This window comes from Conger conger, chromosome 5 (genome assembly GCF_963514075.1).
Source record: "Conger conger chromosome 5, fConCon1.1, whole genome shotgun sequence".
In the NCBI taxonomy this organism is placed as follows: domain Eukaryota; kingdom Metazoa; phylum Chordata; class Actinopteri; order Anguilliformes; family Congridae; genus Conger; species Conger conger.
This window is the reverse complement of record NC_083764.1, coordinates 34015849-34160027: the sequence shown is the minus strand read 5'-3', so window position 1 is coordinate 34160027 and position 144179 is coordinate 34015849. Positions and strand designations below refer to the sequence as shown.

Here is a 144179-nt window from a genome sequence, read left to right as displayed (position 1 = left end):
ATGACCAACCCATTTTGTCTTCATTTGCCACAATATTGGATTTGAAATCACACAATTAACATGTGGTTAAAGTGCACATTCTCAGTCTTTCACCATGTAGGAATTACAGCAGTGTATTTACATGGGCAATTCCGGTGTTATGGATGTGACATTTGGACACAAAATGTCATACAAAATCCCTCAGAAAAATTACTGTTCTTACATGATTAAAAATGTGAATCCATAGTATAATGGCTGGTCATGGCTTGGGCTTGCATGGCTGCATGATGAAGTTCCTCCCAATTATTATAATGTTTTTGTAGACTTGTACTGCTACCATCATGAGTTACATCATCAATAAAGATTAGTGAGCCCACTCCAGAAGCAGCCATGCATGCCCAAGCCATGCATGCCTTCCTCCACCATGCTTCACAGATGAGCTGGTATGTTTTGGTTCATGAGCAGATCCCTTTTTTCCACACTTTGGCCTATCCATCACTTTGGTAGAGGTTAATCTTGGTCTCATCAGTCCATAAAACTATGTTCCAGAACTTTTGTGGCTCATCTCTGTATTTCTTTGCAAATTAAAATCTTGCCTTCTGATTCTTACTACTGATGAGTGGTTTGCATCTTGTGGTATAGCCTCTATATTGCTGCTCTCTGAGCATTCTTTGAAGCATTGATTGAGATGTGGCTAATATTTTGGGGTTTTTCTTCAGAGCTGTCGCAATGTTTCTCTCATCAACTGCTACTGACTCCTATAGTCTTTATGTTAAGCTAACACATTGTGCTAAAATGGAAAATGAACCAGTGAATGCACATAAATAGAACCTCAGAAAAAAGGTATATTTCCCAAAATGTTAGTGTTTTCCTTTAAGCCTTTAAGCCAGAGAAAATGTTATGGATGTGACTCAAAAAGACCAGTATTTTGAGAAGACCCCAGAAGGAAGCAGGGCAATCTAAGCACCACGCCTACTGGTTAAGTCGGCACACACCTGGACTACATTGTGAATTAGTCCAGGTTTAAAATGTGTACTCTATCAACAGTAGGGGGTGGAGACTGGGGAACACGTACGTGAGAACTGTGTACAGGAGCGACGCGGCTGGAAAGCAACAGAGCTGGAAAGCTACAGTTTGGTTTAATTTACTTTGGCTTGGACTCTCCTCCTAAGTTTCCTTTAACGGGTCCTAAATTCCACGGGGCCTTCGCCCGTACCATAACTCAAAGGTGGAAAACCCTATGGAGGCTTGGGGGACCTCTCTTAAGGCAAACAGGTGGCAACCCTGCCCTGATGTCTCTGGTGCACTCACCTCACCTGAGACCAGGAACTGGGAATTAACGGTTGAGCCAAACGGGCCGGTGGGACAGGGTTGGCCTTTAGGGGAACAGGGACCTGCAGATGGGGTGGGGTTAACAAGGGGAAGTGGGGTTGGGTCAGGTTTAAAACTGGGTATAAGGGTTGTGGTGGGGTACTGGGAAACTGGAACTGGGGAGCAGGTCGAAAGGGAAGGGGGGAGGGGTCTGGGGAATGAGAGGGAGCAGTTTGGTCCTTCAGAAGTTCGATCCACAGCTTGCAATGCCGCTATAGTCTGCAAAGCCTGATGTTGATTGTCCTGCAGGTGGCGGAGAACTTGCTGTTGCGATTCCTGCATCTGTGCTAGCTCCTGCTCCATCTGCACTGTCCATCTTTTGAGACTTGTGTATCTCGGGTTTTGTCACCAAAATGTCACACACTGCGTGACTCCCCTGGGAGGATAGATGAGCTAGCCGTGGGGAGATATCGGAAGTCAGGATTGCACCAACATTTTATTATTCAGTCCGGAGCAGGGAAGGGAGGGAGAGTGAGAGCAACTCTTAAAAAAATCTTCACCTGTCGCCCTCATAGGATATCGATAAAAATAATAAAGGCAAGCAAAATTGCGTTCCCTCTGTCACTTATCAGCTCTGTTGCTTTTCAGCCCCGTCTCTCTCATACACCGCTCTCCCGTACATGGTTGCTCGGTCTCAGAGCACACATCTGGACTAATTCACAACATAGTCCAGGTGTGTGCCAAATTGATCAGGACGTGGTCCTCGGATTGCCCTGCTTCCTTCCTGCAAACCACGCCCTTACCACAGGGGCATTTACCCAACCACATTTGATTTTCATATTAAGTTTGAAAATAACAAAAAACATTTGTTTTGACATTCATTTCTGACAGAATTACCTTTCAAAACCACCATCTGCTATTTTTACTTCTGTCCGCAATTTTAGCAGTGCCACACATCTTATTTGCCTCTGCACTAGCGATGATTGCACAACTTTGCAGGTGCTCCCCCGTCCTGTTCGCCTTCATTTGTCTGTCTTGTGTCACTTTTGGCTTCATTTGCACTTCCAGCTGAAACCTCGCCTTGCCAGATTCCTGAACGGTGTTGTGCGGAGTGACCTCTCCGTAGCCTAATGGCCTAATAGCCTAATACAGGCCAAATACAGGCCTGTATTAGCCTAATACAGGCCAAACTGGACAATGGCCCTGCCACCCTGATGGCCAAACCTTTGGGTGGATTTAAATCTACAGCTACACAGGCTCTGCCCATTTAGCAGCCCCATTATATCTCACAATCTGCTTATCTGGAGACTCAAAGAACTGGCTCAGTGGGTTGCATAGCACAAGCAGAACCAGCTGAGCTAATATAACCGAGAAGGAGAAGGCAAGTGACTGAGAGGAGAGAGTTAGCTAGTAGCCTTCTGGCCAGGATAAATATGTTTCTTGTAGTAAAGTATAGTAAGTATAGACCTATTTCATGGTGAATGGGGTGTGGGATTCTCTCATGCTGTCCACTCTTCTTAAAATGGTTTTATCAGAGGTTGGCGTATGACCGAAATATGAATCAGTTCAGAGTGGTTTCTAGATGGTTGTGCTATTATAAACCACATAAGACATCTTTAAATGATCCAGAGAAAAAGTGATTCAAAAGATCACCTTTACTTGGAACATATTTCAAAACACATTTTATTTAGCTACATATAGCTGGAAATGAACAACATCTCAGTACTGGAGCAGTGAGCTATAACAATGCTCTGAATCTGTCTTAACACAGTTCCAGCTTGTCAAATTCTAGAAAGGCCTGTAAAGGCTGCTTAAAAGAGCTATTTTCTAGAAAATTGTGTTGGGCCAATTCCAGTCCTCCAGCATACCATGCATGACTTGTCTTCTCCGCTTGTCATTTGAAGAAATGCAGTCCTGGTGGCAGGGAGGTAGTTGAGTAATTGTTGGTGTCACCAGCAATATTCATTCTGCTGTAACAGCTCTCCTACTAGAAGGCGTGTGGTTTTCCAACATGAAGATTTGTCATGGACAAACAGTTTACATCAAAAATGTATTCTGGTTACTCTCTGCATGCTTTTAGCAGAAGCAAAAAAATATGTATAGAAAAAAAAATCGAAATGGTTGCAGATGTGTTTGCTTGAGGTTAAGTTATTAATCTGAAAGAGTAGGATCTACTGAGTAACGTTAATTATTTCCCTTCACCATAATCAAAGATACACTCTTTGAATTGATCAGAGCCATTACACAAGCATTGGGGATAGCTTGCACAACAACTTGGAATGTCCTGAAAAATAAATAAACTGCTAGCGTACTGAGCAACAGACGTCGAACAGGTTGACCAAGGAAAACAACAGCAGTTGATGATAGAAACATTGTGAGAGCTGTGAAGAGAACCCCAAAACATCAGTCAGTGACATCATAAACTATCTCCACAGGACAGGGGTGAAGGTATCTAAATCAACTGTTCAAAGAAGACTTGGAGAGTACAGAGATAAGCCACAATAGTTCTGGAACAAAGTTTTATGGGCTGATGAGACCAAGATTAACCTCTACCAAAATGATGGAAAGGCCAAAGTGTGGAGAAAGAAGGGATCTGCTCATGAACCAAAACATACCAGCTCATCTGTGAAGCACGGTGGAAGAAGTGTCATGGCTTGGGCTTGCATGGCTGCTTCTGGAGTGGGCTCACTAATCTTTATTGATGATATAACTCATGATGGTAGCAACTGGGTGAATTCAGAAGTCTACAAAACCCTCTTACGGAGAAATGTGTCCAAACTAATTGGGAGGAACTTAATCATGAAGCAAGACAATGACCCCAAACACACTGCCAACACAACAAAGGACTTCATTATGGAGGAAAAATTGGAAGGTTTTAGACTGGCCAAGTCAAGCAGCAGACCTTAACCCAATTGAGCATGCATTTTACCTCCTGAAGAGGGGATTGAAGGGAAAAACCCTCACAAACAACTGAAAGAGGCTACAGTAAAAGCATGGAAAAGCACCACAAAAGAAGAATGCAACAGTTTGGTGATGTCAGTGGGTTGCTGGCTTGATGCACTTATTGTAATCAAGGGATATGCTACCAAATGTTAAGTGTTAGTTACTTTCATTTACTTTTCATACTCACTGTACCAATACTTTTGCTCAGCTAAAAATTGGGTGCTATGTTCTAAGTATTTTAACACATCTAGGTGTAAATGCCAGGAAATAAAAGCTGAAAAGATGAAATTATGAAACTAGCCAAGATTGCTACCTAGATCGTTGAAACACCTACAATTACATCCCTCCCCATACCCTTCCTTTTGAGAGTTGGATAGTGAGAAAATAGGAAGCCTAATATTGTTGTTTGTCTGGCTTATTTGAAAGGGACAACAGACGTGCTTCCTCTTGCCTTTTCTAAAACCCACATATGCACTGTGGGATTTATCGTCCTGTTTAAGTCGCTTTGTAGTTATAGGCTTACATTGTCATGATTAACCACTAAATTAAAATAATAATTATTTATACAATCCTTGGTGGATGTGATATAAAAATGTTTTTTCACTATTTGCTGTCTGACTTGTTTCATGTACACATTCATTCAAGCAGAGCATACAAAAATGAAGTTATTTCTTAATTAAAATACATTAATGCTTGCCCTTGATGATGTTCCAAACTATTTATTGTAGTCAGCATATTTTTTGGTGTATATCTCTGACAGTTTTCTGTCTTATTTTACATTACATTATTGGCATTGTGGCAGACGCTCTTATCCAGAGACTAAGCAGGAGACAATCCTCCCCTGGAGCAATGCAGGGTTGGGGGCCTTGCTCAGGGGCCCGGCGGCTGTGCGGATCTTATTGTGGCTACACTGGGAAGCCAACTGTCCAATTCCTTTTGGTCCCTTAAAATGGCAAGACTGTGTAAAAAGGGATGTCACTACTGATAACGCGATATGGCTGTAAATACCCTCACATTAAAGATGACAGTCTACACTTTAACCTCATATTCATTGTCAAATTTAAAATCCATTGTGCTGGAGTACACAGCCAAAAGAACAGAAATTGTACCACTGTCCAAGTACTTACAGACTGCGCTGTAGTCCCTCCTTTGCTCTTGCCATCCCTCTGATATGAGTCAGCCTTGGTTTCATCTGTCCACAAGACCTTTTTCTAGTACCCTGCATGATCTTTTGTACTTAGCAAAATGTAACCTGGCCATCCTGTTTTTATGGCTAACTAGTTACACATTCATGCCTGCCTCCTGAAGAGTGTTTCTGGTCTGTCAGACTGGTGTTTTGGGACTTCATTATGATATAACAACTGAAAAATGCGTAAAAATGTATTAATAATCCCATTACCATTGACATCAGTGCTATTTGGAGAGTTTTCTCAATGTCAAAACTGACATTCTGAGCCGTTTCAGATGACAACGAATGTGTGATGATAAAATATGATTCGGAAGTAGATTGTCAATGTGCATTTCAGATGTGTCAGCCAAGTTGGTGCAATGATAATATGTATTGAAAAATTTTACCAGTAAAATTTCATTTTGTGTTCAAATCTATAATGCTGAAATTGCCCCTATGTAATAAGTACTATTGTACAAGTATGCAACAACAAAACAAAAAACAAAAACAAATTGCTGTGAAAAGAATAGTGAATTGTGTGTCTGTGGTTTTCCAAAATTAAGTAAGGCCCTCCACGCTTGTTTTGCCACCCCACGTTACAAAATATGGAAACATTGCTAAAGCAATTACAACCTTGAGTAGTAATGGTTTCAAACCGTATATCCCTGACCATATTGACTGAAAATTTCACCAGAGGAAGGAAGGAACTAATGCAAATAATTACACTCGGGCTGGTGCGACTTATGGGGTTAGCCAGTTAGCTTATAAATATACAACATATCCGTTCCAGAATTATAGTTGGCTCTCTAGCCAGCTAGTTGTACAATATTCAAAGGGCATTTTAAATGTAGCTTTGTTTAGAATTTAGCACCTACGATATAAAATGTTTATTTCCACAACTCGTGATCATTTTCCCTTTTATTACAATGTTTATCTGGCAAGGAACTAAATACGAGCCTCATCTTAATCAACAAGTTGAGTAATTTTTTTTAGGCTTTAGAAAAACTACCAATGGGAGTGGATTTCTTGTGCTTCATGTGCTGTCATGTAAACTACTTCAGTAGTAGGCAAATGAGTGTTCCTTTTTTCAAGATTGAATTTTCACTCCACTAGGCTAATTGTCTAAAAGTTCCACTTGGCTAATTGTCCCCTATATCATTTGTAGCGTTTTCTAAACTGAACTGCTGGGCTTTTTTGTGATTACGTCACAGGAACGAGTCCTATAGAATCTCGTAATGGCATTATGTGAAATAATTTATTCTGATTAGTCAAGTCTTGAGCCTTTTCTACTGTGTAAGACAGTCTTGGGAAGTCTGACACAATTTGGTTTCACTAAAACTTAAACTGTACTGCAAAGGATTTGTAACATTTATTTTGTAGATGAGATCTCAGGATAATTGGCATAGAGTACACTAATGAATGATTAACTCCATTGGGTGGAACAAGGTGATCTAAGGTGAAAACCCTGCCTTTACACCTATCATTTTTTTCTAATTCGTCTCCTATTCTTTCCAGATAAATAATTTCAGATCTACTCATGTAGCAGCACACTGTATGGGAATGGGCTGAACTCATTTCAGACAACTGCATTGACTAGGAAGCATGATGCAATTTTACATGCGTCCTCAGCTCATTACAGTATGTCTCGATGGACTGTTATCAACAATGGCTCACTCCTGAGCTAAAGGGTGTGAGGAGGGAAGAGCAGAGGGAGCTTGCTCGTTTGGGTTGATAGAGGGCTGTTCTATGTTCTTTGTCGCAATGTTAGGTTGTTTTGCTTCTTTCCAAAGGCATCACATGGAGGTAGCTTACTCGCATTACTGTTAGCTAAAGTAATTTGTTCAGAAGCCTCTGGAGGTTGCTTGCTAGCTTGTTAGCCACCAGTACCCTGGAGTTACCCATCAACAGCTAACCATGGTGATACTGTGTTTATTATGCTGTTTCTGTTTAATCTTGTTTTAAGCTCAATATCAAATTTAGAATGATTTTAGGCTATTAAATGTAAGCTAACCATTTTTCGATGTACACCCAATTGCTTGGTCAGGTGGGTTTTTTTGTAAATGGTTATTTAACTAATTTGGCCAATAGATGCTGCAGGAAACCCTGCATTGGCCACTTACTAACATACACACACTCAAAGCACCCTATCATTTGTGTAAAGCTTTAGTGGGGGCAATTCTCAATGTTGAATTGACTTATTTTGCTTGTAATGGAGGTCATATCCTTTTCAGAAAATCTTGTTCCTGTGCCATATGTGAAGTCCCTTGAGGGCAGGGAGTGGATTGGGAACTCTGAAACCGGCTTAAAAATAGCTCATCTCATACATGGCTGAGATTGAGGCCAGATGAAATTTCCCTCTTTCAGGTGAAGGAATGGTTCTAGTTTGTGACCCTGTGGTGGCAGTGACCAGCAATACTTCTGGCAATGGCTGTCTACTTGATCAGGAACAGTGAACAACCGTGAACACAGTGACCTTGCGCACAGTTACTATGTAGGTGGTGTGTGCACAACTGTGAACACAGTGACCATGTGCATGACAGTGCATAATGTAATCTGGAGATTGGAACTTTTTATCATAAATCCAGTCATGGAACACATGCAACAGAATGCCTAGGGACACACTGTAGGAAGTTGAACCATTCCATCTGACAGACTCCTCTTGGCCAAGGTATTTCAAATGTTAGCGAGGCCTTCTCAACTTCCTCCTTACCTTTGAAAGATGATATTCTATTGGACCTGAAATTCATATTCGGATGAAATGTCTGGTATTAAGTATTTGCAAAAAAAACTTTTCTCTAAAGTATTAATTCAGATCTACTGTATGATGGGCCATTTTGTCCTTTAAAAGGCCCTAGTAAGGGTCAAATATATATATATATATATATTTAATGTAATTTCCTTCCGATTGCATAAGAACCTGCAGGCCTTTTCTTTTAATGCTTTGGCTGTTAGGCCAAAGCTCCCTGCTGTCCAAGATAATTATAACTTTTCAAGAAAAAAATACTTCAGGACCTTTCTTTTTTTGGGAGACTAGTTTTTGACACACTTTTCTCTTTCAAATACTTTATGAGCCCTCTAACCCTTTAAGCTTATTTTAAAATTGGTATTTATTTTGAAAGCAACTTCCGTTGACTTGCCTTGATCATGGGCTTATCAGCTTTGCAGATCTTTTTGTGGCAACCCCGGGGCTTGAACCACCAACCTTCTACAATTTAAAATGAAACATTATGGTTTCTAAATTTAGATTAGAGTGCAGCAGCCTCTTGCACCAGTATGACGTTAGTTTGATTGCAAGAGTGTAAAATCCACCCTAAATGTTACATTGTAAGTAGTTTGTTTAAGACTAAAGACTAAAGTGTCTTTGTTTGGGTGAACAATTCATACTGTACTTAGGCTTCATATTAGTTAAGTTTGACCATAAGCCAAAACATTGTCACATACAGTGACATTTCTGTTGGCTACCACCACCACCAATTGTAGCTGGTGACTTTTAGTGGATGTATATGAACTGCCTTAATGGTGTTTTTCTTTGATATGCATTTCTCTCCAACAATTGAAATAAAGTATTTTTATTAAAACTTCTTATAATTGTATAACCTCTTTAGTAATGTATTCCTGTACCCAGAGAGAAGGTCATTTTTTTTTCTGTATGCTTGCTGAAAATGAAAGTATGAAAGTACAATCACATCAAATTAAAGGGGCATTGCTGAGAATGGGCTGCTAGTTTATACCGCACTGAATTTATCCTCCCAATAAGTTTCCTAATCTTTCAAATGGGCCTACCTATCCCTCTCCCCCTCCCCTCAACCTGCTTTCCTCTCTGGCAGCAGCAGTTTCAGATGATTCTTCTATTTTGATGTAGGCATTGCAAAATACATTTTTCTTGTGAAATATCAGCCTTTTTAGGCAGAAAGTCTGAAGTACAGTTTTTGCTGGTGCGCAACAGCCCCAGTGTACTTACTGAAAAAGTTGTGGTTTGTTAACGCAAGCAAATAAATATGTAGTTTTATGCAAGCCTAAGAAACTATATACCATGAGAAACATAATTTCCTTTGCTAAAATGCCACTGTTGTCACCCGACCTGGGTGCAAATAGTATTTGCTTTGGATTCAAATACATTTCTGCATTTGACTAAGCTAGCCTGGTGTATTGGGAACACCACGCAAATGAAATGATCCAAAAACTATAAACCTCCCATCTGCTCCTCCTTGCAGGCTCGAATGCACCAGGCAAGATCAATAGACCACAGAAAAGCATTTGAATCCCAAACTTTTACTATTTGAACCCAGGTCTGGTCATCAATGTAATACCATTCTCCTAACCGGTTGGATGCTGAGCAGGAGTTACACTAGTTGCTTACGCACGGAGAGAGACATTCCCTGTATGATGCAACTGTTTGCCGGTAATGAATGGCAGTCCTTTTTATACATAGTCCATCCAATGTTAGGGGACGAAGAGTAATCTGAAAATTGCCTGCTCAAATGTTTCTTGAACAGGTATGCTAAGTTTCATTATTTCTTAATAAGATCCACATAGCTGTTGGACTCTTGAGCAAGGCCCTTAACCCTGCATTGCTCCAGGGGAGCATTGTCTCCTGCTTAGTCTAATCAACTGTATGTCGCTCTGGATAAGAGTGAGCAAAAGGTCTAGTGCTGATTCTAGGAGTGACATCTGCGTTTGGAGTCTGTTGTCTGTCAACAAGAGGACCAAAGAAGTGACAATGCCAGTAAAGTAGACCTTCATGAAAAGTCAGGTTGAGAAGTCTAAAAATTAAGTGTGTCAAAATCACCCGTTTGATACATTATTAAGAACGCACTAGTGAGCACAGCAATGTCAATTAACCTGGCAGACCACGGATGATGTAGTGGATGATGAAAGAATCCTTTGAATGGTTAAGAAAAATGCCTTTCATGATGACCATCAAGACATCACAGAATGTACACACATGCAAAGCCTCAAGAATATAACATGAAACATGGAACATGAAACAGGGCCCAGATTAAAATGAAGTGTCACTTGTATTTATATTGATGATACTAACTGCACTGTGCAGTAACCAATCAAATTAATGTGCTTCATTAATTGTATCGTTTTGGCTGTGAGACAGCCTATTGGAGCATGTTTGTCCAGCCTAATACTGGGGTTGTAAAAATAGATTTTTGACCAGCTTATCGATTAAATGTCGCTGGTTAATCGAAAATGAAATTGTTAATGAAAATAATGAAAATTCCCTTCCCTAATTAGTCACTCACATTTTATGATTGGTTTATGGTTTCCAATGGTTTGTGCATGCTCTGCTTATGAGGAAATTACTATGTTGCACTATGTTACGCACCTATGTCACACACCACTCGGATATCAGGCTGCAGATGAATGCATTTGATCCCATAACGTGATTCATCAGTGCAACATCAACAGGTTTGCCTCTCAGCGGCTGCTTTGTTGTATGGTCGCTACGACATCCTTAATTGGTTGGAGTGTGGAGTGTTTCAACCCCCTTGGACTATGGCAGGAAGGGACCCACATGGATTTGGGACAGGGTGACAAATGGGGGGGGTTGACATCATTACCATCAGTTTGTAGGTTCTTTACTTTACAGTTTTGATATAGGTGCTGGCTCTTTAAATATTTTTTTCTGTCCGGAATTTAGGAGTTTAGATGGAGATCTGGGATGTAAGATGTTCCTGGGGCAGTATTTATTTATTATGGAACTAATACATTAATTTTTATATTGCTTTAATAGTTCAACATTCAGTATGTAACTTTAAATGTAATGGGCACTTGTAAGGACTTAAGAAGTCTTTGAATTTGTATTATTGGTAAGCATGGGAACTCTCAGGGTCTGCTACAGTAATGTAATAGATTTGAGATATATTAATCACAAAATAAATTCTGTTTTGAATTTCGTATGCCAAGAATTTCCAGTGAAGGTTACATGCATAATAACACCAAGCATTAATTGAACCTCCTGGCGTGAAAACTAAAGAAATGAATCATAAAAACTGTTAAGTGAAATGTATCTAAAAAAAACCAACATATTTGACAGTAGGTATGAGGTGCTTCTCCTTGTATATATTCCTCTTTTGCTGACAAACATGTAATTGGTGTGTATGGCCAAAACGTAAAATTTTGGTCTTATCTGGCCCTAGCACTCACCAGTCATAATTCCAATGAGGTTTGGCTCCAGATGCTTGGTTTTTTTTATTGTGTTCAGTAAGGGCTGACTTCATGCCACCCCTCCAAAGATTTTGTTGGTATAGAGCTCCATTTTCTGGTTCTTTTCATGACTTGGTGACCCCAAGATGCAACCAATCTGCAATTCTTAAACCTTGATCCCTGGATTCTTTATGGCCTCCCTCACTGTACTCCATCCGTGGGGACATTACATTACATTATTGGCATTTGGCAGACGCTCTTATCCAGAGCGACATACAGTTGATTAGACTTACCAGGAGACAATCCTCCCCTGGAGCAGTGCAAGGTTAAGGGCCTTGCTCAAGGGCCCAACGGCTGTGTGAATCTTATTGTGGCAACACCGGGATTAGAGCCACCAACCTTGCGGGTCCCAGTCATGTACCTTAACCACTACGCTGCAGGCTGCCCCTACAGGCCGGACAACATGCACTTGTTGCGTCCTCTTCCTGGCAAGTTTTCAATCATACATTTAACTTTTTTTTATTTATTGTTTACTTTACAGTGCAAAGTGGTATGTTTAACTGTTTGTTTTTGTTTTTTTTGTACTGTTACCAGAGTTGACGGTCAATTACTATCTGTCTCTTCTGAATGGACAGTTCTTCTCCCATGCTGATGGAAGACAAAGGGATTTTGCATGCTTGTTAACTCATTTTTATACTTCAGTGAAACAGAACATGATGAAATGATCCTTTACATGAACTAAATGATGTAAAATGTATTACTGATTTTACTTTCATTTTATTCAAATAATTGTTTGGGGTGCCAATCACTTTGACACCTACCTTTTTCTTCATTTTTATCTAGGGGGCCAATAATTCTGGAGCCCACTGTTTATACCAGGTGTAGCATGTTGTCAAAGTTGTACTTGGTTATTATGCATTCAACCTTCACTGGAAATTCTTCACATATGACAATTAAAACTGCATCCCTATTAGATTGGATGGATCATATTTTCTGTAACACTGCGCATGTACATCGAGTAGGCTATAGCACCACTGGTGTGAGAAATATCCCTCCCAAACAGACTGTGCTTATGAGCCTGTATCCAATCCAATGCAATGTGGCACAAAGTCACCATTTAACATCCTGACCACACCCCACAAGGAATACACATATAACAAACCTCTTATTTACCAAAGTATTTTACATTTGTTTGCAAAATCACATTAATAAACATAAGCTGTAATTCCAATTTGTTATGTTTCAAATATATGCGTCCTTGTTACACAAAACAAAGGAAATCATACAGTAACTTAAACTGTAACGGTTGGGTATATCTAGGCTTTCTAGAAGCAGATGCACTAAGCTAGGTGGCCATTTACCTTAGCTAGGTGGCGCTTCTGGTTGGGTAGATGTGCCAAATAACCACCTAACTAGCAAAATACCAGCTACCCCCCCCTCCCCAAAAGACAGCTAGATAAAAAATGAGTGGTCAAAGTGCAGTCTCAGAACTTTTATTGAAGGTTATTCTTACTCATTTTGGTTTCACCATGTAGTAATTACAGCAGTTTTTGTATGTAAATCAAGAGGTGACTAAAACCTATTTGTATCGGCAGGCTTTCCCCAATGTATGATTTTTCTGTTTTGATAGTATAAGTGCAAATATCAATTAAAAAAAACGATATAGTAGTATTTTTGTACTCTTAGCCTAGTGTTCACTCTAGTTTTCACTCTTACCCTAACAAAGCACTCCTCATTCAGAAGCTTAAGATCTGGGGAGCTGGTATTAGTAGAATCATGTGTGCCAAATTAGGATTGAAATGAAAAATATAATAATATTGGGGGGATTCTTTTGGAAGATGTGTCTATTGCCTTGTGGATTGATGTAGTCATGTTGTGTGCCTGTCTGGGCATTTAGGTCTCCGCATATCAGCACATTTCCCTTAGCCTCGAAATGGCATAATTTAGTGTGGAGATAAGGGAATGTTTCCTCTTTGTAATATGTATATTGCCAAAAGAAAAATATATTTGTTGGTGTAGATAATTTTTTTTAACTTATTGTAGACGCTATGTAAAATTCCCCCATACATGTACAATAGGTAATGCCAGACTTCTAACAGTCACGAGAGGAATTGCAGCAACAAATACCCTGAAGCCACAACACCGTTTATCCATCCCCTTTTACTGTGAACATGCTGACAATATTACGTCAATATCCCTAATATACTGTATGAACTCTTGAGTTTGAGGTTTTTGGTCCAAATATAGATTAACTTATCCCTTGAATGTTCAACATACTGATTGTTTGGGATTGTAACAATGGTTATGTTTTATTTTTATTATTATAATTTTTTTTGTAATGACAAAATGTGATTGCAACAACTGACAATGATTTCATTATGTAGGCTATGCAAGTTATAAGCATTAAGTAGCCTTGGTTAGGGGCATGTGTTTCTGATTATTGAAGCAGCAGTCTCCCTCTTTCTTTTTTTCCCTGCCAGGCAATGGCAATGGCAAGGGTGCTGTGCATTTGTCATTCTTCTGAGGTCCCCCCTCTCTCTCCCTCTCCCTCCCTTTCTCTTCCTCTCCCTCCCCCTCCCTTTCCCTCTCTCTCTCTCTCCCATCATGTCTGTGTTGATCTGATCGGCTCTGTCCTCTTCTTGCATTATTAATGGGAGGTTGTGTTTTCCTTTTTTTTTGCCAGTGATGCAGATGACTGCATGCCGTCCTACTGAGTAGAAGATTGGGACTGCCTGCCACCCCCCCCTCTCCCCGCCCCAACCCCCAGCTCCCTCATCCACCACCCCCCCGCCCCACACACGCACGCACAGCACCTGCAGCAATGAATGGTAAGAGCATCGCTATCATAAGCTTGTGTGTGTTGATGTGCGCGTCTAGAGGAATTGTGTGATGTGCTTTTGAGCAGTTTGCCGCTCCTGCAGAGAGCAGTTGAGCATGTGAGAGCTGGAAGCCGTAGCAAAGGAGTCCTTCAACTACATTACCATGCAGCAGCATGGCCAGCTCTTTTTACTGATCGGCATCTGAGGACCCAATTGATATGATATTTTAAAGAGATGCTCATTTTTACATGAGAGCACAGTTTGTGTGACGAAATATCAGACTGAAAAAGGCCGAAGCATCAACTTTTATCTGATTTAGATTTTCGTTCTGCAGTTGTTTCAGAGCGGTATTAAAGGCATCACTTTTTTTAAGAGGGCTGCAGGAATAAACAGAGTTATTATTAGTTTGATAACCATTTGATGTTATCAAAATGATTATTCCGTCCCGTGCCATGAAAGTTCACAGAGCTGACAGTGAATCTATGTGGATCCTGTCGTGGGGCATATTGTAGGGATCTTGACGGATTGATTCGGGGATGCCTTTTACTGAACTAAGATCTGCTATTTATTGCCGGGTTTCTTGTTCTAGTCTTTTCTGTTTTCTTGTCTGCTTTTGACATGGTCAGTATTGCAATGCTATGTGCATGCTTTCAAAATGCTGTCTGTATATTGAGGGTAAGTATATGAAGAAATAAATTTGTTTTTCTGTGGGCTGATTCTGGAGGGTTTTGGTGCATAATAGTTTCTAATTCTAAAAACATGCTAACTCAGAGAAATGTTGATAGAATGCCCATTTTTTAGAATTTATCTGGAGGGAATTATCATTGTCTGTTTCGCTGTTGCATACTTCTATAAAAGTACATGTACTTAGGAATTGTATTTTTTACATTTTGTATCGGCGCTCTATACAAACACCATGAGCTCACATACAAGCTTTTCTGACCAGTAACCCGAATGCAGTTCCTAGGTATATGCATTCTCCTCATCCACACTACAGTATACAGTATACAGTATACTTCTGTCCAACAAAGAACCGACTATGTGCATGTTATTGAAGTGACCACTGAAAATTATTTCAGCTAATCCCAACTAATATTTTAGTTCCCAACCGTGTATCGTTTGTTAGGCTTGCATGAAATGACACAGCATTTTTTCCCCTGAGTAACGTAACCATAGCGCTTCGGCAACAACAGTTCTTCAGGTTCCTTGCCAAAAACATTTTTAAACAGTTAACCGTGGAACCGATACTGCTTATCACCGTTAGGGGTTGTTTCTTATTTCTGAATTTTTTTTGTTTACAAAATGAATTCCATTTTCAAACTTTATTTTCAGGAATCTTAAAGAGTTCCATTTTAATGTCAATATCACATTGCCAAATTGAAGATTTACCTTTACATTGACATTGTGCTCACACCTGTCTAGCAGTTTAGTTAAAGCCATGTAGGTTACGTCCAGGCACGCTGGTTGATCACGTGTCAGTTTTTAAAATGCATCGGTTAAAAGTTTAGTGAAAAATGTAGGTAAGCTTAGCTCTGGCCAATATTAGATTTATAGAACACAACACTCATTAGTGATTGCACTATTAAAAAAAGATATTTAGAAAATTGTTGGATGTAATAAAATTATGAACACTGGTTCATGTAATTATAGCCTTTATTTTGTATAGTGGAAAGCTATCAGTTTGCTGGTGGTTTGAATTCCTGTGTCAATAAATAAACAGAGTTCTCTGTGAACCTTAAGAAAAGGCATATAATAAGCTAAAAGTTAACCACAGCGACCGATCTAAAACGAACAAATTATTTGAGAACAATAATACTGCAGCATTCAGTTCCCTGTGGTGTTTCATTCGTAACCCCCTGAAATAGACGAAAATTGCTTGCTAGGGCTAGCTTATTGAGTGTTAGATTAGAATATAAACAGCCTGACAGGAAGTTATTATGCAGGCACAATCTTTCTTTCAATTGTCTGACCAATTTATGCGTTTTATCAGTTAGGGTGAAAGTGAATTTATTTTAAAATGAGCTTACCATTTCAGCTTCAGAAAATACGGATTTGTTATCGGTTAGTAATTTTTTGTACATATTTGCAACTTGTTTAACCGTTCAACCATTCACACCCCTAATGAAAACAGTGAGTCATCTTTTAGGGCATATTTACATTTGGTCGGTGTAGTTCTTTTTTTGACCTACAAAGTAGGTCATTCTATAGGGCTGTCCAATCGTATCTGAAAAGGGCCAATGTGGGTGCAGAGTTTTGTATTAGTCCAGTGCTACAAAACCAAATTCAACTAATCATTGTCATCAATAGAGGCCTTGATAAAGTAGAGTATTGTGTCATTGTACTGCACTTGAACAAAACCCAGATGATGGTATTAAAAAAAATATTGATATTAATATCATAATGAATCACTGTGCCCTCTTTCTTCATAACAAACTTGCCATCTAGGCTAAATATAAAAATGACTCTAGACCTCCCCCCCGACTTACACATTTGAGCAGGTGCCATCGAGGGTATGCATGCCGAGTTAGAAACTCCTCACAGATGGTTACGTGTCATACAAAGCTGTAAAATAAAAACAACAATACCTATAAAAACAACAATACCTATACAAGTACAGATATCTATACATAAGTGCCATTACGGTCTCTAAGGCTAATCACAGTGATTGTGAGTTGGGGAGGGAAAGGTGTAGCCTGAAGAGATGGGTCTTCAGTCTGCGCTTGAAGGAGGTCAGAGACTCTGCCGTTCTGACATCCACCAGGAGGTCATTCCACCACCGTGGGACCAGGACAGACAGCAGTCGTGAGCGTGAAGTGCAGGTGTGGTGAGGGGGAGGCGCCAGACGGCACGAAGTGGCAGAACGGAGGGGTCTTGTTGGTGTATAGGTCTTGATAAGGGATTGAATATACACAGGGGCTGATCCTTTAACTGCCTGGTATGCGAGCACCAAAGTTTTAAATTTTATATATATTTTTTTATATACATGTATATAAAAAAACAGGCATGAAATATATATTATATATATATAGTTCCACTTCTCCTTGTCTCATAGTTTACTTTCTCTGAGCATTGTTATTCTGGTTTGTGAGCCGCTTTTCAGTAAAATATGAAAAGTAGACTATTTACATCCGTCAATTGTGGCCAGTTCATTGTTCTGAATTCCACAGGTCTCTGCAGGCTTTTAGAAAAATAAAAAATAAAATAAAAAATACATTTGCTTCCCATAATTGAAATCTTTAAAAACCAAGCTCTCAAAAATTCAATTTCTTCTTTTCCAGTTCTTTCAAATTCAGTTTGTAAAGATTCAGTAGTACATGGATGGAATCTATTCTAACTGTAGCCAATCACTATCCATCTATGTCAAAAGGGCTAATTATAACTAGGGATGTGACACATACATTTTTGTCAACTGTCTGACAGCCTTGATTGACATGATATTTACTGCTATTGGGAACTTTGTTACAGATAGGGTTGTGCACTCAAAATTCCATGCTCACGTTAATGTCCAATGCGTGACATACAGTAACATGTTAAGACCGTGTTCTGGTGGCAACCCAATAAATCTGGTCTATTTTAGGCAGGGAATCCGAAGGAAATGGTGTAAATATACAAATGGGATTTGTATAGATACCATGGTTGACTGGTCTGATGATTGTACTTTCATGCCAATGGTTTCTATACAATTTGACTTATATTTTAATGTAAGAGTATACTTTGCCAATGATTTTATACGGCCCAGGCCAATCTTTGTGGTGACTGGATTAATGTGGTCCTGTTTTTTTGTTTTTTTTATAATTGCAACCATGAAGTATAACATTCCCAATTTCATATTGTGCTATATTGCAAACCCTTACATAAACATAAGTACGTTTTTTAATCAAATGAATTGAGGTTAATCAAAATGATCCTATTTATTTTATGGTTTATTTAATTAATAATGAACACCATACATTTTTGGCTCTTTATCATTTTGCAATATAGCACATTAAGCACAATATGAACTAATTAAGCCAATTTATCTGCTTTTGTGATTGCATTTCTGGTTGGAAAGAAAACCAGCATACACAGGGGGCCCCCAGGACGGTGTTTGGGAACCACTGCTTTAGAAAAGTACTAAATAAGTAGATTGCCTTTGGCAAAGTTTGAATCTTAAACAATCTTCCCAGTGGTGAGCACATGTTGTTTGACGTTCAGTAGACATTGTACATGGCTGTAGCAGTTGTCCGAGATCTGGGCTGATATACCTTGATTGAGAGCAGGCAATTTTTTTTTGTTTTTCATGTTTTTTGTGATTCATTGTACGTATAGTGTACTACAGGAGGCTCAGAACTGCTGGTTTTCAACCCCCCCTTTACCTTGGAGTAAAGACAGACTGGCCAATCAGTTGCACTAATTACCCAGGAGAAAAGAACCTGGGCTACATTTGGATCTGAGGCCCAGAATTGATGATTCCAGCTATACGAGTGTATATGCTAGTCTACAGCAGGGGTGGGACCATTTACTCAAGTAAAGAAGGATTCTTAATTACTTGCGTGTATCCACATTTTCTACCCCTGTTGGGACAGTGAGGCTTGCTATTGTGATCCTGAGTCCAGCGGTTTCAATACCATCATTAAACTTTTGCCGCTCTGAATACAGAACACAAAGTTCCGTTGGTTAAAACTTCTCTCTTATCGAGCATATAACATATTTATTTCATTTAATTTGATCATTATTATCAAAGATATCTCATCAATTAAATTGTCTAATTGGTTGATGGGCAGAGCAATTTGTTGGATCAAACTCACAACCTTTTATCCAAACAGCCAGATTAAAATTAAGAAATTGCCACAAAAAATAAACAAATGCCACACCCAAATTGATTATTTTTTAACATACCCAAAATGTTGGTGCAATGTGTTATTCTGTGTAATAGGCAATTGCCCCACATTTAGGAAACGGTTACACTGACAGTGATTTTAAAAAGCCTACACACATAATTTAAGAGTTGAATCCAAATAATCTCGACTGAAACAAGCGTGACAGTGCTCCTTTAAGGAAAATCTCAGTTTAAGATGCATACTTTTTTGCAACCAGCCTCAGATATTTAACAAACTATTTTCTACACAACTTCTCTACCTTACTATCTACTTGGTTGAACATCTAACACTTTTTGGCCATTTTCCGGCCAGACCCAACTTTATTGTACAATTTTTTTTTTTTTAAATTATCTATTTGAATTCATGCTGTTAGTGACTGTTTTTTCGTGAGTATATGAAGTCTGCATATACCCCACTGTTTTTTTTGTGAATTAAGGTTCTCTTTGAAATGATCAAAACATGCCAGTAACAACTCCGTTTTTTGTACCCAAGTAGGCCTATTATACCTTTTGAAGTACTGATTTTGATCTGAACATTTTCTGGCCGGGCCCAAATTTGGCATTGTATCATTTTTGAATAACTTGCCTATTTTTCTTTGTGGCTATTCTTAACAAAAATATCTGCTAGTCTTAGAAGTTTGGAATTCATACATTAATTTGTGCTATTGTAGTAAGCCATAAAATATTGAAAGAATGTCCAAGCAACACATTTTTTTCAGTATTATGAAATTCACAGTTTTCAGGTTTTGCCCTCCTTAATGCCAAAGATATGATGCTCCAAAATCGACAGAAACCCAAATCACCACTCAAGACTGACTTCTTGTCAAGTCAAGTTTATTTGTATAGCACATTTTCATACATAATTTGAAAAACAATCTTAATAAGATAAAGGAAAAAGAACAAGTAACTTTGCAACAGTCTGCAAAGATTTAAGTATATATACCACAGAACATGAATGTTTTTAGCTTAGTTTTAAAAGTAGTTAGAGCTTAGGGGGGCTCTGGGGGGTATGGCAAGAGTAGATCGAAATAGTCTACTTTTCATGCCCATGACTTGTACACAAGCAGCAATATTTTGAAGTGAATTCTTGGGTACAACCCCTCACCCCTTCCTTTCAAGAGCCAATATCTGTAGAATGACAAATCCAATGAGACCAATGGATTATTTGGATCTTCTTTATTGAATATACACTCACCAAGCACTTTATTATGTAATTATTAAAGTTCTTTTTTAGACTTCTACTGCTGTAGCCTATCCACTTAGAGTTATGATGCGTTGTATGTTCAGAGATGCTCTTGTGCATACCACTGCTGTAATGTGTGGTTCTTTGCATTACTGTCACCGTCCTGTCAGCTTTGACCAGCCTGACCATTCTCCTCTGACATCTCATTAACAAGGCATTTCTGTATGCAGAACTGCTGCTCACTGGATTTATTTGTTTTTGTTTTATTGCACCATTCTGAGCAAACTCTGGAGACTAGTGTCCGTGAAAATTCCAGGAGATCAGCAGTTTCTAAGACACTCAAACCACCCTGTCTGCCACCAACAATCACTCCATGGTCAAAGTCACTTAGATCACATTCTTTCCACATTCTGATGGTTGATGTGAACTTTAACTGAAGCTCCTGAGCCGTATCTACATGATTGTATGCATTGCACTGTTGCCACACAATTGGCTGATTAGATAATTGCATGAATAAGTAGGTGTAATAAAATAAAAATGTTCCTAATAAAGTGCTTGGTGAGTGAATAAAGAACATTTACACAATGTTTGAGCAAAATTGGAGTGGTCAGCTCCCACACTTTCTTCACAGAATTACCTATATGCAAATCGCCTGGGTGGGTCAAGTTTCCAATGAGTTTCCAGGCCAAACCTCTCCCAACTGTGGAGCTGGGCAGGTTTTGTTCAATTTTAGACCTGCTATTTGGGTTAAAAATGGACTGAAGGAGGATGTGATGCAATTAGCTGTGTGGTATTTCCTGTAGGATGTGAAGAAATAAGCAAGTCAGGATCAGAGGCTTAGAGATTGCCTGGGTTGGACTGTGAAAACAAAGTTGCCACAGTGTCACTTAAAAAAAAAAAAATATATATATACATTTCCTTCCTTTAGTGTTCAGTTGGGACCTTTTATGAACATTTGTTGTTAAATTCCCATTAGGCTTAATGGCAATCTCATCAGTCCCTGAGTATTGCTCACTGTTTCTGTGTTATTCTCTTAAAGGAATACACCAACATTTTGTCACCAACATAGACTTCGACTAGATGCTCGATTTCATTTTTGTGATTTACTGGCTCAGTTTCTGGTAGCATAACGTGTTAGCTTAGCATAAAGACTTGAAGCCGATTGGAGTCAGTAGCTGACCTCCTTCAAAGTGAAGAAATACACCTTACAGCAATTTTGAAGCTGTCTTTTTTTTTTTTTTACGCAAGGTGTTGTTTATGTGCAATACACGTGCAGGATTTTTTTTGTTTTTTTAAACAAGTGATATTGTTTTCAGAGAAGTTAGACACTTGGAACTATAACCGCTGAACTTGTAGCTGGTTGAGTTTAGCATGTTTCGAGATTTCTCCAGGGATAGACCGACTGCACATATAGCAATACTCAACACTGTATAGATAAATTATTATTTTTGTGATTGTTGTTGTCATGCATAATGATGATAATACTGTAATACATTGTATAGTGATAAATGTCAGTTACTCGATGGACTACTGACCTTTTTTTTTTCAAATGTATTTTTGGGAAAATGTTTCAGTAACTCTCGGATTAGTTATAGCTGAAAAATCCTTAGCTATAACTAAAGAGTCTCTTTATGCGCTTTCCTCTTCGCCGGAGATTTTGAGCCTTCCCATCGACAGCAGTACCAAATCTCACTCCGTGCAGCAAAGACTTTTGATTTCCGTAGGCATAGGCTGGTAAGCCCCACATTTAGAGGATTCGGCCCCGCTTCTTGCCTGCTCAGCAGTAGTTCCACCTCTGTAAACTCAAACAGATCAGGTTCTGGATCATTGTCTGTCCCGAATAAATCATCTTCATCCTCTCTTACAAAGTCGGCCATGATCAGAAGTAAACTGTTAGCTAGCTAGTCACTGTAAGGGGTATTTCTTCCCTTTGAAGGAGGTAGGCTACTGACTTCCATCGGCTTCAATTCTTTATGCTAAGCTAACACTTTATGCTAACATGGAAAACGAGCCAGTGAATGCAAAAAAATGAAAATTAAATCAAACGTCTCTTCTATGTCTGGCTAAATTCGAAAAAAGGTATATTTCCCAAAAATGTTGGTGTATTCCTTTAATGAGTTCCTTTTCCTCTCTCCCTACAGGTAATCGCAGTGTCTGGGCTATCATTCCTGAGGAGAGGGACAAACATGACAAGCAGTTTGACACACTCTCCCCCACCCTCGGCTTTGTATCAGGTAGGTAACACATCAGCCCCATTTATGAATAGCTTTTCCCTTTTCCTCAAAGCACTCTCAAAATAAAAAATAAAAATAAAATAAAAATGAAATCATAAAACAAATTAAATATTGTAGGCTTGACTTGATTCAGTTATTGCAAGCAAGGGATGTGCTACCAAACATTAAGTGTTATTTACTTTCTTTTCCTTAAATACGCTCTGTTCCAATACTTTTGTTCACCTAAATATTGTATGGTCTGATACCAAAGGTGTTCTAAGTAGTTTAACACATCTCGGTATAAATACCAGGAAATAAAAGCTGAAATTCTGAACTTTTGTCTCCTGTTCTTTTGTTCTCAACCACAAATGTATTCATTGTATTGCAAAAAAAAAAACAACGGAATCAGCCTTGCTGTTCAAATACTTTTTGAAGGGACTGTACATTGGATTTGTAGTTACATGCTTCTTGTAAATAAAATACTCAAATATAGTCCGATTGGTGTAAACCACTAGCTAGCTAGCTCTTTGACATATCCCTTGGCTAACCAGCATGTTGCTTGCTAAATGTATTGCAGTGCTTTTTAATTTATATTACTTTTCAACTTCTACAATAGTCAGTACTTAATGTAATCTTTATGACTTTCAGATGGAAGCCTAGGCTAGGAATGTCACGTATGTAACCTATGAAACTAGTCAAAATGCAGGAGGAAGCAACTTTGAATAAGTTGATCAATACAGACACAACAAAGAGATCCAAAGTGTTACATCACTTCCACTCAGTTGAGTGCCAGAAGAAAATTTCCTGAATTAATTACCGTATTGGGATGCACACAACCTGCGATTATAAGGAGCTTGTTTTTAGTACAGTTACAAGACTTCAATATGATCATCGAGCGAATTAGTGTACTGAACTTCTGAGGAAGCCCAGGTTGTTCCTCTACATTTATTGATGTGAGACAACATGGCCCTATAGCCTACTGTATAAACTTACATTTTTTTCGAAATTATTTTTCAGTAATGGCTATCCCATGTGCATTTTAAAAATAATAAAAATAAACAACAAATTTCCATTTTCCATTAATCTTTTCATGGTTTGCAATCAGAATTGTAACAGCTCTTCATTTTTATGATTTAGATAATTAGAAAATAAGTATACATACTCGAGAGCCGAGTCTTATGCTGATCAACAAGTCTAATGGTACGGCCTGTAGCGTAGTGGTTAATGTGCATGACTGGGACCCTCCAAGGTTGGTGGTTCAATCCCTGATGTAGCTATAAGATCCGCACGGCCCTTGGGCCCTTGGGCCCTTGAGCAAGGCCCTTAACCCTGCATTGTCTCCTGCTTAGTCTAATCAACTGTACGTCGCTCTGGATATAAGCTTCTGCCAAATGCCATTAATGTAATGTAATGTAATGTAATTTTTACATAGAATGAAAAACAACCCCACCGCCGGACAGTAATGAAGACGCGTTGATAGTCTGTGGGAATGTGTCTGACCCGGTATTCAGTCGCAAACTGAATAACAGAGCTGTGGAAATTAATGGTTTGTATTGATAGGCCTACATTACAGGGTTTAAGTCTTTGATGAGCCTGTCAATTCATACTGTTTTTGTATGAACCATAACGCTAAACATGCTCGCTCGTGTACAGCATTTTCATATTTTTAAGGTTCACCGAATGCAAAGATCAGCATTCTACATTACTATGTAACTATTCAAAAAAGAAATAAATAATACGTTAAGACTCAGGCTGCAATTCCAGAGAATTTGGGATAAGGGTTAGATAGATGCCTTGACTGTAATTAATGGTGTACTTAAGTACTTCTTTGCAGTATCTATACTTTATTGACTTTTACTTCCACTCAACTATATTTCAAAGTAAAATATCCTACTTTTCATTACACTTCTTTCAGGAGGACATGTTGTTACTCATTACTCTGTGGTGGGGAAAAAATTGCATTGTCTATAATATCTCAAAGAAATCTCAAATTATAATGATTCTTTCTCTAGCTAGCTAACGTTAACGTTTCTTACAAAGTCGGCCTGATCAGAAGTAAAGTGCTGGCTAGTCACCTGAGTTTTGTCTACAGGTGAGAAAGCGCACTTTGTCCCGGATCTACCTCTACCTCTACCTCTAGCTCTATGTGTGCAGATCACTGCACTCAACCAGTGGAAGACTGAAGGATACATGCGTGTTTAACAGTTATAGTTCTAACTTCTCCAAAAACAACGTCTCTCACTTTTACAATTTCTTTTCTATTTATTTTACAAATACTCATCATACCTTGTGTAAATAAGACTGCTTTGGAGTTGCTGTAAGGTGTATTTCTTCACTTTGAAGGAGGTAGGCTACCGACTCCTATAGGCTTCAAGTCTGGGGTGGAAGATCTACCCTTTACAGAGCTGATGTTAGCTTAAATTTGCCGTATGTATGAATGAGCGTAACATATATTTCGAGGAACCATTTTGTTTCTCAATTTGTGCTATACTTTTCATATGTGCAATGATGTATAGATTAAACCTAAATAAGGTTAGAGCTAGCTATTTTAGCTTGCTGAATTGGCTTCATTACAGTCCCCTTGGTAGCTAGTTGAAGATAAACTGCCAATGAAACCACTTATAACCTTGCTTTAGTTTTGACCTCTTAGTTTTATGGTGTAAATCTGTCAGTCTGTGAACATCGTTCATGTCAATTTCTGGTTGATCGTAAAGTGAAGACTCCCATTATCTTACTTAGCAAGCTAGCTAGATGTCTTGCATAGTTTAGCTCGGGACCCTCAATCTCTGGTTTGGATGCCTACCTTAAATACAACCGGAAATTATGGTGCTCGGCTTTGCTGGAGCATAAGCTGCTACCGTGGCGACGTGAAATAGGCCCATTAACTTCACCTCAGTCTTTCATTTTATCACTTCAATAATTGTATTACCTCTTTTTATTAATTTATTTTCTATGTAGCATAGCAAGCATAGCATGAACATCCAGCATATCATGTGTGTGTCTACCAAAGCATGCCCAGTGAGGATATTTGGATTAAGCTTATTGGCGAACAAGAAGAGGGTAGCTTAAGGGTGTTAGCGACCGGCAGCCTCAGACAGTAGTGTCAATACAATACTCTTAAACAAATAAAAAACAAGCTTACATTTACATTTTTGTCATTTGGCAGACGCTTTTAATCCAAAGCGACTTACAAGTGCATAGGTTCTTCCACAAGTCAAAGCATCACATCCATAACTAGGAAAATACACATGGAAGGAAGCCATATCACTGCCCACAGTTTGGTTCGGACAGCTCGTAGAGCATCATAAAGCCAAGGACTGGGGGGGGTGGTGAGGGGACACAGAGAGTCAAAGGAAGATGAGAGGATATGAGAGTTGTAGCAGCATCATCGGGAGACAGTCGAGAGAAAGACTTGGTTGGTTGTTGTGTAGCTCCTTGTGAAGATGAGGTCAAGAAGGTTGCCTGCTTTGTGGGTGGGAGGGGAAAGAGTGAGGGTAAGGTCAAAAGAAGAAAGGAGGGAGAGAAAGGTAGACTGGGTGGACTCTGAGTTGTGGTTGAAGTCACCCAGGAGGATCAGGGGGTGTCATTGACTGGTGAGGAGCTAAGGAGGATGTCCATCTCATCCAAGAAGCTCCCCAGAGGACCCGGGGTGCGATAAACAACAATAATAAACAGTTTGCACGGCAAAGTAACAGAAACCACATGAAATTCAAAAGAGGAGAAGGAGAAGGATGAGGAGAAGACACTAGATCTCCATGAGGATGAGATTAGGAGACCTGTGCCACCTCCTCTGCCAGAGGTTCTGGGTGTGGGGAAAAAGAGAAGGCAGAGGAAAGGGCAGCTGGGGTGGCTGTGTTCTCTGGTGAGAGCCGTGTTTCGGTTAAAGCAAGAAAGTCAAGGTTGAGGTGGGAGGCATAGGCAGATATGAAGTCTGCTTTCTGGACGGCGGACTGGCAGTTCCAGAGGCCACCAGCCACACAGAGATCAATACCAGCGGATCTGGGAGGGAAGATGAGTTTTGAGATTTTCTGTCCATGTTGGCGGGAAGCGAACCTCCTACCTGACTGGGACCTAGGGAGAGGAGAGAGGACAGGGATGGGAAGGAAACACATGGAGGGAACTAGGGAGGACAAGAGGAATACTACGTAGTGAAATGAGGGCAGGCAGCAAAAACAAAATCAAACATCAGGCTCTCAGACAGCGTGGATGGACACCCGTAGATAGACACCCTCGACTTTGTATGCCTGCGACTTCGTATGCTGAGGCAGGTAGCTAAGGCTGCCGCACCCAGCTGCCGCTGGTGCGCTACACAACTGCTTAAATAACACTGACGCTGAATACAGAAAATGCTACCAACCCACTGCAGAACACTAATGCACACTGAAGTGAGTTCAGGTGTGCCAGTAATTATACCCTAAGCAGGGTGCAAACTATTGGCTCCTCCTACAACAAAAGCTGTGGCCTGCCAGCCAGTAAAAACAATAGCCTAACTCAATAGCCTAGCTCACCTGAGAGAAATAAACACCTAACCCAGTTTCACTGTAATCTAAATAAACACCACTTGTATTAACTAATAAACAAACAAACAAATAAATAGCAGAACACTATAGTGACAACTAAACTGAATTAGAAACAGCAAACTGATACTTAACTAATCCAGGAGAAAATGCTACCAACCCACTGCAGGACACTAATGCAAGCTTGTCAGGGAGGTGAGACTATTATCATGGGATACTTCAATTACCCAAGTATTAACTGGTTTGGTTAATGGTTAACCGGACAGGGAATTTTTAGATGTTATAAATGACCTTTTTTGACACAGCATGTCAGTCAACCACCAAGAGGGCAAGTGATTCTAGATCTTGTGTTATGTAATGATTCTGACAGAATTTGTAGTATAGGGGTTATGGTACCATTTGGGATCATTCCACAATAGGTTTTGATGTATTTTGGCAAATTAAGAGTGGCTCCTCTAAGTCCAGCATTTATCATTTTAGGCTTGCCAACTTTTTAAGAAGATGCGATCACATTTAAGTAATCTAGACTGGGAGCAAGTTCTTGATTGCAGGACTGTGAATGAAAAGTGGGGCAGGTTCAAAAGGGTTATACGTGATGTGCTGTGTAAATTCATTCTAAAGGTGCGGACAAGTACGTTAAAAAAACCTTCTCCACAGTGTCCCTGTTCAAATGCATACAAGCTGCACTGTAGTTCATCCTTGTAAAATTTCATAGAAAAGAAATTAATATTGGTGGTTTTTGTTTAGCTGATGTCAATCTCGCAGTTGACCAAAGTAGCTTACTTTTTTGGTGCATTAGCTTGCTATATAGTACTATTTAATGTAGCAGTTCAGACAAAATGGCTTACAAATGGGTTGCAACTGTGCCCCACATAAGATTAAACTGCCACCAGACACTGGCAGTAATGAGAACTCTGTTACTTCACCCCGGATTCCGCTGAGAGCATTGGCAGAAAGCGTTTGCGGCACCTTTTCTAATGTTGGGTAGGCATTTTTTCTTGTCTGCCTGAGAGATGCTGTATTCTGTGAAATACACTGAAGCAAAAAAAGATCATTTTTAAATGTCTTCTTTCGGGAGCATACACAATTTGGTTTTTTTATGAGATGTGCTGCAGCAGCCCGGTTTTACCTGGGTTTTTTTTTTTTTTTGGCTTGCTTCATTAATCATTTGCCGGAATGCAATTGCAGGAACTCATTTCAGAAGTGTTCATGTCATTTCAGTTAATTTCAAAAGGGTTGTAAACCATTAACAAATACACCAAAATAAGGTATTCAGTCAAATCTTGACTTTAAAATCAGTAACAGTGGTATTAGTGTTATCAAGGTTTGTGTTATTCAACAAGCAAAGACATGTCAGGCTTATTTGCTGCCATAAAATACAAAGGACTGATTAATAAACTGAGTTTCTGTTATTAGTCCTTCCACAGCTGCCTTCCTCTCCATCGCTTTCTCCCCTTTTGTCTCTCACTCACTCTTGGTCTCCCCTTCTCTCACTCTTTACTATTGCTCTCTCCCTTTCCCCTGCCTCTTCCCCTTATTCTTTCCTTCCCTCTTTCCTTCTTTCTCTTGCTCTCTCGCTCTCTCACGCATACACACATGGACACACACGGACACACACACACACCCAGACACACTAGTATAGAAGGTAAATGGCATATACCATATCTGACATTAACATACTTAAATGACGGGTCGTATTTTGTGTATTGCAGGCTTACTAACGGCAGGGACATGCACGTGGGTGACAAAGGAAAAACCAACATAGTCTTAGTAAGGTGTTGGGCCACTCATTCGTTTTGAGATTTGACTGGATTGTTCTTAATCACGTGACTATTTCCTGAATGATGATGTGTTGGAGGACAAGCGGCCATAGCAACTCACTCATTTTTGTGGTCAAACACAGGGGTTAAACTAGGCCTAGATGTGATTGCATCTATTAACTATTATTATGATGGTGCCTATCAATGTCAGTTTTCATATAAAGGTCTGATGGTTGACCAGTAACAGAAGAAAACAAATATCTAAGAGGGGAACTTCACTTCTGCAGCAACCCTCTGCGTGCCCTCTGTAGAATTGGGTTGTACCAGCTGTCCTTCTGTTCAAATGTAGTCTAGTTAACTAGTTTAAAAAAGCTGGATTATGGTGATGAATAAAAAAGAAAAGGATTACGGTGCATTTCACATGGAGACCAAAAACGACTTGAAATAGAGAGATAGGCAATGCTGGGCTTAGAAAACCCCCCGTTTCTACTCACTGCTTTGTGATGTTCCAATTTCTTGAGTTTTTCATTCCATGTTGTCTTTGCCCCTGCAGGAGATCAGGCACGAACGTTCTTCATCCAGTCTGGCCTGCCCTCGTCTGTGCTCGCCGAAATATGGTAATGTCTGCATAGAAACATTACCGACTGCTGTTTTGGGAATGTGTATTTCAACCTCACCACATTTTTTTCTGCTCATATTTTCTTATAGATGCACTTCTTTAGGGAAGGTGTGATTCGAATGCAGTTTTCTGGGAGATGTTGTATGTGAGCAGACTTGGACAAAAATACAACTTTGCTATAAAGTACAAACTACCCCAGAAGTAAAATGATCCAAATAAATACAGAAACTTAATCAGAAAATAATGCAGTGATATTTTGAATATACCAAAAAGCATTTCTTAAGGATCATGTTTAATGGGCATGGGGTCATTTTTGATTTGTTGTATCTTCCTTCAACACTTGTTTGTTAGTTTCCTACAATTGTTGTCCATTCTGGTCAAATGTAAGAGGCTTTGTTGCATAAAAAAGATCTGTAGTTTATGACCAACTCCCATTATATCATGTAAATATTTCAGTTTTATTTTAATTTCTGAATAGTTGGTTGGAATAAAAATACTATGGTCAACAGGCTTGTGCGGTATCCAATATCCACACCTTCATACCAAGAAAATACTGAGAAAAACAACTCCAAAGATAGAAATGGTGAATAATTATACAAATTTTACCATACACATGGTTGAGGGATGATTTGCAGCAGTAAACAGAAACAGGTAAGTTTCAGTGGAACAGAAACAAAAAACAAAAAACAAAAAACAAAAAAAAAAAGTTTTCTGGGACAACCAGCCAGCCATACAAATAATTGCACTTCAGGGAGAAATAAAATATGTCATTCTGAAACAACGTTCCCATTCTATCCCAGCAATAGTTAATCTCATTGCAATGTTACATCTCGCATTTAATTCAAACGACAATCGCTGCCAGAGCTGGAATATGTACAGATTTTGTCCGTGCACTGGGTGCACTTTTATGTGGCACCCGATACACAGAATACACCACATGCAGTGAAGATATTCAATGCACTAAACATGTGTTTTAACTGCACTGTTTACGATATGTCTCTTTCGCAAAATGTGGTTCGTAGGCAGTCCCATTCGCTGATTGCGTAATGAGCTGTAGCCTTCGTAAATAAGACGTTAATTTCAGGTAGACTGCAATCGCACCAACATACATTGGTCAGGCCGCATTTTGCAGTGCACATTTCATGCAAATAAATCTGGCTCTATGTTTTTTTTTTTTTTTTTTTTTTTACTTTCAAATCAAACATAGCCAGAGTGGCTAAACTGAAACATTAAATTATATTATTTTTCATTACTTCCAATGTGCTGCGAAGTCATGCTAAATAATATAGTTTAATATTTGGGAACCATAAGTTTGACCTCATTTTATCAAACTACCTGTAAGGCTATGCCCCATTGATGCTGCACCGTTGAACCCGAATTGAGATTGAACCTGCATCGCCTATTCATGTGCAATATCTACCTATTCTGGCAGCTATGTACTTTCGTTCCTATTTTTCATTTTCCTACATTGTTTTTCTTGGTTTTCTTCACATAGCCTACACAAGGATATTCAAAGGCCGACATTGCATTGGCAGCACATCTGGCTTCTGTAGTTATTGTTAACTGTCCATTTGATTGTTTCTCTTGGCTAAATGCAGCTAACAGACTAGACATGCTAGCTAAACTTATTAATAAGCAGAATAAAATTATGTTTGTAAAACTTCCTGTATGTAGCCTTTTTCTAAACCCGTTACCAGGTGCTTCACAAAGGCGCAAACCAAAAATGTGTGTCTAACGTTATCGTATTGCTGAGTGGTCGTCCGCAGTTTTATCTACGGAAAGTTTTTCTTGGCTTATGGAATAACACCTTTCAGGATAACACTTATATCATATGAGCTCACAAGTCTCCCCAACACTACCTTTTAACCACCTACACAAGACTCTTGTAACTTAGTGTAGGCTAGCTATAGCTAAAGTTTTCAGCTATCAGCTACAACGTAGTGCAGAATGTTGGATCAAGTTGGCGACCATTTCTAAGCCGGGATTGGTGGACTGCACTGTCGATCATACATTTGCTCACATATTCAAAAGTTAATTTAGCGCGTCTAAACTTGAAATGCATGCAAACTCACATTCAAACTTGAAATCCAATGTCATTCATGACCAAATTGTCCTTGTAGAGAATTCCAATAATTATTGTGCAAGGTTTCTGTAGGACACAGACATGGGTGTAATTCCTTTCTTTATATAATATAATAATTCCTTTCTTTGTATAATTTATAATATAATAATCTTTACTAATTTTATTTGCTCTAAATATTACTAAAACAAAATTACTGAAGCTGTATTATGGGACAGAAGTAAACATTTTAGCTGCGCCATGAATACCTGTTCCAGTAGAGCTTATTTGAATTAAATATTAATTTGCTTCTGTATTTGTTTAAAGGGCTCTGGCAGACATGAACAAGGATGGGAAGATGGACCGGCTGGAGTTCTCCATTGCCATGAAGCTGATAAAGCTGAAGCTGCAGGGCCAAAGCCTTCCCACCGTGCTCCCCATCATCATGAAGCAGCCCCCTGTGCCTGCACCACTGCCCATGGCAACTTCCTCAGCCCGCTTTGGTAACAAAGGGACATGCACACACACACACACACGCACACACACACACGCTCACACACACACGCTCACACACACACACACACACACACAAGCCTTGAGGCTGGTTTGAGCCCATGAATGTGAACAGCTGGGAAAAATTGGGGATTTCTTCTGCTGGGTAAATTTAGAAAGCCATTGTAAGGAGTGCAACTGTAGGCATGCATGTCTTGGCTTCTTGCAAAACACTCCAGGTGGCTGTTCAGATGTGTTCTGTTGGGGGAGGACATATCCAAAGGCTTTATTTTGTTCATGCAGCATGCATTCATCTATAACGTAACACAGGTCCTTTTCTGCTTGGACAACTTGAGTGCATTTCTGCAGGTCTATCTGTCTGTCTGTCCCTCACAATGACACGCATTCCTTCTGAAGTCTAATATTTTGCGAGGCTTTATTTTCTAGCATTTTACTTACTCCATCGGCCTCTTTGATTTTGCCGTTTTTATTACTGATTTCCACTAGAGGCCTGTCTGCCGCTGTCTATTTTTCCAATAATGTTCATACATACCACTAGAGGCCAAACAATGGCTACACTGCTCTGAATGGCAATTCTGGCAGTTTAATTTGAGGAGCAACTTCAGTATTTCAAAATGGAAATTTTCAGGTCCCCCTCTATACATGTGCCTTGATTCTGAAACTGGCGTCTCTCACTCCCAGGGATGGGATCCATGCCAAACCTATCCATCATGCCCACCGTGCCTATCCTGGCGCCCATGCCCATGACTACCTCCATGACGTCGATGAGCTCGATGGGCACCATGGGGCCCCTGATGCCCACTGGGCTACCCATGCCCCTCCTGCCATCCCTCAGCACCCTAACCCAGCCGAACGGGCCGACCACCATCTTGCAACCCACCCCTGTTGCCATAACCTCTAGTAAGTTGGCAGTTCCGCCACGCTCGTCCTTGTGGCTCAGCACGCCACGCTACTTTGTTGAATGTGGAGCCATATTGGAGATCACCCAATATGGATTTAAATACCCTCGAATTAAGCGTGATAGTCTTTCATTTTTATTTTTATTTTTTGTTATTTAAATACATTGGCACGTACTGTTCATGATGACTGGTGTCCATGACGAACAGATGCTCCAGGACCTGTAGTATTTTTCATATTTAAAAAAATTAATAGAGACCACCCGCCATATTTAAAAATGCATGGGCTCTATTCCTACATAAGTTCTGTAGCCTATTGGGACGTAGTGATGGTGGGTGAGCTGAAAACTGGGAAAGCCAAAACCTCACAAAACCCGAAAATGCAAGCTCAAGTCTCCCTGAAAGATAATTTTGAAGCAGATAAAACAATGGGTTTTTACACAAATATATAAACAATGTGCGCCTCCAATTGTGAGCAAAAGGTGCAAAAATACACAAATCACGAGCAAGAATAAATGCAAAGTGTATTCAATTTATCTGTAGGCTACTACAGACAAACATGTACATGCTAAACGAAATTATAACACCAACGACATATAGACTGTGCTGAAAATCAGATTTTAAAAGACTAAGTAAATAAGTGCATCACAATAAATGCAACGCTCTCCTGCTTGGCCAACACATTGAATCTAATTGTGCAATAATAGCGCTGCTGAAAGTAATTTTGTGCATATTAATCAGTCACTCAAAATGAATGAATTGCAATTGGCCTAGTGATGAAGATGTTGAAGGCTGGTGGAATTAATTATTTTGGATACACTATGAAAGACCAATACATTCACACCTCGATACCAGAACCTGTGTCCTGTTGGCTTGGATGGAAATGGAACAAACCACCTGTATTTCTTTTCTGAGTTGATTTTTCTATCATTCAAAAATGCAGTTATTTTAAGCCCAAATAATTCTGGAAAATTGTGGAAGAAGGAGAGTACTACATTTATAGTGTTGGAGTTATTTTAATTTTGAAGTCCAAACACTCAATGGTTCTTTCGGTTAAGCTGTTTAGAGAATGAAGCCAGGATAACTACTGAAAAGTGGCATATGCAGCAGCCTTCAAACACTGGGTTGTGCAGTTCTGTGTCAGAAAGGTGAGAGGTGCCCCAGTGTCTGTGATAGGATGACTCAGTCTTGTTTTTTTGTCTCTGCAGCTCTCCCTCTGTCCAACTCCTTCTCTTCCTCGACTCTTGGGTTTGGAGGAACAAGCATGACCAAAACTCAGTCCCTGCTGGACCTTGGGTCAAGCAGGTGAGTGCAAAACAGTGAAAAAGGCCTAAGTCTTGAAATGTGACTGCTTCTTATCACGTAGAAAATATTAGCTTGTATTAGTTACTGTTTGCTTCACAAGTGAAATTTCTTGCTGCATTTTCTTGAAATTAATCAAACTGTCTCTCCTCATTGGCTGTATTTTTTTCTATAGCTATCACTTAAAGCAAAAATTGCACTTTAAATATGTACATTTTAAATTCATAGTAGTTTAATACGTTCAAACTTTTATTTATATTTTTTTTACAATAATTGGCTTTTTGTGAGGGAAAATGATGACCAGGCAAAGAAAAGAGTGAGAATGAGGAATAAGGAGAGCAGAGTGAGAGAGTAAATATGATAAAAATAGCCCAAATTATATTTGACAAGGTCTTAATGATCTATGGGTTTCAGGGATTTAAAAAAAAAGAAAAGAAATAATAATAATAATAAAAAAATAATTGAAAAATTTTACTTTTTAGTAATTAGTCTGTTCTCTATGTGTTTAGCCACCTAATTATTTTTGACTGTGGATATTCCTTGAGTTTACTTCATGGAGTTTATTTATTGTTATTGTATGTATTTACTTTGTGAACATTAGGGTAAATATCTGTTCAAGTTCAGTTATTTTGATGAACATTAGGGTAAATATCTGTTCAAGTTCAGTTATTTTGATGAAACGATAGCCTTAGTTGTAGGGTAAACACGTCTAATCTGAAATGTAACCTTTTTTTAACCATTTTGGAATTGCAACCGGGAACTGTTAAGTTTGATAAACGATAAGCTACACCGGGATCGTTGAAATCCAAACAGTACCCAACCCCTACTACAGTGGCTACACTACAAGATGCAAACCGCTGATGAGCCTGAAGAAAGGCGAGATTACGGTTTGCTAAAAAAGCACCTAAAAGAGTCCCAAGAGTCCCAAGAGTTCAAGTCCTGTTATTAGCATGTACCAGAGTAATGGAAAGAGGAAAGAAAAATGGGAAAAAAAGGAAATGCCCATAATCCAAAGCATACCACCTCATCTGTGAAACATGGTGCAGGGGGTGTTATGGCTTGGGCCTACCAGTGGAATGGGCTCACTTGTCTTCATCGATGATGTGACTGCAGACAGAAGTAGAACTTTTTTTTTCAGCTCAGCCGACTTTAGCTGAGTGTTCGTTCGTCTACAAAACATTTGGACGAGTGAGATGCCGGGGTTCAAATCCCACCGTGACTCGGATCTGGGTGGGAGTGAAAATAAATTAATTTCAAAAAATGGTTGCTACCGTTTCAAATGGAGGGGGAGTCAAAGTGGGGTGAGTCAAAGTCCCACAGAATGTGGCACTATCCAAACCTTAGAAAGCAGAAATGGCAGAGAACTTGAATTCCCCTTATTATGAAAGTGCAGTCTGTATGTATTTGGACAGTGGTACAATTTCTGTTATTTTGTACTCCAGCACATTGGATTTGAAATGCACCTTTCATTTGAGGGTATTTTCATCCATCATGTCTGATTCTCGGCTTTTGATTGCCTTTGGTGTCTATTATTGGCATTTGAGGACCAGAGTTGTGTCAATGAAGTCAGAGTCTTCTATTTAGGCTTAAGCCATATCAACCTTTTGAGGCATAAGGTCTCAAGATCTGTTTATGCCTGTGTGTGGCAATCTTAGTCAGCGTACTGAAAAGCTTACCGTTTGTTTGCACAGGTGAAAATGTGTGTTTTATGTAAGCCTAACAAACTATAACAGCTAAATTATAGCTAAAATGCTCCTTAACTGTTAGTTCAATGCCATACCCCTAGCTGCTTGTATGCTGAGCTGAAGTTATACTGTAGTTGCACACGGCAGTACTTTCCCAAGTACTTTTCTACAAGTATGCAACAGCAAAACATACCTCCTGAGATATTTGGAGTGAACAATGGCCATTCTATCGCTCTTTCTTCAAGTTGGCACATGTTTGGAATTGAAAACTATTATGGATTTGGTTCGCTGTTACCTCCAAGAGCTTCACTTTCTTCTTCTTCTATCAATGCAGTTCCAACTCTTCCTCCACCACCTCCCTGGCCAGCAACTCTCCAAAAGTGGGCTCCTCGGACTGGACAGTGCCGCAGTCTTCCCGGCTGAAATACCGACAGCAGTTCAATGGGCTTGATAAAAACATGACCGGGTACCTCTCAGGTCCGTTGGCCACTCACTCTGACATGTGACAGTTTCCTTTTGGCCTGAGACTGTCATGGCCACACAGCTTGGCTTAGCTCAGACCTACGTTGTTTGCCTACATAACTAGCTGGCTATATAACTAAGATATGATAGCCCACCACAAACGCGCTAAACACGCATTATTGAACACGTAAAGACATAAAAGGAACGTGTAGCTGCCCAAATTGCACTCCAGACAAGCGATCACTGAAACTGTATTATTTTGTTTATCTAGTTAAAAAACAAACAATACCAGCTATTGGCTATTACTAGTTCGCTTCCTGAATTTACAGATATCCACCTTAAGCACGACACTTGTGCAATTGCGACTATGTTCGTATTGATAACAAATTTCATGAAGCTTGATATCAGATTTTTCCCAAACTTGATATCAAATTTCAAAAGTGCTCACATCAGTGTTTTTGGTGTTGGTAGCTACCTCCATTATTATCATTGCTTAGCTATAATAGCCTGCGATTGTGCTGAAATAGTAGTTTGTTAAAGCAGACTAAGTCACATGTATGTATGTACAACGTTATCACTCGAGATGTTAATATGGGTTGTTAATTCCATTAAACGTGCGCAACAAAAATGGGCCTCTTCCGAGGAAGGGGCATTCCTTTTGTTTTAGCTTTAGTTTAATCCCATACACACAAAACCGACATCAATAGACTCTGACATGACAAGCATTCTCCTGTTGGCATTTGATTAAAATTTTCGAGTGTTAGGATATTTCTATTGTTTACAAACATGTCAGAACATTGTTTGGCTAGCTCATTGGCTAGCTAGCTGAGCTAGATGGTTGGCATTCCCACGAAAACAGGTGTTCTCTTTTACGCACCAACCAAAGACATCTAATAGTAGTCATGCTTTGCAAACTGTTAGTTTTGTGGCAAATTCATCATTCTATGGGTTTGGTAGGGCGTCCTGATTACTGATGCTTGCTAGTACTATACAGGCTCACTAGCCGATAGCTAACCAACTAGCCTATATACTTGATAGCTATGAACAATCTTTCCTCTCTGACCAGAACCCAAAATTTGATTCTGAATTCTGAGAACTGATATCAAATTTCTGAAAAATTATATCAAGTACATTTCTGAAAACTGATATGAACTTTGAGACAATATTGGCAGCAATATTTTCACGTATTACTCCATAAATTGATCAGCAGGCACCAATAGAATTGATTCATAATCAGACATTATAATTGAAGTAACCATTGATTGTTCTAATTCCTTGGCTCTAGTTACTCCAAAGGCAGTTGAAACAAAACATTCCATATTTCTCGTGGTCATAGCGGACCCACAGAAATACTTTGGTCCAACTCGGATGAAATCTGCATTTACGTTTAGCTTCATAGCCCTGCGATGCTGGTGTTTAACAGTTTGTGTTTTCTGAACTTATTAGCTGCTTTGCTTGGCCAGTTGTAGGTGGTTAGTGGAACATAGGGAGGTAAAGCGGATGTTGCGGGAATGATACCTCTGGCATACTGCTCCCTATTAAATATGACTGAAGGCTAAACATAAGTTATGTAATGTTGAAGTCTGGGTTCAAAGTATGTGTTTCATGGTTTAAATACATACCTATGTGCTGAATACAATGGGATAATGATACGGGGACTTGTAAATTTGTGAGAGTGATTTAATGCTTCATGCTTATATTATATTACTGCTGCTGCCACCTATGATGAAGCATAGCATTTAGTAATATAGCGGAAATTCTGCGGGACATCCGCTTTACCTCCCCATATTGCAGATAATATTTATTGATTCTGGCGAAAACAAAATGACGGTCAACTTTCTAACGTTACTTGTACCTGGGAAACGGACACTTTAAGTGTCCTTGGTGCGTGCTCTGCTGTAAAGAACAGACGGGCTCCGTTACTGTGCAAGCAAAGCAACACAGGCAGTGATAAAGTTACACTTGAGATTACATACATTTTTTTTATTGTGCGATCGGGAACTGCATTAGGCATTCCACTGGCCCAAACACAGACTTTAGTTGCCCTGGGCAACATGGCAAGTGTTAATGTCGAACCCGGCAATCTAGAAAAACACTGCTCACTCAATAGCAAAATAATAGGAATTATTGCGTAATTACACAATCTCATTCTACTATCAGTATCATCCAAGAAATACGGAATGAATATATTACCATTTCAAGATTACATTTTTCCACGTTTAGGTATGTGTACCACAGTCACATTTCGGTAACACTTCACATGAATTGCCTAACTAATGCAGTTGCTAGCTCACTAATGAGAAGTTGATCTGTTCAGCTTTATCTATTTGTACATCATTAATTCATGTTAATGACTACAGTCAGCAGAATTATTGGCACCCTTAATACAAATGAAGAATGATACACAACACGGATAATAATCAATATTTTATTTGGAAACATATGGAAAAACTGCAGTGCAGTCTGTATGTATTTGGACAGTTGGTACAATTTCTGTTCTTCTGTCTCTGCGGCAGCATATCGGATTTGAAATTAAGCAATAAATGTGAGGTTAAACTGTCCCCTTTAATTTGTATTTACATCCATATCAGGTGATGTGTATTGCGATCACATCCCTTTTAGTTGTATTAATTTGCTTCCTTAGTGCAGGTATAAGAAAGCTTTCAGTATCTTTGCATCTATGCCTATTTCTAAGTTGTTGTTTTTTTGGCTTGGACTCTGGTCCTCATATTGACAGAGCCAATAACAGATTCCAAAGGCAATCAAAAACCTAGAATCAAGACAAGATACTGAAAGCGTTCTTATACCTGCACCACTGAATATGCCTGACTATTCAGAAACAGCTGAGAAGCCCCCTGTCCATGTGCATTTCTTCTACTGCCTCATATCCATTGTTTAATTTTAAGAAGAATGGAAATTGTACCACTGTCCAAATACATTGGACTGTGCTGTTTAGATATGTATATGCTTTGTTTTGTATGTCACTTTGGATGAAGCATCTGCTAAATACAGTGTAATGTATTAGATTTTAACACACAGAACACACTTTAATCACATTGTAGCTTAGTGACTGTAAGCCATTGTGCTAGTGATAATTTCACTCAAACCAAGAGATTTCAGGAAAAGGGTTTTAATGGTAGGCTAATGTTTCAACAACAAAAACAAAAGTGCACAGATACTGTAGCCAACAAAGCGGTAGGCCTAAGAGAGCAAGATGAATAACATGCACTAAGCTATCATGAGATTACAAGTATTTTTTCCCAGGTGGCGTCAAATGAAAAGACAACAGTTTGGTTTTTGTCAGGTGTATAAAGTTAAACATCAGTCATATACTTCATGCTCTTATTCAAAATTGAATAAAGGAAGTAAATGCATCATGTGTAGCCTCCTTGTATAATGAGGTTTGCCCTTATAATGCTCATTAACCCCACAATGACGAGGCCCTGCATTTTACACGATTGGATTTGCAGTGGTGCAGCTGCACAAAGGGGCTGTCTAATTTAGATATTAGACGATCGACTCGTGATCCCTAGGGTTTTATTTGGCCTATCTAAACACGCAGACGATTGCCCAGCCCTACTGCTGATGATTCACGGAAGAACAGTAGCTGGATCCCTTGTTGAAAGTTCCCTGGAGCCTTGATTGAATGATTTAATTTGTAATTGCATGAATGTACAGATGCCACTGCCTGTCCAAACACTAATGATATTAAACACAGTAATAATGATGGCACTAAGCACTAGCCATCATTATGCATTTATGCGTTTGCTGATGAGAGGCAGACCTAACCCTACGTTATTTTGCAGGTTCTCAGGTGAAGAATGCTCTGGTTACAACAAACCTGACTCAGACACAGCTGGCTACCATATGGTAAGTCTGTATTTGATATGTTTCAGACTGCTTGGAACAGTTTGTAGCCTTTGTGCCCTGGTTCGTAGTGGCAGTTAATGCAGTAGTAACCTGTGGAATCCTGCTTGCTTAATCCTACCCAACCTCGGGTCAAAGATCATTGTCTCAAGACACTGTGGATTCCGGAGTCTGTATTCTCAAAATGTGTCAAGAGGAGGAGTGTTGATCTTGGATCAGTTTCATTTAATTGTTTATTTTGTTAATTCCTTTGTTAGTCCATTTAGCAACATTTTGTCTAGGCAGTCTTGGGATACATACTGTGGAAACAATAAGTACAACTTATTACATAAGCATATACAGTCATATTCAAAAATATGTAAAAAGAAATACATAAATATACATGTACAGTTGCGTACATACAAAATATACATCTACAGTTATATATTGTGTACACCGATCAGCCACAATATTAAAACAACCTGCTTAAACCAGTTTTGCTGCATTACTGCATTTGTGATAGAATATATAAACCAACATGAAGACCAGAGAGCTGTCTTTGGGAGAAAAGTAAGCCATTTTGAAGCTTAGACAAGAGGAGAAATCATTGGGGATAGCTTGTACAACAGCTTGGAATGTCTTGAAAAAGAAAGAAACGACCAAGGAAAACATCAGCAGTTGATGACAGAAAAATTGTGAGAGCTGTGAAGAAAAACCCCAAAATATCAGTCAGTGATGTCATAAACAATTTCCTCAGGCAAGGGAGAAGATATCTCAATCAACCATTCAAACTAGGCTTCGAGAGCAGCAATATAGAGGCTATGCCGCAAGATGCAAACCACTCATCAGTAGTAAGAATCGGAAGGCGAGATGACAGTTTGCAAAGATGTACGGAGATGACCACAGAAGTCCTGGAACTAAGTTTTATGGACTGATGAGACCAAGATTAGCCTTTATTAAAGTGATGGAAAAGCCAATGTGTTTTATTTTAATTAAAATTGATCTGCTCATGATGCCAAACGTGTACAAGCTCATCTGTGAAGCATGGTGGAGGTGTCTTGGGCTTGCATGGCTGCTTCTGGAATGGGCTCACTACTCTTAAATAAAATCAAACAAAGTGACATTGGCTATGTATTTACTCAATCTAAAGGAAATATTTTGTGTCATTCCATCACTACCTGTTTCGCGAGAGTATAAAAATTGGGTAACAAGCATGCAAAATCTGTTTGTCTGCCATCAGCATGAGAAATGCCAAATAACCGTCAATTCAGAAGACACAGATGGCAATTGAACAAGTCTGATAATGGGTACAAAAAAAGAATATTCAATATATTCAATATATTGTATTGTGGTAAACTTACCACGAATATCATCCCCATGGACAGGAAGGAAGATGGTGAGGGAGGCTATAAGTAACAAGGATCACAGTTTAAGAACTGGGGTCACCACGTTTCAAAAAGAACCATAAATGAGGTACCATACCTCAATATCAAAAAACTCTTTGAAAGCATGGCAGCCCTTACTGGCCACAATAAACAACTCCAATAGTGCTCTAGGGGCATTTTAGGATAAATGGCACAATGAATTCGACAAAGTACCAGTTTCTAGCCTTATCACAAATTATTGGTAAAGATTCATGGCTGTCATCTTTGCCAGAGGTGTTTGTGCAAACTATTATACCAGGGGTACCAATAATTGTGGAACCTGTTTTTTGGGGAGATCAATTTATTTGAACATTTTTAGAATTTAATTGATTCCATTGAATCATTAATCACACTACACATGTTAGAAAATATTTTGTCAATAAATTTAGTTTTTTTGTTTTTGTGCACATGTATCAAGGGTGCCCACTGTGCATACAACCAATTAAAGGTATGATTACATATAACACCCAGTATACAGGTACCTACCAGTCTGTACTCCTAATATATAGTTACCCATCTTGTAGCATGTATTTTAAGGCAAATATTTTAATCAGACTACTTTTGTATGATTTTGTGGTATGCAAAGGTATTTTGTGTTGCAATTTTAAAGGGTTGGTAAATAATGTGAGGCCAAACAAGCTCTTACTGTAAACTGTGACTCACAGGTGTACTTTGATGGGGAGCTAAAGGCTGCTATTTATCTCAGCTGTACAGGACTATACTGGGAACTGCCTATAGTCTGCACCGCATACTTTTCAATTAAGTTTCTTTTTATAGCTGCCCCTTTCACACTTCTAGAACATTTTAATCAGAGTCCAGGCATTGAATGGGCTGTATGCTGACAGCCTACTCTCCTTGCTCTCCCACAGGAGCCTGGCGGACGTGGACAAAGACGGGCAGCTGAAGGCAGATGAATTCATCCTGGCCATGCACCTGGTGGACATGGCCAAAACCGGCCAGCCACTACCCTTGACGTTACCTGCTGACCTGGTGCCCCCCTCTCTCAGGTAAATGGGCATTGGCGATTCTGCCTGCGGAAGGGATCGGCTCCAGTGCCTTGTCAAACCTTTTTTTCTCAGAACTTGCTTGAAATGAATTTGCTACCTTGGAATGCCTGGGCTTAGTTAATCAGTATACTTCTGACAAATGTCATGAGTTCCTTAAGCATAGGAAGACCAATGTATTAATTACCTGCATGTTGATGTGTGTGCATGCATGTGGATGTTTGTGTGTGCATGTGTATAACATTTGTTTGGCTTTGGTTGTTTTCCAGAGGTGGGAAGTCTGGTGATTCTGTGAATGGTACAGTGCCACCCCTCTTTGTTGGAATCCCAGAGGAACTGGAAGCAGAGCCCCCACAGAAGACCAAGTCCAATGGTACAATGCGCACACACTCATAGTAATTACATGAGTTCCTTTTAAGGATTGCGTGGTTACATTTGAATTAGACATGGAAAGTATACACTCACTGAGCACTTTATTAGGAACCCCTGTACACCTACTTATTCATGCGATTATCCAATCTTGTGGCAGCAGTGCAATGCAGATACGTGCTTCAATGGATATGCTTGGCTTGAATCTCTACTCTTGTGTTTTCCAGAAGATAACAGGCGCTGAAACTCCACCCTTGTAGAGACGTTAACATTGGCATACAAATATCATGTAACATAACTTGGCTAGCTTGAGCGATATGGCGGATAGCTCTGACTTTGCTGAGCTGAGGACAAGCTTTTCGATTTTGACAAAGAAATACAACCTGACAGTTTTGAAGTGAAATGTAGAGAGGAAGAATTGCGTGAGCGAGAGAGACAGACAGGGGAGGACGAGGCAGCCGAAGCTAACAGAGAGCAGAGAAGTGGGAACAAAAATTGGTGTCAGTGTGAGAACTGTGAACCCATGCCTACCAAGACAGAGCCGTCGCTGCCACGAATGGGATCGAGGGCAACGGCTGTTGGCCGAAACCTAAGATGGAGTTTGCATCACTGCCAGTAATCACTGGACGTGTTTTCCCTTAGAAGATTTTGTACGCTGATGTTACAGTATTTTCGTGGGAGTGTCATGTGATCGCCTTGGATGGGTGCCCACCCATAAACCAGTCTCTGCGTTCAAGGGTGGAATTTGAGTGCCCGTTACCTTCTGGGAAACACAGGCTGGAGATTCAAGCCAATCCATTATTTGGATTAAATTCTGGGTGTAGGCCTTTTTAAAGTCACCGTCAGTGTAGCTGTTTCCTAAATAAGGGGCAAAACTTCTAAGGGCACATCTGGGCATCAAGAAATGCATGTCAATCAAATGCAACAGTTTGGTGATGTTTATCGGTTGCAGGCTTGATGCAGTTATTGCAAGTAAGGGATATGCTCCCAAATACCAAGTGTTATTTACTTTCATTGACTTAAATACTCTCTGTTCCAATACTTTTGGCCACCTAAAAAGGTCTGATACCAAAGGTTTACATCTAGGTGTAAATACCAGGAAATAAAAGCTGAAATTTGAACTCTTGTCTTGTCTTCATCTTTTTATCTCAACCCAAAATGTATTCAATATATTGCAAAAACAAAGGAATTGGTCTTGCTGTTCCAATACTTTTTGAAGGGACTGTATGTTCTATTTTCTTACAGTATTTGTTCAGTCTTTGTGTGTTACTTCATTTTGTAGCGCTCAATCAGTACTGAAAAATGCTAATTTTGTGAAACGTATAATTTAGACTAAATTATACGTTTCACAAAATTAGCATTTGTTTGTCACATTTCTTTGTGATCTGTCAAGTGTATCCATTTACTGCAAAATAGCTGTGTCACTACCACAGTCAAATAGGCTCTGCTCTTGAGCCATGGGGGCAATATTCTTACCCCCAAACTGATAAACATTTTGAATATGTGCTCCTTTTGTGCTACAACAACAAAAGGAGCACATGTTCAAAATGTTTAGCTCTGTAAGTGAACCCTACAAATTCTCCTTTCTCAGTTGCACTGGGATGATTGTCAGTGTCCTGTTGTTGAAATATATATAATGTCAATGCCTTAAAGGTTTTGTGTGTGTGTGTGTGTGTGTGTGTGTGTGTGTGTGTGCTTGCTTGCTTCTCAGTATCGTTTGAGGACAAGCTGAAGGAAAACTTTCAGCGAGGGAATGCTGAACTGGAGAAGCGTCGGCAGGTTCTCCAGGAACAGCAGCGCAGGGAGGAGGAGCGGCGCATGCAGAAAGCTCGGGAGGAACAGGAGCGGAGAGACAGGGAGGCCCATGAGCAGGAGATGAAGAGGAAGGCAGAGGAGGCGCGGAGGTTGGAGCGTCAGCGTGAGATGGAGAGGCAAAAGGAGGAGGAGCGACTGAAGGAGCTGGAGAGAAAAGAGGCAAGTTTCAGGTTTTGACTTATTTTAGGACTTTATTTGTCATTGTTACAGCCTATATGTATTAATATGTGTATTAATCATGAAAAAAAGTTAAGTTAAATGTTTGCATTTGCTCCCCATTGCCACACCTGCACTTCTTCGTCATGACTGCTGTCTGTTCTGGCCCCATGGTAGTTTGTGGAATGACCTTCCTGTGGATGTCAGAGTCTCTGACCACTTTCAACTGAAGACTCATCTCTTCAGGCTGCACCTTTCCCTCCCTACCACCACCATGATTAGATTAGCCTTGTGCAAGCCATAGATTATAATGGCACTTATACAGTTGTGTTCAAATAAACAGCAGTGTGTTAAAAAAAGTGAATAAAGTGCAAATTCTTTTTTTTTTTTTTTTTTTCAATTTGGTAGCCAATTGGACCCCGTCTGATTCAATTAGAGCTAGTATTAGATACACCACCCACACCCCGTCCCTCGGCGGCCGGCAGGAGAGCGACAAGCCTTCTTCAAGCCGTCTCGTCTCACAAGTCGTGACCGTGATTCTGAGGTGCTCGAGGTGCTTGTTTTTGTGCGGCGATCTACTAACCCTGCCAAGTCCCTCCCTCTGGAGCAGCGAGCCAATTATTGCTGCTCCACATGAGCCGGCCAAACTTGCCTTTTGGCAGGACCGCGAATCAAACCCTGGTCCCCGGTATGCAACTGCAGCAAACTGCAACCGCAAGTCTGCTGCGTCTTAGCCTGTTGTGCCAATATTTTTTAATAGCTTTTAGTTCAATATATCAAACACATTCAATTCCAAATCAAAGCATGAGCAAATTTTATGAAGTCTGCATTATTCTTTTACAGGAAGCAAAGAAAAGGAATATTAATCTGTTCAATCTGTTTTTTCAATAAATTTTTCAAGATTTAACTTTAAATTACTGAACTAATATTTAGTTGCATAACCATTTTTTTTGATAACTGCTTTGCATCTGCGTTGCATCGAGTCAACCAACTTCTGGCACCTAGAAACGGGTATTTCAGCCCAGGATGAATGAACTACATTCCACAGTTCCTGTGAATTTTTGGTTTTTGCTTCAGAAACTGCATTTTTAATGTTACCCCACAAGTTTTAATGGGGTTGAGGTCGAGGGATTGAGCTGGCCACTCCATTACATTACATTATTGGCATTTGGCAGACGCTCTTATCCAGAGCGACGTACAACAAAGTGCATACCCATAACCAGGGGTAAGTGCGCTGAAAGACCCTAGAGGGAAGTACAATTTCAATTGCTACCCGTACAACAAAGATAAGGACCAGGGCCAATTATTATTATTTTTTTTTAAACAACAAATAAACAAACAACAAAGCAAAAGTGACCAAACTTAACTATCCAAATACTGCTTACCTAGCCAACTAAAAATACCAAAACACAAAGTAAATCACAAAGACAACAATTAAGGATCACAGGGAGGTAGGGAGGGATGGGGAGATGTGCTGCTTGAAGAGGTGCGTCTTCAGTTTGCGTTTGAAGGTGGGGAGAGATTGTACAGTTCTGACCTCAACGGGGAGTTCATTCCACCACCGTGGAGCCAGAATAGACAGTAGTCGTGAGCGTGAGGTGGAGGTTCGGAGAGGGGGAGGTGCCAAGCGCGCCTGTGGAGGCTGAACGAAGAGGTCTGGCAGGGGTGTAGGGTCCGATGATTTTTTGTAGGTAAGCTGGGGAAGACCCCTTAACTGCTTGGAAGGCTAGCACCAATGTTTTGAATTTGATGCGAGCCATGACATGCAGCCAGTGGAGGGAAGTAAGCAGGGGGGTGACGTGTGAGTATTTGAGCCCTGAGGAACTCCTGTGGCAAGGGGCCGAGGTGTCATGCACTGTTTGGTAAGCTGACTGTGACAAATGGTGTCTGCCTGCCTTCTTTTTGTAGTGTTCTCATAAGAAAATGTTTGCCGAACACATGACTTGATGCTGACTTTATCTGACTTTAAATTATGTCTGCTTGCTTTTGTGTTATGTTTATGGATATCTTCCCTCTGAATCAACAGATTTGCTAAATATATAGGTGATTGAGAATTGAGAATTACTGTAATATTTTGATATCCTTTTTGGATGCCGAGGACCAGATGACCAGACGGTAATCTAAAGTGATTGAATTACTTTATTCATTACATAGGATGGTAGGTAATAGGAACACCATCTTATGTCACTAATACCGTGAGCAGTGAGTAGCCATTTTGTTTTTGTAACCTGTTGTACAGGTTATTGTGCCACCTTTAGGTCTAGTTGTGGATCTTTAGCCAAGCCATGTCTTGTTCCAAAAACAATACTTGTGGTTTTAGATACATTTAAGATGTGACCCATTCATAAACCAGGTCCAGTTCTTTTGACAGAACTTGGTTAAATTCATTTATAGACAAAGCAGCATAATAGAGAGTGGTGGGACTGATTAATCAGATCAACAGAAAACAACATAATCTATTAATAGTTTTACTCTCACACATCTGTGTAACTACCCTTTTCGTATGTCATCATATGCAAATTGTTCCAACCAACCATCATAATATGTCTAGTCGATACTCCCTAAATTTTAGTCACATGGTATTGATGTAATGTCAGCTAAATTGATCATTGCTCCCCAAGTAAATCTTGGATTTTACTTACGAACAGTAATTTCTCACATCTGAGATCACCTGTCAAATTACTGTAGGGCACAGGTGCAACACAATTACTGTACTGCGCTTATCATGGAGGAACCTGCTCAGGCAAACATTGAACAGGGGCAGGTGCCTGCTTATCGAAGAGGAAGATAAAGAGACATATTGTAATTCTTCAGGCTATTTCAATTTGCAGTAAATGCATGTTTTAAGTTCATAAACAACACATGAACTGTGATGTATTGGTGATTTCCAACTGATCCCCTCCATTGTGTTTTCTGTTTACTGTCTTGCACTGTGTCATAGTTTCAGTAAAATTGATTCTCAACAATTTTGCAGGAGACTGATTCAGAGACTGATTTGAAGTGAATCTATCAAATGTTCTTCCCAGGTGTTTAAATTAAAATTTGAATGTTGGTTGACATCATGTAGACCACGCAATTTGAAGGTCCCAGCATTTAAAGGTTCCTTGCTTGCGGAACACTCATGTACAGCCATAGTGGGTCCACTACGCTATGTCACTCTGTGCCCTTATACCCGCCCAGGCAGCCAAGTTGGAGCTGGAGAGGCAGAGGAAACTGGAGTGGGAGCAGAGAAAAAGGCAGGAGCTGCTGAAGCAGAAGAGCCAGGAGCAGGAGGAGATCACCCAGCTGAAAGCCAAAAAGAAGAGCCTGGAGCTAGAGCTGGAGGCTGTGGTGAGGAGTAGCTTGCCTTAGGCTAGTAGTTACTTCAAAGCTGACGGAAGCCATACCTTTATTTGGTAGACAATCCTATTCTGGAATAGAGCCCGACTCATTTATTGGAACGCCGAGATTATCGACCGATATTGGCCGTCACATCTATCATTATCGGTGTGTATTTGGGCCGATATTAAGAATACATAAATTACAAGTGCATGAAGCGCCAAAAGCACTTCAGGTCATCATTACATAGTTTGCCCACCAGAGAGCACCTGTAGTCACTGGGATTGAACTACCAACCTTCCGCATCCCAGTCAAGCAACATAGCCTCTAGGCTACAAGTTTAAAAGTTGATAACATCATATTGACATACTCGTACCTGTCATGTACTTGGATCCCCAGGGAGACAAGCACAAGCAGATCTCGGACAGGCTCCGAGATGCCCAGAGCAAGAGGAAGGTCCAGAAGAGTGAACTGGATCTGGTCAATCAGAGCCGGGACATTCGCATCCTGGAAATCAACAGCCTGCAGAAGCAGTTTGAGGTTTGGCCTGGTCTTTCCTCCTGGAGAGCTGCAGCACTCTTAACAGCAGTGTCGTCGATGATTAAAGCTTTGATGCTGTCTCAGTCTGATTCTTTTGATCACCTTGCTTTGAGCACTTTAGTATGGCAAGCCTTTTAATTCACAGGCTAAACAAATTTACACAAGCCAGCTGGGTAGCACGGATCTCGCTGCGCTGCCAAGATAATCTCCGCTTCCTAATTCCGTAGCACTGAGCAACCCAACTGGACATATGACACCTACCCAAATCAACCCAATAAAACACCAGTACAGTACAGTAAATGCCTTGTAGCAGGATCTTTGATTTCACATAATTCCTTGCATTTAAGAAAGACAGGAGATAAAATGATTTTCCTCAAAGTCATGGGTCCAATCCAGAGTCATGGGTACAATCCAGAATGTACAGTGGTTCCCCTCATCTTCAGCCTCTTTTAGTGCATTTACTAAATTGCAGTGGTGCCTGCTGAGCAGAAAATTGACAGTGTTGAAAAATTCCCTTTAAATGTATGATTGGTCTGAACTAGGGTTTAACAGAATTCCTGGCCGAACCATTTCCCTGGAAATATGAATCTTAAATTACAATAAGTTCTGTGATATTTTATTGATTTAATTTGGATGGCTCCAATATGTTCCGTAGGGTCACTCACATAGTGTTCTTAGGATCTGGTGAGGGTAGGAGGGGCTAGGCTGTGAAGGAGGACACTCTACTGTGGACACTCTACTGTGCATGTTCAGGGCTAATGTGCTCACTGCCCATTGAATTTGGTGAACCAAGGTGATTCAACAACCTCATTGGCCAATTTTGTGCATTATGTGTAGCAGTTTGTGAAACTGTGGTTGTTTTAGTCCAGATGTTTTGGGAAAATATTTATTAAAATGCATGTTATTACATATGACTTAAATTATCCTTTTCATATGTAATGTAGCAATCATGAAGCAAATTACATGAGGGTAGTATTTATTTTGCTTTCAAAAGTCAAAACGATTCTGCATTCACTTTATTGGGAGCTCAATGTTTTGCACTGAACAAACACAGTGCAAGCTTACTTCTGAGGCTTCATTAGCTTTAGGTGTGACATCAGCGAATCTAAAATTAATATACATCTCTATTATGGTCTGGTAAGATGAACTGGGTAGATCCCGCTTGGACCTACTTGGTGCCACCCTACTCGTTCATGTAATTTCATTCTTAGCTTTTGAATAAAAAAGCAAAAAAAAAAAAATCATTGGTACCTGCACAGACCTCTAAAGATGTTTCAGCACTCCTATAAAAAGAGATAAATAATTTAATTCACCACCTTCGTATTTGGATTAAAACCTGTTTCCAGACAGCTGTCAGTGAACTAATGTTTTTTAAGATTTTTATTTGGGAAGTTTTAACTTGCCCAGTCTCTAATGTTTTCTTATTCATGCTTTATTTAAAGTTCATGGTTGTGGTTCTGCTTGTGTGAAATGGCTTTTTTGTTTTTGCTGCCCAGGATACTCAGAAGCAGCTGTCTCAGTTGGTCCCTGAGCAACAGAGGCTTAGCGAGAGACTACGTAATCTGAGTCTGAACAATTTACCCTGTGAGTACCAATCCTTGTATCCCATGTCCATTGATTCCTATGTACTATTATTTTCTCTGTATACTGTAACCATATCTGTAATTACTTTTGCTTTCCTTGATGATTTGATTTTGTCGAGATATGATGTTTTTGTTACACCAATGATATACAGTGGGCTGGTGAATTATTGCCACCCTTGATAAAAATGGTGAAAAAAGGATGCATATAATAAGCAAAACCAATAATTTATGTTCTGTTGAAACATATGGGAAAACTGTATACTTGCTTTTCAATACATTGCAAAATCCATCATCATGGGAAAAGGCAAAGAACTGTCAATTCAGAAGAGGCCGATTAGTAATTTACCGTAAAAATATGGTAATGGATACAAAAAAATACATAAACCATTAAACATTCCACTTAGCGCTGTAAGGGCAATTATACAATAATATATTGTTTGTGTACGGCCTGTCAGACGCCTTGTGGTGCCCAGACAAGGAGCAGCACCTCATACCAACTGTCAAATATGGTGTTGGGTCATTGATGTTTTGGAGATGTTTTGCTGGCAGTGGCCCAGGGGCACTAGAGGTTTTTGCACAAAGTGTTAAACCAGGGGTGGCAATTATGAATAAATGATGCTACTTTACAAATGTTGGAAAATAAAGCTTGTGTCAGTAACTATATTTCTGGTGCATATTTATCAAGGGTGCCAATAATTCTGGAGCCCAATGTGGATGTATGGTACCATGATGCAGTCGGAACTGCCTTGGTAATATTGGTTGATATTGGACTCACACAGCAGTAGCAGCAGTAGTCTTAGAAATACCTAATAAAGTGCTCACTGAGTATTTATTGGTGCCAGAACAGCAAAACGACAATGACGATTTTCGTTAGATAATGTACGTCAACAGGCAGTATTGCTTGTAACATCCATTACATTTTTACATTACATTATTACATTATTGCCATTTGGCAGACGCTCTTATCCAGAGCGATGTACAGTTGATTAGACTAAGCAGGAGACAATCCTCCCCTGGAGCAATGGAGGCTTAAGGGCCTTGCTCAAGGGCCCAACGGCTGTGCGGATCTTATTGTGGCTACACCGGGATTAGAAACCACTGACCTTGCATGTCCCAGTCATTTACCTTAACCACTACGCTACAGGCCGCCCCGTACAGACATCCCAGTCCGGCTTTAGAAGAACATCAACAGCTAACTTGCTAACTTGTATTTGTTTACTGAATGTTAAATTAGTGTTCATACTGATGAGCTAATGTTAACAACATCCGCATTTCTATAACACTACTAATTCTGAATACATTGTAGGCTATTGCGGCCTTTAAATTGCAGTCTGGGCCAGCTCCACCCTGCACCACACATTTACATTTTAATATGACTTTGGAAAGAGGGTTGGCTAACTCATAACAACTCTCTTGTGCCACATAGTGAATTTGTAAACATAGAAACTGAGTTGTTAGCTGATACAGAGAGCATTGTTAAATGAGAAATGGCTTGGCTGCATCAAGACTGCAAAGTCTGTCTTAATTTTTAGTATAATTTAATCTGCATATTGCAGTTAGCGCTGGGAGATTTTATGGTAGAAAGGAATTGCGAATGCATTTGGTGTACCTTAAGCTGTTAAATACAATATATTTTGTAAATACAACATGCTGTTGACACTGCCATGTTACCTTAAAGTTTGGCAATGAGGGTGGTGATGTATAATCTGGTATCTGCGTTTTCTCTATCCAGCTAACGTATACATTCAAGTTGCTTCATTCACAATTCCTTTCTACCAAGAAAATCTAACCAGCGCTTAAAATGCAATGTACTTGAAACTAGCGTTATAGAGATGTGGATGTTGTTAACGTTGGCTCATCTGTACATGTACAACAAATGTAAACAAATGTTTTTTATACGACTAGCTGACGTTAGCTGTCCCTGGTGTAAAATCCAGCTATGACCAGATTGCGATACCCGTCTGTTTCAAAACATAGCTTGAGCTGGTGAAACCATGTTGAGCAGTTAGCTGGTCTAACTGGTCAACCTGCTACCAGCTGTTTCAGAACATAGCTTAAGTTGTTTTTTTCAGCAGGGCTTCATGTTCACTCAGATGGACAGGGAACCAGAATGTACCAGAATGTACAATTATATATATATCAATTATTCAACCCCCATTGCACATTAGGTTTATTGGCAAAATATAAAATTTCTCAGCTGTTTGCAAGAAACAAATTACACAAGAACTGTTTTAGTAGTTCAATGAAACATAATATTACAAAATATTACAAGGGATTTGAAGACGGCGGTTGCCAAATGCACACCCAAGAATATTACTGAACTGGAGGCCATTGCCCATGAGGAATGGGCTAAGATTCCTCAGGAACGCTGTCAGAAGCTGGTGTCTGGCTATGCATCGCGTTTGCAGCAGGTCATAACAGCAATAATCCAAGAATTTATTGGCCGTTTTACCTGTGTGTGTGTGGTCACCTTCCATTCTCCTTCGGTAGCCATGACGCATAACTCTGTGAAGAACAACACCTCAGAGAAGGAGCTGACCTGCAGGAAACTGAAGGAGCAGCTGGACGCTCTTGAAAAGGAGACATCGGCCAAGCTCTTGGAGATGGATCAGTACCACAAGGACCTGAAGGTGAGGCCTCACAGACCAGGGGAGCTTTCAACTAGCCCAAGCTCTTATCATGCTATCAAAAAAAATACAAAAGTCATTGTAGTATGGTCAAAGGAATTGTTGAGCCCCACAGTCTTGAATCAAATCTGTATCAGTAGACCCACAGGGCGATATGTAATTGGCGATTACATTGCCCTGGTTTAGTCAGGTGGGTCAGCATTTCGTGGCTCATTCACCTCAGTTGGGCGCTCGTTGGCTACATGCCAGGAGCTACATATGAGATGTTTTCCTCCGAGGCACCCCTATGCAAACTTTGCTGTGGGCTGTGGTGTGAAAATATGCAGGCTGGTTTACACCATGTGTTTTGGAGGAGAATGGTGGATGTCTTCACTCCTGAATCTGCAGTGGAGATTGCGCATTAACTACAAATAGTTAATTAGAAATTTCAAATTAGGGTGAAAATGTTCAGCCACACTTTTGATGCCAAATAAAAAATAAAAAAAAGAATTATTAAAATTTGTATTTAAAACTATTAAAACTCTTCTGCAAAAATGCATGTGTTAAACTAAAAACCAGTCACACTATTAAAATTACACAATTGGCATGTCTTCACTCACCTGTTGCTCAAGAATATGTGAGAAAATGTTTCATATAAATTAATTAACAAAATTAACCATTCGCATAACCGGCCACAGGGTCACTGAAAAGATTCTATAAGTGTATTTTGAAACAAATTAACTGAGAGTAGCCTATTAAAAAAGGTTTTGACTAGTTATTACAATCAGTAAAAGCGTCTTATTTTAATGTCACATTTTATTCCCGATGAGTTTATATCTCATCGACAGTGGGTTCTTTTCTTTCCACCACACAAGAGTTGTCAGTGCCAGGAATGCTCTAGGCTAGGCAAAATACCAAGTCTAAATGGGTCATCAAGCATTCTTTCTCAAGCGTCCTCCATAACACTTGGCCCCAGACAGTGTCTCTACCTGTCTACAGCCTATTTCTTTCACCCCATGGGGAAGAAAATACCTGTTAAATATGTGCTGCAATTTTCTCAAGGAGGAATAGCAAGTCTACACCTCTGCATTTCTGGCATATGACAGTTTCTTGCAGTTCATTGTTTTGCTATAGCACCTTTTTTGTGATATTGTCATCACCGTATTTGTCCAGGTCAAATATGGTTGTTTATGTGATTCTATGGCATTCATATTTGGTGTAAATTAGATTATAAGTAAATCAACAGTGAGCCTGTATGCTCTACACTGGGATGTGAATGACACTGAACATTCCATACATAGTCCTGTGTCTTTCCAAGTCTTATTTGGACACATATTTATGTACAAAGAGGAAGCCAACAAAAGACAGGTTCCAATCAGTACACTGTCATGCTTCTTGTAAACCTGCAATAGCACACAGCCATGCATTGGGAATGCTATTTACATCCCTATGTGTCTCTGATCACTAACGTGCAGCTGCAGTGTGGCCAGTGCATATATTGTGAATAAGGGTAGAAAGATTCTGGAGACTTTGCACAGTTATCTAGCTGTCTGTCACTGTGCTGTATTCAGGCCCTGAAAACTGTGGTATCTGGCCTGTATTGCAGCTTCTGCCCCATTGTGTCCTTCCAGTTGTTGGTCACACCCATGGCCAGCAGACATTCAATGATAAACCCAAAGCATGTAAACCAGATATTCCACCAGTCAAACCTGCCTTCACTATTCATGGTGTACAATCCTAATAACTACCAGTTGTTTCCCTTTCTCTTGTTAACATCCTGCTGGTGGTCTGTATTTTTCTCTCTTTCTCTCTTCATCCTCTCTTCTACCTCCATTGCTACCTCTGCAGTTTGAGGATATGGATGACTGCGTGCTACAGGGTCTTCTCTCTTTGCTGGGCTGTCTTAGCAATCTCTTCCTCCTAATAAAGGTTGTTTTATTCACCTTCACTGACTGTCTTTTTATCACGCTCATTCTTAGGGCCCTATTTTCCGCCCGTGCCTGGCGTGTTGCATGTCTTTGTGACCATCGAGACACGTCTGGTAATTTCGAGACTCGCTGTGTACCTGAGTGGGAAGAGAGCCACTGCTCTGGACATTTCAGGAATTACTAGCTTCATTGCAATTTTCCAGTCACCCTTTCATCAACCGCCTACTCAACCCAGGACTAAGGCCCAAATCGCAGTCAAGTCGATGGCGTATTGCTATGCAAACTAAACTGCACAGTGTTTCCTATGTGTGCCAGTGCTGTATGTGCAAGCTGTGTGCATTAGTTATCTCCACCCTAGATAATTTAACGTCATCACCATTGTGCTCACTATTGAAAGATGCGCAACAAGCCTTGTTATTATTATTATGTTGTTAGGTCGCATAAAAATTAAGTTCAAACATGTGGGCCATGCAAAACCAGGGAGAAAGTCACAATGTGTGTGCCTGTTTTTTCCCTCGAAAGAAAATCACTTGGTTCACTTGAATTGTACGTTATATCGTTTTTCCTTCGAATGTGCAATAGTTTGTACCGAGTGAAACTGATGTGGAATTGCTACACAACCTTCCCTGGTTTAATTTGATTTAGTGAAACTTCAAGATACTGTTTTCAGTATTTTGTAGTTACAGAGTAGTATGTTTAAACTTTTTAGCTACAGGTTTAATAGGCAAAGTCATTTTATTTAAATTCTGAAAGAAGAAAATATGTACAAATGGATTCCTCTTATTTATTCGTTCGACTTTTTCCAAAAATTGAGTTCTAACTCTGCTCCTCCCACAAAATAACAGTCTTGACAGAAGCATCTGATTAGTATATACATATCCTTGTCTTTGGGATATCATAGACCATTACAGTGTCAGACCATGGAAATTGGCAGCGCACCCTGCGTAATACACGTTCTTTAAACGGAATGAAAAGAGGTAATTTTATTGACTATGAATGAAATCCTCTACAACACACCCACTTTATTCAGCATAATCCACCCGGTGCTCACTTTGAGCTTTGTGCTTCTCTTGCCTGGAAAATACCAATATTCAGTAGCCATGCCCTGTGTGCTCCCACCCCACACCATTGACTGCGCCATGCAAGGGTGATTCCGGAAAATAGGGCCCTTAGCCTCCAGCTTTTTTATCAACGTTGGCACCCCTCTGCCTTCCACCTATCAATTTAATTTTACTCATATTTTGCATTAAGCATTGCACTTCAGATCCCTGTTTCTCCTACATTGGCCCTTCTAATTATCATCTGATTTTGTCTGGCCTCTGTGAAAATTCCATTTCATACAGTGTGCATCACAACGTGGCATTTCTGTATACATCATGAGTATGAGCACTCCTCAAAAAACAGCTTTTTCTGGATACATCGTTCATGATGACAAAGACATTATTTTTCTGTGTGCATCATGATGATATCACCACAAGAGTGCCATTTCATATGTTGTTTATGATAATGTGAAAACATTTTGCATTTCTTAGCAGCTTTTTGTGAGAGATTTCCAAGAGCCGTTTCTCAGGTCAGTGGACCATCTAGAGGCATCTTATGTGTGTGATTCACACCTCTCTTGATCATTATTTTAAAATCTACTGCTTCTAATTTGACCAACTCTTCAACTACAATATCTCATTTTGACCTTTTAAAATCGGTGGGGCGTGATAAGATGTCATCGTAGCCCAAATGAAACCTTCCCATCCCTGATGACACTAGTAACAATCCTGCATCACCCGTAGGGGCTACTGGTCACAGTCGGCAGTGTTTGGGCCCTTGCTTGGGTAATGCTGTGGCCAACTGCTTCGCCCTAAAGGACAGTCCCAAACACAGTCCCACTGGTGTAGTCAGAAGGGTTCATCACTGAATCTTGGGCTAGTGTTGTAGCTCGGAACTGTGTGATTTGCTCATTGGGAAGAGAACAATTTTACATGTCTCGTTCACAAACTTTCAAAAATGTATTAAATGTGTCTATCAAGATTTAATCTTGTGAGATATTGTGAGATGTCTGTAGCTCATCATACATTATACTTCCCTGTATCTCTGTGTTTAAAATTATGTTTACATTTTTCTACCAAAACTTGGTATACAGTGTGTGTAGCAGGAATAGCAGCACATGGTTTTCAGTTGAAAGTTAAAAGCACCATTTAGCATTATCAGCCTGCTTTGTGTGCTGTTGAGATGGTCTTTCTCACATAACCAGGCACAGCCATAATATGGGAGAGGTAGGGCTATCCGGATTAATAACACAGGCATTAGTTGATATCACCATTATTGCCGTTGCTGCTTCCTTACTGCACTGACCACAGATCACAGCTCACGGTCGCCTCCACGCGGTTCCTTTTTAGGAGCTCAGGGAGAGTCAGAGCAAACAGCAGGCCACCCTCAATAAGCTCAGCAAGGTCAAAGAGGAGAAATTTCAGGAGATCCACCGGCGAAGGGAGGAGGAGCTGGAGAGGAAGAGGAAGGAGGAAGAGGAAGCTGTCAGGTGACTTGGCACACACTCATCACACATCTGACAGATTGCTTCATCTGTTCCGCACAAACAGTGTGCTTCGGAAGGCGGTAACAATTCTAGTTAATTTATCTGATATAATTTGGTAACTGATACATGTGAAGACAGCAACTTGAACAGAAAAATGAGGATGTTCCATCAGAGTTCATGCTGTAAATATATGCTAGTGATACACTAGCGTGAGCACAAGGAATGGACAGGAAAATACTTGGCCTCATTGGCATCGTGAGAATACATTATGAAATTATGAATTTATTTTCTTGCCATATTCTCAGAAGCTACAAAACATTGGTTATGCCATGCTCTGTATCATATGTCGCATCCCAACTGATGCTAGCATAACAATTTTATTATAATTTGTACTTCAATGTTGGCCACAGGCACAATTCCATAAATGTACCTCTGCTGTGATCCGTTGATGCCTATTGGGAACTCAAGTATATATTACATTACATTGCATTACATTTATCAGACTATATCTACCTATATAAGACTTATAGACATATTCAGAGCAATGTACAATAAATAATAATTGCTAATTGGTGAAGCTCATCTGTTTGTTAATACCAATTTTTTTAAACTAGTAAACCAAAATTATTCACTTTTATTTGTTAGATTAGAGTATCGGAACCACTGTGATGTGGCTTATACAATGAATTAATTCTTATTGCATACAGCTCTCATATGCAATATTTATTGCTTTAATCTGCATTGCTCAAATTTGAACTGTATGGCGGTAGATGGTTCCTGCTGACCAAGTTAAACTTTTTAATGTGGATAAATACAATAGAAACTGGCTGTGTAAACATCCCCATTCATGTGGATAGAACAAACCTGCCATATAGATAGCATTGACGGCACAATGAGCACTGCACTTTGAGTAGCGCAACAGAGTACATGGTAAATGTGCGCATCATATCCAAGTACTGAGCAACAGAAATCGCTAAGGAGCAAATTAATACCAATGCCTGTTCTGTGTGGATTGATGGATTTGATGGTTGTCCATGGTGTCTGAATGTGAAGACTCTAAGCATTCATTGGCTTGGTGCTCTGATAATTCCTCATTGGATGTTACATTCTTGTCTGTGCAGGAAAGCCAAGCTGGAGAAGGAACGTCAATGGAAGGAGAAGTTAAAGAAGGATGAGGAAGAGCGCCAGAGAAGGCAGCAGGAGGAACGTGAGGCCAAGCAGAGAGAGGAGGAGGCACGAGAGGCCCAGGCACGCCTCCAGGCTGCCCTGGCACAGGCAGAGCAGGAGCGCAGATTGGCGGAAGAGGAACAACAAAGGAAGGAGGAGGCAAGGCGTAGAGAAGAGGAGAGGAGGAGGGAGGAAGAAAGGAGGGCAGAGGAGCGGAGGAAGCAGGAGGAGAAGAGGCTGGCAGAGGAGAGGCAGCAGGAGGAGCGTAGGAAGGCAGAGGAGGAAAGGAGGAGGCTAGAGCTAGAGAGGAAGAAGCTAGAAGAGGAGAGGAAAAAGCTAGAAGAGGAGCGGCGGCGGGAGGAGCAGAGGAGGCAAGAGAGAGAGGAGGAGGAGAGGCGGAGGCAACGTGCGCAGGAGGCCGCCATTCGTGACGCTGAAGAGCGGAAGAGACAGGAGGAGAGAAAGAAACGGGAGGAGGACAGGCGAAGACAGGAGGAAGAGAGAAAGAAAAGGGATGAGGAAAGGCGGAGACAGGAAGAGGAGAAGCGGCGATCTCAGGAAGAGGAAAGGAGGACACTGGAAGAAGAGAGAAGACACCAAGAAGAGATTAGGAAACGGGAGGAGGAAAGGGAGAGACAGGAGCAGAACAGGAAACAAGAAGAGGAGAGGAAGAGAAAGCAGCAGGGAGAGGAAGCTGCCAGGCAGCAGAATGTTCAAAAACAACAGCAGCAAACCAGTGCCAAAGTAGAAATTCATGAAAAGCTCTCTGCCATTTTCAATCGCCTAGAGGATCGAAAAGGTGAAGGAAACTCCTCGTCTTCCTCTTACTGATAAACTAGTATAAGGGCCAGGCACCATAAAACGTTAGTGCTGCGCATTAGAACAGCTCTCTGGTCTGAGGGGGACCTCCAGTAAAGCTGTGCTTGGAAAAGATGCTACAATGTGAAAATGATAAATATGAGCGCAAAATGTGCTGTTTATGAACAAATGTGTAAATTGTAAGCATCTTGCTCTGTAAAATGATTTTTCATTAGTTTAGCTAAACCTTTATATCAAATTATAGTTTCCAATCCCTAGGATCATTACCATCAAAGCTCAATCTCAAGATTGTAAGTAAGTTGAGTTGAAGGGCTCTATTTTCCAGAATCAATGTTGTAGGGCCCATGACCACGGTCGATTATTTTCACAGTAAGAAGTGAGGAGCGCACAGCTCTAGGAGTGTGATGTGGGTGGAAAATGCTGTGTGTATTGCGATGGGCGTATTGCTGATTTCCGTGGTCTGTACCACTGCAATGAAAGATGAGGGTAAATCAGATTTTTCTCTCAAGACATTCTTTTGTGCGGTTGGGCACTTTTTAATTTTTTTTCAACCCCCGAAATTGAGGTTGAACAAATCTCATAAGCAAAATTGATTAATTTGTTTTAATTTCCTTCGGTCAGAATTGTACTATTTTCTATTTTTATTTATGTTGATTACTTTATCAACAGCCTTTATTACGGCAAAAATATTACATTCATCAAACTTAGTGCCAGCACTGCAAGTAGCTATCATTTTAACTACTGTTGAAGTTGCGTTCGTCATTGTCATTGCAGGTGGGTGAAAAATAATGAAATGGCATACTGTACAGTATCACAATGCAAGAACAGCCCTGAAATGAGTAATCTGCCTTCTGGTGGGCTGCGGCTTGTGCCATGGTCTGAGCAGATGGGCGATGAGGCACAATGGCAGTCTAGTCTGACTGGAGAATTGCCATAAACTGCTCTAAAATTGTGTGTGTAAAAGTGAACCATGTAGGAATTTATTTTTATACATAGTTTTAGGGCACCAAAATAATTTGACAAATTAACAGACTGAAGTAGTCATTATATTCAATATTTTGTTGCAATCTTTTGCAAACAATGACTGCATGAAGTCTATAACCCATGGACCTTACCTGATGCAGGGTCTCTTCCCTGGTGATGCTCTACCAGGCCTATAATGCAGCCCTCTTCAGCTCTTGTTTGTGTTGGGGGCCATTTGCCTTCAGTCTGGTCTTCAGCAAGTGTAATCCATGCGCAATTCGATTGATGTCAGGTGATTGACTTGCCCAGTCAAGAACATTCCAAAAAAAATTTTGTGTGAATCTGCAGTGATTCAAGGAAATTTGATGCTTTGATGCACACGTGTGATACATTTTCACAGAAATGCACATCCATATGATGCAGGTGAATATGGCTTGATGTTGATAATGCTTAATAATGTTTCATGTGATGCAAGTAAATCTAATGTTACAGTGATGCAGGAGAAGCAGTGCAGTGACACAGCTTTGAATTTGTATTTCAGCCGGTCTGCGACCCGTCACATTGGCGCACAGGAAGTCTGCAGCTCTGACCACCTACAGAGCTCTCTACCCTTTTGTAGCCAGAAACACTGATGAGCTAACCTTCGAGGCTGACGACCTGATAGAGGTACAGGACACGCTCCTACAGTGTGTTTGCACTGTAGTATGCTCTGGACCTGCATAGTTCTGGCATTTATAGAGTTACAGGTTCAGTTTAGCAGGTGTCTCCTCCATTATCCAAACATTAAACTATTTCACACACTAAATTACATTTCTTCTGAATGCTTTAAAACCATCTCCACAGTTTATGGCTGTTTTTATTTTCAAATGGCCTCTCTCTCTCTGTGGCATCTGATTTCCATTCCCATGATGCCATGCAGGTGGATGAGATGACTGAGGGAGAGCCAGGATGGCTGTATGGAAGTCGTCATGGAAAGATGGGCTGGTTCCCTGCGAGCTATGTGGAGCAACAGGCCAAACCAGAAACCTCACCTAACATCAAACCTCCGACAGTGCCAGCCACAGAGTCCTCCAGGTGAGAGATCTGAGTAAATCAAAAGGCTTGTCCCACTGAACACTGTTTTTACAGGCATACGTGGTAGTTCTGTAGTAGTAAGATGTCCTCTTTGATGATTTTAAATGTCATTCTTTTTCTCTTTGAGTACAAGTACTTGGGTACTTGAGTACAAAAACTTGTAAAGTTTGTTTGCTTTGGTATTTTTTTTCTGAAAATGTCCTTATGTGCTTCCCTCTTTGTGCTTTTATTGTTCCTTCTTACCATTATGCCCTGCATGCAATGTGCGAAAATTACTGCTATAACTGCTATTGCTGCTGCTACTACTACTACTACTATTACTACTACTACTGTGTTTATATCTCTCTCCCCCCCTTGCCCCAGTAAATTGGAAACAGGGGGAAGTGACACCCCCACAAGGCATAGTGTCCCCAGCAGTGTGGGACAGAATTCTGCCTTCACCCCCACCCCCACCCCAGCCACCGCAGAGCATGGACAGGTAAGAAAGCTGAGATATGTGGGTGCAAATATATCTAGGCATGCTGGTTTGCTGAAAGGTTCCCCTTTTATAACATTATTATTATTTATTTATTTTTTTAAAGATTTGAAACTATTCAGTGTTACAATTCTGCAGTCATAGAGGCAAGGGGCAAATACTTTTTCATGGCAAAGTATTTTGGTAGTAGTATAAGTTGCATTTGAAATTGATTGATAAAGAGGCACTTCACTCAAAAATTAAATTAAAGTATGTTTATATGCTATTCCAATGATTTAGACCTGTGTGACTAGTCAAATATTCTAAAATTCATCCCTATGATGGACCAGTCCTTTTCTGGTAAACAATTCGCTGTCAATTTACATTTGAAAAACTGAACAGTTATTGGATAAATGAATACAAACTGACCACTTTTACCTCCTAAGCTAATGTCGCCCCCAAGCTAGGCTTGTAAGTCGGAGGTTCAGTCCAGATTGTGCTGTTCTGAATGTGTGTACCGTATGTACATAACTTTCCTGTTTTGTTAGTGGATTGTATGTGACTCTGTACCACCTGAAAGTAGATGGCTCTTTCTCTCTGTTCCAGGTTGTGGGGAACGTCCGGGCCCAAGCACTGTGCTCCTGGACGGCCAAGACAGACAGTCACCTAAATTTCTCCAAGGATGACATTGTCACGGTGCTGGAGCAGCAGGAAAACTGGTGGCTGGGGGAACTCAACGGAGTTCAGGGCTGGTTCCCCAAAACTTACGTAACACTGATAACCGGAAGTGATTCCAGTGCAGAGTAAAGACACCCATTTAATATACCCTATACTATTTCTTTCATGAGAGTAATTCAAGGGTGCTCTGCTGGCAAACCTCATTTATTGTAAATATTAATTTGGGATTACTGGCTTACTGAAGGATCAATAGAAGATCATGTTTCAAATGTTAGCACAGTGGTCCACAATCCTGGACCTGAAGAGCCACACGCCCCTTTGGTTTCACTATTACCAAGCATTTCATTGATCATTTGAAGCAGCTGGCTACAGTTAACTAATCGCTCCTAATTTCTTGGTTCTGAACTGGCTAATTACAGCTTTGGGCAGTTTATCCCATTCTATTCCTGGCAGATCCTCTCAAGCTCTGTCCGATTGGATGGGAAGCATCTGTGAACTGCCATCTTCAGGGCTCTCCACAGAAGTGCTATGGGGTCTAAGTCTGGATTTGGCTGGGCCACTCAAATACAGTCAGAGACTTGTTCCGAAGCCACTCCAGCATTGTCTTGACTGTATGCTTCAGGTCATTGTTGTGCTGAAATATAACAATCGCCCCAGTCTGAGGTCACGTGCACTCTGGAGCAGGTTTTCTTTGAGGACCTCACTGTGTTTGGCTGCCTTCATTCAGAGTTCTCCAGTACTGTACAAAAGCTTTAGGCACATGTAAAAACATTCTGTGAAGCAAAGATGCTTTCAAAAATAATGAAATTAAATGTTAATTTCTCTCGAGCAGAAAACGGTTTTTAGTTTAAAAACTAAATGTCTGTCAGTGTTTGAAAAAAAGTCAGTGTTTGTCTCTTAGGTAAACTGTCCTGCAGTTTTATAAGAAAATTGGTAGGCTGGTAGGTTGTTCCAAGCATATTGTAGAACTTTTGGAGAACACACTTCTGCAAATATTTGTTGTCTCACCTGCTTCTGGCTTTCCATGTAATCCCAGACAGGCTTGATCAAGTTTTTAATCTGAAAAGTGTTCCATTATGTTTTATATTATTTCAGCAAAATGCTAAAAATGTAAAAAGTAATTAAAATTTTCTCTCTTCTACTGATATGCAGAAAAAAGACTTTTGCACAGTACTGTATAACTGAAGAGTACTGTAAGTTAAAATGCAGTACAACTTCAGAAATTCAAAGCTCAAATTTACAGACTAATTTGTTAGCTCACCGTGGGATGAAACCAGAAGTGAAAATGAGCATATGCAACCGGTAATAATTGTTGGCCTCTTCATTAACTTGGATGCAAAAGGGCATGCATTAAACAGAAAAGAATGTCACTTCATATTACAAAAAAAAAAAAAAAAAGAATAGGGGCGCATCTTGGTGAAAGTATGTTGGAAAAAATTATATAAACAAAGGCCACAACAACATTAGTTGACCAATGATCAGATCCATGGAATGTTGATTTATAGTTCAGAAAGCTTACTCTTTTTAAAAAAGAATGTTGCAGTGAGATCCCAATTACCACTCTGGATCCCAATTGACTCTGGATGAATTAAATACGATTGTTATGCAGAAGGCTGTTAAAGGAGTAACATGGTGGTTGAATGTGGCACTTGCCAATTGTCAAATGTGCATAATTTGTATATCATTATCGTTCAGTAATTTAAATGTATTTTTAAACTTTTTTTTTTTTTTTTTTTCTAATCCTAAATTTCCCACTGTAAAAGTTCACCAAAACTGTCTTTGCGTGGTAATAACAACTGTCAGCAAACTAGCTAGCTAACGTTATCAATAATGTCACCTTATGAAAGCAAACTAGCTACCTAACTTAACTTTTCTGCTTCATTTTCAGGCCGTTGTATTCCAGTGTAGATGGATTGGACACAGCAGAGACTCGCCTGCAAGAAGGTAAGACTCGTGGTGAAGGGCCAGGCTAAAATCTGTATTTGTTTTTTGACCAAACATCCGATTCACATTTTCAACTGGCTAAAATTAGGTGGTAAAGTTAGTTACCTAAAATATATTGGGTTGGGGCGGCACGGATGGTGCAGTGGGTAGCACTGCCGCCTCACAGCAAGGAGGTCCTGGGTTCGAATTCCCGTCGGCCGGGGCCTCTCTGTGCGGAGTTTGCATGTTCTCCCCGTGTCTGCGTGGGTTTCCTCCGGGTACTCTGGTTTCCTCCCACAGTCCAAAGACATGCACGTTAGGCTGATTGGAGAGTCTAAATTGTCCGTAGGTATGAGTGTGTGAGTGAATGGTGTGTGTGCCCTGTGATAGACTGGCGACCTGTCCAGGGTGTATTCCTGCCTTTCGCCCAATGTATGCTGGGATAGGCTCCAGCCCCCCTGCGACCCTGATCAGGATAAGCGGGTTCAGATAATGGATGGATGGATGGATATTGGGTTGGTAGTTGATGTAGACTATTATCAAGTATGTTAAAGTTCTTGCAACCGGAGAATGAAGTTAATGAAAACACCCAAAATAACGTAGCACGTGATACAGCTCAGCCTTACTGTGGGCAGTAAAACATGTGAAAGTATCCTACACGCTGCATCCCGAATCTGCAACATTTGCAGCCGCTGTAAGTAGTGATGGGAATGTTTGTTCATTTAGGTGAGCCGGATCTTTTGGCTCTGTTCGTTCAAAAGTTTTGTTCGTTTGGCTCACTCCTTCGTTCACTTGTTCTTCCGGAAAGTACGCGCATGAGTCTCATATGTTACTCAGTTCGTTTACAGCATTGAACTGTATTGGGTCACAGCGTAAACAAGCCGCCCGCGTGTGGCTCCCTTGGAATATCACCCTGTCTAGTTGCGGAATTGATCCGTTCTGGTGTCACTTGCTATGCCGGCAGCTGGTTAATACATTGAACATTTGTTTAATTATGCTTTGCAGTATGGATGATACTGCACAAAAGCCATCTGCTTAGTAGCCAAAATAATACATCAGCTATGAATAGCATTCATAAAAATCGAATATGAATAGAATAGCATCCTCCAAAGCTTAATTTCAGGTTTATTAAGAAATTGTAAGCTATGAGACATTGATGTTAAAGTTAAATTACGTTGTATATAATGTAACATTAGCTAAAATTTAACTTTAATGTAATTAAGACAACGCCTGAAATATATTATTGCAGCCTACTCTTAGCTAGCTACATTTCTAGCTACAAAAATAAAATTACACAATGTACGTTGTGGTCTTTGCAAAACCATCACTTTTATTGCATAGCCTAGCTGACTATTACAGAAAATTATAAGACAACATGATTTAGCGAAATATTGTCTGTGATATCCTAACTATTCAGCTGGTCCACGGAATGGCAGCATTAACGTTACGCCTTACGGCTCAACTGCGCTGTACTTTCAGTTCAACACCAGCTCGTGGCTCGTTCGTTCAGTTGTTCAATGGCTCTTTTGGCTCACTCGTTCAATGGCTCGTCAGTGGAAAAAGTAACATTACAGTCAAGAATGGCGGATCTTATCTTCCCAACTTTATCTTCGCTTTAGTCTGTTCCTTCCCTATGCAATGCTCTTTTCTGGTTAAATCTCACTCGCGTTTAATTTGCATTTAGAGGATCACTATTGTTTTCCTTCATCTAAAGATTGGTCATGGTGCCTTTGTTGCGCATTATCACATAGTTGTTGAACCTAAATTTCATGTCATATTCTAAACTGAAGATTTTACAGATTATCCTCTTCAAGATGTTGCTTGTCATAGCCTCCTCCACTGCGTTTTCGAGTCTATGGTGCACAATGATGTTAATTTGGATGAGCTGCAAGAAAATGAAGTTCTGGTGGTTGGTAATTTTGCTGAGATTTTGTTTTTTCATCCCAGCACAGTCTCACCATTCTAAGTCAAAAACAGCCATTCATCCTTTTATCTGTTATTGGAGGGACACTCAGCATGTTTCAAATACTGGTATTTCAGAATGCCTGACCCACAACACCTTTGTGGTTCATCTCTTTCAAAGGCATCGAATACAGTTCCTTGAAAGAAAGCTAGGGAATGTGTTTTTCTCTGATGGTTTTGCAGCGCTGTACAAAAACTGAAAAGCCTTCCAGAACCTATGCCTCCAGTTGGGGCACTTTCTTGTGGAAGCAGAGTGGAACTTCTGAATGCAACTGCTCATGACAAAGGACCACGTGATGGCATCGGGATAATGATACAAATTAAGCTAGTTTAAAATGCCTATTTCAGGACCAAGTTCAAACTCCACATCAATTGTACTGTTGAGTGGAATACTTCCCAATATCCTAACTGCTTGCTCAGAACACATTTCTGAAGTTGTGTTTCAGTCAGGGAAGAACTTCACAACTTTCAACCCATTTCCAGGATGCAGTTCATGGCACAGCAGTTCTTCTATGCAACAGAAGTTGGCTGTTGCTCTTCTAGTAGGCACAAGATAAAAAGTTTAGGAGATGTGATTTTTGGTGATTAAGGGTTAAGGGCAAACAAAGGGCATTATGATTTATTTTTGAGTATTCAAATTGTGTTATGTATGTTTTTGAAGAAAATATGTGTCTTTTGGTTTGGTTAATCAAAAACCCCACTCTAATATAGGTTAACATGTATAAATTGTTTTGTTCAATTCTAAAAGGCTGAGGTCATAAAGTGATTGATTTCTGATGGAATGCCCCATTTTATTACAGTAAACACTGGCTCTCTAATCCCCTACAAGCGACCAACATTGTCCTTGGAACATAATCTGCTGTCAACACAAATTGTCCTTTGTGTTATATTCGTCTGAGCAGTGTTTCTGCTTCATTAAAATAGCGGTGTCAGTCTACCGCTACAAGATTCTGACTGCCACTGCCAGCAATCAAATTTCTCATCAATAATCTGGATGTCAGATTTATTCCTGCCTGGCTTGTAAGCAGGTATCACAAGCTGCCTAGCATATAGAACAACACAACAACACCAATGGGATGCAAAGGAAAAGTGTTGATTTAAAACATACAATAGCCGACATTTCAGCGTTGGCTCTGATAAAAAATATAACAAATAGTTTCTGTGGAAAAAACAAACAGCATCAGCTGTTAGAATAAAGTATGTAGTGTATCGAGCATATAAACTTGATATGATTTACAAACTGCTTGTGAAACTGTTACCACTTACCTCTGCCGTGAGCCACGGACCCCTTGCCGAGCTCAGACCTCACGTTCCCACGAGCAGTACCCCACGAGGAGGTGTCTCGGGGACGAACTCTCTTTTCCTTTAAGTACTCCGAACCTCCTGGAGCCCTGGTAAGTTCTACTGAACTTCCAGCCCAGTCTCGAAGTGAAAGGTGTGATGCAAATCTGGTATACGATTTCCTGTATTCACTGTATTCCTCTAAGAACCTTTATCACATATGATTATAGCAAGATATACTTTATTATAATCAATCAAAAGAATAGAGTTATACAGCTGACAGGTTAAACATCATCTTTCAGTTTGCTAATCACATACAAGTTCCACATACCCCTTTAGCTCTTTCTAATTTACCTTTCCACCAGATGTTAAATTCAAGGTACACCCCTCAAATACCCATCCTCTTTGGTCTTAGCCTTATCCTATAGTTCCCCCTTCTGGACGTTAAAAGAAACTATTCCTAGAATATTATGTGCATCTAAACTCTAAAAACTTCTCTACATTTTTCTACCTTATATAGTATCTTAATGAAAAATTAAAGACATAAAAATAAAAGGAAACTTGAGCTTCTATGTGCTACTTTTCCTACTTCTACAAGTAATATAGATTATAATTACCACTCAAACTGGATTATAGTTGCTCTGCGTTGCTCTTTCGACATCAGTCCTGTTGCCACAACTCTTGGGCTGACTCTGCACCGCGTACACCACTCTGTTCTCCATATCCAGATGCTGGAGTGGCGCGCAGAGGGAGCGCACCACTCCAGCTTGACTACAGCTGTCCTGCGTTTCTCTCTCTTCAACAGCCCATAGATATCTTCTGAAGCAAAATTCTAAGATGCTATCCTGAGGTCTAAGCTTATTATAATAATTATTATTATCTATTATTATCTTATTATCTATCTAAGCTTATTCCTTATATATTCTTAACTCGTATAAAAGTGTACTTTTTTTTTTTGATAAGAAATGTCCCCAGTATACCGAGTGGAAAAACACTAGCTCTTTTGTAATTTTTTAATGAACCTATTCATCACTGGTATTTGTCTCCCTGTCATAATCTCTCCTTGGACTCTCTCCAAACTTTGACATCATACAAGCCAGCAGTAAGTGCCTTCCACCATCTCAATACACTCTTCAGGTGCTCTTTTTTGTGGCGCCTTAAGAAATCTACAAAGGACATCCAATTAATAGCCGAGTGTAAATCATCCCCCAACTCCTCTACAGTCAGTCCTTTGAATCTATCCAATAAATTATCAGATTATCATTTCACCATCATCTATATTGTTTTCCTCATGTTTTTGCTTTAGCCAGGCATTGTGCTCCTCCCCTGTAGGGTTGGGGTATTCCCCAACTGCTCGCTCAGCATGTTGAATCTCCTCCAAGGTCATGCTGGAACTCATTATATGCATGGCCTCAGTCAGAACTTTAACCTTGCTCTCTAAAACCCTAAATCTAAGTCCCCCTACTTCAGACTCCTCTGCTGACAATTATGGCTGCTCATTAGCTCTGAACCACATATTTTTCCTCTTACGGGCGTTCTTGCTACCACCTCAATGGCGTGTGCGAGGGGTTAACAATGCATTCCTGCCTAACTCATCCTCCTGTCAATCTCTCATCAGGGGGGCCTAGGGCCGGGTCCTCGACACCTCTTGTTAAACAAATTTTCAGACTACTTTCTTTACCCAGTTGTTATTTCTGTTAATGTTGGCAGCTGCTAATGGTGAGTTCAGACTACACACTTGTAGCCATGTTTTTCCACCTGCAAAAAGCCACAGATCAGAGGCAAAATGCTTATCCAAAATAACTAAACATGCCTCTTTTGCTTCAAACACACGAGGGCCGCATGAACATGAACTCCACTGTGAAAAGTTCTGGTGGGGAACACTGATATATTGTAATCCTTTCCTACCATTTAAAATCGTAAAAATAAGTATTAGGAATAACTTCATCTTTTGAGTTTAAAATTTGCTTTACCTAGACTAATTATTTATTTAAACCACAGCTAAATTCATCTTCTCTGGAGAATCTAGACAATCTTCTTAAATTTGTGATTCAATTTGTATGGTGTCATGAGATTTTCAACATTAACAGAAGGTAACAGAAGTTACCTGGAAAATTCCCTCCTTTTGTAACCCTAACCAGATGTGACATTCAAGCTATCATTAGCAATGACAATGTCCTGGATGGATTTATTATGATATAAAGTAATTGACAAAAAGTGTTAATTTTGATTTGTAGGTTGGCTGCTCACGATTGTGTTGCTTAGTTTTTTTGGGCAAGGGCAAATGTATTTGGACAGGCGGTCCAAATAAGGTCAATGTATGGGAAACACTGTGGTCCTGACTTATGTGCATGGACTCTTTAGTGTGTTAGTGGAGTGTTATTGCATTTATAGCCTTTATAGCCTGTTATATAAAATTGTATAAAAATGTTATAAAATTGTATAAAACTTTTTATTAATTAGAAAGCCATGTGTAATGTTTCCCATAATAATAATGTAACATAATGGCAATATTTGAAAGCCGCCACTTCAAAATACAATTCTGGCGACACACAACACTGCTCTGAGTATGTGACACATTTTTGTATTAAATGTAGAGATCCTCACTCATATTCACTCTGTCCAATCAGAGTATGTGGCCCTGTACACCTATAACAGCCCGGAGCCTGGTGACCTGACCTTCAATGAGGGGGATACCATCCTGGTGGCGGAGAGAGTGGGAGAGTGGTGGAGGGGCAGTATTGGGGAGAGGAGCGGACTCTTCCCCTCCAACTATGTCAAGCCAAAGGAGGCTGATGTAAATGCAATGTATTTTCAGAGATTAAAAAATTTTCAGCAACGGATAACCACAGTTCCCTTGGTAACACAATAGCTACTCTATGTTTATGTCTTCGCCTTCAGGCCTCCAGCAATACTGGCCAGGTTGGAACTCTCAGCAAAAAGCCCGGTAAGAACCACTTACAATGTAACCCTATTGATCCCACCACTGGCATAACGGCTTCATACTGCCACAACAGTGATGCGGATGAGAACACACACATTGATGTAGTCTGGTATTACAGATGGTATTACAGATGTTTCTAGTAATGGCCTGACCCTTAACTTAACTGAGGCTCTTCTGTGATTGGCTGTCAGAGATTGCCCAGGTCACTGCTGCCTACACCGCCAAGGATGCCGATAAGCTCAGCCTCAGTCCTGGACAGGTCATTCTCATTATCGCCAAGGACCCCACTGGCTGGTGGCAGGGGGAACTGCAGGTCAGTGAGTTTTGTAACAGGGGTCATTAGCTCTGGTAAAATACCAGTCCTGGAGGGCGAGACTCGCATTGTAGTGAAAACTCTTTCATATGCTTACTGGTTTAAATCTGGAATACCTAGGTGAGTTGACTTTCTATCCAAAAAAATTACTTCAGTTGAAATAAGAATTGCTCATATCTGTTCTCTGAGAGTTCTTGAATGTTAGTGTAAGCATCAGTGGTCTCTTGGGTCTTAGGTGTTGAGGAGAGTAGTGTTCCCTTGTTGCAGGTGAGGGGTAAAAGGCGTCAGAAGGGATGGTTCCCAGCCTCTCACGTCAAAGTCTTAGGCGCCAACAGTGGAAAGTCAACACCAGCATCTATCCCGAGTAAGTGGCATGTCCCTCAACCCTACCAACTGCCATGTAGCTAATGACCCACCAAAAAAAAGACCTTGCATATGCATATCTGCCTCCCCCCCACAGTCTGCCAAGTCATTGCCATGTACGACTACAAGGCAGCCACTGAAGAAGAGATGAGCTTCTCCAAGGGTCAGCTGATTAATGTGCTGGAGAAGGATGATGCTGATTGGTGGAAAGGAGAGCTCAATGGTGTGACTGGACTATTCCCCACCAACTACATCAAGATGACCACAGAGTCTGACCCAAGCCAGCAGTGTAAGTAAAACCCCAGCATCTTGCACTAATTAAGCAGTGTATGAGTAAACAAAGCCAAGCCCACAGAGTTTTTGGCAAATTTATATTCCAGAGAGGCCAAAACAAAGAATCCCCCATGGCCCAGAAATTTTTTCATAGTTTTTTCTGCAAAGAAAGTTTGAGTGGACCCATTTGAAGTTTATTCTCAGTGGACCTGGTGCTGGTGCAGTAATTTGCTTTTTTATTCTCCACAGTGTACAACGATGCAACCACATGAGAACATCCTCATAGAACAATAACTAAGTAACAATATACATATAAAGCTTTATACATAATGCTAAAAACCCAACTGGTGCAACGCAGTGCATTTTTAATAAAATAATGACCATTTACCTTTCCAAACATATTTTTTGCCTTTCCAAACATTTTCCGTAACACTTGGTGAGAACACAACTGAACTAGTTATGATGGAACAAACTTAACTTACGGTTGTGCTCCCAAATTAGCTGAGGTTGTTTCCCCCCAGGATCGCTTATTAATGCCACTTTCCTTCCTTCCTTCTTTCCATTTCCTCCCTCCTCATACTTTGTTTCCTTTCATTTCTTTCCTTTATTCATTTGCTCCCTCTCTCCCCTCATCTCTTGTCATTTTTCTGTAGGATGGTGGCATAGCCTCCTCCTCTCCTCCTACTCAGAGACCCACTATCCTGCTAGGCGGGCCAGACGCTGCCCCTGACATCTGCCGTGGGCCCCGCCCTTTATTAACACACGCTCGCTCGATAGGCTGCTCACCTGGCTGAGCTCGCTGGGTTTCTGCTCACCTCGCTTAGATTTCTGTTGTCTTTCTGTACTCACACTTCTCACACTTACAATTCCATGTATGAGAGTAAGCATTGTAACCTGTCTAGGGAAGTTTGTAAAAGGCTGTCTTGAAGAGTCCTAACAGGGTATGTAGTTTGAGCCACCTTACCCTTTTGATGATAATTTCAAATGTAAAATGTTTTGTTTAAAATCTGTGCCCACAGCAGAGAGGCTACTCTAGATCAACGCCATTATACTGCTTTTTACCCCAGCGACAGCATAGCCATTGACTCAAGAGTTCTGCTGTCACTGTTGGGGAACAAATTATATTCTGGTGCTACCTCCCTCTTCTACCAAGGTGCCTGAAAAAATGACAAGTAACTAGATCTAAAAATTCCAGCCACTCAAAGAAATGAATGTTTTTCTTGGTTTAACGATATAAATGGAGTTTTTAATCATCCGTCTGCTTATCAGTACAGTGTGCTGTATTCTATTATTAAGAAAAAGTTTTTTGTTGTACAGGAAAAGAAAGTTTAAAAGCATGAAGCGTGAGAGAGAGTAGGGACAGAGGAGAAAGATGTATTCTTCAGGACAATAGGAGTTTGACGAAGACAACAGAATACAAACGAGTTACAGAAGGTTGAAAGATGAAAGAAGGTTATCTGAGAGTGGCTGAGATTCTTACATTCTTACATTGTGTGTCTGCAGTTGGCCCAGTTGTGGGTTAGCTTTATTTTATCAGTAGTTTCTGTGCTTTTGCTTGGCAGTAGGATAGAGGGTCTTTTCTGTGAAATCTCACTCCTTTCAGCCTTGCCTCCAATTCTTTCTCCACTCTTCGCTCTCATTCACTCTTGTGGTGGACTGATGACAATTTCCCCTTTTGCTTCATTAATTCTAGTGGGGGCACTCAGTCACATAAAAACCCACTATCTTAACCCTTCTCCTGCCACCATGGCACTATTGATTGGTGGGATCTGCACAATATGGGAGGGTCATATAAATATACTATAAGAAAGAAAATATATTAAGATATATATAGAAGATTATTTTCGGATGCAATTTAATGTGGTGTATATGCAGTTTTATGGCATATGCATCTTTCTGGGGTAGTATTTTAGGGTAGCCTCTTTGCAGATGTTTGCTGTGGTAAATGCTTTATAAACTGTCTTGTTAATTTATTTTATTTGCTGCCTTACATCAGTTTTCAATAAGGGTATACTATCTTCAGTAAATTATGCAACATTGAATTTTAATCAAAAACGAATGTGCATTTTGTTGCTATTAATATATCGATTGTTGCTATTGATATAATCCATAAATTTACTTTATTTGGGCTGCCTACTCAAAAAGATTTTCTCCTGCCTAAAAAGATTTTGTATTAAATGTAGACTCATGTATTCTGAACACACAAGTTTGCAGTGTTCCTAACACTGGCATAATATAGGATTCTTCTGTAGTTCAGTTTTTTTTTCTTTGTGAAACCACTCTATCAAAGTAGATTGACACATTTCAGTTTTAGTTTCCGATTTTCAGTGATAAGAATAAAAGCATACAGTACTGTATATACTAGGGGTTCCCAATTCATTTTCTGCCCGGTGCACTTTCTAGGATTCAAATGACCTGGCAGGCTAACCCCCACCCCCTCACCCCCTCATTCAAAATGCAGACATTGGCTACTTGAGAAGAACAACTGCATTATTTTGAACAGCTTCTCAATGTTCTTCAATGTTCTTCAAACATAAAATGCAGTCCTTCCGAGGCCAAATGTAACATTCGATAGGCTAACCATTTTTGGTTTTTTATATGAAAGCCTATTGGTGGAAACACTTTAACACAGGCCTAAACTTTCATAAAATAAAACATTTAAGTCAGACATGCGCAGGACTCATTTAACACAACTAAAAAACTAAAAACATGGAAAAAAAAACTACAAGCCACATTGTCTGAAGTTCCCGCGACCGTGACTCTGAGACAAGTGCAATGGGGGGGCTCTATTGTATATGGCCATCCAACAGCCCCTGCCGAGTCCCTCCCCCCACCCTCGAGACAAGCCAATTGTGGCACTCCACGTGTGTCGGCCCTGTTCACATGGAGCTGTGTATTCCATGTTTAATCATATTCTGATTGCAATTTAATTTGGTATAAAAGGGGTAGTCTAAAACTTTTGACAATCTGTTTAACCGGAAAATGTATACCATGTAAATGCTTAAACCGACTACTTTCTTTAGATTAAATGCATATTCTATCTGCTCATGTTTGTTCACAGGGTAAGTGATACCACTGAGTGTCGGCCCAGCTGGGGAAATCAAAAAAACCTCAGCGGTCTGTGGGCGACTCGCTCTTTTCTTTTGCAAACATCATTAAACATTAAAAGAATTAAAAATCGTGGAATGCTTCGATAGTCAAAAGGCTTGAAATATGTTATTATTACAGGTACATTAAAAAAAAATGAACAAAGGCTGTATCCACAGAAATATCGACCAAAAAAACACTGCAAAAGTTCAAAAGACTTCAAGGCTGAAAGCCAAAATAAAAAAGTTGTTTCAACCCTGCCAATTTTCAATTACAAACATATACAGATGAACTTATTGGAGATTGCGCTAAAGCTGCTCTTGTGCTCCCCTTAATGGTTGGAAGATAATTATATTCAGCTGATGCTGCTGCCTGAATAGTGACAGCAGAAATGCAAATATTGCACGTAATACATAATGCGTATTTGGAGATGTGCAAGAAATGTGTATTGTGTTGCTGCCAAAATGTTGTATTCTGATTAATTGCTTGGCATGTGAACACACACCTTTTAATCGGATCAATTTATTCAGCGTGCATGTAAATGGTTCATTTGGATCAAAACAAATTATTCAGAATGAAGAAATATTCTACATGTAAACATGAAAAGTGGCCCCTCTGTTCAAATGAGCATTTTCGAAAGTTAAGCTGATGCGATGTTGTTGCAAGGCGGACGCACTAGTGGGGGTGTTCATTTGTAATTATGTTTCTTTTCTTTTTTAGACTCCATTTAAAAGTTTGCTAGCTAGCTTGCTGCAGCTGGATATTGTTGTGTCTGCATCTAGTTGCAGGACTGCATTTGCTTGTTTATTTCATAATAAGCCCTCTGCACTCCACATTGCATAATAAAACCGGCTGCTATTGTCTTCGGAGACGTACATAGTATTATTTTTTTTTTTTTACGTGTAATTCTTAATACTTTGCCGGGCCAAATGCCTGGGAATCCCTGGTATATACAGTGGGCTCCAGAATTATTATATAATTAAAAATGAAGAAAAAGGCTCCATATAGTAAACAACGTGGATAATATTCTCTATTATGTTCAAACATATGGGAAAGCTGCATACTTTTATTTCAATACATTTAAACTCATGTTTCCCATTAAGTATTCAAAAATAAAGCAATTTGGCACCCCTAACAATTGTAAATAAAATCAAACAACGTGATATTGGTAATACAAATTTACTGAATTTAGTTAATCTCTTCTAAAGGAACTAAATTTGTAATTCCATCACTTGGTTTCACTGGAGTATAAAAATGAGGTAACAAGCATGGAAAAATCCCTTTGTCATCCTTCAGCATGGGGAAAGCCAAAGAAATGTCAATTCTGAAGAGACAGGTGGAAATTGACCATCAAAAATCTGGTACTATATGTTTTAAAGTAGATGCGGCTCACTTGGAATTAACCAGTACAGGCTACACCCATCTGCATTGGTCTAGCGATCATTTTTGGCTTTTAGAGGAAATAATTCAATTGCAATCTCATAGAATTTGTCGGATACAATTTTATCTTTAATTAAAAACAAAGACAGAGTTCAGACAATATGAGGGGGCACTTGCCATTTTCATATTATAAATTAAGTGCAATATGAAATAGGTGCCCCTGCCGAGCTGCGGTGCCCTCGTGTTCTGCGTATAGGCTGGGGCGACCCCACTGCAATGGTAATTGAACAGTTGGCTTCTCTGCTGTTTCTGATTAGTCAGAAGTATTCAATCGATTCTTAGTGCAGGTATAAGAAAGCTTTCAGTTTCTCGTCCTGGTTCTAGGCTTTTGATTGTTGTTGTCATTTATTGGCATTTGTCAACAATTATGCCAATGAAAGTCAAGGAAACCTTTATAAGTCTGAGAAATAAAAAAAACAGTCAGAAATATTGACCAAACAACAGACTTGCTGAAACAAAATGTTTGAAACATCATTAAGAAAAATTAGCACTGGTGTATGTTTGGAAGCATAACCTTTTTCAGTTTTCAACTGTTGGTCTTCCTACCAGTGCCTTTGCAATTACTGAGCTCACCAGTTCTCTCTTATTTTTAATGATGTTTAGTTTTGGTAAGTGTATTGTTTGGCATATCTCTGTCTGATTTCTCGGCTTCCTCGGCTGTCATTGGCCCAACTTTGTTACTCATGTTGACAAACACCAATAACAGACTTCAGGCCATTAAAAAAGCCTAGAATGAAAACTGGATACTGAACAATTTCTGCACAAATGATGCAATTGAATACACCTGTCTAATCAGAAACAGCTGAGAATTACTGTCAAATTACTTTTTTGTCTCCTAAAATGGGGGGGACTATGTACGAAAAGGGATGTCATTTCTGCATGGATGACCCAATATCGATGCTCATATGCTCAAATTAAAGCTGCATTTTAACCCCGCTATTCATTGCCTCATTTCAAATCCCATGTTCATGAGTACGAGGCAAAATCAGATAAATTGTACCTCTGTCCAAATATGTACGGACTGCACTGTAAATCCCACCAAGAACCTGTAATCAGAAAGGAAGTCCATTAGCACAAACCCAAGGGTATCAATGATTTCGTCAAAAATCTCCAAATTTGATCTCTAACCTTATTCCCAATTATCGGAAAACACTCATGGCTGTCATCTTTGCCCGGGGTGATTGCACAAGTATTAAACTACGGGTGCAAATAATTATGAAACTTGTTTTAAAAAAATTTTAAAATGTAAGACTTGATTGATTCCATTGAATCATTAATAAAGCACACTACTGTACACATTGTAAAATAAAGCTTGTCAATAACTATTGTTTATTATTTTACGGTATTTTTGTGCATATTTATCAAGGGTGCCATTAATTCTGGAGCCCATGTCTATATTGGCAGATACATATTTTATTTTAACGTAGCGTTCCCTATGAAAAAAGGAGATTGATATCCCATTATCCCAATTCATTAAATAGGATAATAGGCATGAAATATGCAAGTCTTTTCTTTAAGGCTGTTAAAGAGGTGAGCTGGGGAGGTCATACAGCTCCTGTGCCTTGACAATTCATTTTCGTTATTCCATTATTCTCAAATGAATGTGTCCTATGTCATCGTCGCTTTATTTAGGATGTGTAAAATAGCGGTCTAGACATTCACTTAATATATACTCACTGAGCTCTTTATTTGGAACGCCTGAACACCTACTTATTCATGTGATTATTTCATTAGCCAATCGTGTGGCAGCAGTGCAGTGCATAACATCATGCATATACAGGTCAGGAGCTTCGGTTAATGTTAACCTCAACCATCAGGCTGGGGAGAAATGTGATCAAAGTGACGTTGACCGTGGAATTATTGTTGATGCCAGACAGGGTGGCTTGAGTCTCTCAGGAATTGCTGATCTCCTGGGAATTGTAGACGTAACAGTCTCTAGAGTTTGCAGAGAATGGTGCGAAAAAACATCCAGTGAGCAGCAGTTCTGCAGGCAGAAACACCTTTTTAATGAGAGAGGTCCAAGGAGAATGGCCAGGCTGGTCAAAGCTGACCGGAATGTAGGACAGTAACGCAAATAACCATTACAACAGTGATATGCAGAAGAGCATCTCTTAACACACAACGCGTCAAACCTCTAAGTAGATGTGCTACAACAGTAGAAGACTTATTAAGTATAAAAAAATATGTCAAATACCTAATAAAGTGCTCACGGAGTGTATATTTTAAATTACTTTGGTGATAGAGAAGTGACACACTCACTGTTCAGTGTTGGAAAGGTTTATTTAAAAAGCAGATTAATGTGATGACTCTTGCTTTTTAAATTTACATTCGTCCTAAAGACTATAAACATACAGCAATAAACACATGACTATAGGTAAGTTCTCTATCATGCATTACAATGACTCAGTGTATGTTTAGGTCAGCTGTTTTTTGCACAAGACCACTCATTCTGTTTATCATTCTGAGACATACATGCATTTTATACTTCCATGGTACCATAAATCGGGCTAGCGTCTCCCAAGTTTGAATCTTTCTAAATTCTAAACGAATGAGGACAACGGGAGACTGTTATGTCTCAGCAGTGACCTGTCAGACTCCGATCCAGTAGCCTAAAGCAAGGGTGAAACCACAGTTCTCTATGGCCAGCAATTTTGACATTTATTCATCTTCTGTAGCTACATACTGTCTTAGTCGTTGTTAGCTGCCCAATTGTCCTACCAAGATAACCTATTTAGCCATGCTAAATCACAAGCTAGTTTATTCATGAATGTTAAGTCATAAACACCAACAAAGTGCATTGAGTTTGCTAGCTAGCTACACAAAAAATGCCAGTGACTGTGATAAAGCTAGCTAGTTAACGAATATGATCCAAAGCACCCCTTATCTGTCAGACATGGTAGAGGTAGTGTTATGGTATGGGCATAATGGTATAGCTGCCACTGGAAATGACTCACTTGTGTTAATTGATGTCACTGCTAATGGCACCAGCAGGATGAATGCCGAAGTATGCAGAAACATCTAGCCTGCTCAGATTAAAGCGAGTGCATCAAAACTGATTGGACAACGCTTCATCATGCAGCTGGACAATGATCCCAAATATACAGCCAGAGCAACCAAGGAATGTTTTCAGGTCAAAAAGTGAAATGTTCTTGACTGGCCAAGTCAATCACATGACCTCAATCCAATTGAGCATGTATTTCACCTCACTGAAGGCAAATGGCCCCCAAAACAAGCAGGAGCCAAAGAGGGCTCCAGTACAGGCCTGGCAGAGTGTCACCAGGGAAGTGTCATCAGGTGATGTCTATAGGTCGTAGACAGTCATTGACTGTAAAGGATTTGCAACAAAATATTGAATATGATGAGTATTTCAGTTTGTGTTAATTACTTTTGGTCCCCTAAAATTGCAGGACTATGTATAAAAAGGGCTGTAATTCTGACACTGTTCACCCAATATGGATGTAAAAACCCTCAAATTAAAATTGAAAGTCTACACTTTATCCATATAGTAATTGTTTTATTTCTGTTTGCTGGAGTTCAGAGCAATATATATATATATATATATTTATATTATTATTTTTTAAATGTGTCGCTGTCCAAATACTTACGGACTGCATGGTTTATGCATTGCATTGCATTACATTACATTACAAAGCATTTCGCAGACACTCTTATCCAGAGCGACGTACAACGAAGTGCACACAGGAACAAGTGTGAAGAGGACCCTAGGGGACTGTATGGTTCCGAGTCCTAGCGTGACCATACAGATACAATTGGAACCATTGAAGAATACAACTGAAACTAGCATTCCACGGTTGGCAGCTAGAATACCCCAAGTACAACAATACAATATCTAATAAAATAGAATAATATCTATGTATACCCATGTATATGTGCCATTATAATCTATGGCATAAAACAATGCAATAATGAAGGAAATCTTGAAGGGGGCAAATACTTTTTCATGGCACTGTACATGCAAGAAATGTAATTATGTAATATTTTGACATTGGCATTTTCAGTTTGGGAACACTGGTCACCTTATTATTTCTAACTTGCTTAAGCAAATGCAGTGACTTCCAATGGTTTCCAGTGAAAACACAACAGAGCCCTGTCTGAGTGATGGTACTGTAGTGTATTGAATTGTCCTTGCTTCCTGCTGTTGTAGTTTTGTTTCGTTTTTTACGTAAAAAGTTTTTATCTTAGTGTACATAGAGCTTTTATCCTATTCTTCTTTCCAAAGAGACTGTCAATGCATTACCACAGGTCACACCAAGGACAAATTGTTGAGATGTGAATACAAAACTATAAAATGCTAACTGAATAAATTCAAATATATTAAATTCACAGTTCAAAAATTCAAATCTGTTAAATTCAATGCGTTTTTTTTATTTTATTCAAACCCTTATTTCCCTTATAAACGGCCAGACTGGTTAAAGCTGACGGGCAGGTGACTAAATAACCATGCTTAACAACAGTGGCATGCAGAAGAGAATCTCTGAACATGCACGTTGAATTGGATGAGCTACAGCAGCGGAAGACCTATAAGTCTTCAAGAAATTAATAAATGAATAAATAAAAAAGAAGTCAAATGTATACCTAATGAAGTCGTCACTGAGTATATAATCAAATTGATCAAATTAATTCCAGTCATTACCTTTGTACGGATTTCAAAATAGTACAAATGAAGATGAGTCCCAATTAAGTTAAAATTGCAACAGTAAAATAAAAAGGAAAACTTTTTCAACAGATTTAAAACAAATGCTTTACTATCATTGAGCATATGCAATATTACTCAACCTGTTAAAACTACAAAGTTGTACCTTTGCTATTAGTTTATGCAATTGGTTTGACTGATATATTGCTTACATTCACAATACAATACTATTCTGCACTTCATTTACAATACTGTATACATTATACATGTGTTTATACAAAGAAGCAATTTGCTGGTGTCTTTGATGGCATGGGTTTTTGATGACGCAATTTCTTGCAGTTATCACTGATAGGATTCTATGCAGTTAGCCTGAAGCCTTTTTCTTGTGTTTGAGTTTGCTACCTTGTTTGGTTTCTTTCAGATTTGTGTACCTCTCAATATATTATTATCAAATTATTTTTAAAATAATTATATAAATGTTTATAAAGTTTTTGGTTGAAAATAACTCCATTCAGTTCACGGTTTACCATGTGGGAAACCATGGGGAGTGGGTAGTCAGTGGGGTTACACCACAGCACCTTTTGGATATTTCTCTTTTTCTGTGCATTGGTAGACAATTATGAGCTAGAAAAGTACTGAACTTGAGCTTCATACTTCATTTTGTTTTCCGGGAAGAGCCATTTAAAATTGGGTGTCGCAATTAAAAATGTGAATGAAATGTGATTTTTAGAGATCCGTAACCTTAACATAATCTTAGATGTAATTTTGAATGTGGAATTCATATCCTGCCACAGAAAACAGACTCTTTTGAACAGAAACTTTTGTTCAGGAGAAATTTGGTCCTGTAAATGTTAATTTGTAAGAGTCATTGAAGACAAATGAGCCAGTTCCGCAGGCAGCCGTACAGGCCCAAGCCATAACACCCCCTCCACTATGTTTCACGGATGAGGTGGTATGCTTTTGATCATGGGCATTTCCTTTTTCCTGCACACTTTCCTCTTTCCATTACTCTGGTACATGTTAATCTTCATCTCTTCTGTCCACAAGACTTTGTTCCAGAACTCTTGGGGCTCTTTTAGGTGCTTTTTAGCAAACTGGTATCTCGCCTTTCTGTTTTTCAGGCTTATCTGTGGTTTGCATCTTGTAGTGTACACTCTGTAATCCTGCTTATGTAGTCATCTACATATGGTAGACTCTGACACGTCTACACCTTCATCTTGATCTGTTGAGCCGTTGTCATCTACTACAGTGGTCTTCCTCGGGCTACTGGGTTTTCTGACATAATTCAGTTCACCAGTTTTTTTCTTGTTAATAATGAACTGTTGACTTGGGCATGCCCAGGGTTTTTGCAATATTCCTGATGTTTGATTTTCATTTCTGAGCCTTATGACGGTCAGCTTAATTTGCATTGGCACTGAATCAGCAGCTCTCTTCTGCATTCACTAACGACACAAAGAAATACACCAGCCGAAATACAACGAAACGCGTCTGTGAAGCCAATTCAATAAATACATGTAGTACATTAAAATTTGGGGACCATGTACAAACGGTGCTGTCATTTCTAAATGGTTCATTCAATATGGATGGAAGTACCTTCAAATTAAAGCTGAGTGCACTTCAACTGCATTGTCATTGGATCCATTGTATCCCAAAGTGCTCAAAGTACAGTACCAAAATAACAAAATGTATCACTATCCAATGAAAATGGAGTATGAAGCTCATGTTTTCAGGAATTTTGGATATTGTAATTGTCTACCAACACACAGAAAAAGAGAAAGATCCAAGAGGTGCTGTGTTGCAACCTCCTGGAGTTGGCACAGATTACACTGCCGAGCTTGTATCTAAAGGGGGGGGGGGGAATGAGTTTAGAGGGAGAAAACAGGCTTCAGTTTTTGAAGCTTTGGGATGGGGTGGATGAAACCCCTCCACTGTCAAGTGTGCTCCAGGACAAGGGTGAAGCTGGGGTCTCCTCGCTAGGTAAGGATTTTTCTTTCATCCTTTGCGTACTCTCATTCATTAGTGTGTGTATGTAGAGCTCAGATTAACACAGCCCATGGTAGTGAACTACACTGTCTAACAGAGCCTATGGCTACATGTTTGGAACCGCTCTGTGCAGCAGTTGCCGAACCTTCATGGCCCAATGCCCTGAAAGGTTTTCTGGGTGTTTCCGTAAAAGCGTGGCTGTGAGATCTCTCTCATGATGCTCTCTCATCTTTAGGGTGTGCTGACCTATTGAGCCTGGACACCATGAGTCCACTGGAGCGGAAGAGGCAGGGCTACATCCACGAGCTGATCGAGACAGAGGAGCGCTACATGGAAGACCTGCAGCTGGTATTGGAGGTATGGGGCAACCCGGTCTGGGATTCAATTTACACTTATCCTTAACCTTGGTATGACCAAAAATGAAATCAATATATCTGTGATTAAATTTTTTTTTTTTTATACATCAATAAATAAATAAAAATTGAATGTATTAATTTAGAAATGTTTGAATTTTATGTGTAAAGTTGTTGCTGCTGGTCTTGTGGTATGAGGCAGTCTCATTACATTTAAACAGTTTCTGTGGTGATTTGGGTGATTATATTTTCCTGGACATTTGGTTGGCATTCATGTCTGTGGGATTGTTTCCTTTTATGATGCTGCTATGGTGGTTTTAGGGTGGCTTGGTGCTTGGTGGCTTGGTGCTTTTTGTTTCCTGAAGTTTTTTTGTTGTCCTTTTCTGATGCATCGCTGTTGCTGTGATGTTTGTTATTTGTTTACTTCAGGTGTTTTATAAACCCATGGCTGAGTCGGGTCGTCTGACCGAGGTCGAGCTAAATATGATATTTGTGAACTGGAAGGAGCTCATTACCACCAACATCAAACTGCACAAGTACGTCAACCTGAAGGCCTCTTTCTCCACTAACATCCAAAGGAACAGAACCAAGACATTTACTGCCTGCTGCCAGCTGTAGCAGTAGAGTAGTGTTATTATTGTGTTAGCAGGAGCAGTGGCCTTACAATAACTGAATCATTAGTCCATAAAATGAAAAATTGTCCTGATGACACAAAGTTATTTACACTTGTATTTGCCAGCATGTTTGAAAATCTGTGCGAGGAGTAAAGCAGTTTGCTCAAATGTTCCCTTACTTCTGTATAGAGGCAGAAAACTATTAATACTACTTTATATCTGACACATTAGAATGGTAGATTTTGGAAGTGGCCATAACTGGTTGCCAAGTGCACTGTGACTTTGAGTGTCTGTCAGTGTTTATGTTCCCGTGCATGTGTATATGTTTTCATGCATCGGTGCCCACACACGTGTGCATGCATTTATTTGTTTGTGTGTGTGGTAGAGCCCTGCGGGTGAGGAAGAAGACTGGTGGTGAGAAAATGCCTGTGCAGATGATTGGAGATATCCTGGCCTCTGAGCTCTCCCACATGCAGGCATACATCCGCTTCTGTAGCTGCCAGCTCAATGGCGCCGCCCTGCTACAGTTCAAGACCGACCAGGAGCCAGACTTCAAGGACTTTCTCAAGGTGAGGGAAGAGGAATTTCAAGACATGGGATGTGTCCAATTAGAGACAACTGAGGAAAATGCTGTCTGTCCAGAGACCCAAGGCACGCAGAATGTATACAGTGTGCTCCAGAATTATTGTCACCCTTCATAAAAATGAAGAAAAAAGGCAGCAAAAAACATATATATGTTATGTTCAAACATACAAGACAACTATACTTTTATTTGAGTACATTTACTTTCATGTTTCCATGTTTTTTATTCAGTAATCACATTATTTCTGAAAACCATAGGTGACAAAATTATTAGCACCCCTAACATTTTTTGTAAATAAAACCAAACCGTTAAATTGGCAATAACTTACATCATTTGGTGAATCTCATTCTAAATGAACCTTTAGTCCCTTTGTAATTCTCCACCATGGGAAAAGTGAAATCACTGTCAGTTTAAAAAGACAGATGGATGGTAACTGACCATCATAAGTCTGGTAATGGATACAAAGAAATTAAGCATACATTGGGCTCCAGAACTGTTGGCACCCCTGACTGGCAATGCACAAGAAATGGGCAATATAATTATTGAAAAACTCAAAAATGTCTTTGATTTGCACTTATCAACTGCCATCTTCAGTTCAGCCCAGAAGTTTTTGATGGGATTGAGGTGCACCACTTGAGATGACCACTGCAGAACATAGATTTTGTTGTCACACAACAATTTCTGTGGAGATGGCTTTTGAGGGATGCTTCGGGATATTGTCTTGCTGGAAAGTCCACTTATAGTCAAGTCTCAGCCTTGTGGTAGAAGGTAGCCAGATTGTCAGACAGAATTGCCTGATACTTGGTGGAATCTGTTAAACCAGTGGCCCTGAACCTCTGGAATTAAAACATCCCCAAAACATCACTACCATAGAACTGTACCACTGTGGCTATGGGGCGCATATCCTTTTATGTATCTCTGTTTTGATGCCAAACATATCCAAAATGTTCAATTTGGTCACACCTGAGCACTGCACCTTTGTTCAATCATACTTTAAATTACCAAATGAGACCACATAAGGCCAAAATGGAATGTTACTACTTAGCACTGTAAGGGCACTAATAAAACTTATTGAATGGTTGCAAACTTGCCAGGAAGAGGACACAAGTGCACATTCATTTTCAAGATGGAGGCCATAAAGAACCCTAGGATCCTGGTTCAAGAATTGCAGGGATTGGTTGCATGTTGGGGTCACCAAGTCTCAAAAAGAACCGTAACACATCACCTCCACACCAACAAACTCTTTGGAAGGGTTGCATGGAGACAGCCCTTACTGAGCACAATAAACAAGCCAAGCATCTGGAGTTCTCATTGTAATTATTACTGGAAGAGAGTGCTATTGTTGGAGACCATAATTGAAGGTTTTTGGCCATACACACAATCGAAATGTTTGGCAGCAAAAGAGGAATACGTATAAAGAGAAGCACCTCGTGCCTACTGTCAAATTTAGTAGGTGGGTCATTGATGTTTTGGAGAGGTTTTTCTGCCCGTGGTCCACTGGTCGTGGCACTACTTAAGATCAATAACGGGAAAGAATAATGAATTCAATAAAGTACCAGGAAATTTGGGCAGAAAATCTGGTTATCTCTGCTAGGAAGCTGAGACTAGGTTGCTTGTCTAGCAGGACAATGTCTCCAAGCATATGTGTGCATACAAAATCTACACAGAAATCTACACATTTTTCAAATTTTTATCATTGAATCATTAATAAAGCACACTACTTTACACTACTTTATAATGGATTTATGAGCTTGAAAATCCTCAGGGAAAGGAGTAACAAAACAGCCATGTTTTTTAACAAGATTACTTTTCTCTCGTCCATCTCTGTCTCTGACTCTCTTCCTCGCTTTTGCTGTCTCACAGAAAATTGCCACAGATCACCGATGCAAAGGCATGCCGCTGTCCAGCTTCCTGCTCAAACCCATGCAAAGGATCACCCGCTACCCTCTCCTCATCAAGAATGTAAGTCAGGCTCAAGCAATTAACTAAAGATGCAAATGAACTGCAGCTCCCATCAGAGAGTCTTCTGAGATTAAATGTTAAAACGGTTTCCTTGACTGTCATTAACTCTGGAGTCCGTTATTGCCATTTGTCAGCATGAGGAGCAAAGGCAATCAAAAGCCTAGAATCCAGACTAGATACTGAAGGGATTCTTTTACCTGCGGGAAGCGATTGAGTACACCTGACAAATCAGAAACCGCTGAGATAACTATTAGATAATAGATAATTACTTTTTGGAATATGTATAAAAAGGGATCTCATTCCTACATGAAATGGCAAAAGCATTATTGAATTTTAATTTTAATTCTGACACACAGTTTGCATATGAGTGGGACGTTTGAAAAAATAGAAATTACATTGCTATTTTATGCTTTTAATTTTCCTTTGAATTTGGCTGCAATATGCTTCCATATTTCATAGCGTAAGGAAATTATTGGAAGCCAATGGCTGCCTGGAAGCTAGGTAAATCAAATGCAACAATGTAAAAAGCTGTTGTTTCTTTTGAAAATAGTTTGCAGGTATTTCGACGAAATTGACAAAATTATTGTACAAATATATCTGGCAACACTGTCCATTTCTATTTTTACATAACTCAGATAAGAGGTTTTAAACATCGATTTCTTTGTAAGGGGTGCAATTTCTGTCTCTTTCTCAGAATGTGTTCAAGACATCTAATCTCGCAATAAACTAAAAAATAAACAGCATTCCTAATTGGTTGCTGGATTAAACATCCATTCAGAATATGCTCATTTGCACAAGAATGATTTGTTTTCACTTATGCATTATAGCCACATGCTTCTCATGTGTGAGTGGCAGGATAATTTGAAAACCTCATCAAGAGGTTTGAATGCCACAGACTCCAATTATACATGATGTAAGTCACTGTCTTGTGGGTTATAAGGCAGTATAGTTTTGACATGTCACGAGCAAGCGGAAATGCTGGGGCATGTTGGAACGCTGTGAACGCTTATTATAAATGCATTAGCCCCAATCACTTTCAAAGGTACAATAGTTTTTTTTTATGTGGCCGTTCACACTTGCTCAACAGGGAAGATATAGTAACTAGTCCATATGAGTCCACTAACTTTAGGTTGCTGGCTGTCAAAATGAGCTAACAATGGAGTGACAGAAAGCAGAATGTAAATGATATTATGGCGATTACGAGTTGCAGTGTGTCACATCACGGTAAACCCACCAGTGATCAAAATAATTCACAAAGGATGTTGAAAATATTCTGCTTTACAGTTCAATGGGTGCTGCCATCTTATTTTTCTGCATTCCACGAAAGGAAATACATTATAGAGATTCTTTATTTGCTCCCAAAAAAATCCCACTCAAGTCTTCCAGGAAGATTTCAGGAAGATCTTAGTCATGTTATTATATGAATTACGTGGTTGCGTCCTTTTAGCCAGTCTATGGTGTGAGCACATTGTGATCAGGAACTTACAGCCTTTAAAAAAGTAGTTACAAACATTGTTGCATTGTGGGAGTCAGTTACAATGTCTGCTTGAATTGGAATGCATAATTTGTAATGTATTTGAAAACATGGAAATAATATCAGAAATAAAGAAGTTTTCATCACACAAACTGAATTAGCTGACGTTGATTGACAGTGTAGGTAGCTAGCTTGCTATCATGCAGGCGATCCCCTGATGTGGGGGCTTTTCAGCAGTTTCTCCACTAATGGGTAAGTAGGTTACAGCTGTTATTATTCTTATTATGTTAGTAGGACTACAGTGTAGTAATTGCAACCCCCCAGACCACTGTTCCCCACTATGACTGTTCAATTGAATGTACTATACAGAGGCAGGCACACAAAAATATAATGGCTTTATTTTCTGTTAGAAAGTAATACATCTTTAATTTGCAATTTAAAAATTATCTTGATTAAGTGGGAGGGAAAAATAAGGGCTGTATGGCGATGGCTAGCAGCTAAGGAATCCAATTAGACCAGAGGAGGCAAAGGCATATGCCCAGAAGACAAGACACAGCAACTAAGTATAATAATTATAGTGGCAGCCTGAAATTGCCATCACTGCAACCCAACAATGGGCAACACGAAACTACAGTTACACCCGATATAACCATGTTAATGTCACTCCAGTCCCACCAGCCCTCTCTGGTCCCTCCAACAAACCTCAGGCCTACAGCTTACCTGCAAGGACAGACAACACAAGACACACTTCCCTAGCCAAAAAAAGAGGAAAAGAATCCAAAAACCGGCACCCATACATTCACTCTAGGTCCAGCCCAGTTATCGCCTCAACCCGGAGTCACTACTGAAGATGACCATAAAACCAGTACCACAGACTTCCTGTCATAGATATAATGTGGGAAAACAGTGGTTACCAAGAGGGCTTAACAGTTTGCATCCTAAAATACAATCATTTGTATCATCATTACATTTATTTGTTTCTAAACATTATTACGCATTATTAGAGAACATTTTTCTAACCGTTTTTAATTTGAACTCTATACAGTCCTCCCCAAAAGTATTGGAACAGCAAGGCCAATTCCTTTGTTTTTGCAATACACTGAATACACTGGTTGAGATAAGAAGATGAACACTAGACAAGAGTTAACAATTTCAGCTTTTATTTCCTGGTATTTACACCTCGCTGTTTTAAACTACTTAGAACATAGCACCTTTGCTATCAGACTACCCAATTTTTAAGTGAGCAAAACAATAGGAACCAAGAGTATTTAAGTAAATGAAAGTAAATAACACTTAATATTTGGTAGCATATCAAGCCTGCAACCCTTTGACATCACCAAACTGTTGCATTCTTCTTTTGTGATGCCTTTCCAGGCTTTTACTGCAGCCGCATTTAGTTGTTTGTTTTTGGGGGGTTTTCCCTTCAATCTCCTCTTCAGGAGGTGAAATGCATGTTCAATTGGGTTAAGGTCTGGTGATTGACTTGGCCTTTGTTGTGTTGGCCATATTTTATTTGTATAGCACTTTTTACAATGCAAGATTGTCACTAAGCAGCTTTAAAAAGAGCCCACGCCTAAAACCCCCCTCAGAGCAAGCCTAGGCTGACAACAACTCCCTGACTAACAGGAAGAAACCTTGAGCAGAACAGAACTAAGCTCAGAGAGGGAGCCCATCTGCTTCTGGCTGGCAATGGGCAAAAAGTTTAACCGTAGTTTTTATACATTATGTAATATATAAATAAATTAAATTAATAAATTAAATAATTCATACAAATAATAAATTGTGTGATTATCCAGGAAGGTCCATTCTTGGCACAGGGAGGGCAGAAGTGCCAGGTTAGCTGAGGCCATGGTCAGGTTGTGGTGTTTGAGCTATAGCCCAGAGCCGTGGATTTCAGGGCACCATAATTTGGCACACAGCAATTTTATGTAAATGTCATAAGATAGTAGCATCTTTTTGCATATCATTTGTATGCCCTAACTGCTTGAAGTCTGCGACTCATGTACATCACCAGTTGCTGAGCATGTTCTCTGCTGATTCTCTGCCAGGCCTGTATTTCAGCCATCTTTAGCTCATGCTTGTTTTGGGGGCTAGTCCCCTGAGGCTTTCTCTTCAGCATATGAAAGGCATGCTCAATTGGGTTCAGATGGAATGGACCATTTTTTTAAATATGAAACTCCATTGTTCCTTTAGTTGGGGACCATTGTCGTGTTGCTGTAGAATGAACCACTGGCCAGTTTTGATCTTGAGCATGGAGGATGTGTCTATACACTTCAGAATTCATTTTGCTACAGCAGTTATATCATCAATGTAGATAAGTGAGCCAGTCCCTTTGGCAGCCTTACATGCCCAGGCCATGACACCCCCACCACCGTCTTTCACAGATGACGTGGTGTGCTTTTGGCAGTTCCTTCTCTCCATACTTTCCTCTTGACACTCTGATGTAAGTTAATGTTCATATCATCTGTCCACAAGACCCTTTTTCCAGAAAAAAACAAACAAAACAACTTCTCTAACAGCACGGATGGTGCAGTGGGTAGCACTGCCGCCTCACAGCAAGGAGGTCCTGGGTTCAAATCCCTGTCGGCCGGGGCCTCTCTGTGCGGAGTTTGCGTTGCATTTGTTCTCCCCGTGTTTGCGTGGGTTTCCTCCCACAGTCCAAAGACATGCAGGTCAGGCTGATTGGAGAGTCTAAATTGCCCGTAGGTATGAGTGTGTGAGTGAATGATGTGTGTCCCCTGCGATGGACTGGCAACCTGTCCAGGGTGTATTCCTGCCTTTCGCCCAATGTATGCTGGGATAGGCGGGTTAGGATATTGAATGAATGAATTAACTTCTCTAACACTCTTCTCAGATCCTGGAGTGCACCCCCGAGACAAACATAGACAATAGACAGCTGAGGGAGGCCCTGGAGAGTGCCGAAGAGCTCTGCTCGCAGGTCAATGAGGGTGTGCGAGAAAAGGAGAATTCAGACCGACTGGAGTGGATCCAGGCTCACATGCAATGTGAGGGCGTGATCGAGGTAAGTGGCCCAGGCTGAACCGCCACACAACCAATGGAGATTCGAGATTTGCCTGCGTAACAGAGTGCAAAACTGTAGTAGTTGTACTTCAGGTGCTGTTCAGAACATTGTGAATAGGTGTTTAGAACATTGCGGTTTTCCGTAGTAAGTTGTGTAGTTATTTGTTGTTTTCTCTTTAATAATGTGAAAACAATGTTTTTAATAATGTTTTAGTGTCCTGCGGTAGTCAATAAGCAACTTTAATCATAAGCCACATTCCTCAGGAGAAAAATTACCATTGAAGGAAACTTAACTTCTGGTGGAAGCGACTGCTTTCCTGTGTTGGGTTCGGATGAGATGGGCATCAGTAGCCTGTTTTCAGCACTTCACTGTTCCATTCACTGTAAAGGAGATGGGCTGATCAGTCAGTATTTTACCTAGTCTACAGTGACTGATCTCCACAAAACAAGTTTTATTTTGAAAGGTAAATTTAGAAATTTGTGATGTCCACAAGGTAACGAAAGGTAACAGTGATGAGCAAGTTAACACATTCTGCATTCTACACAGAAAAAGGAGCCAAAATGCAAATGGTAAACACCCTGCGTTCTGTAAATGCAGGAATTTCAAGGTCTTTTTTAAGTTTAGGCCTTACCGCAAAAACATAATTGGGCTACTGCCATGGGTTAATTCATATTTAGGCTAGCATATGCAGCCTGCATTGCAAGACTGAGTGTCAAAAAGAAACCGCTTAATTTGACTGAAAAGCTTGCTCATAAGTAAATTAAAACAAAAATATTATTATTATTATTATTATTATTATTATGACTATTATTAGCCTATGTGGAAAAATACACTCAGTGACCACTTTATTAGGTAGACCTATACACCAGCTTGTTTATGCAAATATTTAATCAGCCAATCATGTGGCAGCAACTAAATGCATGAAAGCATGCAGACTTGGTCAGGAGGTTCAGCTGTTTTTCAGACCAATTGTCAGAATAGGGGAAAACATGTGATCTTTGATCTGATGATTGATTGATTGTTGGTGCCACACAGGGTGGTTTGAGTATCTCAGAAACTGCTGATCTCCTGGGATTTAGCTATAGGAAATTATGGCACCGCACAGGCAGAATGAAGTTTAGAAATGTGCATTATCTTGCTGCAAATTAACGGACAATCTCAAATTAAGTAACTGAAAAGTACAGATATTCTGGTAACACTGTTATATTGGGCTTAGCCTATTGATAAATGCCATTGGTTATTGGTTTATTATGGCTCAGTAAGCCAAAATGAATTTGTAAAATTGGTGTACTTAAACTTCACCTTCAGAGTTCCAAAAATGTCCGTATTCCCAACGACCTCCATTCCAGAAGGTTCTACTATATTTCCATACTTCCATGTAGTGAAAGCAGGGCCTTCATTCTTTTTATGTTAAATTAAATTCCTCATACTGAAAGGGACAGTATTTAATTTCCATTTTGAAAGGAAGACATGGCTATTTGACACAATGTGGCTAACAATTTTTCACCTTTCCTTGTACAAAGCACAAAGATTTAGAAATGTTAATACGATAATGTAAGTTTAAACACCAGGAAGAGGTTCCAGTATTCAGTGTTTTTACACTTACAGTAGCTGAGATGTCAGGAAATATTCGATGCAAACCCGCTATACAATACACGTCCAGGACTACAGCTGAAACATTCCAAATTTTTTTTTGTTTTTTGTTGCCCTTTCATATGGTGATATAGGATGCTCTTCTTATATGAAATAAGTATAATTTCAAAGGAAATTGTTTTACACAGATTTTGACATGGAAATTGTGTCTTTTCTTTTTCCTGTGTAGCATCTCATTTTCAACTCCCTGACCAACTGCCTTGGTCCTCGTAAGCTGCTTCACAGTGGGAGGTTGTACAAGACCAAGAGTAACAAGGAGCTGTATGCCTTCCTGTTCAACGACTTCCTGCTGCTCACCCACACTGTCAAGCAATTCTCCTCGTCAGGGAGCGACAAACTCTTCAGCCCCAAGTCCAACTCACAGTTCAAGGTGTACAAGACAGTGAGTACCGCACATGGAGCTAGTGCTTTCCTGCTTTGTGTGTACTTTGAAGACATACCGTCAGTCTGATAAATGCACAAGATGGCAAAATGTGGAAAAACTACTCACCCCTCATGTCATACAGTAGCTGTCACACTCTAGAATTGTACAGCAGATACTATATACTGTATCTTTAATTCTGTTCACCAGAGCTACAATATTTTATTATATATTTTTATATTATCATGCCTTTTTCCTGAACACTTGACCATGGGAAACATTTAATCTCTGATTCAATACTTAACCTCAAGGTTAGAAGAGTGTCAAACGCAACGTATTGTACAATTGTGGGTGCCTGCAAGCGATAAAGGGCCAGATGTACTAAGCCTTTTGTGATGATTTTCTGGTGCATATATGATGCATTCTGCCCAGAAAATATGCATCTTATGTATTAAAATGTGGCACTGAACTGGAACCTCAGTATGCATGTCATCTACAGTGGCCGGCCAGCGGCATTCTTGTCGCAGAGGCTAACTGCCAAATGAAACACAAAACCACTGTAGGTGAGTCGTTGCAAGGTGCACTTCTCTCTTTAATGCATATGCATTTCAGGGTGGATTGCACAAAGTGTGGCCGATTATGTGTTCCGTTGAATTTACTAAAGTTCATACAATTAACGAGGGTCGATTTGTGCCTGAAATGAGAGCAGGTGTAAACCAAGGTGCTAGCAAGACGGGTTGAGGGTATCTTCAAAGATGCACTGAAATAATCTTTGCAACAAGAATTGCACTATGTCAACCCCCAGAGCAAGAAATCATCAAACAGACCATTCATGTTAAATATTTATTCATGATTGGATCACGGTGCATGACACAGAAAATATTTGTAAAATAATTTATTCAGCTAATTAATATTTCATACAAAGCAGTGGGAAAAGACTGAAATAACGTTCTCAACCAATAGTCAAGCTTATTGCAACATTACATCTGGCTTTTGGATCATTTAAAACTGCAATTTCCGCCACAGCTGGAATATCTATACATTTTGTCCTTTTTCACTTTTACGTGGCAACCCTCACCTCCCTACCGTCCTGTAATTTCGAATTGGCCATGTAAGCTATTTATCGTAATTATCACAATTGTGCATACTTGTTTTATTATTCCAAGCATTGTGTTTGCCAAAACTGTTTTATTGCTGCTTCTTGATTGGTTTTTTCTAATCAGATTAATCTACAGGGTTCAAGTTTTTATCTACAGTAGGCTCCAGAATGTTTGGCACTCTGTAAAAAATGGCATAAAGTAACAAATAATACCGTTATTGACAAGTTTATTTTCCAACCTGTTTAAAGTAGTGTGCTTTATTAATGATTCGGTGGAATCTGTGTGCCCTGCGATGGACTGGCGACCTGTCCAGGGTGTATTCCTGCCTTTCACCCAATGCATGCTGGGATAGGCTCCAGCCCCCCTGCGACCCTGATCAGGATAAGCGGGTTCAGATAATGGATGGATGGATGGATGGAATCAACCAAATTCTTACAGTTTTCAAATAAATAATTTATTTCCCATAAAAACAGGTTTCACAATTATTGGCACATAAAACCACCCGGAAGTCTTTTGGATAGCTGGACCAAAAATAAAACACTGGAAAGGTGTACAATATGGGACCTTTAAAGAGCCTGCTATCTTTTCGTAGTGTCCTAGTAAGAAGATGACTTTGTGTGCTGCACAGCACTATTTATATGTTTTGTCTTTGTGAAGTTTTCAGTTTAGCTAACCAAATATATTATGAGAAACCAACTTATTTGACTATGGAACTAGCCGGCTATATAACTAAGATATGATAGTGTATCACAAACGATGCAACTGCAACTTACAGTTTGAGACAAATAAAGCTAAGCACGCATGATTGATCACATAAAGAGATAAAAGGAATGTGTAGCTGCCCAAATTGCCCTCCTGACAAGCGATCACTTAAACTCTGTATTCTACTGCTTATTATCTAAGTGAGGAATACATATCTGGTTATAAAACAATACCAGTTTGTTATCGGTAGCAACAAGCAAATCAGCTATTAGTTAGCTTGTCAATTTTACAAATATCCACCAGAGACACAACGCGTATGCAACAATGCTCGCAACACTCGCTACTATATTCGTATTGCCTCAGGTGGATATTTGTAAATTACACTTCTTGAAAATGAGTGTGCTTAGTTACTTAGTTTAATGTTTTAATTGTCACCTGTCCTGAACTTCGTCCGCAGCCTGTGTTCCTGAACGAGGTCCTCGTCAAGATGCCCTCTGACCCCTCAAGCGATGAGCCTGTCTTTCACATCTCTCACATTGACCGTGTTTACACCCTCAAGACAGAAAACATCAACGAGAGGTGATCTGAGTTACCCCAGAGCAAATGAAATGCAGAAAGAAATGTCCTGTGTTTTCAGTTTTTTGTTTCTATTATTTTATATAAATGTAACTTCTGTTCTGTTTTGCGTTACTTTCCAATTTTTCGGTTATTGCCTGAGATTGTATGTTGAATGCTCATGTTCCTAGAGAACTGATCAAGCCTTGATTTTTTAAGGACGGCCTGGGTCCAGAAGATCAAAACCGCGTCTGAGCACTTCATCGACACAGAGAAGAAGAAGCGAGAAAAAGCATATCAAGGTGAAGCTCAAGGATGGCATTACAGATGCTCTTTATCCTCCCTCTTTCTTCTGGCAATGCTTCCTATTTGAAATGGGTAGTCAATGGCAATGAAATTCCAAGATTCCCAATACCAAATTCAATACCGCGGTATAAAACTTAAGATCCCATGGACTTTATTATAGCTATTATAGCTTTATTTTAGCTATGGGCATTTTTTCAGTTATAGATTTTTCATCATTGACATCATCAACATTCATAAAGTGATCTGAGTACTATTTCCGTAATTTGGTTTTGGGTAGAGTCTGGGAACTACTGTAATCATTGATGGAAACTTGAGGAAATTAAATTTAAATTTAAAGGCACACTATGCAGGATTTTCATTTCATTCATGAAAATATTATAAACCAAAAATGGTCAGCCATTACTATGATACCTGAGCAACCTATGTCGGTGTTCACTTCTGCCCAATACCATGCTTGTCTACTTGTATTGTTATTTGGGTGTGGCCCTTTTTTCTTTCTGTGCTGTATCTGAAAAGGATGTGAAACCCAGTATACTGAACTCATACACTGTATGGTCCAATAGAAGAAGGAGGAGGGCAAGAGGAGATGTGTATGGATTGGCCACTACAGTGGTGCATTAGTTGGGTTTGCAGCAGATAGCCTTGGTGGCTAACCGTTAAGCAAGTGGCTGGCCAGTGGAATAACGACTGTGGAAATAATGCCTTCTTCAGCGACTACCCCAGGCCCATGAAAGGCCAAAAATTATTTCTTTGTTATCTCTGTTCTTGACATCTTAATGAGAATGCGTTTTCAATTAATTGAAGGGTCTACGTTACAATTTGAAGTTTTATATTTTGTCAGAAAGTCTAGTCTATGATCATATGCAACTATATTGGCCTATAGGCTACTGGCAGCAACACATGTTGACCACAATTTCTTTGGCCACTCTTTGAATGATGTCTTAGGATCTCCCAAGGGACAGGTTTGACTGATTTTCATGCTTTTGTGAGGTCATTTGAAGTCACTTGCCAACCAGATATGCTGCCATTTTGGACTGTAATATTTTTTTACCTTTATTTTCCGCATAACATTTTTTCACTATTATTTCTTGTCATTCAGACGAGTGTGGGACCAATTCGCATTTAGTACCACCGATAATGCAGAAAAACTAGTATCATTATGTTTTCTCGATTTGGTACCTCGTATCACTTGGTACCTTGTATCAGTTCTTGTGACATCCTGTGTTCCCATGTACTACAGGAAACTGATTTTTCCAAAAATTTCTGCTTATTCAGTTGACCTCTGTCCCTTGAGTCTTGTCTCTCTGCTATAAGGAACTGTTAACTTGTTTTATCTGTTGATTACTTTTGACTTTTACTGTCCTGATCCCTGAAAATCTTTTTTCCACCCCATCTCCAGCACGCTCTCTGAAGGCCAGTGGAATTGGGCGCCTCCTGGTCACTATATTGGAAGCCACAGAACTGAAGTCCTCCAAACCCAATGGTGAGGGGCACAGAGCCTTGATCATTATACCATTCTGCAACCTATTTGTTTTTCTAGTGTACTCGCATAAGTGATTGAATTGTAAAATTTTAACAGGGGGGATGGTGTTTGTTGCAGAGGTATAAGTGGTCCCTCATGCAATGTTTTTAAAGAAAATACTCTGAAATGGATGACTTCTGAGATTACATAATTACTTCATCCAAATTACAAATTATCCAAATTACAAAACTAAGGATGGATGCATTTTCTTAGCCTTAAAATTGAATGCGTAAGCATAAGCATTTGAAGACCAGCTTTGAGTCAGATTTTAGTATTTGTAAAAGGGTGACACCATACATTTCAGATCCTTATCATACATGTAGGCATAGGTATAAACAGATTAGATAAGCATCCCAGGAACTTTATTTTATAGATTACCATTACATCTTCACATAAAATGCTAATTGATAGCATCCAAATGTTCACTGGGTAGGATTCAGATAAAATTCTGGCAATATTGTTTCCAACATCCGATGTGTACCAGACTTTTCTCAGGTACAGATTCAAACATGGGGAGGACTCATTTCAAGGGCTAGGTCTACTTCAACCGAGTGAAGGCAGGTGTGATGTAACAGTGGAATTCTAGAATTGCTGTTGCACAGAAAATAAAACTCACGCTGTGCAGCCATTGGAATTATAACTTATGTGTGAAAGGGATTTACCTGCATAACTGAGTGCAAAACCGTAGTAGCTTCAGGTGAAAGTCTTGGGTTTACAGTGTAGTACAGGTGACTGTTTCTGGGTTACGTCATGCCAACGACACCACTTCTGGGTTACGTCATGCACACGTCCAAGTATGAGTACGGATAATTTAGTTGGTTGAACGGATACAGGTACGGATAATGCTCACTCCTTATATATACTACACCATTTTCTGTGGCTTTTTACATTGCCTGAAGCCAATCTTAATGTATTGCTGGTTAAACTGAATTAGAACCACTGTGAACTGCCAAGATTATTTCGTTAGCTATACCAAAGGGGACTAATCATTCTTGCTACTTAGGCTACATGGTAGCATTGAAGTACCTGTCAAGCTTCGACTGCCTCACAGTACCCTGAAACTCATCAACACTGGGGACAATGTAAGAACGTACGGAAGAACATCTAGGTCACCATCTTGTGAAACTGGGCGCTGTGGGGGAAATTGTGGCTGCAGTAAGGCAATTCATTTTGCCCTCTATTGATATAGCGAGCTCTTACGCCTGAACGCAATGCCCAATTATCACAAATTCTCACTTGAGTATTAAAATCACTAGGCCATATTGCTTAAGTTGCTAGGTTTGATATACATATGTAAAAACTTTGCATACTGCACCTTAGTCAAAGTTCCTAATAATGTCTGTAAGGACAAGTTGATAGCTGGAAAAACATGGCTGCCCCAATCCAATCCAATCCAATCCAATCCAATCCAATCCAATCCAATCCAATCCAATCCAATCCAATCCAATCCAATCCAATTCAATTCAATTCAATTCAATTCAATTCAATTCAATTCAATTCAATTCAATTCAATTCAATTCAATTCAATTCAATTTGTATAGCGCTTTTTACAATGCAAAATTGTCACAAAGCAGCTTTACCCACACTTAAAACCCCCTCAGAGCAAGCCCAGGCCGACAGTGGCAAGGAAAAACTCTCTGACTAACAGGAAGAAACCTTGAGCAGAACTGAGCTCAGAGGGGGAGCCCATCTGCTTCTGGCTGGCAATGGGCAAACAGTGAGTTTAACCTTAGTGTTTATATGTAGTATATAAATAAATTAAATTAATAAATTAAACAATTATACAAATAATAAAGTATGCAGTTAATAATTATGCAAATAATGATTATGCAGATGACAAATATTGAAGATCCATTCTTGGCACAGGGAAGGCAGAATGGCAGGTTAACTGAGGCCGGTCTGGTTGTGGTGCTTGAGCTACAGCTCCAGGCCGGAGCCCGGAGCAGGGGGAGGAGGGAAGAAACAAAACAATGATTAGTGCATGGTAAGTGGTAAAATTGAAAATAATAATAATAATAATTTACTGAAAGGAACTGCATCTTTTTCCACTTCAGGGAAAAGTAACCCGTACTGTGAGGTGACCATGGGCGCACAGTGCTACACCTCCCGTACTCTCAACGACACGCTCAACCCCAAGTGGAACTTCAACTGCCAGTTCTTCATAAAGGACATATACCAGGATGTCCTGTGCATCACCGTTTTTGAGAGGGATCAGTACTCTCCTGATGGTCAGTCCACACACACACACACACACACACACCAGGACTCTCCTCATGGTCAGTCTATACAAGTACACACACATGCATACACACACATGCACCGACACACACCAGTTCTCTCCTCATGGTCAGTCTACACAAGTACACACACATGCACCGACACACACCAGTTCTCCCCTGGTGGTCAATCCTCACAAATGGCAAATACATGCACACACGAACGCACACATGCACACACCCGCATACATACACACATACATCATATCTTTATGCACTACCATTCAAAAGTTTGAATCAACACATACAGCCAATTTAAAAAATGACTATTACTGTTTGAAATAATAACAATTATAAAATTTTAAATGATAAAAAAGTGAAATGCAAAGCCCCATTTTCAGCAGCCAGTTCTCCAGTGTATTAACAACACACTGTGTTACCTCATCCAGTCAGGACATCTTGGGACAGTTGTCGTGGCCTGCAGTTTAAACCTGTTTTACAGCTGGGATGGCTTTTGAACAGTGAAAAGCAGCTTTTTTTCATTTGGTGCCTGGCATGGCAGCCAATCGCCGTTGGCGTGAGTGTGTGTATGAATGGATGAATGAGAAACATCAATTGTACAGTGATTTGGATAAAGTCGCTATATAAATGCCCAACCATTTAATTTCTCTCCAAGTTCATTGTAAGTGGCCCCTTTAAATTTGAGCTTCAGGTTACAGAGCTTGTCAAGGCTATAACCTTACGGCACTATGAACTGACAGTTGTACCCATCTGAACTAAAGAACTGTCACAACCCTGTCTAAATCTTTCTAAAACTAATACAATTGCTGTAAAATAATCACACTGATGTTCCTTTCCTGATGCTCTTACCAATCCTTAATCCTGGTCCTGGAAAGATGCAGGCTGTGCTGTCAAACTCAGCATGTTACATTTATCAATGTATATCAGCTGCTTTAAGTGCTCAATTCAATAATCGCTTCTGCTCTCTTGGATCTGAACTGATTATGGAATTTAAGATGAATGTGAAACTGTACAGCCTTCCCAAACCAGGACTATAAAGAAGGCCCCTGGAGTGAAGACTAAAAAGCAACCAGCAATGTCACATGATTTTGATGTATGTTGTGACTGGTTTCCTCCACAGACTTTTTGGGTCGCACAGAGGTTCCCGTGGCGACCATCAAAAAGGAGCTGGAGAACAAGGGCCCTGCGAACCGGCGGCTGCTTCTGCATGAAGTTCCAACAGGGGAGGTTTGGGTGCGGCTAGACCTGCAGCTGTATGATCAGAAAACGCACAAGTGAGGAACTGCAGTGTCCACACGTCCATCTCCTGCCTGCTGAAAATGTGGCTTCCCAAGGGTTACCCCCCCTCCCCCCACCATGCCCTGGAAATCCATCAAATACTGTGGAGCATATCATTAGCTGACAATGCTGCCAAACTGGTCCAATCATGGGAGGACTGCGCACTAGTGATTGTTCTTCATTGCTTCCGTCTCCAACCCAGCTACTGTGATGATGCCAACTGCTGTTGTATATGGTGGCCATACAGTAATAGAAAGGGTATACTGTATATTTTGGAAACCATCATTATTTAATGATTTTCTTATCCATACATTTTGAGAAGATTCTTGAATGTTGTAATGTACACCTGAAAGAGACTAGAGGACATCAAATTCTTTAACCACAATTGTTGTTTATCACTGGATATGGGAATAGCTCAGGATCCCTCAGCCAATCCCCTCCCCTCCCCATGCACGCACGCACGTACACACGCGTATGCATATACATATACATACACATAAACTCGGGCTGTTTTCCTCCTTCGTTTGAAATCAACATCTCCTTCTTTTATTGTGATCTGCACTGCCTAATTTTCCAAATAGTATGAATCTTTTTCCAATCTTTTATTGCATAAGTGACATAGAACTTTAATGCGTGCATGCATGAATGTATGTACTTTTGGGTTGTTTTCAACATGTTTTGACTGTGCTGCCCACTGATTTATTGTGTACTTAAAGCTAATACCAACAAAGTCTTTTGGCTGCTTTCTCTTGAGAAAAGAAAGTCTGATTTTTCAAGATAAATTATGATAAACTGAAGACAAAAAATGGTTCACAGTGACTCGATATGTTTCATCAATATTAAACTGTCTTCATGCTTCGAGGCAGAATTTTATTTATTTTAATTTATATTTTGGTGTATGTGTGGTCTGTGTAATACTAAGAAATAGAATATTTGATTCCTGGACTTAAATTGTAAGTAATATAATCGCAACATTTTGTTCACAAATACAAATTATGAATAACTGAATGTTGGCCAAATTTACTGTTTCCATTTATATATAATGTAGTTGCAAGCAATTAGAACCGCAGTTCTGTTGTACCAAAATTGCAATTTCCCTGAATTAAAATAATAAAGAAGTGTTACGTTTTGTTGCTGTTTGCTGAACATTTTTTATTTCAAACCTTTTTGTATCATGGGCGACAATGTCTCAGGTGGTAAGAGCAGTTGTCTAGCAGCCAGTTCGATTCCACCCTGGGTGTGTCCGAGTGTCCCTGAACAACACATCTAATCCCCAAATGCTCCTGACAAGCTGCCTTGGATGGCAGCCAATCGCCGTTGGTGTGTGTCTGTGTGTGTATGAATGGGTGAAGCATCAATTGTACAGCACTTTGGATGAAGGTGCTAATATAGTTATAAAGTTATGTATTATCGTGACTTGGCTGGGGAGTGGTTGCTGTATTTTGTCTATTATGTATTTATTCTGCGAGAATATTATTTAGTGGAAAAAATGGCCAAACGCTGGAAATCTGGCACCATGCCTGAGAACTTTAAGCCCTTTTTTCCCAGTACAGTCCTTTATTTGGTACCTCTGTGCCCATAGGTTGCACTATACCAAGCAAATTGTCCATATGCCCATATCTTTAAGTATATGACCAATCAGAATGAAAATTTGGAATGGACATCTGTGTAATATTCCTGACCAAATGGTCAGTTGGTGGCGCTATAGCATGTTGTGAAATATTCCTGTATGAATATGCTGTAGAAAGGCACATCCTGTGTCTTTAGATTTCTCTCTGCACGGCAAAATCTATGTGCACATATCAGGACCTACCTAGCTCTTACATACACGACATGGCTCAGGCAGTAAGAGCAGTCGTCTGGCAGTCGGAGGGTTGCCGGTTCGATCACCTGCCCGGGCAGTGTCGAAGTGTCCCTGAGCGAGACACCTAACCCCTAAATGCTCCTGACGAGCTGGTCGGGGATACAGGATACATATACATATACGCCGTCGGTGTGAGTGTGTGTATGAATGGGTGAATGGAGAAGCATCAATTGTACAGCGCTTTGGATAAAGGCGCTATATAAATGCCTGCCATTTACCATTTACACACTCCCTTTTGAACAGAACATGTATACCAGGGGTGTCCAACAAGGGCCAATCTGTTTCACGATTTTGTGCCAACTTCTGGTCTTAATTATTGAATTGACTCTCATATATTATCTGATGTGTATGAGTACTGGCTACAGCTGCAGACTGCAAGTGTAACCTGAAGTACAGAAGTACTGGCTTGAACCAAGGTAATTTAAAGCTGTCGGCAAATTTTTAAAAAAGGCAATTGGTTGGAACAAAAGAAATCACTCAGACCAGCCCTCGAGGACAGGAGTAGACACACAACACAGTCTTCATGCATTAACCATTCTTTATACTTTTGAACTTTCTCATACTAAAATAGTGTAAGAAATGCTACAACTATAACAGCAACAATATATTGCACCGCTCATTCAAAAAGCAACTTAATTACAGGGTTCTGCTCACTACCTCAGGATACATATATGATCTACTGAACAGAAAAGGAAGTGAGAATACCATACCAGACTTAGAAAAACATATATAAATATAAAGCTCTGGTATGCAAGGAAATTTGGTCTTTAGTCTTATAATTGTAGTTGTGTCTATAGTAAATGTATGTGAATACAACACAAAATTATGTCTTGTGACTTTCTTAAATCCTGATGGATGATCAACTATGAGCTGGGTTGAATGTTTGGACTTGTTGAAATGGATGAATGAATAAACCACGTTACAAAGACAGTAGTACCACTCTGCCTTTCGCTCTTTACTGGTCTGGGCTGACCAAGAATCTCCACAGTAGGGTCAGTACATCTATCTATCGTTATCTGACTCCATTTAAGATATAATTTAGAAATTTGGGTTTGAAACATACGCAATCTCAGAGGCTGAGGGTCTAGCCAACACAATACATGAAAAACACTGCCATGATAGTTGCGAGCCCAGGTCGGCGTGCATTAAATGGGCTCCTTAGAGTTAACTTGACAGGAACCAGCGTCGTAACGCCCATGGGTTCCCTTCACACCAAATTACAAGAGCCATGCACCACCAATCCTTTTATGGGCTGAACTTGACGGCCTCTCAGCTTAGAACTACCTCAAATGTACCAAGCCGCTCTTTAGTTTTGGAGAAGTAAGCATTTTAAATTTATCATCCTATTTTCAACCTGTTGAAAATGTTCTCCTTGTCATGTGTCACACGAGGATAACCACTTCCCTTATCCCTCCCCTATAACTCATGACCTACAAGTTGTGCCGCTGGTCCGACAGGCAAGACAATGCAAATATTTGACTACTGTTGGGTTCACATAAATTCAACTGCCTTTTAAGGACTATTAGACTATTTCTGGTTATATTTATTTTGCTAGCTAGCTAACATTAGCTTTGGATTAAAAGTGTCTGCTAAATTACTAAAGTGTATAGCTACATGATTTTAACTTAGCTTTATACTTGGCCAAATTAGCAAACTATATTAACTGCAATATTACTTAGCCTGTTCCCATCCATAGAGCTTACTTCCGGCTGCTACACTGCCTGTCCCTCCCACCCTCTCCAGGTCTTATAGATGCTCTATGGATGGGAACAGGCAAAATATAAATAGAAAACAGTGGAGCAGGCAGGCAAAGTCACAATCTCTGCGGGAGCGGGCGGGAATGGTCAGAGAAATGTTTCTGCTGTGGGCGGGAACGGCATTAAAAAAGCAGCCCTCTAGTCTGTAAACACTTAAAATGACTTTGCATGAATAATAAAGCATTCTCAATAGAAACTCGTTCTGCGTATGCCTTGATGCATGTTCCCAAACACATAGATTCAGATAAAAAAGAAATGGCAAAAAAATAAATAATGGAAATGTCCATAAGCATAGTTCGCATTTGTTTGGTGAAAAAGGGGCCATATTCATTTGGATAATAGCTTTCCAAAGACACACAACCCTGTTTGAAAACAACCAGTGCATTTTACGGAGACAATTTCCTTGTACATCTAAGTTTCCTAGCTCTTGTTTAAATATAGCTTGTCGGGTAACTAGTTTACCGTTAGTAAATTATTTTAGCAAACTTTGCATTGTCCTCATGACTGAAGTAGCCATTAATCATGTGGAATGCTGTCTGTTCTGCCTCTATCACTACCCCCCTCCCCAAAAAATATGTTGAGAGTTTATTACTTCATGGCTTGGGAAGAAAAACACACCATCATCTCCCCCTTCCCCCAACCCTGCCACCAAACATTCCACATGCTGAATGGACCTTTCAATTCATTCAGACATCTAACTAAAATCGTTGAATATCTCAAAGTTGATACACAGATAATGGTTGTGTATCCATTGAAATCAGCATTTTTAGAAGCAATTCCAGCTTTGAGCGGAAACCAACGCAGTGCAATTTGGCTTTGTTATATGGAACAAATGTTTCTTGAAGGTGCAGGTTGCAACTGACTGTATTTAACAATTACTTCTTGACAAACGTCAATTGTTAGAAGTATTACATTACATTAATGGCATTTGGTTGACACTCTTAACCAGAGCGACGTACAACAAAGTGCAAACCCATAACCAAGGAGAATGAAACTCTTTCTTTTGAGGTATACAATAACTGAGCTTGAGTACATCTTAGAATATTCATTTTTGGTCTCCTTAGAGAGTCGAAAATCTTGAGTCCAGCTGTGCCCCTCTGAGGGAAAGCCCCCCCCCCCCAGGAACAACTTGTAGGTCATGAGTTATAAGGGAGGGATAAGGGGAGTGGTTATCCTCATATGACACACTACAGGGAGAACATTTTCAACAGGTTGAAAATAGGATGATAAATTAAAAATGCTTACTTCTCCAAAACTAAAGAACGGAATATTTAATACTTCCAGGAAGTGAAGATAGTGGACATTTGGGTGTTGAACTGCTGCTGTTGGTGTGCACAGAGGATTTTGTCTCATAGTTGCTCTGGCAACATTCACATTTTTCCATCAGTGATTTCAGGAAGATATAGCTGCCTTCTGGTCTTTTGGACTTTCATTTCAGTTTTGTGGGACTGTTTTGGAAGGTTTGGCACTTAGGTTTGGCACTTTCTTTCATTAATTTCTTTTGTGACTGGTACTTGTTTATGTCTGTTACTGTTTAGGGTAGTTGACCCTCATCTTTAGAATTAGAAGTAGATTTTTCAGTTGTAATTTAATAATAACTTAATTTCCTTGTGAGTTGTGCATTTTGATACACATTGATCTAACAGGTTGCTCTGCCTATCAACAAATTCTGTCATTATTTGATAATTGATATATTTTGGTAATAATTAACAAATTAAATTTAATACATGTATTTCACATGTTGGATAAGGGTTTTAACAGTTGATGCGCTCGTGTTCAGTGTTCAGATTGTCGAATGTTAAACAAGGGAATCAGAAATTGACCATATTTAAACTTAAACTTCACAAGCACATACAGTAGTTGTTTGAGATATAGTGTTATTGTCAAGGGTGTGGCATTACCATCAGCCCTCAGCACACCTTAGTGTTGCAGTGCTCAAGGTAGTGCAGTATTGTGCTCCTCATCTTCTCTGCTTTATTGCCCTGACGGAGTAATAGATGGTCCCTGATGTTCTTCTGAGATCCTGTGACAAGATCCCATGACATGTTTTGTAGCAGTGGGTAACATTTCTGCAGGAGCAGGAACATCACTTGCTGCAACATCATGCTAGAATCCCAATCACCACTTATCTCTTTTCTTCAGGGAGCATAGCAATACTTAATCTTTTGTTATTTTAGGACATGCTTACCTTGACAAAACCCTTCTCTGTGTCCAGCATTTGCTGGGTAATCAATCTGGCCTCTTGGTTTTCATTTTCTAAAATTGCCTGGAACAGTATGAAAAAAAACATGCAAAGGAACAACACCTTGTGTCTAGCATTACATTTACCTCTGTAATATTTCACAGAGGAAAATTAATTTGAGTTCTGAATGTTAATGTCATTGTGAGACACCCAACGGAGCTCTGAGGAATTAGCCCAAGAAATATGAGAATGGAGCATGCCATGTTGCTTGCCATATACAGTGGGGCAAAAAAGTATTTAGTCAGCCACAATTGTGCAAGTTCTCCCACTTAAAAAGATGAGAGGCCTGTAATTTTCATCATAGGTATATCTCAACTATGAGAGACAAAATGAGGAAAAAAAAATCCAGAAAATCACATTGTCTGATTTTTAAAGAATTTATTTGCAATTTATGGTGGAAAATAAGTATTTGGTCAATAACAAAAGTTCATCTCAATACTTTGTTACATACCCTTGGCAATGACAGAGGTCAAACGTTTTCTGTAAGTCTTCACAAGGTTTTCACACACTGTTGCTGGTATTTTGGCCCATTCCTCCATGCAGATCTCCTCTAGAGCAGTGATGTTTTGGGGCTGTCGCTGGGCAACACGGACTTTCAACTCCCTCCAAAGATTTTCTATGGGGTTGAGATCTGGAGACTGGCTAGGCCACTCCAGGACCTTGAAATGCTTCTTACGAAGCCACTCCTTCGTTACCAAGGCGGTGTGTTTGGGATCATTGTCATGCTGAAAGACCCAGCCACGTTTCATCTTCAATGCCCTTGCTGATGGAAGGAGGTTTTCACTCAAAATCTCACGATACATGGCCCCATTCATTCTTTCCTTTACACGGATCAGTCGTCCTGGTCCCTTTGCAGAAAAACAGCCCCAAAGCATGATGTTTCCACCCCCATGCTTCACAGTAGGTATGGGGTTCTTTGGATGCAACTCAGCATTCTTTCTCCTCCAAACACGACAAGTTGAGTTTTTACCAAAAAGTTCTATTTTGGTTTCATCTGACCATATGACATTCTCTCAATCCTCTTCTAGATTATCCAAATGCTCTCTAGCAAACTTCAGACGGGCCTGGACATGTACTGGCTTAAGCAGAGGGACACGTCTGGCACTGCAGGATTTGAGTCCCTGGCGGCGTAGTGTGTTACTGATGGTAGCCTTTGTTACTTTGGTCCCAGCTCTCTGCAGGTCATTCACTAGGCCCCCCCGTGTGGTTCTGGGATTTTTGCTCACCGTTCTTGTGATCATTTTGACCCCACGGGGTGAGATCTTGCGTGGAGCCCCAGATCGAGGGAGATTATCAGTGGTCTTGTATGTCTTCCATTTTCTAATAATTGCTCCCACAGTTGATTTCTTCACACCAAGCTGCTTACCTATTGCAGATTCAGGCTTCCCAGCCTGGTGCAGGTCTACAATTTTGTTTCTGGTGTCCTTTGACAGCTCTTTGGTCTTGGCCATAGTGGAGTTTGGAGTGTGACTGTTTGAGGTTGTGGACAGGTGTCTTTTATACTGATAACGAGTTCAAACAGGTACCATTAATACAGGTAACCAGTGGAGGACAGAGGAGCCTCTTCAAGAAGAAGTTACAGGTCTGTGAGAGCCAGAAATCTTGCTTGTTTGTAGGTGACCAAGTACTTATTTTACCGAGGAATTTACCAATTAATTCATTAAAAATCCTACAATGTGATTTCCTGGATTCTTTCCCCCCATTCTGTCTCTCATAGTTGAAGTGTACCTATGATGAAAATTACAGGCCTCTCTCATCTTTTTAAGTGGGAGAACTTGCACAATTGGTGGCTGACTAAATACTTTTTTGCCCCACTGTACAGGAAATGACAGTTCAGGGAGTGACCCTGCACAGCAAAAATACAGAGTTTATTCCGGGTGGACAATACATTTTTCCAAAGTTAAATTAACACTAGCCAGGTTTGTGCATGTGTGTGTGTTTGTACACATGAGGACACATGTATGTGCCCATGTGAGGTCCATGCCTGCAGTCGTCTCATGGAGCTATGTGACAGCCCTGGTGCGCTCAATTTCCCCACACATTTAGTGGGATAGGGTATCCTGTTTCCCAGGCAGGATCTCTTGCTGTCTGACACAGATATCGGTGTGTCTTCACAGCCACCTTTCTCTGTCCCTGCCTGCAAAACACACATCACAATGACTTGGTAACATGTGCTACAAGACAACACTGTAGATCCCAGGCAGTTAGTTCTTGATCTTATGTATCTATGCTCATTCCAATTTGTGAAAATCATAAAAGGAGGTGATGCTAAATTATGCCAACAACATTTGCTATTTGTAAGAATTTTTGTAATTGCCATATAACCATGCCATTGGATCCTAATCCCATTAGCTTTCAACACAGCATACCTTGACATGATTCTTGCCGACTGCAAAGAAAACAACGGTATTCATTTGTAATTTCTCTTCTCAGCAGCTACCGCTCTTGGTCCTGATGTACCTCCTGTGGTGGCTCCTCCTGCCCAGTCTGTATGGTTTGGTTTCTCAATGAATTCCTCAATTATTCATAATTGGACCCATATTTATACAAGCCAGGTCTCTGCATATTCTGCGCAAATCAGCTGGTCATTGCAATATCGTTAACAAATCATATAAGCAGACCTGGCTTATATGAACATGGCCTTTGTCCTAAGGGATAAGGATCAAGTCAATAGTTGCAAAACAATAGCATCAGTAAGCAGTTACTTATGACACACCTGGATCATGTCCTCCACATCCTTCTCATTGGTGAGACACAGGTTATGCAGAACACAGCAGACCATGATGCACATTGGGATCAGATCAATCCTATTCATATCAAGGTACTTCAGGCGACGAAAGCGTCCTTTCAAAAGATCTGTATGGCAAAATGAAGGACAACCATATGTTGTTGTGTATGCAGCTTGTAACATTATAGCACAACTGTGAGGGAGCGGGGACGGAGAACCAGACGTGACCGAATACGGAATCTTCAAGTTACCCACAGAACGTGTGATAACCACTAAAATAATCTAGGGTTCTCTCCAATATAATCTAGGGAAACCACTGGAGGAGAAAGGGGAAACGGAAAACTGGGCAGAAACTCCCTGGTGAAACACCAACTGTGAAATAGTACCAAAATCCTGGTACACAAGTCCATTTTGACTCAATAGATGAAAGAAAAATAATAAAGAAAACCTGATACAGTTACCCAAATACAGGGGTATTATTTAAGCATCTAATGAAACACCAGCCTTAAAGGTTACCTCTACCTGGTTTGTGTCTGAAACACAATGTAACACTCAAGCACAGAGCAGAGGGACAATGAGTCTTAAATAGGGTAGGGCCCGCCTACCAATACGAGATAATTGGTCAGTAATTAGACTGCACCTGGAAACCAATTAACCAAGGCAGCAATCTGCATGTGTGAGGCCAAAAAACGATACTGCCTGGCTGGTATAAATGGGCTAACGGGGCTAAGCCCTCATTATCTTTTGAAGTTTTTTTTTTTTTTAAGTCTCGTTTGTCTTTTTTCATGTCAATAAATGAATTGAAGCTGTTTAGTTTCAATTATGGAGAAACTAAGAACAGCAACACCATCTAATGGACATAGGGCCTGACAATTAAACTGTATTTTAGCTACAGGGCTACTGGTTCTTACCTGAGGGTGTTGCATATAAACCCTTAGACGTTTTTATTAGGTAAGGGAAACAGTTAAGTGCTTTGCCACAGTGGTTGACGTTTTACTGTAGCAAAATTTGACCGTGACCATGCGTTATCTTATTGGTGACAATCATTGACTGTAGGCTATACAGTAAGAAGCTATACATTCTCCATTCACTGAGGTTTTAACCCCTAACCTAGGGTAGCCTAACTATATTTTATTTTATTTTGCGAAAATGGAAAATACAGAAAACAAAAAAGGAAACCAAATTGGATGGATGTCTTTACCTTTTGGATCTGTTCTCTTTGATTATTTTCTCTTTGGGATTGATCTGTGTTGTCAGTTCTTTGACACTGTTGTCCAGAATGAATTTTGTGCTTTGCAGGTCAGTGTTCTTCTCCCTCATTTCATAAATCTGAATCTGCAGAGAAAAAGCTAGACATTAGCTAGACACACAATGTAAAAGGGGGCTGTTCTGCTACACAAACCTTTTCAGATACATTTGATTGCATTTTATTGTATTCTGTTTGATGATGGAATGGGAGTTTGATGGATGTCCTCTGAAAATAAACTCACTTTTTTATTACTCAAACAATCTGCTTTTTCAGGCCCAAGATGTAATTTTCCAGATTGCTAATTACATTCAGGTTCTTCTTCACCTCTGCCTGAAGTTTCTCAATCTCCTTTTTTCTCTTTTTACTGTCTTTCTCCAGGCAAAATTCATTCAACATTTATAAGGTTGTTATACTGAGAACTGAGAAATAACATTTACAAAAAATAAATATTGATTATTATACTGCGTTCCAGATACCTCTGAAACACGTAATTTACAACCTTCCAACCAGGAAAGAATGTTGGATAGTCAGGTATCGTTTCTCAGCTCTGAGTTTCCAAGTAGCAGGACACTGACTGGATTGACGGTATAGCTACACAATGACAGTGAACAAAAAGTGAACTCCTACATATTTTTTCTGATCCCAAGGAACAGTGTAAGTTTAAAAGTAATCTAAGCCTTAGACTCTAAAGCAGAGCTGCCAACTCTCACGGTTTCACCGTGTGACACACTCTTTTGCCTGTTTACACACGCACACACGCCACACATCCAATTTCTCACGGCAAAAAAAAAAAAGAAATCCGATCTTGAGCCGAGACGCGTTTGTTCCTTTCCAAACTCCTCGACGGTAGATGGCGCTGATGAGCGCCACTGAACTCTATATGCTGCATCCAACGTTAGCGACAGAAGAAGAGTGAGACAGCGGGAGAATCTACCTCGAGAAGTCAGATGGGAATCTAAACTCTCATCTGAGACTATACTTACAAGGTATGTTACAATGAAATGTCGTTCAATTGAGTACTCACTCTTTTAAACTTTAAACCTTGATCTTATTTGTTTGTTTGTTTATTTGTTTGTGTTTGTGCATGTCTGTAAATGTGATTTAGTGTGGTGACCGTGAATGTAAACTCAGCTGTCATCCATAGCCGCGGGAAGTCATTTTACATAGGGGGTGCGGCCAAAAGTGGGACGAGATTTCGAAAATAACAGGAACATAATAGAGATGTGATGAAAAATACATGAAAGAAAAAGTGCCTCTGAAGCAGTACGGACGCATAATGGAGATGGAGAGCTTCCTCAGTGGATTCCTCAGTTCTACAGGGGAGAGGACGCTTTCTATAGTTGATTTTACGGACCTTTTTTTTTTCTTACAGATTATTAGTTGTTTAATCCTCTTAAACCCGATCGGCCCGCCGGCGGGCCGAAAAAAATACCGGCTTGATCCATCCACTAGAAAACATAATAAAACAGGGCAATGGTGTTTATTTTCAACTGTTGCTCAAAGTTTAGACCCTAATGTTCAAATGTTCGTCACAAAACACGATCGAAAGTGTATTTTAGTGCATTTAGAAATGATTTTTAACCTTAAAACCGCAAATACACGATATTTACAAATGTCGGACAAGTAGAAAGAAATGGTTTTACCGTCGAACAGCCAGCTGCGGTGCGGCCATGTTTGTTGTCCTTTGAAAGGGGAGAAGCTACTGAATCACTGAAACACTCTATAGACTACAATACCCAGCTGACCTCACATCCAGGCGTAAAGACACTACTCCATGTGCGTAAAAAACAAGCTAAATGAAGAAGTCGGAGCGCACGGCCGTTTCGCAAGTTTTTGGTGAATTAAAGAGTTTTATTTGACGCTGTGTTTCGACGCTGTGACGCTGTGAAAGTGTATAACGCCGACAAGGACATGGCCGAGATTTTAGCGGAGATTATGAGTCGGTCAGACTCGGCAACTACGAATGAAATCGCCTCAGAAGAGGAGGACCTGTTCGCTGTCCCAGAAAGCCCAGCTAGGCGGAGGCGGAGGCGGAGGCGGAGGGGGAGGGGGAGGGGGAGGGGGGGGGGAGGGGATTTGATTACAGTGGAGCCTGAAACCTGAAACAGCCACGGAGTGCTGTGGGCAAACGCAAAGACTGTTCCTGTTTACGTTATTTGAATGTGCAATAGTTGTTTTCAAGAGTACATTGTTTACACTAATTGTGATATTTTTGTTTTCTAATTGCACATTGACATTGATCACTTTATATTTGGTTATTCTATTATTGGAGTGGACATTTTATATTGCACATTGGCATTCGTTTTTACTTTATATTTGGATATTATATTATTGTATATCATATTTAGTTGGTATAATAAAACTACTCCATTTGGAGACAAAATGATACATTTTGCAATAGAAGTAGGCATGTTCTTGTAACTGAGAGTAGAGTTATTAAACCAACATGATCACCATTTTAATTCTTTAAGGTTTCAAAGATGTCCCGTAAGACTGACAGAACAGCCAGAACCACTGATAGAAACAACAGGACAACAGACAGAGGAGCAACACACAGGACAGAGAGAGCAGGAGACAGGTCAGCAAGAGCAACAGACAGGACAGACTGACAAACACATAGAGGAGCAACAGACTGGACAGCTAGACGCACATGCAGAGGAGCAACAGACAGGACAGATAGAAGCACATGCAGAGGAGCAACAGACAGGACAAATAGAACGACCAACAGGGCAGATGGAAGAAGACACAGAGGGACAGACAGAAGAGACTCCCCCAATCCAACAGCAGGGCCAGAAGAGTCGTGCTCTGGCTGGAGCAGCAACATATAGATCCATTTTCAAAAATGAGTGGACCTCTTCATGGCCATTTATTACCAGAGGGACCCTCATCACGCACTACTGGTGTGCAGTGTGCCGTATTGAAAACTCATGTTGCCACCAGGGTGTGACAGATGTAGTGCGCCACATAAAAACCAAAGGCCACCAAGAAAAGCAACGGGCTCTCCATTCCTCAGCCACAATATCACAATATGCAATGCCCATTCCCTCTGTTGGGGGCATGTCTGCACAAGATGCTAAGGTATGATATGTATAATGGTCCTGTCAAGGTTCAGTCAAGAGTTTTGTGTTATAGTTGATCACGGTAAAGTCATGGTTGATAGTTCTGACTAATTTGTGGTTTGTATATCAGTGTAGTACAGTAGAGTTTTCTTAATTTGAGATCTTAGTTGCTGAATGTGTTTTTTACCTGTGCCCTATTATTGCAGGTGTCCATTTGAAATAAACTATGGTCTTTTGGGTTAATTTTTAATTTCTTACAGACAAGAAGGGCTGAGGTCAAAATGACAGCTGGGTTGGTAGTTCACAACGTCCCCCTAGCCTTTGCGGACCACCTAGGGCCTCTCCTAAAAGAATGTTTCGGAGATTCGAAGACAGCACAGGAGTACAGGTGTGCCAGGACAAAGTCATCCTGCATTACCAATGAAGCACTAGCGCCATATTTCACACAGGAGCTTGTGAAGGAGATGAAAAAAGCCCCCTATACCCTTGTTACAGATGGGTCAAATGACACTGGTATTTTCCAAACCATTTGAGATTTTTCTCCTCTGCAAAACATTTGCTTTGTGTATTTTTAAATATCTAACAACATGAACATGTTGATTATGTATGATTCTAACTTGTCATTATAGGAGTGGCAAAGATGAACCCGCTTACTGTCCGGGTCTTCATGGGCAGCAAAGTTGTCCACCAGTTCTTGAATATGTGCACAACAACTGGGACGAGATGTGGGACAGCAAGTGAGATCTTCACCAAAATGAACACCACCTTAGAGGAGCATGGCATCCCGTGGGAGAACTGCATTGGTCTCTCAGTCGACAATGCAGCTGTGAACATTGGATCACGTAATTCCATTGCCTCTAGGGTCCTCCAGAAGCATCCCAACACCTATATTCATGGTTGTCCTTGTCATGTGGCACATAACACCGCCAAAGCTGCAGGAGTGGGATTTTTTAAAGTGCGTTAAGGCCTGATTTATCTTTACATGTAACTTTTTATTTGAATCCTAATTACATGCATTGACTGATTATGTTATGATTTGATTAATGCATTGCAGGTGTCCCATTTTGATTTGGAGGACATGGTAGTGGACATCGGTTACTGGTTCAAGGGTAGCACAAATCGGAAAGGATACCTGACAGGTATGCGTGTTTGATACTATTAAGTGTAATATTGAAATGCTGAGCTGTAGAAAATATATGATATGGAATTATATGTCTGGAACAGAGTTTTGTGAGCTCCATGAAGCGGAGTACATGGAGGTCCTCCTCCATGTCTCGGTTCGTTGGCTAAGCCTTGAACGTTGTGTGACCAGGATCCTGAGGCTTTATGAACCTCTGGCCAGCTACTTCAAATCTGCTGGTATGGTCATCATTTATCTATTTCATTATGCAGCAACTACATGGATTGTTAGTCACATACTTGTATTATTGATAACCTCTTGTTTTGTGTTATTTATTGATTGATTCAAGATGAAAATCAGGCCAGGTTCAAGAGGCTTGTGCAGACGTTCACTGACCCCATGACAGAAGTGTACCTGCTGTTCTTTCAAGCCACCGTACCAACTTTCACTACTTTCAACTTGCTTCTTCAAAGAGAGCGGCCATCAATATTTATGTTATATGATGAGGTGGGATTGGATTTTGCTGTTTTTCTATTCTGTGTTTCTTGCTGATATCTGCAGGGATCTTCTAAAACAGGTTTCACCTCCTATTTTGTAAATGTCTGTTATAGATGGTGAAATTTGTACGCAAGCTTTGTTCAAAGTTCATTGTTCCAGCAGCTCTGCAGGGCCTTGAGGAGCCTGGTGATATTGCCTTTAAAGAGAAGGCAAACCATTTACCAGGTTAGTGTTTGACTATTATTATGATCAAACACTGTGATATGTGATACATAACGTGATATTTAGCCTTGTACCTAGCATTTTGTCACTTCATGAGTAGAAACCTAGTAAGGTGTGTGGTAGTTCTTCCATTAACAGTGGGCTTCTGGTTGGATTTCTTGCCCTATGTGTCTAGCTGATATTGCAGCATCAGCATGTTAAACCATTTATATTAACCTGGTATGCTGTATCTGTAACAGGAAGAAAGTTGAACATTGGGTTCACAACCAGGGCTAAACTCAACAAACTACTTGACAAGGGTGACATCACACCACAGCAGGTGGATTCATTCCACAAAGCTGTGTTGTGTTTCCTGACAAGTGCTGTGGACTATGCACTAAAGAAGCTGCCACTGAAAGAGCCACTGCTCAAACATTCAACATTTGTAGATGTACGGCAGAGGGCTGAAAGTGACATCGGAGATGTCCTGTACTTTGTTGAAAGGTTAGTTTTTTTTCTCTAATTATTGTTTATCATCTTAGCTAAAATACCCTGCTTTTTATGATGATATATGTTCACTCCTAAACTGCACGAGCTATTTTTATATGGCTTCTCCTTAAAGATGCGTATGAACTGCTGCTGGTTGATGACAATATATCTAAAACTTAACAACTTGTAACTCTACTTTCATAAATAGGTTTCCCCATCTCCTCCCATACCATGGTCCAGAGGAGCATGACCTTCTGGGTGAGGAGTTTCTAAGTTATCAGACCATGCCAATGATATCCCTGCAGGACGAAACTGAAATGGAAAGCTTCTGGGCTGAGATGGCAACCCGGAAACATAAGGTAAACAATTTATTTTTTGTCTTTCATTTTGGCAGGTGTGGCTTGGCTATGTTGCTATAAAATTGTCGCAGGCATATATTGTCATGCATTTTGCAAATTTTGCATGTTTTTATCTGAACTGTGTTAATGGATCAACCTACAGTATACTTACAGTATTAATCAATAAAAAAATCAAGGTATGTTTTTCCATTGTGTTCTTGATGCATTTTCCATAGGTGACAGGAGCCAACGAATTTGAGAGGCTTGCTGCCGTCGCCAAGCTGGTCCTGGTGTTGCCCCATTCCAACGCAGACGCTGAGAGGGTATTTTCAGTTGTGGGACTGAACAAAACCAATATCAGAAACAGCCTAGCATTGGATGGCATAAAGATGGCCGACCTGGAGCCCTGTTTCAAATGGGAGCCCCCCTCAGATCTCATCAAGGCCTCCAAGAAGGCCACAGGCCAGTATAACCGTGCCCACAGATCATAGACAAGGACTTTATGTGTTTTTCTCTGTTGGACTCTGTTTTTGGCCTGGTTGGATGGTATTTTGAATGTATGTTCAGTTGGTATTCTGTGTCTTAGCACCCCCTGTCTGTTAGTCTGTGTATTGGTCTGTAGAGTCTTTAGTCTGTGTCTTGTCTTTAGAGCCCTTGTGTGTGTCATATCTCACCTGTGTTTATTTAGCCAAATAGTCTTGTAGCCCGTGTTCTCCCTGTTACCCCACCTGCCTAGTATTTTCTGTAATTGGTCCTGTTTGTATTTAAGTCTCTGTCTCTGCTGTAGTCTTTGCTTGCGGATTGTTACTGTTAGAGTGTGTTCCTGTTGGAGCTTCTGATCTGCATCTGATACTGATAACCTCATTTTTAGTTATTTTTGTAATGCGTTCATCTGTTTTATTGCTTGAAAAAGTTGTACTGTTTAAGCACTTTAAGCACTTTATTTGTTGCACTTTATTTGTTTCTAATGGACCATGTGGTGGGAGGCTTTGAATGAAGAATAATTTATCTCCCTAACTAATCTTGTCGTTTTTGGCTGAACATAAATCATTAAGTACTCTTAATACAATTATTCACAACATAGGTTAGGTTTCAGTTCAGAATTAGTTTAATACCATTGTTGTAATCAAAATATCAATCAACCTACCTAGGTCAAATCTTAAACACTGGTCTATGAATAAGGCTATATTGTGGCACATAGGCAGTCATTTAGGCACAACAATAGTTTTCTGGTTGAATGTTCAACTCCAGACTAGGCCCTACAAGTCATGATGCCAAACATGAATCAGAATAAGTTCAGGTATTGCACATCTTTAGCAGACCACCCAAAAATCCACTAGAATGCAGGAAATCACATCTACTTAATCCAAAATTTCCTGGGGGTGGACCTTCAGCTATGTCTTTGCTTCACAGAATGTAACCAATATTGTCCATCTCCAGTAAGCCGCCCCTATCAACGGCTTTGGGCCTCCCCTCATACCACCAAAATGCACGGTACAACATGGGTTCAACATCAAATGAATTCAAATTCTCTGATATCTGAGCCACCAACTTGTGTGGCTGCGTGCGCGGTTACATTTTGGTTACCCCGACAAAATCTCACTCCAAGGTTTTTTGAAAAGTTGGCAGCTCTGCTCTAAAGGTTGTAGTGCTCAGAAAGCACCAGCGCTAGTGACAGTTTCTGGCCAGCCATCATGTTGTTAACGGTTGCGATGAAGTAACCATGGGAACGCTCTGAGCTCGTAAGTCCTCTAACCTTGTTGGAGCTACAGTACGAGTTTCCGAGTTCACCTGGAAGGCAACATAAGCTCTGTGTCACTTGGTCACACTCGTCAGGTATTACCTGAGGTGCGTTCAAGATCGCAAACGTTAGCTAACGTTCGCAAAAATATAAAAATCTTTTTTCTATTCTCCGCGAACGTTAGCTATCTATTTGAAAAGGTAGCGCGCCGCTAACAGAAATGGCTGCCAACGAGAAAGATGCGGAGAGAACAAAAGTTGACAATTAATGTTAAATGTATGAAAATACTTGGATCTACTATAAATCCTGTGAATAAGTTAAAACAACTATTTATCAGGGAATTCCTTTGGGCATTAACTGGAGTGTTCCCTATGAACCAGCTTGGACCACGGTAAGGATGGGTCTAAATAAAAAAAAATCACAGTTGGACAATTTCAGAAGTCACGTTAGGAGTCTCCAAAGCTACAAATTAATGCTACGCATATTCCCTGACTCATTTCTTCAGACAAAGAATTAAAGTTTCCGGGATGAATAAAGTATCTATCTATCTATCTATCTATCTATCTATCTATCTAAAGGGTGAAATCTTGGAAGTGAAATTATTTGCTGTGGTAATCACAAGATCCTGAAAAATGTGATTGTGCCTCCCACCTCCACCTCCTCCCTAGAGCCTGGCAAGCAGATGAAGGGTAGAACTGAGCCACACATGAATGAGCATCATTCAAGAGAAGCAGTTAAACATGAATTTAATATTTTCATGTTTTATACTTTAAATAGATTACATCTGTATTATGTATGCCTGTGCCAGTGATGTGGCAAATATTAAATAAATATATGGAATAATCATACTTCCTCTATGAATAGTCTAAGAAACTGCAAACTCACCCAGATGACAAGCTTATTGACTTGCAGACCTGAAGAACTATTTGAAATACATTCATCTGTTATATAGCATAACTTTTCTTGCAAGTTACTGACAATTTATACAACTTTTTTTTGCCATTGTTCACAACAGATTTGTTGCATTTTGGAGAAATTGTCATTTTGGAAAGTATTTCAAATATTTATTTTACCCAGTAAAATAATAACATTAATAATCCTCCTCCCATACGGCAAAGAATCTTGGGGTGACTCTTGATAACAGTCTCACCCTGGCTCCACAAGTATCCTTCCTCTGACGGAGAAAGCCACCCAGCTCCTAGTTCAGGCGCTCGTCATTTCCCGCCCGGACTACTGCAACTCTCTCCTAGCCGGTCTCCCAGCGTGTGCCATCAAGCCCCTCCAGCTGGTCCAGAATGCTGCAGCCTGCCTGATCACCAGTCAGCCCAGGTCGGCTCATGTCACCCCGCTCCTCATTGACCTCCACTGGCTTCCTATTGCTACACGCATCCAATTCAAGTAGGGAGTGATACAATCCTTAATCACTCCCTACTCCCCAGCTAGACCAATCCAGTCTGCCAGCTCTGGTTGCCTTATGGTTCCCTCACTACGAGCACCTGGCGGTCGAGTTGCACGCTCATGCCTGTTTTCCGTTCTGGTTCCTCAGTGGTGGAATGACTTGCCTACCACTGTCAGGACAGCAGAATCCCTCCCCCTAACACACCTTTTCAAACTGTACCTTAGTCCTAACTCCTGATTTCCCCCCCCTTTCCGATATCCCTGTCCCTCTTGTCTAACCCAAAAATAAATAAATAAATTGCAGTTATGATGACTGTATGTTCAGAACAGCACTTCATGTGTATTTTACTAGTTATAGATGTGATGCTTTAACTTGTGAAGAACCTATGCACTTGTAAATCGCTTTGGATTAAAAGCATCTGCCAACTGACTAAAATGTAAATGTAAATTTAAGGTACAATAAGTAAGATTTCTATGTTAAAACATTGTTACAAGTCATTGTAAATCCCTTCTTATCATTGAAAAGGCTCACTGACGTGTTGATTCACCCTCTGCCTGTGTTTATAGTCCTTAAATTCGGGTTTCAAAATATACAGTTGACGGCCCGACACTCTATACCAAAACATTATATAACTGGAAAATAATTCAAGCTCATTGGTTGAAAATGGGTTCTAATTGCCACAGCCAATGGAGTTTCAACGTCAGCGCATTTACAAAGAAGGGGGAGGGCTAAACATTTTTGTGGTTGAAAGGTGTTTGTTGCTGCTATTCCTCTCTTGACCATTAGAAGTCCGTTAGAAATTACCTATTGTACCTTTAAGAGTATAGTGCTTTAGGAAAACGTGGGTGTGTGTTTAAAGAGACGAGTGTGATGCCAACGTGAATAGTGGTTCTGATATGAATGGGCAGGCGGCTCAGTAAAAAGTTCCTTGTAAAATAGTTCACACACATACACACATCATTGTAAAGATGGTTTTCGTTTTTATTTAATGTTAAGATTAACCAGATAAAGATTTAATAAGATTTACCTGCATAACAAAACTGTGCAGTGCAAAACTGTAGTAGTTTGTTGTAATGCTTCAAAAAGTCTTGGTTTCAAGGTACTGCAAGGTGCAATATAGTACGGGGGATTGTATAAATTACACCACTGCCGGGTTACGTCACGACTCTCCTGAATACACCCATCCAAATTTATGGAACTCATTATGGCAAGAAGATGGGTCAACAAACACTTGAGTGTGTCAAGGCTACGTCTGGTAGAGGAAAAAGCAGGGCATGTGGGACCACACGTTGCACATTCACATACACATGCATCAAAGGTGTGTTGGCTAATTAGATGAAGCTTTTAAAGTCAGCTTTTTTCCCCACAGTAGTCTGAGACTGGACTATGTACGCAGAGAGGGAGAGAGAGAGAGAGCAAGAGAGACTTATGACACCTAGCTGAAAAGCTTTCATCTTCTTTGGTTTATTTTGTCTATAATATTTTAACTTATTTTTCAACAGTGAAGATTTTTATACTCCTGATCTATTTTTCCCAACAGAGAACATTTGCTTTCAGTTTGTACCAATGGCAGCTCCTTTTCAGCTGGCACTATTTCTTCAACTTGACCAGTAGCAACAAGAGCTGCTGGGGTTAGGTTTATTGCATGAAGAGAGAATGTTACTGTAAATCTGTTTGAAAGTAGAACCCCTTCCAGAATTCCTGATAGTTAATCCACAGTGCTTACTGTGTGAGTGTCAGGGTGAGAGCCCTTTTGCAGCCAGCAGGCAGACAAGTGTCACATTGAGGAGGGAACACGGAGCATCTGATTACTCTGCAGGCTGCAGGACATGAGTAGGTATAAACACGACCTGTAATGTTAACACTAGCAGCGTTCAAAGCTTCCCATTTCACTGGTGGTGTGACTTTTTCACTGAGCCCTCATAAATACACTTCTGAGAAGCATGAGGAATCCCATCTTGTACATGGTGTTGCTCTGCGATATTTGCGGAAGGAATAGATATGATTCTTCTCAGTGTTAGGATGCAATTGTCAAATGGCACACAATTTGTTCCTCACTTTGCATATACACGGTATGTACATCCATATTGGGTGATCTGGGTCATTTTTTTGATCAGCCATTTTTATACACATGCCCCCCATTTTAGTGGAGCAGAAGTATTTGGACAAATAGAACCAACAAAAAACAACCATCCATCCATCCATCCATCCATTATCTGAACTCGCTTATCCTGAACAGGGTCGCAGGGGGGCTGGGGGGCTGGAGCCTATCCCAGCATACATTGGGCGAAAGGCAGGAATACACCCTGGACAGGTCGCCAGTCCATCGCAGGGCACACACACCATTCACTCACACACTCATACCTACGGGCAATTTAGACTCTCCAATCAGCCTAACATGCATGTCTTTGGACTGTGGGAGGAAACCAGAGTACCCGGAGGAAACCCACGCAGACACGGGGAGAACATGCAAACGCACAGAGAGGCCCTGGCCGACGGGGATTCGAACCCAGGACCTCCTTGCTGTGAGGCGGCAGTGCTACCCACTGCACCATCCGTGCCGCCACAAAAAACAACTATTAGTGTAATTTTGTAAAGTGCACAATCAAAAGAGGTCCTCTTATTCTATACTCTTAAGATCTTCTGAGTCTTTGAGAATTTAATTTGTCATCCATAAATCCGTTTCACTCAGGTATAAACATGATGTACCAAAATCCCTTAAGCACTGTGCGATTGATTTTTGCCACAATTCTGCAGTCGCAGAAAAAATGTCAAAATCATAGAAGAATCTTTCGTTGTGAGCCAAAATTGGCCATCTTGGATCACTCAGCGTGACATACAAAGATGTGCAAGTCAAAGGCAATGAAACCTGTGGTAGTTGTAAGTGACGGCACTGCTGCATGTGGAAAAGCTGAATTTCTAGAGAAATAGAAAAACTGTACAGGCATGAGTCAACCAAGAAGCCTACCAACCTCCCCTCCAAGAGCCTGCAGGTAACAGCGGTAACAGCTGTATGACAGTAAAATTTGTTGCGCATAATCCTAAAGTACTAATGACTGGACTACAGTCGGAAGTTCACATACACCTTAGCCAAATCCATTTTAAATGTTTTGCACAGTTCCTGACATTTATTCCAAGTAATAAATTCCATGTCTTAGGTCAGTTAGGATCCCTACTTTATTTAAAAAATGTGAAATGTCAGAATAATAGTAGAGAGAATTATTTTTTCAGCTTTAAAAAAAAAAAAATCATTCTCAGTGGGTCAGAAGTTTACATACAATAGTATATGGTAGCATTGCCTTTATATTTCTTTAATTGTGTCAAACGTTTCGGGTAGCCTTCCACATGCTTTTCACAATATGTGGCTGGCCCATTCCTCCTGACAGAACTGGTGCAACTGAGTCAGGTTTGTAGGCCTTCTTGCTCGCACATGCTTTTTCAGTTCTGCCCACAAATTTTCGATTGCATTGAGATTGGGACTTTGTAATGGCCACTCCAAATCCTTGTTGTCCTTAAGCCATTTTGCCACAACTTTGGAAGTATTCTTTGGGTCATTGTCCATTTGGAACATTTTAAACAGTTGGGATGGTGTTCTATTTCTGTCCCGTTGTTAAGTAAGTTCTTTGTGCCCATGTGTGGGTTTCATTCCATGTCACAAGGTGGAGTTATCTTTGAATGTGAGTTCAAGTGTAAGTGACACTCATCTGAGTGAAGTGTCTTACAATAATAACCTACTCCATGGCTGCATCTGTCTGCTACCTAAATTTGTTACTGTATTAATAAAGTACGTCCAGTAACTTCACACTGTGTTATAAATCTGTGACACAACATATTGGCGAGGATGGCAACTCTGAATCTAAGCATTACACTGAAAAGCATTACACGCTTGTTTAATAGTGCCCTGTAAATAAACAGTGTGGACCGATAATGTCACACTTGTTGTAAATCCACAATAGCTTGTGTGTAGGCTAACATTACGGGTAGGGCATTTTGCACTGTAAGAAGGAATTTAGGACAGCACAAGCATGAAGTGCCTGAGCCTCAAAGTGTGTCTTTTTATCTAAAGTCAGCTATAATGTTAATGGTGCCACTTACTGTGCAAACAGGGTTTTGGATGATTGAATAATGAATAGGCCTACAGTATATTAGGTTATATTAGGATAGTTGTACTTTATTATAATGCTCAATGGAAACATATTTTTGTCATCAACGCGGTAGAACCAAGAAGAGCTGTTCCTTAATTTGAATTGCTCCTGGACCACGTCATCGTCTCTCACAGCTTAAACTGAGAGTGAAAACAGGTTTGTGTAGAATAAAATGCTGGCCACAAAGCATTGAGGTTCGTATCCATTTTTCTAGCGAGCACGGTTGTTCACTAGATTTTATTGTGCATTGCGGGCTATTTCTACTGCCCTCAAAATGTGAGACTGGAACAAGATGGCTGACGGCCAATCTCGTTTGCTAGTTAGTGAATAGTGACCCATTTCGGACACAGTCATAGTTATTTCCCGAACTTTTATTGTGAAAACTTTAACCGCATGTATCCAACTGTTGCCAGCAGCACGGAGCTGTGTGATCAGTTGAGATTTGTAACGTTCGCTGTGTGCTTAGCAGCTAACGTATTGTGAGCCAGCTGGGAAATTAGCTATTCATAATTGTCTAGTAACGTCCGTGTTTTATCGTATATGTTCGCTAACGCTGTCTTTAACGTAAGTACACTACAGGATTAGCTAGCTCTGAAGATGAACCAGCTGCAAACTTTACTAACTGATTGCTTAATCAATACAAAACATGTTGAAAATGCAGCAGTCGTTACTACAAAAACAGCAACTGTAAGTGCAACGTCCCAGAGATTTAATGTAAGTGTCCAGCATAAAATCGAAATTGTAACGTTCATACTCATACTGTAATATGAATACAATGACTGCTGGTATCAATAAAATAAGCTGCTTGCATTGGCTCCTGGCTTGCAAGAGACGACTCACATTGACTTTGATTTTCGTCAAGTATTCGGCAATATATGTTACGGGACCGACGTAGTCCAATAAAATAAATTAAATATGTTGTTATGCGTGATTTATTTAGCTTACGAGAATGGGAGAAGTGTTTTTATGATATATTGAACAGATCTAGGCATGCTCATTTGGGGTTCAGGTACCCTTTAATGTGAAGTCGCCACGGGCGACTGGTTTAAAAACTGCAGTCGCCACATATATTTTTATATATTAGTCACCGTTTTAGTCGCAGTTTGGAGCCCTGAATTTGTAATGGATTACTTGGAGTAACTTTCCAAACATGGATTATTTTGCCGAGAATCTCTTTCATATCTAAGTAAAATATGAGCTGAAATATCCCTAACAAATCGATATTGAATCGGAAATCGAATCGAACCGGGTTCTTGTGAATGGAATAGAATCGTAGCGGGAATTCAATGATGATACGCAGCCCGATTGCTGATTAGACAATGTCACAATCATTTTTGAGCAAGTTCTGTGTCTCACTATATGGGGTAAACTGTCACGTGACAACTTGCCCCAAACTGACATGTATGCTACTGTAATGAGGTCTATATCTCTTAACATAGGTCTTCAGCTAATGACACTTTATTATTTCCTCTACTCAGTACAAAAATAATGATTACATTAAAAAGTCTAATTACATAAAATATGAAGTGCTTTTTTTTTTTTACTTTTGAAGATGAAAATAAGAAAACTATCCTTACCTCAGATTAGTGTGATTTTGACCACATGTAGTTGACACAAAATCACACAAAATCACACAAAATGGCTATTCAATTTTTGAGCCTCGTGTTTTGGAGAAATTAAGTGTGGCAACTTACCCACGTGACAACTTCCACTTTATTTCAGTAGGGGGGAGCATGGTATCACATGCAGTGCTGCTATTTTTGAAGATGTTCTGTTTAACTATATTCCACCATTTTGATCTCAGATTCCAGTGCCAATGATGCAGATGTTAATAGACTCCTTCCATCATACTCTAACGAGAGAGGAGGGAATCCGTTTCATGGGCAAGAACTACACCTGCGTCAGAGCTGACAAGAACTCGATATACTGTAAATCGGTCAGTTTACGATTTGCCTGACAAGTGGTTAGTTTAATAAAATAAGGTCAACTAGTTAAAATAATTGAAGAGGCCTACTGAGAATCTCACACACTGTCTCTTCTTTTCTCTTCTTTTCTCTCCTCTCTAGAATGAACATGGGCTAATATTAGTGAAAACAGCTGTGTACATAATAGTTGCCACGTACAATGACAGCATGTACCCTAGCGTGTGTGTGGAAGCTGTTGAGAAGCTGGGTAAGGTGGATAACAGCAATTATTTTTGTATGTTCATCTGCCCATACCATGTGCACAGTGATTCTGCCAGAAGAAAACTCAATCAAGTCAATCATACTCATCAATTACAGCATTAAAATAGTCTGTTTGTACTCAGTGTGTATGGATTATTAAGTGTGGTGTTTTTTCTCCAGCCGCATATCTAAGAGAAAAGGGGAAATGAATCCAGAAGAAACTCAAGGAGGGAACATTGGTCGGTTATAACCTGGAACTCTGATTCATGTAAATGGAATAGCAATTGGATCCTGACCACATTGTTTTTGAAAATGTAGTCTTCTAAGTTCACAGAAAAGCTAAAGTAACCAATACAATGCAGTGAAAATGTATTTACCCCCTTCCTGATTTCCATTTGTATCAATAAAAAAAAAATCTATGTCAACTAATGGATTGTGGAGTAATAATGTATTTTATTTGCATTTTTTAAATACAAGTGATCTATTCTGATTCTAGCATACATTGTAATGGACCTCAAGATGTGTGTAAAATAGCCAACTTTTTTGAAGGTTGCACTCACAGGACTGGTTACACTGACAGCTAGCTATATGGAAAAATAAAGCTATGAGGGGTACAATTATTGAGTATTAAAGTATAATAATAATAATAATAATTTCTTTGAAATTGGGAAACTTTTCTCAAATCCTCAGTAGTAGGTTACTTGAACAGGCCCATTTTAGGTGGCCTTTTGGCATATTTACAGCTTAATTATGTCCACTTCAAAAGGTTTGAGAAACAAATGCATTTGGATTTGTCTGAATTACTCAAGTGAATCCATACAAAGGTGGTTACAATTCCAATATCATCCACCAGAAAAAGTTGACCAAATATCTCAGCAGATTATATGGTTCATTACAAGTAGTATGGTAATAGGTAATAAACCTATATTTATGAAACAATGGTTTGAGAATAGCATTATCTTTGTAAATGATATTTTAAATGACGAAGGTAAAATAATGTCATATGAACAAACTACTCAAGTGTATGGACAGGTTGGTTCCATGCAAAGTTATAATCAATTGCTTTCATCCCTACCACAGAAATGGAAAGTGAAACTGGTTAAGGCATTCTGAAAATGAATGGTCTGCAGGCCCTCTATAAAAAATAATAAATGGACAAAAACTAGTAATATTAATAAAGACATGTCTTTTATTTAAAAATACATTTTATTTAAAAAACAAAGGTTATTTGATATACCATATAAAATGCAATACAAATCGGATCAGCTTTTTGATGCACCCCTCCCATGGAATGTGATATATGAATCAAAATATAAAATAACAATTGCTTCCTTTATGTGAGCCTTCCAGTTTAAACTTGTATAGAATTTTATTCAAAAAGAAAAGTTGGGGTATTGAACAATCTACAGTTTGTAGATTATGCATGAACAGGTGATATGGAATCTATTCCACATTTTTTGGTACTGTCCCATAGTGACCCTTTTCTGGAGTCAAATTCAAATTAGGCTAAGAAACCATAATCAAGACTGAACTTTAAAGCTATTCAAAATATGGGTTAATACCACTACCAAATACCACTGTTGTAATGTGTGGTTATTAGTGTTACTGTCAGCTTCCTCTCAGCTTTGACCACTCTGGCCCTTCTCCTCTGACCTCTCATTAATAAGGCATTTTTTCCTGCAGAACTGCTGCTCACTGGACGTCTTTTGTTTTTCTGAAAACCACAGGTGCCAAAATTTTTGCCACCCCTAACAATTATTGTAAATAAAATCAAAAAACAATTGTACATAATTTAGTTAATCTCAGTCTCTTGTGCCATTCTATCACTTACTGTTTCACTAGAGTATACAAATTGGGTAACAAGCATGCAAAATCCCTTTGTCAACCATCAGTATGGGAAAAGCCAGGTAAGTCGGGTAATTGGTACAAAAAAATACATTAAACGGTCAAACATGCCACTTAAAAACATATGGAATCGTTGCAAACTTAGCAGAAAGAGGATGCAAATTCATATTATCCCCAGGGATGGTAAGAAAGATGGTGAGGGACGCCCAAGGCCCATACAAGACCACAGGCTGTAGGCTCCTGCAACAATGTACTGTTATGGCATTGCAACAAGTTCTCACATGGTTGTATTGACTTGTAATATTACAATGAGACTTAGTAGCCTTGGAGTGCGATGCAACAAAAATTAAAAGTCTATGACCCCCTACAACCTTGCAGCCCTAATCTATAACTATTGATTATGCAAATTAAAGTGGAAAGTAAGCATTGTTTCTAATTGCGAGAAGCCTTCATTCCTCCACCAATTTGACGGACTTTTTTTTGATTTAACTTTCAGTTCAGCGATGTTCAAAACGGCCTCTGGTTTATACCTACAAAAGCAAGGATAGGCATGTGTTCAGTAATTGTCTGTAGAAATACTACATTGTATTAATAATTACATTATCGAAGATAAACATTTGTTATAAGAATGTATTAACTGGTTAAGCAAATAACCCGTTAGTTATATAAACCTCTTGATGCTGTCTATCACAGGGCCTTGCACTTCATTACTGGGGATGGATACCACATTCACCATTGTGTATTATGATAAAGTTGGATGGCCCTCCTTAACATTGTGTTTATATACAAGGCCCTTATCATGAAACTTCCCTGTCAGATCTAAATGGTAAATGGTAAACGGTTGGATATTTATATTTTATCCAAAGCGCTGTACAATTGATTGATGCATTGTGTTTATATACAAGGCCCTTATCATGAAACTTCCCTGTCAGATCTAAATGGTAAATGGTAAACGGTTGGATATTTATATTTTATCCAAAGCGCTGTACAATTGATGCTTCTCTGTTATGCTGGGGGGAACAGAGGAACCAGAAGCAGACACAGGGGTGTGGAAAATGGCAAGTTTACTCACAGGTGATGGGGCAGACAGAGCATAGTCCCCTAAGAAACGCCTCTTGGCGTTTCATCAGATACCCATGGGGAGGAGGAGCAGGGAGGGTGGGAGGAACAAGAGAGAAACAGAGAGCACAAAGGAATGGGAATGAGGGCACCACTGAGGGGAACTGGGTAGGGTCTCGGACAGGAACGGGGGTCTCGGAAAGGAGCTCGGGGAGCCCAAGTCAGCGCATGGGCTGGGGCCCGAGCCTGGGACTGGGCCAGACATGGTGCAGGGGCCAGACGAGGGTCCTGGAGCAGAAGCAGCTCGGGGGCCCGAGACGGGGCTTCTCCGGGCAGACGGGGCTCGGAACCCGCAGACGGGCAGTCCCCGGGCAGACAGGGCTCAGAACCCGCAGACGGGCAGACCCCAGGCAGACGGGGCTCGGAACCCGCAGACGGGCAGTCCCCGGGCAGACGGGGCTTGGAACCCAGAGACTGCCAGTCCTCGGGCAGACTGGGCTCGGAACCCGCAGGCGGGCAGTCCTCGGGCAGACGGGGCTCGGAACCCGCAGACGGGCAGTCCCCGGGCAGATGGGGCTCGGAACCCGCAGACGGGCAGTCCCCGGACAGACGGGGCTCAGAACCCGCAGGCGGGCAGTCCCCGGGCAGACGGGGCTCGGAACCCGCAGACGGGCAGTCCCCGGGCAGACGGGGCTCGGAACCCGCAGACGGGAAGTCTCCGGGCAGACGGGGCTCGGAACCCGGAGACGGGTACTGGGGTCGAAGGGGAAGCTGGAGCTGGTGTGGTTCTGGATGCCGGGTCAGGAGTGGAGTGGGAGAGTGGATAAGGGATGGGAAAGGGAGTTGGATATGGCATGGTCCAAGGAGCTTGGCCTGGATCGCATGGATTGCTGCGAGCTGTGCAGTGATCTGCTCCAGTCTCCACATGCGGGCCAAGTGGACAGATGTATCATACGCCATATCCAAGGGGAGGGAGGAGTCCGCTGGTTCCATGCTGGCTAGTTTGTTCTGTTATGCTGGGGGGAGGAACCAGAAGCAGACACAGGGGTGTGGAAAATGGCAAGTTTCGGGAACAAGGGCAGGGGCAAGGGCAAGGAAACAAGGAGGCTAGAACTTGGGGAAGGAATCAAGGGCTCGGGAACAGAAACGGGACAAGACGAACTAGCAGCGTGCAACTGAAAAGGACAGGTATAAATACACAGGGGAATGAGACAAACTAGGCGGGGCATGGGAGTGAGGGCGGTCTAACAAATAAACATCAGGTGAGACACATGAAAGGGTAATAGGACAATAACGCGGGGGAAACTAAAACGCAAAAACTGATCTTGAGGTTTTACTTATTTTCACAATCTTCTGAACCTGTTGCTATCTGAGGAGAAGACAAGGGGAGGTAGAGGTAGGGGGATGGTGACAGACGGGGAAGTGCAAACACTTTTTTAACAGGAAAAAATGGTTGTATACTTTCGTAAGCAAAATACAGTATTTTACAAGTCATAAGACCTATAATATCACTTAGTTTCCATGTGTCCTTTTAGAGTCTCCAAATGCAAACTGTGTAGACATAGCTTTTGGTGATATTGTCATAAAAATGAAAGCGGATTTGTCCAGTGTTTTGGCTGTGGCTTCATTGTGTTTCTAAGCACGCCAGGGAATGCTACAATAACCTGTATCCACTCAAACACAGAAGATATTTTCAGTGAGATAAAAATCTTCCATTTCCACTGGGCTTGAGCTTATGTAACTTAGATTTAGTAATATTTAGAATAATTCAGACTCTTGGAAAACAAACCTCAAAGGGTTACCTTTCAGAAGACACAAAAATTATGCCTGTAGTCAAAAGGGTCCAAGAATAGTAGCCCAGTAGGGCAACCCCCTTAACTGTGATAACATTCCTATGTACCACATCCCTGCTTGCTTGCAAATTCTGGGTATTGTTGCAAGGTGATTAATGTGCATCAGCTAGCCTCTAGTGGTTTTTCATTGAAAGGCTGCTTTGCCGTGGAGTGATACTTGAAATGGAGCTGTAAACAAGCATTAGAACTCATAGCCATGGTATATAGTTACTTTATCAGATTGCAAGATTTGTTTTTATAATCAATTTTATAATCACATGTGGTTAAAGTGCACATTGTCAGATTTTAATAGAAGGCCCTTTTATACGTTTTGGTTTCACCATTTTAGGGAACCATAATGTTTGGGACACAGCAATGTTATGTAAATGAAAGTAGTCATGTTTATTATTTTGTTGCATATCCTTTACATGCAATGACTGCTTAAAGTCTGTGATTCATTGACATCACCAATTGCTGGGTAACTTCTCTGGTGATGTTCTGCCAGGCCTGTATTGCAAAAGCCATCACAATGGTGCCCTGAAATGGGGGGAACTATTTATAAACACAGCTTTAATTTCTACATGATGAAACCAAAATGTATACAAATACAAAAATGTCCACTTTGTGGACAATTGCTGTACAAGTGCTGTACAATTGCTGCTTCTCATTCACCCGTTCATACACACACTCACACACCAAGAGATTGGCTGCCATGCACAGCACCGACCAGTTTAGGTTTCTTTCTCAGGGACACTTCAACACATCCAGGGCAGGATCGAACTGGCAACCCTCCGACTGCCAGACGACTGCTCTTAGCGCCTGTACCAATGTCGCGCCATTGTGGCAAAATTGTGGCAAATCAAGCCATAATGGGTCTTTGTCCCAAACATTATGGAGGGCACTGTAGGTGTGTCAAAGTCAACCGTTTGGTACATTGTTAAGAAGCAAGAATGCACTGGTGAGCTCAGCTATGGCAAAAGATCTGGTAGACCACAGAAGACCAGTGTAAAATGGCCAGGTTACAGTTTGCAAAAACGTACATTAAAAGAGTTCTGGAACAAAATGTTATGGACAGAAATGAGACAAAAGTCAACCTGTACCAGAGTGATTGCAAGAGGAAAGTGTGGAGAAACAATCCCCAATCTTTAACTAACAGACAAATGTAATAAAACATAAAATTAATTCATAAGTACATTGTCCTCTTAGATGGGCCAGTTCTAGGCTGGCTACGGTATTTAATATGGCCACAGGAACAAGTTTGTGTGTTAGAATTTTATTTTTGGTGTGGTTCCTTGGCTATGAGTTTTTTAATTACCTTGTTCCTGTGGCACTGAAAGTGGCCACAGTATTCCCTGGCATTTGCAATTTAATGTCTTGTCTAATGTCTCCTGTTTTGTAAATTAGAAGTAGTGAGCCTACATTCAACAAAGAATGTATTTTTATTAATCATTCCAACTGTCAGCTTCTTAATTAAATTTTAGGATCTGATATAGAGTTAGTTTTGAATTGGTGGTTGATTCCACTGGCTTACTGTAGAATCATCATGTAGATTATCAAATAATCCAGGGATTTCATTCATAATTGTCATTCTTAAAGGTACAAGAGGTAATTTTGGACTCCTAACGGTCAAGAGAGGAATTAGAGCTAGTATCTAATACTAGCTCTAATTGAATCAGACGGGGTACAATTGGCTACCAAATTGGGAGAAAAAGAAAAAAACAAAACCAAGAGATCCAAGACAAAACCAAAAAAACATAAAGCAAAAGAATAGTCGGGTAAACAAGCAAAAGGTCAAAATCCAGGTAATCAAAGGGGCGAAAGTACAAAAGCGCTAAGGCAGAAATTGAAGTCACAAAACATAGTAAATAATCAAAAACCAAGAAAGCAGATGGGCAAACAAAACCAGAGGGCAGGGCAAACAAAACCAGAGGGCAAGGCAAACTCAAACATCAAAAGCAAAGTGGTGTCATCAGGAATCTCAAAAATAGGTGTACAAGGAACTCGGTACTATAAACGATCAACGTTCTGACAAGGGATGAAGCGAAGACTGAGGTCTAAATACATGAGGGAAGATGGTAATCTAGACGGGGCTGGGGAGAAGGTGGGCTAAACAAATAGACAACAGGTGGGGAAACATTAAAGGGTAATAACACTATAACAGGGGGGGAACGAAAACGCGGACTGGATGCACGTAAACAAACATGTAAAACATACGGCTCCGGATTAGGGAGTAGACATTTGCATAGATTGAATGACGTAGTGATAGTCAGAGACAGGTGTGAACACTTCACTGAAACTAAGCGAGTAATCAGGGATAGCATAGGGAGGCGGAGTTATAGAACAGTGAGGAAAACCAAGAGATTGCGTTAGTGAATTAGTTACGTGATCATTCTAAACTACCCAATTCAAGTGACTGTTAGTTAGTTAGTTAGACAGACAGTAAGTATATTAATCGGATTAGTACTGTACAATATCTAGATTTCTTAGTAGGTAGTAAGAATAGTGCTTTACAACATTTAACTACTGAGAGAAGCAGGAAGTAAGAACTGCGAGATTGGAAGGAATGTTGAAATCCCGGAAACTACTGTAAACACCCGAATAGTGGGACACGCAGACGAGGAGTGACTCGGGCTGGTAAACATTCAGACGCAGACATAACAGGGGATCACAAATGCGAAACTGTAATGGGAAACAATAACCAGAATAACAAGAATAAACAATAATAAACACCAATACAGACAGGACAGATACAGAAACATTACACCAACTATATTCTAACTTATTTGGCAATGGAACTCGCTGGCTATGTAACCAAGATATCATAGTGTACCATAAACGATGCAACTGCAACTTACAGTTTCAGACAAATAAAGGTTTAGCTGAACACGCATGAGTGAACACGTAAAGAGATAAAAGGAACTAACTATGGCTAATTTTCTTGTTGCTACCAATAGTTAACTGCTATTGTTTTATAATTAGATATGTAGTCTTTGCTTGGATAATAAGCAATAGTATACAGAGTTTCAGTGATAGGTTGTCTGGAGTGCAATTTGGGCAGCTACACATGAACAATCTGAATAAGCCCCCATGCCATTGGCTGTGGCAATTAGAACCATTTTTCAACCAATGAGCTTGAATTATTGTACAGCTGTGCAATGTTTTGGTACAGATTGACAGATTCAACTGTATATTTTGAAACCAGAATTTAATACACATAGACATAGATCTAAATATGAAATTCTTAGTTTTCTTGCACATTGTTCTTAATGTGCTTTGCTGTGAATGTCGATAAGTACAAAATTAGCTTATATGTTGTCATAAATGTTTCTGTACTTTGTGGAAATGCAGGGTGCCGCGCATCTGGCTCATGTTCGGGCCAAGCACTGCGGGGATAGATGAGGCTTTATAAAATATTTGGGGAGACACGTCCCCCGCGTAAATTATGCCTATGCATTCACAATAATTTCTTATTTGGTTTATTTTAACTGGCTACATTCTGTACTTTAATTGCATGCTACCTAGCTCACAAAACCAGCCATTATAAAACTCAATGTAGGCTAGCGATTAAAATAGAGATTTCCACGCTGAGATATTTTTATTTTCTACTCTCCCAATAGCATAACTCCCCGGTCCGTGATGGTCCGTGATATTCCCCCGCCTATGCTTGGAACAAATATTTACCAGTGGTAAATTTGACCTGGGTCAAATACAAATACATAATTGAATTTGAGAATGTATTTCAATACATATTTGAAGTATTTTCAAATACATTTATGCATGAAGTACTTTTATATTGTTTTAATTGAAAACAAAATACTTTCCCAAATGGTACTTAAAAATACACTCCCACTTAACTGGGAAACCAAATACCTTTTAAAATATTATTTACAGCATTTTATACAATACAATACAATCACAATTCGGAAAATCTATTTTAAGAATATTAGCATTATTATTATTCTTTTTAAAACCAGGATTCTCTGAATAGTATGTCAGAATACTATACAGTCAGTAGTCTACACAGAATACTATACTGTCAGAAATATTTATCTTAAAGATTTGCAATTATAATCCAAAGCAGCTAAGAAGCCAAATGTCCAATTATTTTCAGTCCACAGTCTGCACATAATAATCTCAGATTCATTGTTTAATTTCAAATCCAGTGTGCTGGAGTAGAAAGCCAAAGAACAGAAATTGTACCTCTGTCCAAATACTTACAAACTCCATTGTATGTGCAGTACCCTCTTTCACATTTTTTTAAGGTTAGACACTGATAAAATACAATTCAGCCGTGCATATTCACTATCTATTAACAATGAAAATTGGTACAATGGGACTGGTGCTGTCTGTCGTCACCGAACACGTTCTCATCAATAAACAAAATTAGACAACTTCACATATCCAGTGCTTTTCAAGTCTTTCAACAGCCTGGTGCAATTGTTGCACCACTGGCCTTATGTTGAATGTATTTTCAAATAATTCCATTAAATCAAATACTTGGTATTCAGTATTGGAAAGTAATTGCATGTACATGCAAGTACACCTTAAATGTATTTTCTAATACATGTTGTATTTTAAATACTCAGTATTTGTAAATGCTGTATTTCTAAAATATTATTTAAAAGCAATTAAGATACTTTAAATATGTCATTGAACACATTTCAAAGATGCAAATAAAAACTTGGCTCAGCACAACCTGACCAGAGGACTGAAATTTCTAACTTTCCATGTTATCCATCTTTGGGGACCTACCAACTTCACGCTGTTGTTCCTTCCACGCCACAAAAACCACCAACGGCCTCCTTTCTTTGGCATCTTTTCCTTCATGATGTTCTCCACTGTTGCCAGGAGCAAATGCAAAACTGAACTGAAAAGAAGGGCTAAGACCACAGCCTATGGGACATGAGCAAGATTAAACACAGGCATGCTGACCATTAGAACAAACACAGCTCGGTAAGGTATGTGATTCCTCCTGATCAATTCACACCAAAATCACGTCAAGGGCTGCTAAACATTCGTTTCCACCTGCACCATCCGATCTTTGATCTGTGCATCCCTTGCTTGACTTTGGAAAATGGCAAGATTTAGTAGCCACGGCCAGGTGCCACGGCCAGTACGTTATGCACCTCGCTAGGTGACTGTGCCAATGCGCCAGGCAAAGTTGATTCTGGAAAATATGGCCCAATGTCTGTACGAGGTTGAGTGAAGCATGCTTTGCTTGGTCCAGCTGGTGTGCCTGGAAGGTGCAATTACTCATTCAGTCAGCAGATGGCAGTTTTTTACTGTAGCGTTATGGAAGGTGAAGCTAAATTTGAGGAGTGCTGTGACCAGCAGTGCCCCATTAGGTACACACATGCAGCACTGAAATACAGAATTAAAAACTACAGAAATCACATAACAACCTTGTGAGGATGAAGAGTAATTAATCTTGAAAAACCATAACAGCGGCTTGGTACCATAAAGAAAGGATAATTGTTCTCTGACCCCCACAGTGACTTTGTAGCATGTTTGCATCAGGCATTGTTCAAATTCTTACCTCTGCCATGAACTTAAAGCTTTATTACATCAATGTCTCCAATTCAAGGACTCATAAATACTGTACCATACAGCAATACAGTTATTACATTAAGGGTGACATACCGTCAGTATAGTCATAGTATTTGTAAGCTTGAAGATTCATTTGAAATGTATTAAATCATTTAAAATCCCATTTCCCCCAATTCAAGGACACATAACAACTGTACAGTACAGTAACACATTAAGGGTCACATGCCATCAGTCATATATATATATATATATATATATATATATATATATATATATATATATATATATATATATATATATATACATACACATACAGTGGAAAGAAAATCTGAACATTTTTTCAGATTTACTTGACATATAGCCTGTAATTAAAGTGCAATTAATCTATGTGTTTTTTCTACAAATCTACATACAGTACTTAACCTTTTCAAAGTGATAAACCAATTAAAAAATTTATTAAAAATGAACAATTGCAATAAATTGGTTTGGATATCCACCCCCTTTACTGAATCATCTCATAAACTATCTCAGGAAATGGCAAATTGCCTTCAAGACCAAACAATAGCTAATTGCCCCACACCTGTGTGAAATCACAGCAATTAACTTGATGACATGAATAAAAACTGCTGTTTACCATGGTCCCTTAGTATGCAAGAGCAGTCTCACTGAAAGGCAGAAGCATGGGCTCCAAAGATCTCGCAAAAGAGGTCTGTGACAAAGTTGTGGAAAGGTACACATCAGGTGAGGGATATAAGAAGATTTCCAAGGCTTTGAAGATACCTTGGAGCACTGTTAAGACCATAATTAAGAAATGGAAAGTGCATGGCACCACTCACAGTCTGCCAAAATCAGGGCGTCCGTCTAAACTTGATGACCGGGAGAGAAGACAACTGGTCAGAGAGGCTACCAAGAATCCAATGGCAACACTGGAAGAGCTCCAGGATTTTATGGCCAACAGAGGAAAACTTGTGCATCATACAACTATATCAAAGATATTGCACACATCTGGGGCCTCATTTATAATACTGTGCGTACGATTCACGTCAAAAGGTTGTGTAAGCATGAAACCCAGGACGTGCATACGCACAAAAATATTCTGATTTATAAAACAGTGCATACGGACGCCCCACGCCAGTTTTCCTTTATAAATCACAATCAACTCTAAATGTGGTGCACCTTTGCAAGCTTCATGTCCCGCCCACAGTTGCATATAAATAGGCAGTGAAACACCCCTAATGAATATGCATTTCACGATTTCAATGATACATGAATATCTATCATTTTCGACTTCTCTCGTCGCCAAATGTTGTGTTGTTGTTGAAGGGAGAGAACCCGTATAGCGAGATTCAGCAATACCACACTTTAATAAGTATAACAGGGACGAAGCACGTCCTTACAGCAGCCATACCCAGCCACAACTCCCGGCAAATCTTTATACCTTTTTAAATCCTGTTTCACTTCCCGTTTTCCTGGTGTTACGTCACGAGCATTAAAGGCACAGGACACAACAGTATCAATTTCACACCATTTCTCGCGTTTCATCCCATTGCCATCGGGGTCGCAGTTTCTAATTTTTCCAGTTAATGTGCGTACGCATGGCTCAGAGTTTCCGTGGAGGACCGCACATTTTCCCGTCAAGTTCATTTTTTATAAATGCCAAAGTTTGCTTAGAAAGTGGCGTACGCATTCTTTTGTGCATACGCAACGTTTATAAATGAGGCCCCTGGCCTGTATGGAAGAAAAAAGTCATTTCTCAAAAAGGTCCACCAGGAGGCCCGCTTGAAATTTGCAAAAGAACACCTTGGGGAACCTGCAACAAACTGGCAGAATGTTTTGTGGTCTGATGAAACCAAAATAGAACTTTTTGGCATGAATGCCAAACGCTATGTTTGGCGAAATCCCAACACCGCTCATCACCAAAAAAACACCATCCCGACTGGTGGTGGCAGCATAATGTTAAAGGGACTGGGGAACTTGTCAACATTGAAGGGAGGATGGATGGGGCCAAATACAGGGATATTCTGGAGAAGAACCTGAAGAAGTCTGCAAGGAGACTGAGAATGGGTCCAAAATTCATATTCCAGCACGACAATGACCCAAAGCACAAGGCCAAAGCTACCACTGAGTGGCTTGTAAAGAACAAGCCCTGACCTAAATCCAATTGAAAACTTGTGGAATGACTTGAAGGTTGCTGTCCATCAGCGCAAACCAACAAACCTCTCCCAGCTTGAACAGTTCTGCAAAGAGGAGTGGGGGAAGATCTCCAAGTCCAGGTGCGCCAACCAAAAAAGACTGGTAGCTGTAATTGCTGCCAAAGGTGCTTCCACCAAGTATTGACTCAGGGGGGTGTATACTTAAAAAATTAGGAAATTTCAGTTTTGTCCATTAAATGCACTCTTTTTTTCAAATTAAAATAATTCATGGTATGTTGTGTTCTTTGGGTCAGGGAAAAACAAGTCCCATTTTAATCCATTAAATTTACATTCCGTGACACAACAAGAGATAAAAATATTGAGGGGGGTGTATTCATTTTCTATCCACTGTACATATACATACGGTACATATATACAGTACTGTGCAAAAAATCTTAGGCTCCTGTATAACATTCTGTACAAATAAGATTCTACAGTTCTTCTGCAGACTTTGGTTGGCTCCTTGCTTCTGATCTAAGACAGCCTTGATCAAGTTTTTATGTAAAAAGTAGTCAATTGCTTACAGTAATATGTAACTTTTAAAAATTAAATACAAAAATGTCTATGTAAAATTGAATCTTTTGGAAAATAAATATTTGGAAATCTCAAATGTGTTCTTTTATACTAACACACACAAAATAATAAGCATATATATAATAATGTCTAGGGTGTCTTAAGACTTCTGCACAGTACTGTGTATGTACTGGTTTATATATATATATACTGGATATATATATACAGTGGGAGAAATAATTATTTGATCCCTTGCTGATTTTGTAGGTTTGCACACTTACAAAGAATGGAACTGTGTAGACTTTTAATCATAGGTACATTTTAACATTGGGTGGGCCACTCAAGGACATTCACAGAGTTGTCCTGAAGCCACTCCTTTGATATCTTGGCTGTGTGCTTAGGGTCGTTGTCCTGCTGAAAGATGAACCGTCACCCCAGTCTGAGGTCAAGAGCACTCTGGAGCAGGTTTTCTGCCATGTGCCTTTTACTAAGGAGTGGCTTCCGTCTGGCCACTCTACCATATAGGCCTGATTGGTGGATTGCTGCAGAGATGGTTGTCCTTCTGGAAGGTTCTCCTCTCTCCACAGAGGAACGCTGGAGCTCTGACAGAGTGACCATCAGGTTCTTGGTCACCTCCCTGACTAAGGCCCTTCTCCCCTGATTGCTCAGTTTAGACGGGCGGCCAGCTCTAGGAAGAGTCCTGATGGTTCCAAACTTCTTCCATTTACGGATGATGGAGGCCACTGTGCTCATTGGGACCTTCAAAGCAGCAGAAATTTTTTTGTACCCTTCCCCAGATTTGTGCCTCGAGACAATCCTGTCTCGGAGGTCTACAGACAATTCCTTTGACTTCATGCTTGGTTTGTGCTCCGACATGCACTGTCAACTGTGGGACCTTATATAGATAGGTGTGTGCCTTTCCAAATCATGTCTAGTCAACTGAATTTACCACAGGTGGACTCCAATTAAACTGTAGAAACATCTCAAGGTTGATCAGTGGAAACAGGATGCACCTGAGCTCAATTTTGAGCTTCATGGCAAAGGCTGTGAATACTTATGTACATGTGATTTCTTAGTTTTTTATTTTTAATACATTTGCAAAAATTTCAAAAAAACTTCTTTCATGTTGTCATTATGGGGTGTTGTGTGTATAATTTTGAGGGAAAAAATGAATTTATTCCATTTTGGAATAAGGCTGTAACATAACAAAATGTGAAGCGCTGTGAATACTTTCTGGATGCACTGTATTTACATCCAAATCAGGTGAACGGTGTAGGAAGTTTCTATATGTGCCTCCCACTTTTTAAGGGACCAAAAGTAATGGGACAATTGGCTGCTCAGCTGTTCCATGGCCAGGTGTGTGTCATTCCCTCATTATCTCATTTACAAGGAGCAGATAAAAGGTCTAGAGTTCATTTCAAGTGTGCTATTTGCATTTGGAATCTGTTGCTGTCAACTCTCAATATGAGATCCAAAGAGCTGTCACTATCAGTGAAGCAAGCCATCTTTAGGCTGAAAAATCAAAACAAACCCATCAGAGAGATAGCAAAAACATTAGGTGTGGCCAAATCAACTGTTTGGAACATTCTTAAAAAGAAAGAACGCACCGGTGAGCTCAGCAACACCAAAAGACCCGGAAGACCACGGAAAACAACTGTGGTGGATGACAGAAGAATTCTTTCCCTGGTGAAGAAAAACCCCTTCACAACAGTTGGCCAGATCAAGAACACTCTCCAGGAGGTAGGTGTATGTGTGTCAAAGTCAACAATCAAGAGAAGACTTCACCAGAGTGAATACAGAGGGTTCACCACAAGATGTAAACCATTGGTGAGTCTCAAAAACAGGAAGACCAGATTAGAGTTTGCCAAAAAACATCTAAAAAAGCCTTTACAGTTCTGGAACAACATCCTATGGACAGATGAGACAAAGATCAACTTGGACCAGAATGATGGGAAGAGAAGAGTATGGAGAAGGAAAGAAACTGCTCATGATCCAAAACATACCACCTCATCAGTGAAGCATGGCGGTGGTAGTGTCATGGCGTGGGCATGTATGGCTGCCAATGGAACTGGTTCCCTTGTATTTATTGATGATGTGACTGCTGACAAAAGCAGCAGGATGAATTCTGAAGTGTTTCGGCAATATTATCTGCTCATATTCAGCCAAATGCTTCAGAACTCATTGGACGGCGCTTCACAATGCAGATGGACAATGACCCGAAGCATACTGCGAAAGCAACCAAAGAGTTTTTTAAGGCAAAGAAGTGGAATGTTATGCAATGGCCAAGTCAATCACCTGACCTGAATCCGATTGAACATGCATTTCACTTGCTGAAGACAAAACTGAAGGGAAAATGCCCCAAGAACAAGCGGGAACTGAAGACAGTTGCAGTAGAGGCCTGGCAGAGCATCACCAGGGATGAAACCCAGCGTCTGGTGATGTCTATGCGTTCCAGACCTCAGGCTGTAATTGACTGTAAAGGATTTGCAACCAAGTATGAAAAAGTGAAAGTTTGATTTATGATTGTTAGTTTGTCCCATTACTTTTGGTCCCTTACAAAGTGGGAGGCACATATACAAACTGTTGTAATTCCTACACCGTTCCCCTGATTTGGATGTAAATTAAAGCTGAAATTCTGCAGTGAAAGCACATCTTATTTGTTTCATTCCAAATCCATTGTGGTGGTGTATAGAGCCAAAAAGATGAGAATTGTGTCGATGTCCCAATATTTATGGACCTGACTGTAGATGCAAATACCCTCAAATTAAAGATGACAGTCTTAACCTCATATTCATTGTTTCATTTCAAATGTAATGTGCTGAAGTACAGAGCCAAAAGAACAGAAATTGTACCACTGCCCAAATACTTACAGACTGTACCTTATATCTCAAAGCTAAAATACCATGAATGCACATACCTTTATGGAGTGGCTCCACAAAACAGAGAAAAAGAAAGACTGCTACTGGTGGTCGGTACACATCCCCCTAACGGATAATGCAATAGCAGGGCGACATCCAACGTATTTGCCAGTACAGAAAATAAAATGCTAAAGTACTGAAAAAATGGCATGCGGAGGATAGGACTTGTTATGGAATGGGACTAACAAGGACTTGTTTCCTATATTAGGTACAGGGTCTTACCAATATTTTATATACAGTTGCGTTGTTTTTATACGGTTTGTTTACATTTGCTGTTTTCACACGCAGGCTATAATAGGTGCTTGGTTGTATTTTTACATTTGCTGTTTTCATGTAGCTGATAATAGGTGCTTGAATTCTACCTTTCTTCTTGGAGGGTGAATCAGTCTTGCTCAGTGGTCGGGGCTCAGGACCATGTCCCACTTCATCCAGTTCTGGCATCAAATGAACCACCACCGTCCCCATCCCCTCCATCTCCACCCTCGGTGCAGCCCCACCCTCACCCTCCTCGTCCCTCGGATCGGGAATGTACAAGGTTAGGGGAGGGGGGCACTCCTCCTGCTGCCCAGGGGCACATTCCCCCGAAATCACTCGTGTGTGCTGTCTGACACTGGGATTGATGCTGGGTCCACCATAGGGGACTCTGGCTTTGGGGTCAAGAATGATGGCTGTCATGTGAAACAAAGAGAGACAATATGATAATCATCAAGTATCCAGGCTGTTCCAGCAATCTTTTCACAGCTACATTAACTAGTATTGCCACAATGAACCAATAAAAACTCACTTAGATGTTGAGGAACAAATAGAACAAATCAAGTAGACTTTCTACATCACTCTGAGCAGTGAAATTTAGCATCTTCTTTGATCCTGGATACTCTTGGTAAACAGTATAGAATATACTAGTTGGCATTGTATACTATCGAATATGCCAATCCTGTGTGGTTGAATTGGCAGAGTCAGTGTATTCTAAGTTTTAGTATATTGGCAGTGTTAATGAATTGGCAGAGTGTTTGTGAATCTGCAGTGTTGGTATATTGGCAAGGTGTTGGTAGGCTGGTTGGTATTGTTAGGCTGGTGAACTGGCACAGTGCTGATGAATATGTGGAGTGTTCTCAAGTACCTTGGCAGCCTGTGGAAGCTTGCCCCACGCACAGAGCATCTGGGGGTTGTCCCGTTTTCCTTTTTCCAAGGGTTTAGTCACCAGCTCAGAATCACTTTTGGGAGTGGATGGACGGGATTCTCAAGGGCTGAAGGGGAAATGTGCTTATAGGTTAGGCCAGCCTCTGCCTTCAAACCTACAATCCACACTGCATGTTTTCCAAATAGGTCTTAATTATGTCTGCATGGATTCCAATTCTCTGCAAATTACATTTTTAAAGGCTTGTATTTAGTAAATAAGTAATTAAACATGGATTTTAAATACATGTTGTGTATGCCCATCCTTGTCTCACGTTTCAACAAGAGAGGAGCTTTACACACAGGACAGGTAAGATGCTGGCAAAGAAGATGAGGAAGGCAGAATGTGTTAAGGCCACATAACCATTTACACACTTTAGTCCAATTCAGAGAAATATCAGAGCCACAGTGTCTGCAAGTATCCCTGTCTGCAGATTTCACTAATGAGCTTCCTGATCATGCTCAGTTGAAAATAAATGGGCCAGAAATCGTCCCTTTAAACTAATCATTGGTCTCAATCTGTTATTCATTTTCATCAATTAACAAGTGTGCCAATAATATGAATAATCCATTGGCCAGTAAAACCATTGGCTCTTTTTTGAGTCTTATCACAAAGTCTATAGCACAGCAGCATGCAAGGCCATTTAAGGTGTGGTCAGGCACACTTTTGCGAGGTTCACGATGGATAGTTAATAGGCATGTCTTGAGCAAGACATATCCCTAACCATAGACCAATCACAATGTGTTCTTCCTTTCCCTTTAAAGTCGCTGGATGATGGTGGATTTAGCAAGTCGAAGAGAAAGATATTTTTATATAATTTTTTATGAAAAAAAAAATGTTTTAGTTCTCTTTAGAATTGCTAAATTCAATTCTGATTTTGATCTTAAATGTAGGAGTACGAAGTGCATTGTACAAAAATCTGTCAAAAATACTCTTAAGTGATACTCTTAAGCTCTTAAGTGATTTAAGAGACTCCAGGGAGGTGTTGCCAGCAGATGGCTGTGGTGCACCTTTCTACCAAGAAAGGACCTATTGCGAAATGTCTGATGAGACGGAATTGTTAAAAAGGTAGCGTCTTGATTGTCGGGGTATTCCGTTTGTCACAGATCTCATAAGAGATGTTGTAAATTCTCCTACTGCATGCAATAATACTCTCACAGCACAAACTAAAGTTATCAGGACACTATGGTTCCTGGCAACTGGAAAAATATAACTGCACAATTGATGACTTAGGCCCATTAGCCTACAGTGATTAGTAGGTAGAGCCATACATGCCACTATCAAGACTTTGACAGCACCAAACAATGTCTGACAATTCACTGATTCACAGAGTGCCTAGGCCATAATGCTGTCAAAAAATATTTAAACTCTCACTTTAGCAATCAATACAAAAACTTAATTCACTGGCAGCTATGTGGTGCACACTGGTACTGCTGTGTTTT

The 144179-nt window shown here is 40.1% G+C and overlaps 3 protein-coding genes and 1 long non-coding RNA gene across 7 annotated transcripts; 3 read left to right on the top strand and 1 right to left on the bottom strand.

Annotated features, from left to right (window-relative positions):
* Positions 1 to 22530: 22530 nt before the first annotated feature.
* On the top strand, positions 22531 to 101789 carry itsn2b (intersectin 2b). The gene is made up of 37 exons (XM_061243587.1): positions 22531 to 22651; positions 29461 to 29524; positions 31913 to 32088; positions 32780 to 32998; positions 34203 to 34299; positions 36316 to 36458; positions 40250 to 40313; positions 42583 to 42720; positions 42987 to 43090; positions 44798 to 45064; positions 48242 to 48387; positions 48775 to 48915; positions 50412 to 50499; positions 52989 to 53128; positions 57423 to 57562; positions 58681 to 59525; positions 61050 to 61174; positions 61428 to 61582; positions 61946 to 62060; positions 62643 to 62839; positions 64603 to 64658; positions 70511 to 70677; positions 70782 to 70827; positions 71016 to 71137; positions 71405 to 71501; positions 71598 to 71789; positions 83173 to 83294; positions 83720 to 83826; positions 84290 to 84473; positions 86351 to 86449; positions 90778 to 90945; positions 92768 to 92980; positions 95219 to 95340; positions 95536 to 95618; positions 97022 to 97105; positions 99199 to 99372; positions 100502 to 101789. The coding sequence occupies exons 1-37, from the start codon at positions 22531 to 22533 to the stop codon at positions 100657 to 100659; spliced, it is 5679 nt and encodes a 1892-aa protein (XP_061099571.1). The 3' UTR covers positions 100660 to 101789.
* Positions 101790 to 108462: 6673 nt separating this feature from the next.
* On the bottom strand, positions 108463 to 109800 carry LOC133128130 (uncharacterized). Its single transcript, XR_009708724.1, has 4 exons — positions 109773 to 109800; positions 109239 to 109378; positions 108892 to 109009; positions 108463 to 108659 (listed from the first exon to the last, which is right to left on the bottom strand). It is a non-coding gene; the product is annotated as an uncharacterized LOC133128130 (long non-coding RNA).
* Positions 109801 to 112410: 2610 nt separating this feature from the next.
* On the top strand, positions 112411 to 116695 carry LOC133128848 (uncharacterized). Its single transcript, XM_061242654.1, has 11 exons — positions 112411 to 112497; positions 113440 to 113577; positions 113819 to 114071; positions 114188 to 114513; positions 114613 to 114697; positions 114783 to 114917; positions 115028 to 115185; positions 115290 to 115401; positions 115638 to 115881; positions 116075 to 116225; positions 116441 to 116695. The coding sequence occupies exons 1-11, from the start codon at positions 112411 to 112413 to the stop codon at positions 116693 to 116695; spliced, it is 1944 nt and encodes a 647-aa protein (XP_061098638.1).
* A 7212-nt stretch (positions 116696 to 123907) lies between these two features.
* On the top strand, positions 123908 to 126041 carry pfn4 (profilin family member 4). Of its 4 annotated transcripts, XM_061244072.1 has the most exons (4): positions 123918 to 124203; positions 125294 to 125425; positions 125556 to 125661; positions 125835 to 126041. In XM_061244072.1, the coding sequence occupies exons 1-4, from the start codon at positions 124087 to 124089 to the stop codon at positions 125861 to 125863; spliced, it is 384 nt and encodes a 127-aa protein (XP_061100056.1). In that variant the 5' UTR covers positions 123918 to 124086; the 3' UTR covers positions 125864 to 126041. The 4 variants fall into 4 exon arrangements, with proteins under 4 accessions (XP_061100057.1, XP_061100056.1, XP_061100055.1 ...); XM_061244073.1 differs by having other exon boundaries at positions 123908 to 124053; positions 125556 to 126041; XM_061244071.1 differs by having other exon boundaries at positions 123918 to 124176; positions 125556 to 126041.
* Positions 126042 to 144179: the final 18138 nt, after the last annotated feature.

What these genes read in the sequence shown, in the direction of transcription:
- itsn2b (XM_061243587.1), top strand. Translation starts at nt 22,531, where the DNA reads ATGAGTTCCTTTTCCTCTCTCCCTACAGGTAATCGCAGTGTCTGGGCT. An exon ending in ACACAGCTGGCTACCATATG is followed by an intron (nt 40,314 to 42,582) that starts GTAAGTCTGTAT and finishes GCTCTCCCACAG; the next exon opens with GAGCCTGGCGGACGTGGACA. An exon ending in ACTTCAAGGACTTTCTCAAG is followed by an intron (nt 84,474 to 86,350) that starts GTGAGGGAAGAG and finishes GCTGTCTCACAG; the next exon opens with AAAATTGCCACAGATCACCG.
- LOC133128848 (XM_061242654.1), top strand. Translation starts at nt 112,411, where the DNA reads ATGGCCGAGATTTTAGCGGAGATTATGAGTCGGTCAGACTCGGCAACT. An exon ending in AGATGGGTCAAATGACACTG is followed by an intron (nt 114,072 to 114,187) that starts GTATTTTCCAAA and finishes TTGTCATTATAG; the next exon opens with GAGTGGCAAAGATGAACCCG. An exon ending in GAAGGCAAACCATTTACCAG is followed by an intron (nt 115,402 to 115,637) that starts GTTAGTGTTTGA and finishes TATCTGTAACAG; the next exon opens with GAAGAAAGTTGAACATTGGG.
- pfn4 (XM_061244070.1), top strand. Translation starts at nt 124,087, where the DNA reads ATGAACCAGCTGCAAACTTTACTAACTGATTGCTTAATCAATACAAAA. An exon ending in CAACGTCCCAGAGATTTAAT is followed by an intron (nt 124,204 to 125,293) that starts GTAAGTGTCCAG and finishes TTTTGATCTCAG; the next exon opens with ATTCCAGTGCCAATGATGCA. An exon ending in ACTCGATATACTGTAAATCG is followed by an intron (nt 125,426 to 125,555) that starts GTCAGTTTACGA and finishes TCTCCTCTCTAG; the next exon opens with AATGAACATGGGCTAATATT.